At 37.0% G+C, this 144,179-nt stretch overlaps 1 protein-coding gene across 2 annotated transcripts; it reads right to left on the minus strand.

The window, feature by feature from the left end:
- Positions 1 to 1,662: 1,662 nt before the first annotated feature.
- TYR (tyrosinase) lies at positions 1,663 to 107,842 on the minus strand. 2 transcript variants are annotated; one of them, XM_058687527.1, is made up of 6 exons: positions 106,815 to 107,842; positions 96,858 to 97,074; positions 59,948 to 60,095; positions 10,858 to 11,039; positions 3,259 to 3,329; positions 2,105 to 2,302 (listed from the first exon to the last, which is right to left on the minus strand). In XM_058687527.1, exons 1-6 carry the CDS (start codon positions 107,631 to 107,633, stop codon positions 2,216 to 2,218), a joined length of 1,524 nt encoding a protein of 507 aa, XP_058543510.1. In that variant the 5' UTR covers positions 107,634 to 107,842; the 3' UTR covers positions 2,105 to 2,215. The 2 variants fall into 2 exon arrangements, with proteins under 2 accessions (XP_058543509.1, XP_058543510.1); XM_058687526.1 differs by lacking the exon at positions 3,259 to 3,329 and having other exon boundaries at positions 1,663 to 2,302; positions 106,815 to 107,831.
- Between the last annotated feature and the right edge of the window lie 36,337 nt (positions 107,843 to 144,179).

A 144,179-nucleotide genomic window follows, 5' to 3' on the forward strand; every position in this document is an offset into this window, starting at 1 on the left:
GCTGTTCCGTATCCCTTGCCTGACTTTTCTCTATGAAGCAGCTGAAATTAGACAAGCTAGTCAGCAAGTCTAAACAGTGGGAGTTAGAAGATAATATTACTCTATATAACTGAGTTTATTAACTATTAGTGATTTCTGAGAGTCAAAGACATTACCTCAGCAATAATTGTGAATTTCTATTTCTAAATGAAAATTAGTCGAGATCATTAAGTCAATGTGTATAATAGGCTGTTTTCTTTGAAATCCAAATTGGGACTAAATAAAATGTAATGATTTAAAGTTATGTGATCTTGACTTTAGGTCAGCTTTTTTCCTAGATAAAGGCATTTTTAAGAGCTCAAGGTTGTATGGAAACCAATTTGACAGTAAATTTCATATATTAAAAAATAAATAAATAAATAAATAAATAAAAACAAACAAACAAAAAAAAAAAAAGAGCTCAAGGTTTTCAGTCCACTCATTTTTAAATGCATTCATAAACAATCTGAACACTATGCTTCAGACCTTCTAGGAATTGTAGAATATTTTAGTTGAAAGGTACCATACAGGTAAGCTTGTCTCCTTTCAAATGCTCCCCCCAGACATGTACAGGTTGAGGTGTCAGGACCAGGTAGTTTTCTGGGAGCCTGAATTAGACACATCTGTCTTTAAAGCTTGGCATCCAGAGACAGTGAAAGATAGTGTTCAGAGATGAGATGGGAAATGCAAATTAAGTAGTAAAACCAAAGTCATATTGAAAATGCTGAGCAAACGTTAATTAGGCATAAGAGAAACAAAGAGATGGAGGTTATCAGTACAGTGCAAATAAGTTTGGATATCCAGTGAGAGTGGAAATTAGAATCTGGTGACATATGAAATACTGTGGTAGAATCACAGGGACTTTTTATAGAGAATGCTTGACCTTGTTTCTGAATGGGGAATTGAGAGTCCTGAGCCAATTTAAATAGGTATTACTATAAACTTAATACTTAAATTCTCTTTATAGAATTCAAGTTGCATTAGCCATCCAGCGTATATGTGAAGAACTATAGTGACAACTACTTATTACTTCCTAAGGATGTCCCTTTTGGTTGTGGAAAGCTCTGAATACTGGACAGTTTTTCCTTTTATTGAACCAAAATGGTCCCCTGTAACTTCCACCAGCTGGACCTTGTTTTTTATGCTATGTATGCATAGCTATAATAGAAATGTAGTATCAACTGTACTATTTTTAGAAATTCAGTGAGACCCAAAAATTCAAGCAGCAGGATTATCTGCATATCCTAATTTAGGGTCTTAATAGCCAAGAGAAGTCTTATTTTATTAGAACTGCAGCCAGACAATTCACATAATGGTTCTCAAACTTCAAATGTTTCCTAGCATTTTAAATATTCTCTAATAAAATTCTTCTTAGAAGATAAAAAGAAGCTTTTAATAGGGTTATCACCATGATCAGCATAGTTAATGAGTACATCTTGGGACAGGAACTTAGCCATATTTGTTGTAGGGGTGGGGCCTTTATTTTCAGTGAATCATCGAACACATATTCAGAACTATGGAAGGAAAGAGCTAAAGGTTGTTGTTTATTTGAAGTTCCTAATACATTTTGGAGCAAGAATGTAAAATATGAAGGAAACATGCTTTCTGAGAAAAACAAAAATGTACTTCCCAAGCTCAAAGGAGTCAGTTTATGTCAATTTGTTACCATTTTATTAAAATCAAAGAAAGAAAACAATAAAAAAGAAACATTTCATTAAACAATCAGGAGGAAAAATCAAAATTATTCCCACATTTTTATGAGAGCACTTTCATTCAGATACAAGTAGCAGTTACTCATTACCAAATGGCATCCTTTTGTTAGAAATATGGGTTTGAGGAAAACTGTCAAAGGGATGATCAAAAGGCAGTGAGGCAAGCACATGTGTATTCTCCCTGAATTGGAGGAGGGGTTCCTTTTGTATTAGATGGCAATTCTGGTAAGTCTTCACAAACCAATACCGGGGACTGCTCTTGGAACATCCCCTGGGGACTTGAACATCATTTGAGTTAAAGTGAGGTCAGCCTTGTTGGCCCTACTCTATTGCCTAAGCTTTTTATACATGAGTCTGATACAACAAACTGTGGTAATCCTCCTTTTCCATGAGGAGGGGCTGTCTTTCTTCACGGAGCTGCTTTCTTTTGCGACGACGACACAATAGGCTAGTGAGCCTTCCCAGCACAGCCGTGAGAACAGAGCCTACCACAGCAGCCCCAATGAGCCATGGCCAGATCCGACTTGCTTGTTCCAAGAAGGGCTTAATGTAATCTTGAAAAATGTCCCGTTCTGAAATAGAAAGATATCCCAGTGTCTTTACTGTTGTCATCATCAGCATCAGCATCATCATTAACATCATCATCATCATCATCATCATTATCATTAATTATCCTTGCAGAGTACTGTGGAGTCAGACACTTGGGTTTGAATGCCAGCTCTGCTACTTAGTGGCTATAAGAGCTCAGAAAATTCACACCTAATACTCCTAAACCTTCGTTTCTTTATCAGGAAGGCAGGAACATAATACCACCTTGCTGGAATGTTTTAAAGTTGATTGATAACAATCAATCAACTGATCTGTAATTTATGCAGTGCCTACAACCAAGTCAACTATTGTAATTTCTAGTTCTTTATTCTGATATTTGCTTCCATATTTCAAAATAATAGGTAAATATTACCATCTTTTAATTCATCAAGTTTATATCTGGAGTTCTTCATATAGAAGTAATGATTCTTGTTATCTTACAACTCCCCTTTTCTTCCCTAAGTCTTTTTGGCACAATAACATCATGATTTGGGGTGAAATCCACATCTTGGATTTTCATTAGTTTTAATTTTTTTAATGTTTATTTTTGAGACAGAGAAAGAGAGAGAGAGATAGCGCAAGTTGGGGAGGGGCAGAGAGAGAGAGAGAGGAAGACATGGAAACCCAAGCAGGCTCCAGGCTCTGAGCTGTCAGCACAGAGCCCAATATGGGGCTTAAACCCACAAGCTGTGAGATTATGACCTGAGCTGAAGTCGGATGCTTACCCGACTGAGCCACCCAGGCACCCCTTCGTTAGTTTTAGTATATAAATAATATTCACAGTGGAATGGTTACATTTCCTTATGTTATTTTTCCCTTGTAGTTAATAATTTATTGTATCCTTTTGGTTGATTTAAAAATACCTATCACTATTTATAAGAGACTCTAAGATATTCCTATTCATTTTGTATACAAAGAAGAGAGTGCATCTTGGGCTTACCTTGAAGCAAATGATGTCTATGTGACTCAAGTCTTGTGCGAAAACAATATATGTAACTTTGGGGCATTTTCCTTAAAAGGAAAAAAAATGTATCTTTTCCTTTTTCCTTTTTTCTTTTTGCTTAGTGGTAATGCAGATAGTGTGTTGATGAGCCATCATGGACCATGTGGTCCAGATTAAGCCCTAGGTCTTGTGGAAACAAGAAAGAAAAGCTCCGGACCCTGGAATTATGGAGCTGATGTTCAACAACACACCAAAAATGCTATTTGAGCAATAAATAAAGTAACTTATTTAAGCCATAGGTCTTTGAACCTGCATCTGCTCTCAATCCCTACCTTCCCACCCTCGCTGATGCAGGAGCTATTACATTCTTTGAAAACTCTTTCCTTGGTCATAGTTGATTGGTACATGGTAGACCACTGACTCAAGATGGGCCAATCAGAATCACTTCTCAGAATTTACTGTGCTGCAGTTGCCAGGTATCTTGGGAACTGATGACAGCCTGACTTCTCAACCTGTAGAAGACAGGATGAACGCACTCCAAGAAATAGAGATGAGAGAGAATGGGAGAGACAGTGAGAGGGACAAAGGGACAGAGAGACAGAGAGTCTTTAGGGCTTTTAGTTCCCTGGTTCCTGCTCTTCCTCAGTCTCAGCTGCATTTCTGCCTTTCCCAGAGTTTGAGTGTTCATCCCTCCTTGGATTTTTTTAAACCAAAAAATACCTTTATTTTTTAATCAATCTCATTCCTATGGAGTTTATGCCATTTGCATTTTTGAAAGTCCTGATTATTTAAAAAAGTTAATTATATGTCCACTACAATAAAAGATGGAGTAGAAACCTTAGGAAATTTTGGAATTGCAACTACAGTAAAACCTTCTATTATGAGTAACTTGTTCTGCTAGTGTTCTGCAAGATGAGCAAACATTTGTAATAAATTTTCACTTGATAAATGAGTGATATCTTACAATATGACTATGTGATGCTGAATGTCATATGATCACAACTGAGCCAATGGTTCTTGAAATGCACTTTGATATACAAGTGCTTTGGATGACAAGCATGTTTCCAGAATGAATTATGCTCACAAACCAAGGTTTTATGTATATGTAAACTCCATGTATAATAAAAATGAGATTCACAAACCAATGAGAAAAGGAATGTTTATTTAATAACATATCTTGGAAATCATGGGTAGCAACATGAAATAAAATTTAAAATGATTCAGAATGTTCAGAATGGTTAAAATAGGAATGTTCTTTTTTATTTAATAGGATTAAAACCCTGTCCATTTCTCCTTCTGTCCTTGACACCATCTTTTTGCCAGCTGTCACTAAGTTACCTCTAAAATTCCTAAAACTCATTAAGCCTAATTTGAACAGTGTTGCAATTTAGAGTTTCTCTTCATCAGGAAGGGACAACAACTTACAAAGGATAAACATTACCAAATACATTATATAAAATATTTAGAACTTTGACATTTAAATCTAAGCAATGAAAGCAAAAAAGCTAAAATTAAAAAGAAATATCAAAAAGTTACTGTTTTCAATATATTTAAAATTATTTTGAAAATGGGACTCCAAATGCCTGCTTATATTGCTAGTAGTCACTTCAATATATAAAGTATGTTTAAAATGTCTAGCAAAATGCAGGGTACATAGAGATTCCATAATAAATATGATTTCCTCTATTTCAGGCTCAGCTCAAGTCACAATTTTAAAGTACTATTTCTTTGTGCTGCTCTTCAGCCTCTCTTAAAATTTCTCTACTTCAGTTCACTCTAAGTGGTCTCAATTTTTACTGCTACCAATGGACTTCTTTGAAACACTCTGTATTTCTCAATGGCTTTAAACTAAAATTCAGACTTTCTTTCTCAGCTACTTTCTTTGGAACCCAAGGAGTACACCTTTAAATTATTTTTTATATCATAATTGTTCTATCTTTGGCTACCTAAATTAGCCCTTGGTAAAATGCCTAGCACATAGAAAGAAATTTATAACTGTTAATGATTGTTGTTATTCCATAATAATTTCAACAATATTTCAGTTGAACCAGCTTCTAATAAGAGCTTTCTCTCTCAAAACTGCTTTGATTACTGATTCAAGTCAGCTCTCTTTTGGATTCTCAGACTATTTCTTTCTTTGCTCACTTGTGACACTTGGCACCATTGTCTATGTGTTGTAATTATTTATATGTATTATATGTATTTTCAGGCTTAATCATAAGTTCTTGAGAGGCAAGTATTATGTCTTGTTTTATCTTTCATTCTTCTATTCATTCATTCATTCATTCATTCATACAGCAAATATTCATTGAGACACATTACATGCCAAGTGGTGGTCTTAGCACTGTAAGTTAAAAGATAAACAAGTAGAATCCCTGGCCTGAAGGAAACCAAAACTGGAAGAGGAGAGTAGCAAGTAAATAAATTATTTCAAGAGTGATGTTGTAATGATGGAAGTAACCAAAAGATACAATGGAATCATGGTGGAAAGAGCTCATATCTGTCTGGGGAGTCAAGGGTGGCCTCCCAGAAGACTATCATGCATGTGCTGCATGTGATGCAAGCCATCATGATGGCACATGATGGCAAGCCATCCCAGGAAAAAAGGAACAGTATGCACTGATGTATACACATAGGCAAGCATGGCTACTGAACACATTTGTGAGTGATAGAAGCCCCATTATCAAATCTCAGCGGCAGAATGGGACACTCTAGTTACCGTCATTGTGTCTCCTCCTCTCATTTTTAACATCAAATGTTAAGGTCTTTTGGGATATATTGGGATAAGGCAGCTCTCGATAGAGTAGTATCATACAGAAAGCAGGATCGCATTTTCCAACAGCATTAAGGACACAGCCTTTTATTGACAAAGCTTTTTGTTCTCGCCTTTTAATCAGTTATGCATGCAAACAAAATCACCTGCTGCTCAATTTTTAAAAGCATCGCTAAATTCGGTTATAAGAGAAAATGTTTGACAAATGCCAGACCTCAGCTGCCTTTTACAGAAAACACTTAAGTAATTACAAACATGAGTACTTGAATGATGAATAATAAACTTCTTGAACTAAATTACATGAAGCAGTTTTTAAAAATTTTTTTAGTAGGCCTAAAGTTTAGCAATAAATAAGAATAAATTTTAAACTTGAATGTACAACAGAAGCAATAGAATAATTCATAAACTAGAAAACAGGCAGTTGCTATTGTTGATTTTAAAGCCAAACTTTTCTAAAATTAATGGTATATATCCATAGCTGTATGAAAAGTACCCTAAACAGATACAACATCTCAAATCAACTTTATTTTTTTTTAAATATTTAAGTAGAAATAAATAATAAATAGCTAAATCCCCTAATGTGACTTTTTGAGCCCCCTCTCCCTTCTCTCCTTTGATAGATTTTGTTGGCTTTTCAGTAAAAAGTACTCATTTGGACTACAGAGAAGGAACAATGAGATGGAACATAATATACAAGACATATAGGGACTAAAGAGGACCCTGTCTAGTGTGGCATAATGAGGGAGAAAATTAGTTTGGGATTCAGTATTAGCCACTTAGTTGCTTGATGACTTAGAATTTGCCACTTTATCTTTCTGTTCTCAATTTACTTGCAAAACAAAATAAAAATCACTACTACATAAGATTGTGCAGATTAGCAGAGATAATAATTTACCTGCTGATGTCTGTAACCTATATCCTATTACTATCTCTTTTTCTTTTCTTTCTTTCTTTCTTTCTTTCTTTCTTTCCTTCTTTCTTTCTTTCTTCTTTCTTTCATTTATTCGTCTTTGAGAGACAGAGAGCATTGAGCAGGGGAGGGGAAGAGAGAGAGACACACAGAATCCAAAGCAGTCTCCGGCTGCCAGCTGCCAGCACAGAGCGCGACGCGGGGCCTGAACCCATGAACCATGAGATCATGACCTGAGTTGAAGTAGGACACTTAACCAACTGAGCCACCCAGGTGCCCCCAGAATGTCTTCTGAGTTTCAAGGCCAACCAACTGCCCCAGAGACATATTTACCCTGATGTCTCCTATCATCCCATTTCACTGTATAACAAATGCAAACATGAGATTCCCACCATGTCTGGCCTCGCTCTTACTGATACTGTCTCAGTGACAGTATTACCATGCATCATATTCACAGGCCAGAAAGCTTAAAGGCATCCCTAACATCTCCTTCTTTCTCACCTCCTATGATTCATATGAATCCATGATTATCACCTTGGAATCATTTTCCAAGTTCTGTACATTTTATAAATTCAAAATAATATCAAATTCTTTCATGTTTTCTGCCAACCTACCTACCTCTTGGACTCTTGTAATAGCATCTTCACCACCTTCCCTGAATGTGCTTTGCAACTGCTACAAAATGCCCTACATACTGCAGTAACAGTAATCTTTAAAAAACTCAAGACAATCTGTTTAAAATTTATCAATGGCTTCTGTTATTTTAGCACTATGGCCAACATCTGCAATCAAGACCCCCTCTTTTCAACTAATCACTTCTCCCTTTCATGCCGATATCCTCTGAAATATCGCTTCATTGACCCCTAGACATAGGTATATCTCCAAATAAATAAGTCATTAGGTAAGTAATTGTTTAAGGTCTTCCATTAGTATGTAGACTCCATAAAGATAGAGACTATGTTGTTTACCACTGTATCCATCGTATGTAAGAACATGCTTTGTTCAAAGTAGTTATTGAATGTATGTAGAAATAATAAATAAATCAAAAACACCACCTAGAAAATACCTAGTGTGATCAAAGGCTTGAAATATGTTAAAAATACATGTCTAAAAATGACCTGAGTATTAAGAGGGCTGACATTTTTCTAGCAAGCTTTACTTATATTGGTTAAGAGATATTATCTTTCATGACCAATATCACTTGTACTCAAATTGATTCATTGATTTCACCCCAATAACCAGATATCATTTGATATTTAAACTAGAGAAGCTTGAGAGATATCAATTCTAATCTTGTAGAGTACAAGGTCAAGGTGGAGTGGGGAAAGATTCATACATAAAAAATTATCATGTAACTCTAATAAAGGAATGATTAAACATGACTACATATATGCATAAAATGATTTAATATCTGAGAGTTTGACAAATTGATAAACAGGATCAAAATGTAGCCAGAGAGAACAGCATGTCTAAAAGCATGAGCCCATGAAAGAATATGGCATGTTTTGGAAATGGAAATCATAAAATGCTAAGTGGTGAATATTTGAAAAGCCATTACAAATACGGTTCTTTCTTTATGTATGGTGGGGTGTTTATAGATGGAAGGGAAAACATGTTACTTGAGACTGTCTTTTTTTTTTTTTTGACTTGCAGAAAGCCCTCCCCTTACCACATCTCTGCTCTTCGCAAAATTTCCCATTCTCAGTGATCTTAAGGTTTTGAAATAACTGATTTCCAAAGCCAGCCATTTTAGTATTCCTTCCATTGCCTGTGATTTTCAGATAAATCAAAACAGGTTAATCAAAGCCATATTTGTTCAACTAGTGATCCCCAAAGGGCAGGTAAATGTTGATAAAATATAGGTTCTCCTGGTATCCCTAAATTGTGGTTCTTCTATGCCACATACTAGCTAGATGGCCTTGGACAAGTTATTTATATTCTTTAGGCTTCTGTTTTCTCATCTGAATAGGAAAAAAGAAATAATAATACCTAATTCATAGGCTAATTATGAAGTTTAAATAATGCACACAGCACACCTAAAAGAGTTTCTGGCACATAAAAAATACTCAGTATGTGTTAGCTATTATTAAATGATTTCATTTCTTTCCTCAGGGTAATTTTCCATTGCCTATACTACTCAAATAGGAGAATTTAGCATTCTGTAAATAAACTGTACATTCTCCACCTCTTTTTTTCTTGTTATTATCTTCATTTATAGTATTCTCTGCCCTGTTCATCCTTCAAGGTCTTGTCTTTCTCCTTGAGTTATTCAGGGAGTTATTCAACTCAATAGCTTGAGTTATTCAGAAGTCATTGCTTTCTCCTCTGTGCTCCTCTGTTGGATTTTGTTTATGACTTTTTTGCTGCACTTAACACAGACTGATGTTTTGTGCTTTCTTGCACAATTGCCTGACTTCCACATTGAATTTAGAGCTCCTTGAAGTTTGGAACTATGTTAGTCCTTTATGTCCTTAGAATCTAGCACAAGAGGTAGGAAGTTGGTAAATGTCATTAATATGTTTAATTTACTTGTTTTTATGAATTATAATTTTTATGAATTATCAATGAATATAATGAAACATCACTGCTTATTGAATACCTCTTACTCACAAGCCATATGTTATTGTTTTTTGTTTTGTTTTGTTTTGTTTTGTTTTGTTTTTCTACTGTTTTTGGATGTTGATACTCCTGTGTTAGAGTAGAAGCATTGTGTAGTGAAATGAAGAGAGGGCCTTACAGTACTGAAATCTGCCTCCTCCACATATTGGTGTAGGTTATTGGGAAAGTCATTTAAACTCTCACAGTATCAGTGGGATCGCCTATTACTAGAGATAAATACTAACCCTAATGTATGATTGATTAGTAACACATGTGCGAGATCTGCATGTAGCGGGTTCTTGGGTGGGGGAAGACATTGTTACCTGTACCACATTTATTAGGAAGATATTGATATTTCTACTCAGGAAGATTATTTAAAGCCCAAATATAATTATCATCTTAGAGTTTTATATTATTAGCTTAATCATGGTCATAGAAATTATCATTTTAATCATTCTTCTTCTTTTTCCTCCTCCTGACTTTCCTCCTCCTCTTCTTCCTCCTCATCCTCCTTCTTCTTCTTTCTCTTATTGTTGTTCTTCTTCTTATTATTGTTATTATTAATTAGGCTTAAAATTAAAACATCCACAAGTTTTGTTGGTAATTTTTTAAATTTATTTATTTACTTATTTATTATTTTGGAAGGAGAGAAAGAGTGTGTGTGCAAGCAGGGGAAGGGCAGAGGGGCCGGGGGGCGAGAGAGAGAGAGAGGGAGAGAGAGAGCGAGAATATCCCAAGCAGGCTCCGAGCTGAGCATAGATCAGTACAGGGCTTGATGCCACGACCATGAAATCATGACCTGAGCCAAAATCAAGAGTCAGACACTGAACCAACAGAGCTGCCCATGCTTCCCTAAAACTACAAGACATTTATCTTTTGTCACACCACACTGGACTCTTTAATACATCATATTCATTTAATTAGCACAATATCTCTTTGAAGTATTCTGACCCTGATATTTCAGGTTAAAAAACTGAGATTCATAGCGTGAAGAAAAATTTCCAAGGTCACCTTACAGTCAGCTGATAGAGTCATGTCTTAAACCCTCTTTTTCCTTTCTGATTTTAATTGTAATGTTCTTTCCATGGCTGCCATATGCAAAATGCCCTATATTAAGCAGAATAGATGTGAATTTAAAGATCCTTGCAACTTAGTTCATGTAATAATAAATTAGTGATAAATTAAGGTTTGTAGTATGCTTTCCCAATTTAAAGGCTTTGGGGATAGCATTGTAAAAACAAAAGGTTATATAGTCTCTCAAAAGATATTGGTCACACAAGATTCATCATTTCATATGAAAGAAATTAAACTTTACCTGAATCTTGTAGGTTGCTATAGTCATAGCCCAGATCTCTGGATGAAATAAAGAAATCACCATTTCTGTATAGAGGTATAAAAGGAACCATGTAGGACTCCCGGTTGTGTCCAATGGGTGCATTGGCTTCTGGATAAACTTCTTGAAGGGGATGGTGCCTTCGGAGCCATTGTTCAAAAATACTGTAGAGGAAAGGATTATTCAGACTCAGAAACATATTTATAAGAGAAATATTTATAATTCTTAAAGTAAAATAACCAGGCATATCTTAAAATTCCAAGACATGGAAGGATGCCAAATATATTTTTTATGCTTTGAAAATATTTTGGAAAGCACTAGTTCATTCTGTCAGCCCCTGATGAAGCTCACTCACTTGAAAGAAATATGAGAGGGTAACTATGGAAAGGGAATTTCTTAGGTAAGTGAACTTTACATGACAAGTTTAGACCTTTCAGAATGCTGCAGAACAAGGGTAATTATTGGTTGAATGGCAACTGAATCAGAGTTGTAAATTAAATATGTTTCTTGTTTCAAAGAAAGTTAGCCTAAAGAAAGAACACATAAAACTAAGTTGGAATCAGTACTAAAATTTGTTTTTTTGTTTGTTTGTTTTTTGCTTTTTGTTTTTTGGTCATGGCAGGGGACTTTCAATTATTTCAACCATCTTGTTCTGTTTGGCGAAGTATATGCTCAATGAGACTTGGGGTGAGAAAGAGCTTACCTCCCATAATGAAGACTAAAAATACCTGGACTTGGCTTTCCATCTTCCCCTTAAGCTAGAGTATGACCATATGATTCATACTCAATCATACATTCATCCAAGACTTTGAAACAGAAGATAGTGACATACTATCTTGTCACTAGCAAGGACAATGACAAATTATTCTGGTAGTGGGAAGACAATTGTGATAACAACATCTAATTTTTAGGGATTATAAGACCAGAAGTACCAGGAAAGGAATATCCTGTGTTCTATAGCATGGTTTTAGCAGATCTCTTGGCTGCTACTCCCCTCTTCCCTTGTTCCCACTCATTTCTGAACCTGCTTCTCCATGATTTCCTGGGCTATCCAATATCTTCTTAGCAAATTCTTTTTCTGTTTAAATCAACCAGAGTTAGTCTCTTGTGTGCAATTAAAAATTATGACAGAACAAAAGATAAACAATTAAGAGATTAAAAAGATTAAGAACAAAGTAGAAACTTAACCTATGGAAGAATTTATAGTGTATCATTAAAAGTGTGACAAAGAGAATGGCTTTGTATTATCAAGCTATATAATAGAGGGAAGGACACAAGACCTAAAGTCATAGAACTCCCCTTAAGGCCTAGCTCTGTGTTTTAAAAGCTGTATATCTCTAAGCAAATCACTAAAGTTCTTGGAGATCTAGCCTCTTCGTCCTTAAATGAAAGCAGTAATATTTGCCCTATTTCCAAAGGGATTATCCAATGGGATAATATTTATGGAAGTACTAAATAACTAAGCTATTGTTACTTAGCTATAAAACTTGTGCCAGGAGATAAAAAGTTAGTGCATTGTCCTGGCGATGGTGTCTAAAAAGGAAAGCGATAATGCTTCAAACAAAAAAAAATTGAAAAAAACATGGAAATAAAGAAGAAAACAATGATGCAGAATGGCAGTTCATTTTTTCCACACTGGAAAATAGTTCTATTTGTTTAGAGTATCTGGACTTCAAATGCTAGTTGTGGTTAAAGTTGGCTTTTAATTGTGAATTAACCAAGGGATCAGCAGGTTACTGATAAATACTGAAAATCTGGTCCACAAATACCAAATGATCTCTAAATAGCTCAACTACTAAATAAGTTTTTTCAGTATTTATTATGAGTCAAAGTTTGGAGCAGCAAGAGCCTACATAAAAAACTGAGTCCCATGGGTTATGACAAGGGAAATTTGTAAAAGTTTCTTAATTTGTTTGATTTTCCTTTTCTTCATCTGTGAAATGGGAATAATATTTATGGATTAATTAGTATAACATAAGTAAGATGTACATTGAATTGCTTAACAAATGGTAAGTGGAAACCATCATCATCCTCATCCCCTTCTTCCTCTTCTCCCTCCTCCTCATTATTAACTTTATACTGGAAGAACTTTACAATTAGCGAGAGACCTGAGACATACTATAACAGAAATGCCAAAGCCATGTACATTTGAGCTGTGTCTTTTTAAGAAAGTTTATGATTCTGACCAGCAGGAATGAAAAAGGAGAAGATATGGGAAGACTGGCTTTTCTGTGTGTGCCTTCTCAACTAAAGAAATTTGGTATTGGCTTAACGAATAAGGCCCAAATTCTATTCAAGACCTAAAGTTTTATGAATCAGCTTTTTTTTTGTTTTAAATTCTGCAGTTTTTTCCTTGCATGAAAGCATTACTTATTCATTATTTACAATTCAGAAAACATAAATGGGCAAAAATGAGAGGAGAAAAAATTCATATAATTGCTTCATATTTGTTGTATCTAGTTTATAAAATGTGCATATATGTACATATATATTTTAACAAAAAAAGAGAATTGTATTATAACATTTTAAAAGGTATTTTATTTGTATTAAGCAATATTTAATGTTTAAACAATATTTAAACACGCTTACACAATGTTTACCTGCTTTTCAACTGGAAAATCTATTTTTTTTTTTAATGAGAAGGAGGCTTTTTGATCCAGTTAATCTCTCCCCCATCCCTATTAAACTTTGATTGCAAAAGAGCCCAATATCCAATGAGCTACCAGATAAGGGCTTGAGGCAAAAATTGTGCCTTTCGTTAATTGAGAAAAATTACTACTGTAGTTCAGCTTATAAATAATCTTTTTTTTTCCTGCCGAGAAATAAAAATTCTTCACTAGGTAGGACAAGGACATCAATTCTTAGCACCAAAAGATTTAATGGATAAAACCATTAATGTGCTCACCCACCTTATCAACCTTTTAAAATGAAGGTATTAATCTCGATTAGATTCTTCATCGGTGGTACTCATCTTCAGTTAATTTCATCAAACCATGTCTAAAATGACTCACATTGGAATTCTGATGCTTAGGTTAGATAATCACACTGCCATTTTCAGAAGACCTTATCTTCCTACCAAAGATTTATATCAACTATATCTAGACAGTTTTCTAGAATTAGGAAAAGGTACAGATGATCATGGATACAAACAAGAAAGGATATGTTTTATGTATAAAAGTAACATGAGATTTCTGATTTCAAGTCTGACATGTAAAAACCCTGGACACTCCCATCCTCTTGTCTAGCAAGAAAAAGCTAGACAAGTGGAAAATCCACAAATTTTCTTGGGCCATGAGAGAATGAAGTCACTGGACAAACTGTCACCCCAAAGCTCCATAGATGACTGCAGAGAAGTACCATTATGAAATAAGCCCTCAGCCTTCTCCATAACAAACCTGTTTAATTCAGAAGAAATGATGACCAAAGGCCTATCCCAGCTAGAGGAAGGGGATTCCAGCTTTTCTGTCTCATTTAAGGGGAAATAAAACATAGGCTACATTGGCCAGGGTTTCAAGGAATAAATTGGGAATGCTGTAACCAAAGAAACAGGAAACAGGGAAAGAAAAGCTATACCATTGGAGAAACACTCATGAAGGTCACAGCTCCAAGACACTGGCCAAGTAAAAGATTGATTTTAATCACAATATTTTAGAACACAACCTATGCTCCCACCTTAATACTTTACCATGAATCAACAGAGCTCCAGTATCATGACAGAGATTACAGCTTAAAGAGCTACAAGGCAGACAGTATCTGAGGAATAGTATACAGGAAAGCCCAAACTCAAGAGTGAGGACAAGAACGAAGACCTATGGAAATTTAAAGCCTCCAGCACCTACAGCTACAGTTAAACACAGCCCAACTCCTTGCCAGATTAACATAAATCCTTACATTAAAGGCCTGTCTACCTCAGTTCCTATCACTCAATAAAATATATCTGACTTTCAATAAAAAATTACAGCATGCCAAAAGGCAAGAAAATAACAACCTAAAGAGACAAAGCAATCAAAGCAAAGTAAACCCTAACTGAGATATGAGATAGGTATTGGAATTATCACATAGGGAATTTAAATAGTTATGAATAATATATTAAGGGCTGTAACAAGACAAGTAACGGACGTGCAAGAACAGATGGATGGTGAAGCAGAGAGGTGGAAAGACTCTAAGGAAGATTCACAGGAAATGCTAGAAATAAAAAAACAGTGTAACAGAAAGGAAGAATGCCTTTTAATGTGCTCATCAATGGAGTTGACATGGCTAAAGAAAGAAATCAGTGAGCTTGAAGATAGAAACTTCCCAAACTAGAATGCAAAGTGAAAAAAAAGAATGGGGAAAAATCAACAGCTGTGTGATCATTTCAAAGAGGTAACATACATGCAATTGGAATAACAGAAGGAAAATAAAAAGTGAATAGAGCAGAAGAAATATTCTTCAATAAAAGGAACCAGAGGAACCCACTGATATCACTCCCAATGGCCAAAACTGGAAAAATTTCAGCCACAAAATAAATAAAGTAGTATTAGGTTATAACCCAAGGTATAAAATAAATGTAGATGACTCTATGATGATATAAATTAATGAATACATAATTTATATCATGTATGAATACATGAATACATAATTTATATCATGGGGAAATACAGAAGTCTACCATGCAGAAAAACTTTGAATAATTAAAATAGATACACTGAATACATAATGCAGGTGGCATATAATTCCTTAAGTCAGTTTATATAATAGTCATCTAATATACCTGCAAAATATTCTTGAGATAAACATGAAATATATGTTTACAAGGCATGTAATGCAACTGAAAGTATATTTTATCTATCACTAAACCTCTAGTATACTGAACATAAAACAAAACAAAACAAAGGAAGTTTGAAAACCTGTCACAGACAAGAGGAGCCTAAGAGACATGATGATTAAATATAATGTGGTGTCCTATGTGGGATCCGGAAACAAAAAAAATATATATTAAATAACTATTAAGTTATCTTAATAAAGTATGGACTTTGGTTAATAATGGATCAATATTATTTCACTAATTGTGACAAATATTCCATACTAATGTAAGATATTAAAAATAGGGGACAATAGATGAGGAGTATAGTTGAACTTTGTTCTATCTTTGTAACATTTTTTGTAAATAGAAAACCATTTTAAAACAAGAGTTTATTTTTTAAAAATACAACTAACAAGAAAACCTTAATGTAGATGGATATTTAGGAACAGATTTAGTTTAGTACCACCACCACAGCAACAAAAAAGCAACATATACCTGTATAATAGAAGACTTTTTCATTCATTTATTCATCTATTTTAGAGAGAGATGAATATGTATATTTTGAGCATCTATAACAAACTGACTCTGTGCAGGGTATAAAATTCCCCAAATTACTTTGGGTGAAGTTCTCCATCCTTGTGGTATTTAGAGTCTGGGGGTGGAGATAGATATTAACCAGTAATTTAAAAAATAAATCTATAATTACAGACTGGAAAATAGTATGAAGCAGGCCACATGTTAACAAGATTTAATGAGGAGACCTCATTTGGTCTTTAGTCTCTGGGAAAGCCTTTGATAGTCTGTTAACCAAGAGCTGAAGAATGCATATTTAGAGAAATGGTGGACTGTTTCTGAAGACTAGAAGGGGATTTGCCAAGGACTTTTAGTGAAAAGTACATAGCAAGTCCCAGGCACTGGCTGATACGTATATGGAGAGGAGGGAGAAAATAGTTTGCGATCAGGTTAGAGAGGTAAGTGGGGAGCAAATCATGAAGAGCAGTAGAAGGCATGTGAGAAATATTTGTATTTTTTCCTATGAGTGGCAAGAAGTCACTGTTTGTATGTGTGTGGGGGCAGGGGTAGGTATAATATGAACAGATTGTCATTTAAAATTTTTTAAAAAAATTTTTATTCATTTTTGAGAGACAAGAGACAGACAGAATGTGAGTGGGGGAGGCTCAGAGAGAGAGAGGGAGGCACAGAATCTGAAGCAGGCTCCAGGCTATTAGCTATTAGCACAGAGCCTGATGCAGGGCTTGAACGCATGAACCATGAGATCATGACCTGAACCAAAGTTGGTCCCTTAACCGACTGAGCCACCCAGGCGCCCCCCGCCCTTTTTTTTTTTTTTAAAGATTGTACAGATTGCATTCTGGACAAGGAGCTAAAAGATAGTACGAATTGATGTGTGGGGAACAAGGAATGAAATCGCAGAGAAAATGATGTGTAGGCAAAAAGATGGTGTGTGACTATCCAAGTAGGTATACTGAGTGATGAGGTGTCATAGAAGACTCCAAGTTTTCTGGCTTATTCCACAGGAGAAAATGTTTTTAAAAAATTGTTTAATGTGGGGCATTGGGGTGGCTCAGTCGGTTAAGTGTCTGACTTGGGCTCAAGTCATGATCTTGCCTTTTGTGGGTTTGATCCCTGCATTGGGCTCTGTGCTGACAGCTCAGAGCCTGGAGTCTGCTTTGGATTCTGTGTCTCCTTCTCTCTGTCTCTCTGTCTCTCTCAAAAATAAATAAACATTAAAAAAAAGTAAAAAATTGTTTAATGTTTATTTATTTTTGAGAGAGAGAGAAAGAGGGAGGGGCAAAGAGACAAGGAGAGGGAGAATCCCAAGCAGTCTCCATACTGTCAGCGCAGAGCTGGATGAAGGCTTGATCTCATGAACTGTGAGATCATGACCTGAGCTGAAATCAAGAATCAGATGCTTACCTGATTGAGCCAATCAGGTACCCCAGGACAAAATATTTTTTATTCCCAAGGATGTAGTCAACTGGAGAGAAAGTGTGGCATGAGGAAGAAATATTAGTATTATGATTTTTGATGTACTGTGCTTGAAGATATTTTTGAAACGTTCTAAAGGAGATGTCAGGTGGACAGCTGGATATTTGGGTCTGGATTTCAGAGTAAGATTTACTCTGGAAATATAAATTGAGAGGCCATCAGCTTGTGTTAATAAGTGAAGTTATGGGAGTATGAGACAATGGAAAGATCAAAGAATCTGGGGTTATTTTTCTCAAGTGTCATCTTTCTGGAAGGCCAGGACAGATGCAGTGATCATCACACTGTCTGTGAGAACCATTGCTTGAGATGCCTCAAGCAAGCCAGTCAAAACTCTAGTCTGGTGGGGGGAACAAATACACCCAGTCTGTGGTACTATGTTATGGGAGCCCTGGCAAACCAATAGGTAGGTAATAGTACTCACCTAAAGCGATTCTTATAAATATTAAGTATGTTGAAATATGCAAAACAACTTCAAGTGATGTATAGAAGAAGTATTGCTGTTATTAATATTAAAACTGTAATTACTCTGTTTCTGAATTTTCCTTCCAAGGATTTCCTAAGAACTTAAGTTTCCTTAAAATTTATTGTCTACTACATCATTTGCTCCTGCAAGACTTAGGTCAAATGCTACTTCTCTTAAAACAGCAATCAGACTTAACGTTTCTCTCCTTTGATTATTACATTTATCAAGTTGTAATTATTTGATTATGTGTCACTCTCTAGCAATATAAGGAGAAACTCACTGAAAGCTATGATGTTGTCTTGTTGATCATTGTACACTAAATGTCCATCATAGTGCCTATCTAACAAGCGGGCTGGGTATGTGTAGTCCAAAAATATGTGAAATTTAGTGGGAATTGTATAGTTTTCTTGGGAGAGAATCCGATTTTTTAAAATCAAAATCTCAAAAGGAATGTGAATTAAATATGTGAAGAATCACTTATTTAGTGGTTAGAGGTTAGAGCTGAGAAAAGGAAGAATCTAAGAGATGCTAATCGTTTTGAGTTGGATGTTTCTGTAGGTGGTGCTATTCACTGATCAACATCAGTTAACACAGTATCTAGCATGTAATAACCATTGTGTTAGGTGCTGGGAATATAAAGTCAAATGGGGAGTCTCATCTTCAAAAGAGTTGCACTCTAATCAATCACTCAGCACAGTATGGTTGGAGTGACATGGGAGAAACAGGGCCATTAACGTCTTGGGAGAACAAAGAAAGAGGAGATAGCATCTGATTTGGAAGAGGATGGGGGATGTATTAGAGTTCCCCAGAAAAAGAGAACCAACAGGGTGTGTGTGTGTGTGTGTGTGTACACAGACAAACACAGAGAGAAAGAGACAGACAAAAAGAGAGACACAGAGAAAAATAGAGGCAGATACAGTAACAGAGAGAGAGAGAGAGAGAGAGAGAGAGAGAATCTCATATGATTGTAGAAACTTGGCAAATCCAAAATCTGCAGGGTAGGCAGACAGGCCAGAGACTGAGGCAAGAGACACAGTTAAAGTCCAAAGTCAGTCTGCTAGCACAATTTATTCTTGATCGAGGAGGTCACTTTTTCCCTATGAAGGCCTTCAACTGGTTTGAATGAGGCCTACCCACATTATGGAGGGTAATCTGCTTTATTCAAAGTCTACCAGGGTAAATATTAATATCATCTTTAAAAATACCTTCAAAGAAACGTCCAGAATGTTTGACCAAATGGCTGGGTACCATGGCCTAACTAAGTTGACACATAAAATTAACCATCACTCGCACCTAACTTTTGAAAATGAATAGCACAAGTTTGGGCAAAGTAATAAATGGGAAAGGGCACTTTAGGAAAGAATAAAGCACAAGCATGAAGAAATGGGGGTATGCTTTTGGGGCCCTGCAAGCAGTTGAAAAGGTCTGGAAGAAAGGATGTGTGTGGGTACATGTAGCTAAACCAAAACTACATATAGGGCCTTTCTACATATTAAGAAAGGCAGAAAGTCTGAATGAGAAGCCATTGGGGGATTTTAAGCAAGGAATTGACATAACCATGTTTAATTAATGCATAATTAAATGAATCAGTGGCTGACTTTGGGGGCCCAAAGGAAGTAACCAGGTAATAGTCACGTGACTTGCTTACACTGAGGCCCCTGTTAAAATCTTGGATCCTGTCTCTGGGTTTGAAAGAACAGTATCCCAGAGATTCTTTTCTTCATGCACCTGCCTAACAATAGAACTCATTGAAGGAGTATTTAGAAAGTTTTACTGAAAAATCACACTTTTAAAAGAAGTGGACACTTTAAGAGCATAGATTGTCAGGGATGCGTAGCTGCAAGTGAAAAGCCTGTTCCACAGCTAAGAAATTCAACTGGGGCTAACTGCAATTTTAAATACATGCCCCACAACTTCTTAGCTTAGTTGAGAAAAGGGCAGACAAATCCTTGGGGCATGTGTAAGGGAGTGAAAAACAGATTAAAATCACTTAAGCGAATGATGAAATTTGAAGGGATTTTAGTGTAAGAACCAAAATATTGGTGATAACGAACCAAAAAGAACCAAAAAGCTAGAAGTCTAAGAAAGGCTGTTTCAGAGGTTGTTTTTTTCTTTTTCCCATAAATATTTAAGGGTGTCATTAGGTGACAAGCCCCCTGCTATGATCAGTTTTGAGAGAGGATTGAAAGCAAGTTGCCATGCTCCCCGTGTGACTGTAATGTGCATCTGGGACTGAGAGCCACTGCACTAGGCAGAAGTTACACCCAGGTTGAATGAGTCAGGCTGCACTCACAGGCCATGGCTGTTCAGAGTGGTCCCTAAGAAGTATTCGGAAGGGCCAGCCCTCCCACACAATGGGGCAGGCTTTTCATTTGGCTTTCAATGGATATTACTGATTGACTTCCAGATTCTCAGTGCTCTTCCCAGGGAATTGGTGGCATTACAGCATCTCTTGCCTCTTCACTAAATTGCCTATTTATTTATTCACTAAATATTGTATTAATTATAATTATTGTATTAATGTTCATATTGTATTAATATTCATATCTTATACCCACTACTTGTCAAGCTCCAAGGATGGTCTATCAGAATGATCCCTCTCCTCGTGGATCTTACTCCGTGTTGCAATAAAGAGATATGTAAAATTTCAACAGCAATGATGCTGTTGGAGGCATGTGTATAAAACCTATAGGCTTGCAACAGGAGCAAGGAACTGTTGGGAGTCCAGGAAAGCTTCACAGCAGGGATGGTATGTAAACTGGATGAATAGATTACCCTGGAGGCTTTGCATTCAAAGCAGAGACCTACAGGGAGCCTGGGCACTGATGTAATTGAAAACTGAAAATGGCTTTTTGGTGTGTGGGAGTAGAATGTAGAGTGGTGCAGGATTAATAAGGAGTGAGACCAGAAAGGTGAGAAGGGTCAGGTTGTGAAAAGGCCTACCCAGGGCACAGGGGGAGATGGAAGTAGTTTGGATTGATCCTGAGAGTTAACTTGCTACCTAAGCACTTTAGGTAAGGAGTGACCATGATTGAATTTGAATTTCAGAAATATTATAGTGGATATGTGTATTAGTATATATTATACTAAATAACAATAAATCAACATATATGATTTCCATCTACTGGAGATCATAATGTATTGGTGGACCAACAGTGCGTAAGACAACTTCTATTTATGCAGACAGCTATGACTTTTCTTAAGAGATCTGTGTTGCCCCTGTTCCTTACAAAATCTCTCTTCATTTCACACCAACTTTTCCATTACTTCCTACTATTCTTTATTATAGTGATACTTTGGAGGCTTGTAAAATAATGGGGAAAAACCCAATCAATTCAGTAATCATTCCCATTTATTAAGTGTTAACATATCTGGCATGCTGCTGGGGATTTTAATAAACATTATATTATTTCTCCAACAATACTGCTAGAGAGGATTAGTAATAGTAACAGTCATGAGAATTAGCTTATGCAACACTTACTGTATGCCAGGTACTGCTTGAGGTACTCCTCATATAGGAACTCATCTAATTCACAAAACAATCCTATGAAGAATGTTCAGTTCCTCAATTATCCCTATTCACAGATGGGAAAACTAAAGCATAAAGAGGATAAGACTCATGCCCATGGTTACACAGCTAGTAGGTGGCAGGTGGCAGAACGAGGCTTCAAAGCCAGGCAACCTCCCTGCAGTACAGGTTCTTGGCCTTAAGAAAACGTTGCCTCACCACAGTGTTCACAAGAAAACACACAAAAACTGAGCAAACAAGCAAAAAGGAGTTTAAATAACTTCTTCAATTCATTTGGTTAATAAATGGAGCAGCAGGAATCAAACTCAGGTTTGCTCCACTTGGCATTTTCCAACATAACAAGTTCTGTCAACTGCATGTTTTGCAAACAGAGTGAACCTGCATGATTTGCCCATTTTCTAGTTTAGTCAGGAAAAGGAAAAGAATACTGGAAAAGAGCTTGTGAGTGAAAAAAACCTGTGGAATTTTGTATTAGAAATGAAAGTAGGGGGTGCCTGGGTGGCTCAGTCAGTGAAGTGTCTGATCCTTGATTTCAGCCCAGGTCATGATCTTGAGGTTCGTGAGAATGAGCCCCACATCAGGCTCTGTGCTGACGGTGCAGAGTCTGCTTGGGATTCTCTCTCTCTCTCTCTCTCTCTCTTTCTCTATGCACCTCCCTGCTCACTCTGTCTCTCTCAAAATAAAAACAAAACATTAAAAATAAATGAAAGCTTAATCTATTCACTACTAAATCCATAAAATGTAAAGTAGAGCCTGTACACAGTTGGCAAATAATAAATATTTGATAACTGTTCCAGAAGGAGTCTAGGATCTGTCCCATGGGAATGAGAATATATAATATACGTATATACTTTACAAATACATATTTAACGAATAGTTATTAAGTATCTACCCACACAGGCAAGTATAGGAAGTAACATGGTAAAGTACAAGATAAAATGTCTCAAAAGGCAGAATCCCTCCTTCCCTTAAGCAAACTTTAGGGAGGTAAGCTACTTATACCATATATATAGTATTTTTCCTTTAGCCAAGGCTCTAGGACCTTTATCTGATGTGGACAGGTGTCTTTAAGTATTATAGAATTAAAGTCATCATTAATGGCCAGAACAGTAAAACAAGTTCAAGGTAGGCAAAATGAGTATAAGTACTGTTTGACTAACCCAGCATTGCTGTCATGAGCACCAGACAATACTCTGTGGTTTCCAATCTTCTCTCTAAATTGTGTTTTTAATACCATGTCTCTAGGCCCTAGGCATCTACTTTTGATGTGTTGTTAACAGCCTCACTACTTTCCCCCAATCATGACAGATTTTACCTGCTTCTGAGGGTTACAGTGGAGAATTCACCACACATCTATTACCTGCACAGATAGAGACTCCTTTATTTGTATTGAAAGCTCTTTCCTCCAAACAAAAGGATTATTACTACCATTTTGGCATCTGGCCCTTCAGATGCACCTCTAACGCTTTCAGCCTCACAAGGAATTGGTATTGTTTGATGGAAATTCAGAGAAGTTATGGAATTATTTCTTGACCTAATAACCTACCTCACAGCCTAAAGATCCCTGCATTCTATAATTCCATTAATCAATTCTTACCACTCCTCAACTGGAATGTCTTTTATTTTCCTTGTAGGCTCTATGAGTCCTTGTTAATAAAAATCACTAAGAACCTCATTCTTCCCCTTGGATCATTAATAGGACATGAGCCAATTCTTCAATACTCATACCTGGCCTATTATCTCCTGGGTTTCTGTCTCTTTTCCAGAACAACATTTAGTGAAAAAAAAAATACATTCATTTGGTGCATATGGATTAAAAAAAAAAAGGCATAGTGAGAAGAATGGACAGACAGGAACAAAATACCAAAAATCTACGGGTATTAGCATAAGGCATTTGAATTTATTCCAGAGGCAATAAGAGTCACTGCTGCCACTTGAGAAGGTGAATGATGTGAAAAAATGGTTGTGCATAGAGAGATGTATATGGAAGTGTTGCCCAAGATGGATTTTTGTTGGAGAGATTAGGGGCAAGGGACCAACAGCACACATGGGGTAGCTAAGTAACGAGGGCCTAAACTAACAATGTAAGAGAAACTGAAGGTAATGTCTGTAAATGAAACAAGAAAACAAAGAAGGTCACAAATGTTTGAACACCAGGAATTCCATCTGGCAGAAGAAAAATTCAGTATGAGCTCAAATGCTTCTTTCCAGTGAACAGCAAATATTCCGTGTATGCCTAAGAATATTTATGATGTACAATTATAGAAACATACGGAACACAAATTCACAAATAATTTATGGAGCAATAATAGTGATATCATTGGAAATTTAGATGAGAAAAATTATAATGTGTTCAAGTCTAGCCTAATGAACAAAGAAGATAATGTAAAACATCCTTCAGAAAGCAAATTCAACCGAAGCTGAAAACCTGACATCTTAATCACGACAAATGATTCTGACTGGTAGAAGATAGGAGCTTATGAAAAGAATCAAAGACTGAAAAAAAAGAGATTATTTTCCATGTATATTTCCCCAAAGTGATAGTTATATACCCATCTAATTCCTTTTATTCTTTCTGTAGCCAAAAATCTTTATCTGCCATTATTTTCAAGTCTCTTTTCTACTCCTCTAGTTTTCTATTCAATTGGGGAAAAATGGCAAATGTATTTCTTAAAAAGATCAGTAATCTGAGTGTCACCCAATCTGGTCAAAAATATAAATTGCCACTTTAGGCAAAGGAGAAATCTGTTATTCTGTTTGTATTGGGTCTTTGTTAAGGGAGGAGAGTAAACACGAAAGGAAGAATCCCCATACTGTGCTAAGGAAAGATCTATAGAAAGGTGAGACATTAGTAAAACCCCTTCAGAAAACAATGAACAACTGAGGGTAGAAGATCAAAGGAGCAAACAGACAATCTCAGGAAGAGTGGGGGTAGAAACCAAGGAGTTTATGGCAGTAGGTACTTTGGAATCTCTCAAAATGTCCCAATTTGTTATCACTTATTACCTGTTTACCCCCAAGTGATTAGAAGTAAAACTTAAGGAATGAGAAGGATGCTGTTAGGGCACTTCAAGGGAAACAGGAGCCATGAATATCATTCCAATCCACAGCCACATGGCAGAGAGAGGGAGAAAGAGAGAGAGCAAGCGAGCGTGTGCAATTCTGAAAGAACAGACATGGCAGCCATATTTGCAAACCTTTCCATGGGCCCAGCTGACAACCCCTGTCTTCTCAAAGGCCACAGTAATGAATTTCCTGTTTGAAGGCTTTCCCTCAACTCTATATACTTCTAGACAGTGAGGATTAGTAATTCCATTTATCCCTCATGTCCCAAATTCTTGGGATTTCCTTGTTTCCTTTTGAAAGTTGAACTTGCCTGTGTCAGTGAGGTTTTATCATTTTTTCTTTGTGTCCAAAATGTTTGAGAATCTCTAGCTATTAAGAAAATATTACTGGATCTAATCACTCAACAAATACAAGAATTTCTCAGAGATTTGATTACCTCATTAATGCATTTGCACTCAAAACTGATGTAGAGATCAGTGAAGCTTGAAAAAAATATGCACTAAACACATAAATATCGTTTACTGGGGACTCATATGAGGGAGAAGGGAGGAAAAGTGTATTTGATTGTTTTTTTTTTTTTAAAGCAACAGAAAGAAAATGGCATTTCAGAAAAAGGCTCATCCTGAGAAAGGAGACGTAAGGCTTCATAGATGTAGAAATCACATACTATGCACATATTGATATGACACATATTAGGACCTGAAAGAATTCTGTCATCTAACCAGGAGTTGGTAAATGGGTAGCCTAGAGTCACAGCAGTGTTTGAGGCTTTGCCATCCAGATGGGCTCGCTCACGATTAGAGCAGTTCTACCTGTATCTGTTTTACATATAGAAGTGCCGTTGTTTAATTAAAAAAATAAAAGGATTCTGTATTTCCACTGCTTGAGGGGCAGTAGGTGAGGTTCCGTGGACCTGGTTCACGAAACAAACATAACTGGTGAAAATTATGAAAAATAATCCCAACAATTTAAAATTTCTGGAAAGTTTTAAATGAAGAAACATTTATTCAAGAAAATCTCCTGTTTTATAACTGGAAGTTTTTACCTCCTACTCCCCTTTATCTATTTAGCCCATCTCCCCAGCACCTTCTCCTCTGGCAGGCACAAGTTTTTCCTCTGTATTTAGGAGTCTGCTTCTGGTTTTTGGTTTGTTGGTTTGTTGGTTTGTTTGTTTGTTCATTTATTTTGTTTTATAGATTCCCCATATGAGTTAGATCTTATGGTATGTGTCTTTCTCTGTCTGACTTATTTCACACAGTATCATACACTCTGGCATTTAAATCATGGCCCTTTGACTTGTCATGCAACAGATTGCTTTGAATCTATTGATTTATTTGCAGACTGCTGACATGTTAACAGTAAGTCTCCCAATTCATGAACAGGGATATCTTTCTGTTTATACAGATTTTAATTAATTTCATCCAACAAAGGTTTGTAGTTTGCAGTGTACAAGTCTTGTATTATATTCTTTTTGATGGTACTACAAATGGAATTATTTTCTTAATTTCACTTTTGGATTGTTTATTGCTAGTATATAGAAATACAATATTTTTATATGTTGATTTTGTATCTTGCAACTTTACTGAACTCTTTCATTAGCTCTACCCGCACTTTTTCTTTCTTTATAGATTCTTTATGGTTTTCTATGTAAAAGATCATGCCATCTGCACATACAGGTAGTTTTACTTCCTTTCCAGTTTGGACAATTTTTATTCTTTTTCTTGCCTAATGGCCCTGGCTAAAACTGCCAGTATAATGCTAAATAGAAGTGGCAAGAGCGGGGCCTTGTGTGTCTAAGTCAGTTGAGCATCTCACTCTTGATTTCAGCTCACAGTTGGTGGGTTCAAGCCCTGTGTTGGGCTCTGTGCTGATGGCTCAGAGCCTGGAGCCTGCTTCGGATTCTTTGTCTCCCTCTCTCTCTGCCCCTCCCCTGCTCATGCTTTCTTTCTCTCTCAAAAATAAATATATGTTAAAAAAAAAAAAAAAAAAGAAGTGGCAAGAGCAAACAAACTTGTCTTGTTCCCAAACTTAGGGGAAATGATTTCAGTTTTTAACCATTAAGTGTACATTTTCATAGATATTCTTCATCAAATTGAGAAAGTTTCCTTTTATTCCTAGTTTCGTGTTTATTTTTTCATGAAAGAATGTTGGCTTTTGATGCATTTATTGAAATAATCATGTGTTTTTTCCCTTTCATTATATTAACATGTTGGACTAACCTTGCATCTCCAGAATAAATCCCACGTGGCCATGGTCTAAACCTTATAAGATAGTGTTGGACTTTTTTTCCAGGATTTTATTGAGGATTTTCATTTATATTTGTAATATAAATTCTGCAGTTTATAATTGTACAGTTTTGGGGTGCCTGGGTGGCTCGATCAGTTGAGTGTCTGACTCTTGATTTCAGTTCAGAGCATGATCCCAGGGTCATGGGATCAAACCTCGCATAATATTCTTAAGATTCTCCCTTTCTCTCTCCCTCTGCCCCTCTCCCCCAATGGCGCTCTCTCTCTAAAATAATAATGATAATAATAATAATTCTGCAGTTTTCTCTTCTGTGATTGCTTTGTCTGGTTTTGCTATCAGGGTAATACTGGCCTCACAGAATAAGTTAGGAAATGTTTCCTCATTTTTGGAAGACTTAGATTGGTTTAGTTATTCTTTAAATGCTTGGTGAATTCATGAGTTAAGCCATTTGATCCTGAAACTTTCTTTGTTGGATTTATTTTTAATTTTTTTAATGTTTACTTATTTTGAGAAAGAGAGCACATGCACCAGTGGGGGAAGGGCAAAGAGAGAAGGAGAGAGAGAATCCCAAGCAGGCTGCGCATTGTCAGCACAGAGCCAGATGCGAAGCTTGTTCCCACAAACCATGAGATCATGACCTAAGACAAAATCAAGAATTGAATGCATAACTGACTGAACAACCCAGATGCCCAGATTAAAAAAAAAAATGCTATCCCAGTATCTTTATTTGTTATAGGTCTGGTCACATTTTCTATTTCTTCTTGGGTTAGTTTTGGTAATTTATGTGTTTCTAGGAATTTGTCCATTTCTTCTAGAATGCTAATTTGTTGCTCTACAATTTGTTGTTCATAGTGTTCCCTCATAATCTATTTTTCCCTCTGCAAATTCAGTAGTAACGTCCTCTCTTTCATTCCTGATCTTATTTTTTTAAATTATATTTAAAAGTTTATTTATTTTGAGAGAGAGAGCCTGTGTGAATGGAGGAGGGGCAGAGAGAGAGAGAGAGAGAGAGAGAGAGAGAAGAAGAGAATCCCAAGCAGACTCCATGTTGTCAGTGCAGAGCCCAACCAGGATCTCAAACTCTCCAACTGTGAGATCATGATCTGAGCTGACATTAAAAATCAGATGCTTAACCAACTGAACCACCCAGATGCTCCTCTTTCATTCCTGAATTTGGTAATTGAGTCTTCTTTATTTTTTTATTGGCCAATTTAATTAAAGGTTTATCGTTTTTATTGATCTTTCCAAAGAATCAATTTTTTTTGATTTTCTCCATTGTTTTCCTATTCTCTATAGTACTAATTCCTATTCCTATTTCCAGTCTAATTTTTATTATTTCCTCCTTCTTATTTGAGTTTAGTTTGCTCTTCCTTTTCTAATTTCTAATGTTGGTGGCTGGGTTATTAATTTGTGATATTTCTTATTTTTTAATGTGTGACTTACAACTATAAAAGCACTACTTTTCCTGCATCCCATATGTTTTTGTGTGTTTTGTTTTAATATTTTTAAATATTTATTTTGAGAGAGAGAGAGAGAGAGAACAAGTAGGGGAAGGACAGAGAGAGAATTGAAGCAGACTCTGAGCTGTCAGTACAGAGCCTGATGCAGGGCTTGATCTCACAAACCGAGTTCATGACCTGAGCTGAAATCAAGAGTCCGATGCTTAACCAACTGAGCCACCCAGGTGCCTCTTTTTTGTTTTAATTTAACTTTGAGTATTTTCTAATTTCTCTTGTGATTTCTTCTTTAACCCAGTGGTTATTTAGGAGTGTGTTGCTTAATTTCTATATATTTATAACATTTCCAAATCTCTATTGTTGATTTTTTATTTCTTTTTATTGTGGTTGGAGATCATCCATTCTACCATTTTTATCTTTAAGAAGTTTTAAGACTCGTGTCTAACATGGTCTAACATGTGATTGATGCTAGAGAATATTCCATGTGCACTGGGGAAGAATGTACATTTTCTGCTATTGGGTAGAATATTCTGCTAGGTCTCAGTGGTATATAGTATATTTAAAATCTTCTATTCTTCTCTGATGTTTGGTTTAGTTATTCTATCCATTATTGAAAGTGGGGTATTAACTATCCATTAGAGTTAAACTGTGTATTTCTCCCTTCAAGTCTGTCAGTTTTTGCTTCGTGTATTTTGTTACTCTGTTCTTAGGTACATATATATTTATAATTGTCATGTCTTCTTGATTGACTGATAATTTTATTGTTATATTATGTCTTCTTTTGTATCTACTAATAATTTTTGTTTTAAAGTCTTTTTTTTTTTTTGTCTGATATTAGTAGAGCTATCCCAGGTCTCTCTTGATTATTGTTTCCATGAATTCTTTTCCTTTTATTTTCAACGTATTTGTGTCTGTGTATTTACAATGGGTTACTTTTAGACAACATATATTGAGGTCATTTTTTTTTTTTTAATCCAGTTAGCCACATTCTGCCTTTAATTAGAGAACTCATTCTATGTGCATTTAATGTAATTACTGATAAGGAAGTCCTTACTCCTGCCATTTTGCTATTTTTTTTCTATAGCTGTCTTATGTCTTTTTGTTTCTCAATTCTTTCATTGCCAACCTCTTTTATGATAAATATATTTTCTGGTTACCCTTTTAATTCCTTTGTCATTTCTTTTAGTATGCTAGCTTATGTTATTTTCTTAGTGATTGCCCTGGGGATTACTACTGACATTTACAATCTACTTCAAATTAATACCAACTTAATTTTATTTTATTTATTTTATTTTTAATTTAATTTAATTTTGTTATTTTTATTTAATTTTATTTTTATTTATTTTTTTTATTTTATTAATTTTATTTTTTATTTTAAAAAATTTTTTTAATGTTTATTTATTTTTGAGAGAGAGACAGAGTGTGAGCGGGGAGGGGCAGAGAGAGAGAGGGAGACACAGAATCTGAAGCAGGCTCCAGCCTCTGAGCTGTCAGCACATAGCCCGATGCAGGGCTCGAACTCACAGAGTGTGAGATCACTACCTGAGCTGAAGTTGGATGCTTAAGCAACTGAGCCACCTAGGTGCCCTTCCCTTTCATTTTTGAAGAATTATTTCATAGAATTCTTCATTCACAATAGTTTCTTTCAGCAGTTTGAATATGTCAATCCTCTGTTTTCTGGCTTTCATAGTTTCTGATGGGAAGTCAATCTTTAATTTTGTTGGAGATCCTTTTTATGTGATAGGTTACTTCTCTTGCTTTTTCTACATTTTCTCCTTGTCTTTGGCTTTTACTATGATGTGTCTATTGGTGGATCTTTTTGCATTTACGCTACTCTGAGTTTGTTGAAATACTTATAGATATAAATTAGTGTTTTTCACCACATTCTGGAGGTTTTGGCTATTTTTTCTCAAATACTGTTTCTGCTCCCTTCTCTCTTTCTTCTGTTTCTGAGGCTTCTATTATTCATTTGTGATATCTTTGATTGTATCCCCCAGTCTCTTAGGTTGTGTTTCTTTTTATTCTTTCTCTTTCTGTTCTTCTTTTTTAAAAGTTTATTTATTTATATTTAGAGAGGCAAGTGTGTGCAAGTGGGGGAGGGGCAGAGAGAGATTGAGAGAGAGAGAGAGATTGAGAGAGAGAGAGAGAGAGACTTAAGCAGGCTCTGCTGCATCAGCGTGGAACCTGATGTGGAGCTCAAACTCCCAAACTGAGATCCCCTGAACAGAAGTCAGGCACTTAACTGACTGAGCCACCCAGACACTCCTTTTTCTCTCTATTTTTCAAACTTATTAATCTCAATTGTATGATATTCGTTTAATGATTATTCAGCTGGCTCAAATATGCTAAGTCTTCTCATTAATATTTTATTTCAGTTCCAAATTTCAACTCCTTTCAACTCCAAATTTTCACCTCCAAATTTCTATTTGATTCTTCTTAATTTCTATTTCTTTATTCATATTCTATATTTAGTAAGATACTGTTCTCATACTTTCCTTTAGCTTTGTATGCATGTGTTTTTTGTTTGTTTGTTTGTTTTTAGCTCATTGCACATATTTAAAAAGTTGATTAAAGTATTTGTCTAGAAATAACATCTAGACTCCTTTGGGAACAGTTTCTATTGACTATTTTTCCCTCATTTTTGTATGGAATATACTTCCTTTTTTTATTTTCATTCATTACAAATTTAAGTTTAAAATACTCAACAAAATTCTACTAAACAAAATTCAGCAACATATAAAAATAATTATACACAATAAAAAAGTGAGATTTATTCCAAGAATTCAAGGTTGGTTTAACATCCAAAAAATCAATTAATATAATACACCCATGATCTCATAGCTAAAGGGTAATAGGTTTAAATGATGAGAATTGTTTTTAATAACATTAGGAGAGGTTCAGTATTACAATAGTGAAATATATTTTAAGAGGTTCCAAATGCTTCCCTTAATACTGAGGTTTGACCAGCAGACATGTTGACAGATTAATAGAATGACAGTTTAGAGACAAAGATGTAGAGGCACAGATAAGGTGAGTCTAGGAAATTGTCCTGGCCATGGGTAGGTAAAGCCCTGGACAGGGACTCCAGGGATCTAAACACAAGCATTCAAAAGGATGTAATGGACTGTGGTTTGACTTTGGCTTACTCAAATGCATAGGCCTTGAAAACTCATTCCTTGGTCCTATTTCATTTTTTTTTCAATATATGAAATTTATTGTCAAATTGGTTTCCATACAACACCCAGTGCTCATCCCAAAAGGTGCCCTCCTCAATACCCATAACCCACCCTCCCCTCCCTCCCACCCCCCATCAACTCTCAGTTCTCAGTTTTTAAGAGTCTCTTATGCTTTGGCTCTCTCCCACTCTAACCTCTTTTTTTTTTCCTTCCCCTCCGCCATGGGTTTCTGTTAAGTTTCTCAGGATCCACATAAGAGTGAAAACATATGGTATCTGTCTTTCTCTGTATGGCTTATTTCACTTAGCATCACACTCTCCAGTTCCATCCATGTTGCTACAAAGGGCCATATTTCATTCTTTCTCATTGCCACGTAGTACTCCATTGTGTATATAAACCACAATTTCTTTATCCATTCATCAGTTGATAGACATTTAGGCCCTTTCCATAATTTGGCTATTGTTGAGAGTGCTGCTATAAACATTGGGGTACAAGTGCCCCTATGCATCAGTACTCCTGTATCCCTTGGGTAAATTCCTAACAGTGCTATTGCTGGGTCATAGGGTAGGTCTATTTTTAATTTTCTGAGGAATCTCCACACTGTTTTCCAGAGCAGCTGCACCAGTTTGCATTCCCACCACCAGTGCAAGAGGGTTCCCGTTTCTCCACATCCTCTCCAGCATCTATAGTCTCCTGATTTGTTCATTTTGGCCACTCTGACTGGCATGAGGTGATATCTGAGTGTGGTTTTGATTTGTATTTCCCTGATGAGGAGTGATGTTGAGCATCTTTTCATGTGCCTGCTGGCCATCTGGATGTCTTCTTTAGAGAAGTGTGTTTGCTGCCCATTTCTTCACTGGGTTATTAGTTTTTTGGGTGTGGAGTTTGGTGAGCTCTTTATAGATTTTGGATACTAGCCCTTTGTCCGATATGTCATTTGCAAATATCTTTTCCCATTCCGTTGGTTGCCTTTTAGTTTTGTTGGTTGTTTCCTTTGCTGTGCAGAAGCTTTTTATCTTCATGAGGTCCCAGTAGTTCATTTTTTCTTTTAATTCCCTTGCCTTTGGGGATGTGTCAAGTAAGAAATTGTTACGGCTGAGGTCAGAGAGGTCTTTTACTACTTTCTCCTCCAGAGTTTTGATGGTTTCCTGTCTCACATTCAGGTTCTTTATCCATTTTCAGTTTAGTTTTGTGAATGGTGTGAGAAAGTGGTTTAGTTTCAATCTTCTGCATGTTGCTGTCCAGTTCTCCCAGCACCATTTGTTAAAGAGACTGTCTTTTTTCCATTGGATGTTCTTTCCTGCTTTGTCAAAGATTAGTTGGCCATACTTCTGTGGGTCTAATTCTGGGGTTTCTATTCTATTCCATTGGTCTATGTGTCTGTTTTTGTGCCAATACCCTGCTGTCTTGATGATTACAGCTTTGTAGTAGAGGCTAAAGTCTGGGATTGTGGTGCCTCCCGCTTTGGTCTTCTTCTTCAAAATTACTTTGGCTATTCGGGGCCTTTTGTGGTTCCATATGAATTTTAGGATTGCTTGTTCTAGTTTCGAGAAGAATGCTGGTGCAATTTTGATTGGGATTGCATTGAATGTGTAGATAGCTTTGGGTAGTATTGACATTTTGACAATATTTATTCTTCCAATCCATGAGCAGGGAATGTCTTTCCATTTCTTTATATCTTCTTCAGTTTCCTTCATAAGCTTTCTATAGTTTTCAGCATACAGATCTTTTACATCTTTGGTTAGATTTATTCCTAGGTATTTTATGCTTCTTGGTGCAATTGTGAATGGGTTCAGTTTTTTATTTGTCTTTCTGTTGCTTCATTGTTAGTGTATAAGAATGCAACTGATTTCTGTACATTGATTTTGTATCCTGCAACTTTGCGAAATTCATGTATCAGTTCTAGCAGACTTTTGGTGGAGTCTATTGGATTTTCCATGTATAATATCATGTCATCTGCAAAAAGTGAAAGCTTGACTTCATCTTTGCCAATTTTGATGGCTTTGATTTCCTTTTGTTGTCTGATTGCTGATGCTAGAACTTCCAGCACTATGTTAAACAACAGCGGTGAGAGTGGACATCCCTGTCGTGTTCCTGATCTCAGGGAAAAAGCTCTCAGTTTTTCCCCATTGAGGATGATGTTAGCTGTGGGCATTGCATAAATGGCTTTATGATCTTTAAGTATGTTCCTTCTATCCTGACTTTCTCAAGGGTTTTTATTAAGAAAGGGTGCTGAAGTTTGTCAAATGCCTTTTCTGCATTGATTGACAGGATCATATGGTTCTTATATTTTCTTTTATTAATGTGATGTATCACACTGATTGATTTGCGAATGTTGAACCAGCCCTGCAGCCCAGGAATGAATCCCACTTGATCATGGTGAATAATTCTTTTTATATGCTGTTGAATTCGATTTGCTAGTATCTTATTGAGAATTTTTGCATCCATATTCATCAGGGATATTGGCCTGTAGTTCTCTTTTTTTAATGCGTCTCTGTTTGGTTTAGGAATCAAAGTAATACTGGCTTCATAGAATGAGTCTGGGAGTTTTCCTTCCCTTTCTATTTTTTGGAATAGCTCAAGAAGGATAGGTATTACCTCTGCTTTAAACATCTGGTAGAACTCCCCTGGGAAGCCATCTGGTCCTGGACTCTTATTTGTTGGGAGATTTTTGATAACCGATTCAATTTCTTCACTGGTTATGGGTCTGTTCAAGCTTTCTATTTCCTCCTGATTGAGTTTTGGAAGAGTGTGGGTGTTTAGGAATTTGTCCATTTCTTCCAGGTTGTCCAATTTGTTGGCATATAATTTTTCATAGTATTCCCTGATAATTGTTTGTATCTCTGAGGAATTGGTTGTAATAATTCCATTTTCATTCATGATTTTATCTATTTGGGTCCTCTCCCTTTTCTTTTTGAAAAGCCTGGCTAGAGGTTTATCAATTTTGTTTATTTTTTCAAAAAACCAACTCTTGCTTTTGTTGATACAGTTTTTTAGATTCTATATTGTTTATTTCTGCTCTGATCTTTATTATTTCTCTTCTTCTGCTGGATTTAGGCTGCCTTTGCTGTTCTGCTTCTATTTCCTTTAGGTGTGCTGTCAGATTTTGTATTTGGGATTTTTCTTGTTTCTTGAGATAGGCCTGGATTGCAAAGTATTTTCCTCTCAGGACTGTCTTCGCTGCATCCCAAAGCATTTGGATTGTTGTATTTTAATTTTCGTTTGTTTCCATATATTTTTTAATTTCTTCTCTAATTGTCTGGTTGACCCACTCATTCTTTAGTAGGGTGTTCTTTAACCTCCATGCTTTTGGAGGTTTTCCAGACTTTTTCCTGTGGTTGATTTCAAGCTTCATAGCATTGTGGTCTGAAAGTATGCATGGTATGATTTCAATTCTTGTATACTTATGAAGGGCTGTTTTGTGACCCGGTATGTGATCTATCTTGGAGAATGTTCCATGTGCACTCGAGAAGAAAGTATATTCTGTTGCTTTGGGATGCAGAGTTCTAAATATATCTGTCAAGTCCATCTGATCCAATGTATCATTCAGGGCCCTTGTTTCTTTATTGACCGTGTGTCTAGATGATCTTTCCATTTCTGTAAGTGGGGTGTTAAAGTCCCCTGCAATTACTACATTCTTATCAATAAGGTTGCTTATATTTGTGAGTAATTCTTTTATATATTTGGGGGCTCTGGTATTCGGCCATAGACATTTATAATTGTTAGGTCTTCCTGATGGATAGACCCTGTGATTATTATATAATGCCCTTCTTCATCTCTTGTTACAGCCTTTAATTTAAAGTCTAGTTTGTCTGATATAAGTATGGCTACTCCAGCTTTCTTCTGACTTCCAGTGGCATGATAAATAGTTCTCCATCCCCTCACTCTCAATCTGAAGGTGTCCTCAGGTCTAAAATGAGTCTCTTGTAGACAGCAAAAGATGGGTCTTGTTTTTTATCCATTCTGATACCCTATGTCTTTTGGTTGGCGCATTTAGTCCATTTACATTCAGTGTTATTATGGAAAGATATGGGTTTAGAGTCATTGTGATGTCTGTAGGTTTCATGCTTGTAGTGATGTCTCTGGTACTTTGTCTCACAGGATCCCCCTTAGGATCTCTTGTAGGGCTGGTTTAGTGGTGATGAATTCCTTCAGTTTTTGTTTGTTTGGGAAGACCTTTATCTCTCCTTCTATTCTAAATGACAGACTGGCTGGATAAAGGATTCTCGGCTGCATAATTTTTCTATTCATCACATTGAAGAACTCCTGCCATTCCTTTCTGGCCTGCCAAGTTTCAGGAGAGAGATCAGTCACCAGTCTTATAGGTCTCCCTTTATATGTTAGAGCACGTTTATCTCTAGCTGCTTTCAGAATTTTCTCTTCATCCTTGTATTTTGCCAGTTTCACTATGATATGTCGTGCAGAAGATCGATTCAAGTTACATCTGAAGGGAGTTCTCTGTGCCTCTTGGATTTCAATGCCTTTTTCCTTCCCCAGATCAGGGAAGTTCTCAGATGTGATTTCTTCAAGTACACCTTCAGCACCTTTCCCTCTCTCTTCCTCCTCTGGAATACCAATTATGCGTAGATTATTTCTCTGTAGTGCATCACTTAGTTCTCTAATTTTCCCCTCATACTCCTGGATTTTTTTATCTCTTTTTCTCAGCTTCTTCATTTTCCATAATTTTATCTTCTAGTTCACCTATTCTCTCCTCTGCCTCTTCAATCCGAGCCGTGGTCATCTCCATTTTATTTTGCAGCTCATTAATAGCATTTTTTTAGCTCCCCCTGGCTGTTCCTTAGTATCTTGATCTCTGTAGCAAGAGATTCTCTGCTGTCCTCTATACTGTTTTCAAGCCCAGCGATTAATTTTATGACTATTATTCTAAATTCACTTTCTGTTATATTATTTAAATCCTTTTTGATCAGTTCATTAGCTGTTGTTATTTCCTGGAGATGCTTTTGAGGGGAATTCTTCCATTTGGTCGTTTTGGATAGTCCCTGGAGTGGTGGGGACCTGCAGGGCACTTCCCCTGTGCTGTGGTGTATAACTGGAGTTGGTGGGCGGGGCTGCATTCAGACCTGATGTCTGCCCCCAGCCCACTGCTGGGGCCACAGTCAGACTGGTGTGTGCCTTCTCTTCCCCGCTCCTAGAGGTGGGATTCACTGGGGTGGCGTGGCCCGTCTGGGCTACTTGCACATTGCCAGGCTTGTGGTGCTGGGGATCTGCCGTATTAACTGGGGTGGATCGGCAAAGTGTATAGGGGTGGGAGGGGTAGGCTTAGCTCGCTTTTCCTTCAGTGATCCGCTTCGGGAGGGGCCCTGTGGCACGGGTGGGAGTCAGACCTGCCACTGGAGGGATGGATCCGCAGAAGCACAGCGTTTGGTGTTTGTGTGGTGCAAGCAAGTTCCTTGGCAGGAACTGGTTCCTTTTGGGATTTTGGCTGGGGGATGGGCGAGGGAGATGGCGCTGGCAAGAGCCTTTGTTCCCCGCCAAGCTGAGCTCTGTCGTCCAGGGCTCAACAACTCTCCCTCCAATTTCTTCCAGCCCTCCTGTTCCCCGAGCAGAGCTGTTAGCTTATAACCTTCCAGATGTTAAGTCCTGCTTGCTGTCAGAACACACTCTGTCTGGCCCCTCCGCTTTTGCAAGCCAGACTCCGGGGCTCTGCTTGGCCGGCAGGCTGCCCCTCCGCCCCGGGTCCCTCCCACCAGTCCATGTAGCGTGCACCACCTCACCGCCCTTCCTACCCTCTTCCGTGGGCCTCTCATCTGCACTTTGCTCCAGAGACTCCATTCTGCTAGTCTTCTGGTGGTTTTCTGTGTTATTTAGGCAGGTGTAGGTGGAATCTAAGTGATCAGCAGGACGCTGTGAGCCCAGCGTCCTCCTACGCGGCCATCTTCCACTTAATCCCTCTTCACAGGGTATTTGGGCCCTGGTTGGCAGAATAGTATTTGCTGCTCTAAAACTGTGCAGCAGTTGTATTCCACATGTGCTAGCAACACTAAGGAGGTTCTAGCTTTAAACGATGATTCCAGACCTAAGACAGTAATGCTGGGTAGGCTCCCCTATTTCAATTGACTCTTCCAGAAAACAAAACAAAACAAAACAAAAACAAACAAAAAAACCAAGATGAGATAATGGAAAAATACTAAAAAAAGCCAAACAAGAAACAAAATACCAGACCCTTAGTCCACCACTGCAGAAAATGCAGCAACAATAAGATGCTATCAAAGTTTGTCTCCTTGGTCCTATTTCAACTCCAACTCTTCATATGAATGATTCCCCCCACCCCAAATCTAGCTACATTGCGTACTTTAGTTTAGACATATTTGGTGCTATTTATTGTTTTTACAGAAAATTGTTTTTACAGAAGAGGCTAATTTAGTGTGAACTCTATGGTTCAGGGACAAATGGGTTCTGAGTTTCAGGTAATATAGTTTTAGGTAGTCTGCTTGGCGTTTCTTTATCAGTGATAGAGGTTTAAGTAGTGTCAACCCTCTTGGGAAATGAAGCTTAGAAGAGTTAGGGAAGATACTAGTGTCCTAGGCAAGTATCCTTCATAACATGGCATAATTTAACTTTTAGTATGAAAAGAGGAGTGCTAAGCCTGAAAAAAAGAAGTCTAGCCATGTAGAGAAGGGCTTAAAAGAATGCTATAAATTGATGGATATCTGTGTTTCTAGCATTCCTTTTTATCACATCTGTGGTTATATACATGTTGCTAATTCTAGACCACTCAATGTATGAATGAACACAGTGGTTCTCAATCCATTAAAATGGTGAGTCCCAGGCCTCCATATTTATTAAGTAGGAAGTTCTGTGTCTGGGGCCTGTAACTGGGTATTTTTAAAAAGCAAACTGAGGCACCTGGGTGGCTTAGTTGGTTAAGCATCTGACTCTTGATTTCAGCTTAGGTCATGATCTCATTGTTCATGAGATCGAGTCCCCCATTGGGCTCTGTGCTGACAGTGCAGAACCTGCTTGGGATTTTCTCCCTCCTCTCTCTCTGCCCCTCCTTTCGTTGGTGCTCTCTCTCTCTCAAAATAAATAAATAAATATTAAAAAATGAATAAAAAGCATCCCATGAACTTATTCAGCAAGGATTAAGGACCACTTTCATAGTAGATTACCTATTCTGTCAATTCCAATTAAAAAAGCGAGATGGATACTGAGCAGAATGTAGTAAGTATCCCAGGCTGAGTAGGACTGCCTCATTGGTTTTTAAAAAAATAATACATTCCATGTTCCTGATAAAATTAACAATGTGCAGTTGTTTTTTGATGAAAACAGAAATCCTAAGAGATTTCTCTAATTGCTTCTACACTATTGATTTTATGTCGATTAATTCATTTTGAGGGTGTGACATGTGGCAATGAGGTTCATATTGGTTGCTATGGTGAAAGGTAAAAATTTCTTCTCAGATGGGTTCTACCCGAACATAGGTGAGAAGAGTTGTGTTTTTGTTTTTATTTATTTTGCTATTTATAACTTAAGGAATTATAACACCTGATATCTTGAAGGCACTGAAGAGAAAAAATTGTATCTTCATATTAGCTATCTGGATCAAATCAAATAAGAACAAAAAAGAAAATTGATTTCTTTGCTATAAGTCTGATGGATATAGTAAATAATTTCTAACAGAAAAATAAGGAAAATCTTCCATTTCCAAACCTATGGTCAAAGGAAAATGTGAAAAATGGAAAAGCAGTGAAATGAGTTGGGGGTGCTTCAGTGTGAAAAATGAAGCAATTTTAAAGTTAGGTATTAGATTCGAAAAAAAAAATGAGGACTTAAGTGTCACCTCTTCTGGTACCTTGGATGATGTACATCCCAGAATATATGGGAAAAAGTCCCATGAAATTATGATCCAGACAGTGAATAAACAAACAGACCAATAAACAGAAGTAAAACATAAATGGATGTATATTGGGTGGATTTAAGAGAAGCAGTGTTTTGGTTGTTAATTATAAAAAAGGTAAATAAGCACTGGCCTATTTTTTCCAGCCTCTGCAAGCCCTTTTCACCTACATTATGCTCAATTTCCACCCCCAGCTCAGGCTTGTTCTAGTGTTGAGGACTAAATGTGATCTCAGTAGGAAGGATTGATAGGCTAACATGACAATACGTAAGTCCTCATCGATCATAGACTGACCTATTCTCCATTCCAGTAACTTCTTTCTGCCATGTTTCCTTGACCTGGGGTACTATCTTATTAGCCTATTTGTGAAGACCTTCTAGAATTGAGTCCCTACATACCAAAATAAAACTTCTCTGACAGTTGGATGTCTTATCCCAAAGTAAACCTGTTTGAGTGGACAATTTTAGTTTCCAGACTATCCCTTTCAATTACAGCTAATAGTATAGTATTTGACCATCCTTGGCATGGAATAGAAGCCTTATATTTGGCACATTATTCATCACTGAAATCAAGAGTCATTGCTAATCCCCAAACTCAAAATCCCCATTCAAAATTCAGCAAATATTTCTGAGTGGCTACACTGATTCTTGCACATAAAGACCTCATAAATACTAGTCCCTGTACTTAAAAGTGCCACAGTCTGAGCATGAACATGTAATTTTAATAGACACTAGTACAGAAATAAGTAAAAGAAAGTAAAAAAGGAGGAAGTGATCACCTCTGATTGAAGGGAAGGAAAATGAGAAGTTGCAACATTTGGGGGGGAGTTTGAAAGGTTACTAGAAGCTTAGTTGGTGGATGAAGAGGGAAGGACAAGCTGATGGAGAATTTCAAAGGAAAAGACAATAGTTTTCACAAAGGCCCCTTGGAGTGGGCACATTCCCTATGATTCCACTTAGAATAATTTTGATTGTCCATAGTTAAGGAATAGGTGAATGTACTTTGCCTTCAACTCTCAGTGCCTTGAGTTAAGGTATTTTTTTATTCTCTCCTCAAAGGATGCATACTTCCTTTCTTTGTAGTTAGAGGCCTTCTTTGTAAATAGTATGCAAATAGGAAGGAGCTTCATGATTCATCATGACATACCAAAATCTTTGGGATCTGTCGATCTGAGAGGAAGTAAAATGTATTTTCAAAAATAATTTATTTGCCTTTCTCCATCAAAAGAATTCTTAAGGGAGGAGTCTTCTGAGGGAATTTATATTTGAGGGAAACTAGATGCAATCAGAATAGTAAAATTTTATATTTAGAACATGTGGTAGTTATTAAGCTACTGTCTCACAGAGCCATATGTAGATCCAAATGTTTCAAAGACCCTTCCATTATTGATAATAAGGTGGACAAGTTGATACATTCTGTTGATAACGTTCAGCAGCAGTGTTTGCTCACTAAACCCATGTGCAAAGTAGCCACAGTGACAGAGATGGAGTCTGGGCATGGATTCAAGGATACAGCTTTCCTTCTCGCAAAGGCTGACTTAGCTACTAGCACTATGGAGTGCCAGATCTGTTAACACACTCTGGTATATCAGAACCAACTATGATATTCTGACAAAACACCATGCCATTGGAGCAGCAAATAGTTCATTCACCTGGTGTATTGATTACATTGGACTTCTATCATCCTGAAACGTACAGCAATTGCTTTCGCCAAAATAGATGAATATCTGTATATTGATCTGCTTCATCTGTGGATAATGCTTCTGCCAGCATCACCACCCATGGACCCAGAGGATGTTTTTTTACTATCACTTTATTCCACTCAACGTTGCTTCTGACTACAGAACTCATTTTATATTATAAGCAATGCAATATTGTGCTATTTCCTGTGGAATTCACTAGTTTTACTATACATTCCATCACCTAAAAGCTGCTGGCTTAATAAAATAGTGGATTGGCCACTGAAGACTCAGTTGAGGTACAATTTGGGAGAAAACATCCTCAAGAACTGAGGTCCTGTCCTACAAAGGCAGTACACGTTTTGAATTACTGAGTAATGTTTCTCCCATGTGCATCCTTAAGTAAGAGAGGAAATGGGAATGGTTCCTTTCATGATTGCATTTTACAACCCACTTACAAAATTTTTTCCCCTATAACCGTAATTTTGAAACTGTCTGGTTTTCAGCTGTTATTTCCAAAGTAGAAGAACTGCTTCCACATACGTACATAGAAATATTGCATTAGATTGGAAGTTTAATTCAAGGATATTTTAGACGCTTTATCCCACTGGGCATGTGTAGAAGAAAGAGGGACACTGTACTATACTGGTTGATACAATTGATCCTGATTATCAAGGTATATTTGGATTGCTGCTACATAGTGGTGCAGGAAAGACTATGAAATTCAGGACATTCTCCAGGGAGTTTTTAGCATTTCTATGTTCAGTGGTAAAACGTAGTTGAAGTCTATAGGAACCAAAGAAAGATAAAGTTACTTAGCATTCAGATCCTCTAGGAATAAAAGTTGGGGTCATTCATTAGGTAAAGATCTTTGGCTGGCTGAGATCCTGGCTGAAAGCAAACAGAACATGTTATGGGTAGTGGAAAAAATTATAAATAACAACCAAGGCATCATAACCTGTTAGAGAAATCAGATCAGCAGTAGCTCTGTGTATTTTTCTTCCCTGTCTACTCTTGGTGTATTTTAATATACTACCTAGTTTTTGTGTCTATTTATATCCATATATTTTGATATATTAACTAACATCCTTTTTCCCATCTCTTTTCTTCTTATGTCATACAAGGGTTATCTTATGTCATACATTTAATTTTACAATATAGTTTTTAGTATACAGAATATTTAATATAGGCTGTACAGAGTTTGAGAATCATATCACATCTCCCAGAGGGGGATATGGTGACTATTATTCAGGAATGGATACAATGGCTTTTGGGATTTAGTTATTCTTTTGGGGGATAGAATAAGTGAATATTTATTTGTGAAGAAAAAAACATAAGCATGCTACAGCTTTAATATGAAATTTAACCCATGGGTAGGGAGGTGTGTCTACGTTGACTCTCAATAGCCAAGGGATGGACTCTGCTAGTTATTAGCTAGTGTTTCTCAACCCTAAAGATATCCTTCTATGTGTCACTTTGTGATAATGGGGCTGAGCCTCTGCAGGCTACTTATATCCTTTACTAGCTGGATCCTTACCAGATGTTGACATAGACTGGAAGAACAAGGGGCTTGCTCTCTCCTGAGTTTATTTCAACAATTGGTCTTGACCCTGAGGAGGCAGTAGAGTTTGGCTTCCAGCTTTTTGTAAGCACTCCCAAAATCAGCACCGTCATTCCCTTAAGAAGTTTCAACATAGGGGTGCCTGGGGGGCCCAGTCGGTTAAGAGTCTAACTCTTGATTTGGGTTCAGGTCATGATCTCAGGGGTGTGAGATTGAGCCCTGTGTTGGGCTCCACGCTAACAGTGCAGAGCCTGCTAGGGATTCTCTCTCTCCCTCTCCCTCTGCCCCTCCCCTGCTCATGCACACACAAGTGCATGCTGTATCTCTCTCTCAAAAAAAGAGAAGTTTCAACATATGTTGGGCTATATCACCCCCCTCCAAGAAGTCTTATATCATTAGTTCTGTAGAATGCAGCTAAACTCCTGAGGTTTCTGTACCACCCAACTCAAACCCCCTACTCAGAGGTATGAGTTCCTGCTTCATGAGGCCCCTCTTCTAATATCAACTGGTAGCATGAGGTACCAATACTAACTGAACAGTATCCCCTTGTCAGAAGTCTGAGGCCAGTTCCACGGAGACCTTCCCATAGCCACCACATTCTAATATGTCTAACCATTTCCTTATCTTTCCTCAGTATTAGGAGTGATACTATCTCCCCAGTACCTAACCCTGTATTCTTACAGTTTCCTTTTTAATTCACAGATCTATTTAATCTACTACTACCATTTGTATTAAGTTCTCTCTGTTAAAATAACTGGCATTGTTTGTTTTCTCTCATTGAGTGCTGACCGATACAGAACACACACATACATGCATGCGTGCACACATCCGTATCATTTTTTGATAATAAACTATAGAAAATAAAGTTTATCTTGGCTAATTGGTCAGGGGTTAAATATTTTTTTATATACAAAGTTAAGAAAAACCTAGTCAGTGACTAGAGTATTCTTTGAAGACGGAAGACATAGGAGAGTGTCAGAAATGCTTGATGTGTACTTAGATTTCACGCATTTTACAGAAGAAAACATGTATTCACATATTCAAACTGTTCCAAACATACTTTTAAGTTTTCTAACAGAAACACATATCCGTTTTTAAATCAAAATTGAGATTGCATACCTGAGTTGCACTAGCAAAATTTCCAGTGCTTGCTTGGTAGCCACATGGCAGACCTCGATTGTTAGCTTGCTTGTTCACATTGCATCCTGATGATACAATAATCTGTAGATGTAACCTTTTTCTTTTTCTTTTTCTTTTTCTTTTTCTTTTTTTTTTTTTTTTTTGAGAAAGAGAGCGAGCTAGCAGGGGAGGGGTAGAGAGTTTCTTAAGCAAGCTCCACGCCCACCGTGGAGCCCAATGTGGGGATGGATCTCACCACCATGTGATCATGACCCAAGGCAAAATCGAGAGTCAGATGTTTAACTGGGCCACTCAGGCGCCCCGATGTAATGTTTGAACCATATGTGGCAGTTGCATGGCACCAAAGATCAGAACACACATGAAATACCACTATTCAAGAGGATTTCCATTATTGTTCCGTGTTCTGCCTCTGCATATCCCCACAAGACTGACTGAGAAGGGAAGCAGACTCTTCCAAGTCAATCCCGCAGTAGGATTAGGGCAGCACAAGAGTTCTTCTGATGGAACATGGGACCCCCACAGCACTTGTGCCTTTCTTTATCTTTTCAGTTCTGAGCTCTGACACTTACTCGTGAACTTGAGTGTTAGGTTTACACCACTCCTAGTTAGCAGTTCCTCTGATATCAATTCTGTTTCAGCATCTGACCACACTTTTCTGTCTTAGATATTATTTCAGTCTCTTTCTGGACCCATTCCTCACTCCTGATGCTTTACTCTGAGGTTTTTTCATTACTTCCAATGTGACACTTAACCACTAACTCTAGCATTGCCTTCCCTTTGTGGCTGAGAAGAGAGGAAAAAATTGACTTGTCATCAATTGGCTCTGCTTTCTGCTTAAAAGGTAAAAACTTCACAAGAGAATATCAATCCCAATTTAACAATAATAGGTCATAATTTAAAAATTATATTTGTGCCTCATCAGAGAGCTAGCATCACAACAAAACCAGGCAAACTGACAGCAATGGGTGACAAGACATGCTGAGGAGAGACAGGAAATGTGAGCTGTTTCAGCTCACCACAATGTGATTGGAAGGGGTAAAAGCCATAGAGTTGGGTAAGAAGGAAACAGCTGAAATGTTAACAGATTGATGAAGCTTCATGTGAGCTATGGAACAGTTTCTAATTCCTGAGAATGCAAGACACAAGGAGAATATATGACCAGTTATGAGCCTTTCCTGGATGCCTTTGGGAGGCAGAAGAAAGGACATGTTGGACCTGCTTAGGACCCATCTGTGTTCTGGGCTACAAGAGCACAGGATGTTAACTGGCTGCTGGGGAGGGATAGGCAGAAAACTTGCTCAGGTCTCAGATCCTTCTTTGATTTGAGGAAATGACATCAGCTGCTGGGACATGGGAGAAATGGCACCTCTACCCGGGTCCCTGCCTTGTTGCCAGGAAGAGTGGCTGCCTCTGGGAGAAGAGTAAGAACTCTGCCTCCAGACTCCATGCTATGTTAACATGAGGCAAAACCCCAGAAGATGAATCTTGAAGCCTGTACGGCTGTCTTTTTTCTTGTTGAGATTAAAGGGTTTTGCTGCTTCTTTTCATGAGCGAAAAGCACTCTTCTCAAACACTTTTCTTCTTTTTTTTTTTTTTTTTAATTTTTTTTTTCAATGTTTTTTATTTATTTTTTGGGACAGAGAGAGACAGAGCATGAACGGGGGAGGGGCAGAGAGAGAGGGAGACACAGAATGGGAAACAGGCTCCAGGCTCCGAGCCATCAGCCCAGAGCCTGACGCGGGGCTCGAACTCACGGACCGCGAGATCGTGACCTGGCTGAAGTCGGACGCTTAACCGACTGCGCCACCCAGGCGCCCCACACTTTTCTTCTTTTAATAAATATACGTAACTTTCTCCTGATAGATTGCTTCGTATAAGGATCCAGCTACAGAAAACTCCTTTTATTACTGCCATTTTGACTTCTTGAATTTAGTAATATGTCTTTCCTGAGTTTCCAAGAGATTCTCATCCTCATTGTTATTTGTAGATCATTGTGACATTTTGTACTTGACAATAGTTATCTTGGGTCTTCTTGACTCCAGGCGAGAAATAACATTTATATTGTACATCCTTGGTTTTCTCTGTTCTCTGCTTTGCCAATCCTACAGGCAGAAATTTTGTTTTGATATTTCCAGAAACCCTTGTATCATCTAAAGTAACTTAATAAAACAAAGCCATATGACAAAAAGACATTTTATGAATAATTTGACAAATGAGGTTCTCAAGATAGCATTTCCTGCAAATATTTTATACATCAGTTGTCATCCTGATTAGTTTTTCCTTTGGAAAAAATATGGGATACTATCCCCTGGGGAATCATCTTTTAGGCTTGAAGCCATATATATTCTTTCATAATTTACCTTTTAAAGCATTTCAATGTGCTTCACATTTGATGTTTCCCCCCTCCCTCTGTTTCTCAGCAAATTTCTCTTAAATTATAAATTCAGTCATGGATCTCTTATTGCTTAAAAAAAAACACATTCCCAAACATTCTTTTTCTGAATTCTTCTTTTCAAACAATTTGCTGTCCTATTTTATTTATTTATTTATTTTTATTTCTTTTTTAAAAAATTTTTTTAACGTTTTATTTTTTTTGAGACGGGGAGAGACAGAGCATAAACAGGGGAGGGTCAGAGAGAGGGAGACACAGAATCTGAAACAGGCTCCAGGCTCTGAGCTGTCAGCACAGAGCCTGACGCGGGGCTTGAACTCACGGACCGCGAGATCATGACCTGAGCCGAAGTCGGCCGCTTAACTGACTGAGCCACCCAGGCACCCCTAGCTGTCCTATTTTATTTTGTCATCACATTATTAAAAGCTTGGTCTAATGTGACATTTTCAGTTTCTGTTCTGTTTCCATTCTACTACAGTTTGAGTCTCATCCTCACCAGCTGTTATGAGCTGAGTTATACAACCCCTGCTCCCCTTTGTACATCGAAGGCCTAACCCCCAGCACCTTAGGATGTGACTGTGCTTGGTGAAAGGGTCTTTAAAGAGGAAACTCAGTTAAAATGAGATCATTAGGTCCTCCAAAACGACTGGTGTCCTTTCTATAAGAAGAGGAAATTAGGACACAGACGTGGAGAGAGAAGGCTATATGAAGATGCTGGGAGAAGATAGACATGTACAGGCCAAGGAGACAGAAACTAACCTGGCCAATACCTTGATCTCAGACATCTAGCCTTCAGAATTGTGAGAAAATAAACTTCTCTTCTACTATGACACTGTGGTACTATGTCATGGCAGCCTCAGCAAACCAATACATCCCCCTTACAGGGAATGTTTCTGATGTGATTACAGTGTCCTCCTCTTTGGTATGATGGTAGAACTTAAAGATAGGGATTTTCAAGTAAGATGAACAAAATTTTTTAAATTAAAATCTTTTTTAAGTCAATTAGTAGCTCTGAAACTTCAGGTAAATATTTAGTCTTTCTGAGCCCTAGTTTCCAAACTTCTAAAAATGGGATGATAGAGGTGCCTGGGTGGCTCAGTCAGTTAAGCTTCCAACTTTGGCTCAGGTCATGATCTTGCAGTTTGTGAGTTCAAGCCCTGTGTCGGGCTCTGTGTTGACAGCTCAGAGCCTAGAGCCTGTTACATATTCTGTGTCTCCCTCTCTCTCTGCCCCTCCCCACTTGTGCTCTTTCTCTCTCTCTCTCTTGCTCTCTCTCTCTCAAAAATAAACATTAAAAAAATTTTAAGTAAAGCAATAAAAAGGGGATAATAAATATTTATTTTAAGCATTAAGAAAGATAGTATAAATGGAAATGGCTTGCAGAGTATTGAGCAGATGTTAATGAAACTTATGTTCTAGTTTTTACCCATTGTCCAACTAGCATGTTTCTTTAATTCAGCAGACTCCTACTATATTGAATGACATATGTTTAAGATAATTTATTTAATATTTTTTTGAACCTTCCACAAACTCTTCCTTTCTCACTTATCCTTCTAAGAGTCAGCCCCTACCCCATTTAGAGTTGATGACCTCCCGTCACATTTCACTGAGAAAATGGAAGTAATTGAATCAGAAGACCCTAACTTTTCCAACATCAAGTTTACAAATACACACACATCTACATTCTATTTTTTTGTGCCCATTCAGGCATAAAGGAAGACCCATCCCTACCCATTGCAGAAGACCTCAAATCTCAAGGACCTTGCTCTGGTAGATTTTCCCTTTCACTAACATGTGTCTTTCTTTGTAACTTTTCACTTCCAGTAGCATACAAAAATTCTTTAATGTCCTCTCTCTCAAAAAAAAAAGTTTCAATTTCTCCTTTGATCCCATACCCCCTTCCTGCTTTCCGCCTCTCTTCTCTCTGCTCCATTTCTTGTAAAAACCTTCAAAAGAGTTGTATAGAGCCCACTTAATCTGGCTCCTGATGTTCTCATTCTACTGAAACTGTTGTTCTCAGAGTCACAACTACCCCCATGTTTTTAGACCCAATATGTTCTTTCTCTCCCCTCTATATTAACGTCTTAAGAATACTAGATACATTTCTTTATGTCCTCATTTTTGCCTACATGGCTTTGGTGACTTATTGTCCTTGTTTCTCTCCTCCCTCATTGGCCAGTGATTCTCATCCTCCTTTGCTGACTCATCGGTATCCATTCATCCTTTCAATAGGATTGCCAGACTGCAGCTTTTCTTCTGTATTTATACTGAGAACCTGGTGTTTATACTGAGAACCCTGCACTCCCATGATGTGAAATAATGCCTATTTGCTAAAGATTACCAAATATATGTCTGCAACCCTTTTCTTTATTTTGAGTTCCATCCTCCAAGATCCAACAGACTACTTGGCAGCCTCTCTTGGATATCTCATCACCATATCCAGAAGGGACCTTAATATATCCAAAAGAGCACTCTTGACTCCATTTTCTTTACTAATTTCATTACTTGCCTCATCTTTTCTACTTCAGCAATGGTCCTGTTGTCGTCCTAATGCTCCTAATTCTAAGAGTCCTCCTTGATTCCACCTTTTTTTTTTCTTTTTAGCATTGGCTATATTTATATTGTCACCAGTCCATTGACACATCCTGTTGGTTTTGCCTCTGAAATACATGTGGACTCAGTCTTATTCCCAAAAGCTCCATCATCACCCATCTGGTTGAAATCACTATTGCCTCCCATTTGGACTAGTGCAATACAGTAATTCATGTCCCTACTAAAGTTCTGGTCCCAACAATCCATTTGTCACAGCAGCCAGGAAAACTTGTGAAAATTCCAGTCTTCTTAAAATTATTTCAGTACTCTGATGAAATCATTTAAAGTCTCCTCTAAGAAGAGAGGCCACTCTTCTTAGGCCTCTGCTGACATCTGGGGATCTCTTTACCCTCATCTTGCACCAGGTTCCCTTTGTTTACCATCTTTCCCTTTGCTGGTGTCCCTGAGAGAAGCCAAGTTCTTTTTTGCCATAGGCCCTTTGAATTTGTTCCCACTTACTAAAATATTTTCCCCAAAGAATTTTCTGGCTGATTCCTCATGAGACCAGTGTAAAGCTATAGGTAATTTCCTCAGAGAAGCCAGCCTATCTAAATTGGAAACTTTCCAAGTAATTCTTTATAAAATATATATTGTATATCACATTATAGTGCTTAATTGAATTGTGTGCTTATTTTGCTATTTCCTGGTTTACTTGTGTTTCCCCCCCACTACAATGTGAACATCTTAATGGCAAGTACCTTGTCTATCTTGTAATTTTGTGCTAGGAACTTTCATACACACTTATAAAAATATCATATTAATTATCAAAGCTATAACTTCAGATAGCTACTAATATTAGCAGAATTTTATGAGAAAAGGAGGGCTTAGGGGACAATAAGCAGCTTGCCAGGAATCATGGAGCTAGATGGAGCAGACTTGGTATTCAAAATGAGGCATATCTGATGCCAAAATCTGTGATCTTAATCTATGATTTATTGCCTCCTAGTCTCCTGATTCCTGGGATTTTGACTTTTTTTTATTGTTGTGCTCTTCCCTTGGAACTAATATTTGGTGCTGTTTTAGCCATTCTGACCTTTGGTTCTCTAAATAGTTATGGTAAGGACCTTCCTATACTCACGCTGTTTCTGCCTTCCTTGGTTAAATATCCCCCTGTCATGTTAAAAATTCCATTCTATCTCTGGGACCTCCTGCTTTGCACCACAAGATCTTGAAATACTTTTCCCCTACTTTGCAGAAAACTGTGTCCTTGAGTGGGTCACCATCTCTGGTCCCTGGTTTCCTTGTTTGTAAAGCCAGGGGTTTGGGTTGATCTGGGCATTCTGTTTCAGGTTTAAAAATTCAGCAAAAATGATGACAACTCATGTCTCTTCATCCTTTTTCATTTGGTATTTTTAAGTTATCAATACTTTAAGCAATTTAATTCCCCTAGTACTAAAACAAATTAATTCCATAAAGAGTTGGGAGATGTCCCACATTGTAGGAGGAACATTCTTTAGGTTATGATAGTACATGGCTTCTTCATCAGCTAATAGGGTGCAATTCAATTCCCTTAGATTAATATTTTACTCCACCACAAAATGTTATTAATAGCCCAGCAGATGGCTGCCTGCCTTAGAATGATCAGCTGTACAACATTTTAGTAACTATTTACTGAATATGTCCTATGTGCCAGGGTCTGTGTTAGGTGCTAGACTCTGTGCTGGAGGCTAGAGATGCTCAGTAGACAGACCCTGTCTTCAAGGAGCTCAAGATTTATTGGGAGAGATAGACAAACCTACAAATTGTCTAACCAAAGCAGACTGATATAAAAGCTCAACTGAACAACAAGAGCAGCAACAAAATCAGCTATGGGAACATGGGTGAGTGCAATTATGATGTTATAACTGCTCCTTGTTCTAGGAAATTAGTTCTCCTGCTTCAGAAAACAAACAGTGAACATTTTAAAAGCTGGTCACAATCCAGCAATATGAAAAGATACTAAGAAAAAGCCAGGTCCTCCTCTGCCATCCCATCTGATTCCCAGAGCACACTTCGAGACATTTCTCTGGCTTCTGAACTCACCTCCTTCTATAACCCTGGGATTTCTGCTTTTCTGAGCAAGCTTCTGCCTTGCAATCACCAGCAGGCAAGCAATCTGCTGTTCATTCCCAAAGCTCCAGGGACCTGCCTTCTGCCTGGACTCTTTCTAGGCTGCCAAGTTGGCAAGGCACTTGGTTTGTGGGCATGTGGATCAGGGCAGTCTTCTCAGCAGGATGGCCCAGGGGATGCTTGGGGAGCAGCGTGGAGGGGAAGCCTCAGCAGGAAATACAGCCAGCAAGTCTCTCCAAAAGATGTAATTAATCTGTGGCTGCGTTGTGAGGCAGGCTTGCCATCCCTGGAGTGTTCTGCTTCACTTTTGTATCTAGCTGGGATTCCCATGCGCTCAAGAGACAGGTGACAGGAGAACCGATAGGTGTTACCAACACAGGGGAACGCATGGATAATAGTGAGTAAATAACAAAAGCACTGTGCAAGCTTTTTAAAAAGTTCCTTATACTCTTTTTACAACAACTAGGTGTTAATATGTATAATATGTTATAGTTTTTAAAGTGTAAACTGATATTCCTATGAGGAAGGTAGTATTATTACTGCCATTTTACAAGAGGATAATGAGGCTGGGAGAGGTTGGGCAACCTTCCCAAGGTCACACAAGTATCGCAAAGCAGAGCCAGGATGTGCTCATCAGCCTCTGACTCTAGATGTCATGGTTCTTCCACTTGAGGCTTTGTTTCCATGCTTAGAATGTAGGAACTAGACCTTGAGCTCCCCGAGGGTGGGTGTCCCATCCTGCCTTCTCCATCTACACCTCACTTAGTTCCTGAGTCAGTGCCTGCCCAGTCAGGCTGATTGAGAAGAGCTCCACCCACATCAGAGGAAGGTTTAAGATTCAGTTAAAATTGGGGTGCCTGGGTGGCACAGTAGGTTTAGCTTCCAACTCTTGATCCTGGCTTGGGTCATGATCTCACCGTTCATGAGTTTGAGCTCTGCATCGGGTTCTACGAGCTTTTAGCATTCTGTCTCTCCCTCTCTCTGCCCTTCCCCCACTTGTGCTCTGTCTGTCTCTCTCAAAATAAATAAATAAACTTAAAAAAAGACAGAATTTGTTTAAAAACTGTTGGCTAACCTTCTGGGAACTCTAAATGGCAAGCCTCCCCACTCCATTTTTTTTAAGTTTATTTATTTATTTTGAGAGTGAGAGAGAGAGAGCATGAGCAGAGAGGGGCAGAGAGACAGGAAGAGAGAGAATCCCAAACAGGCTCTGCACTGTGGAGCCCGATGCAGGGCTCAAACCCACGAACCATGAGATCATGACCTGAGCCAAAATCAAGAGTCAGATGCTTAACCGACTGAGCCACCCAGGTACCCCTCCCTACTCCATTTTTGACCCTGTGTTTGTTCCCCTTCACATCCCCTACATGCTGCTGCTCCCCACCTCTCTCCAGTTTGAGCTTTAGCGTCTCTTTTTTACCAACTTGTTCTTGGAATCATCTCCTGCTACACCAGCCATGCTTCTCAACTAGTGATCAAAATAAGCACCTATTCTGGCAGCTCCTGTTCCTCTGTTGAGCGAAGAGTATATATTCTTTCTCTCTATATACATTTCTTCTGCTAACTCTCTAAATTCTTTATGAAGAAGCATATAGAACAGGTTAAGAACATTGGTTCATATCCTGACAGATTACGTCTGTGCTTCAAGTCTGTAAGGAACTAAGTGTAAGGTAAGGATGATAATGGCATTTAAATGGTAGGATTGGTCAAAGTGTTAAACAAATCAATCCATGTGATGTACTTAACATTTTGTGCACAGCAAACACACTTAGCTGTGTTTTTAGTATTTTCTGTGTTTTTTACCTATTGTTTCTTTCCTAAAGTGTTTCTTGAATCTCATGCTTCTATGTCTTTCTTGTTTTGGTCCCTATGAATTGAATGTTTTTACTACCAAAATTCCACAAGTCAAAATACTACTCATTCTTCATCAAGCCACCAAGTCAGAAGAGTATTCCAAACAAGGGAATCTAACAGGTGTTCACTGAATATCCACTCTGTGCCAGGCATGGTCCAATGGTGCCACAGACCCAGGGGCTGAAGAGGACAGCTCTTGTGGTCCTCGCATTTTGGTGCTCTTTTCTTATCTTGCACACACCCTAGCCTATGAAACTACTATTTACTAAACAGGTTTGTTTTATGTTACTTAGTTATTTGCATAACTGGACTGGGAAGCATTAGGTGGAGAGGAGTAGTTCTCAATGACTACTGCATCCTTTTGGCCTAATGTAGCACACAAAACCAAAAGGGTACTTATTTTTGAATGAACAGATGAATGAAAGCATGCACATGGAAATGTGCTTGCTTTTTTTTTTTTTTTTTTTTTTGTCTATGTGAGTCCTTCTTGAGTGAAGGAGAAGGAAATATTTCTAAAGCTCCTTTTCTATTGCACTGACATTTATCCACAGGGCACCATCCGGCACCAAAGCTCCTCTCCCTTCCCAAGGAAACTATAAGCATGAAAGCTCCTGATTCCATTGCTTAAACATCAGCTTTGCTTGATGGGTGTTGGTTTAAAGTTTCAAATCCCTCTATTTTTGGCATGCCCCTAATCTGATATCCTTAGAGAAAAAGAATATATAACACTCCAAAATATTCTTTCTTTTAGCATAATCGCTCAACTCTCTCTTCTTGCCAGAAAGATTTTGTTTTTGTTTTTGTTTTTTAAACAAACCTGAGAACAGCTAGGGTCCCTTGTCAGACCTTATTCTGAATGGCAGAGAAAAAAAATTAATTATGAATTGGACTTGTTTGTCAGTTACTTACTAATCATAACTGAAGCATGATTAAATTGTCTCTAAGAAACCCATGAAAGCTCTGTAATTGTGCTAATGCATTCTATTATTATTTCTTGAATTAAAAAAAAAGCATCTAGAGTATAGTAAAGTCCAATAATAACAACAAAAAAAAACTTCTAAAGTGAAAAGCATACTATTAAAACTTAAAAGATAATTTTAAAAAGCAGGAGATATTTGTAATGTTTATGACAAAAGGGCTAACTTTTAAAAATATTATGAAAAATCTATACAATTTACTAATAAAATGCAGAACAATCCTCTCCCAATATAAAATGGCAAAACATGTAAAGAGATTTTAGGGAAAAAATCTATAATATGTGTAGGAAATAGAGAAATTCAAATGGATACATTTCTACTCTTCAGAGTAGCAGAGGCCAAGAAGACTGATGACATCTCATGCAGGTGAGGGGGGTGGTGGAAATATTTTCATTCTCTATTTTTGGGAAATAGGAATAGATTTGCATGTACAGATGTGGAAATATATCTAAGATTATTAAGTAGGAAAAAAGTGCAGAATTATGTGCAGATACAATTCTTTGTATATCAGAATGGTGGAATGAAGCTTCTCTTAATTTGTTAATTTGTTCCTTTTTGTACTTGTCTCAATTTTCTAAATGGCAGAATAGATATAGCTAATTTCCCCTAATCTGCTCCTTATATTATCTTTTTTTTCTTCGATTTAAGAGAAAACAAAATAAAAGTAAAATATTTCAATATAGTTTTATTTATTTATTTATTTATTTATTTATTTATTTATTCATTTATTCATTTATTTATTTTAAATATATGAAATTTATTGTCAAATTGGTTTCCATACAACACCCAGTGCTCATCCCAACAGGTGCCCTCCTCCATGCCCATCACCCACCCTCCCCTCCCTCCCACCCCCATCAACCCTCAGATTGTTCTCAGTTTTTAAGAGTCTCTTATGCTTTGGCTCTCAATATAGTTTTTAAAAGAAGTCTTTCAAAGAAGCCAAGAATAGGTCAGGGCCCTCAAATCTGATGTTAATCTTGCTGCTACTTTTTGGAAACTGTTCTCCAGCCTGGCTAAATAAAGTTTCTTCAACATGATTTCCTGTATCTTATGATTTACCAATTTTGCTACCTAAGTATGACGTACATTTCCTTACCTTCCTTGTCATAGCTTTAATTTCTCCTAATCTTCAAGAATAAATCAAAGGATAGCCTTTTTGAAGAAAGCATCTACTTTTCAAGGCTCTTCCTCTGTGGAATCATGTATCTCTCAGACTTCTTTTATAGGCTCCACTACATTGCTATGATTATTAATTTTTTCCTGCCCTGTTTGAAAGACTGTAAGTACCCGGAGGTCAGGATTTTTATTCATTTCAACAAATAAAACAGGCATTATGGCTGGCATGGTATATGGAATCTAGTAAAAATTTAAAATGTTTGATGAATGAATTATCTTTGAATGATCATGATTTATCCTCAATCTAAGAGCAATCAGATGTTTCAAATATCCAAGGAATTGCCCATCATGGTGAAGAACCTGTTTCTATAGTAAGACTACATTAACTCTCAACTGTGTCCTTTACCAGCTATATAATCTGCGTTCTGTATATTAAATCCATACACACACACACACACACACATATGTGTGTGTGTGTGTGTATATGTATGTGTGTTTGTATATATATATATATATATATATATATATATATATAATCTATAAAGTAGGGACAATACTAGAACCTGTGTTACAGACTTGTTGGTGTGAACTGAATGAAATAGAACTTACAAAGAGTTTAGAGTAGTGCCTTGAATACAGTAAAAACCAAATGTATATTATCTTTTAAAACTGTAATATTAAATCCATTCTCTGATTTTTTTTAAGTGATGGAATTGGAATTACCTTAAGTCTTTATTTTTCCAACATTGGCACATTTTTTTTAAAGTTTACTTATTTATTGGGGCGCTTGGGTGGCTTAGTCTGTTGAGTGTCTGACTTTGACTCAGGTTATGATCTCATGGTTTATGAGGTCGAGCCCTGTGTGAGGCTCTGTGCTGACAGCTCAGAGCCTGGAGCCTGTTTTGGATTCCGTGTCTCCCTCTCTTTTTGCCCCTCCTCCGCTCATGCTGTGTTTCTCTGTGCCTCTCAAAAATGAATAAACATTAAAAAAATGTTTTTAAAAATAAATAAATAAAAGTTCATTTATTTATTTTGAGAGAGAGAGAGCATGAGCAGAAGAGGGGCAGAGGGAGAGGGAGAGAGAGAATACCAAGCAGTCTCTGCACTGACAGAGCAGAGACTCAAATCCACGAACCACAAGAACATGACCTGAACCTAAGTCAGGAGTTGTATGCTTAACCGACAGAGCTACCCAGGTGCCCCGACACTGGCACATTTTGATGACAGACTGCTTGGCCAGTGGAATCTCATGAGTTTCTCTTCACATGATGTTTGAGGCTTCTTTCCATGTTTTCGATGGCAAACTTACATTTTCTTCTTCCGTGTATACTTGTCATTTGTGACTGATTTCAATGAGACAGGAATTGTGCTACTGATCCTTGACTATTCATTCTTGTTGTGTGGGCTTGCCACTCTTCAGGGCTCACCTCTTCTACCATCCTTTTATGTAACTTTCTAAGAATGTCTCCCATAATTGTGCATGAATAAGGACGTACTATAGTTGTTTACTGGTTTATATTTCCCACTACACTATGCTTTTTCAGCCCAGCGATCCTGTCTCATTATTGTTTCCTCAGTGCCTAGAACCAGGTCTAATGGTCTAGAAACATGCTAAAATTTAAGACCTATTCATAGCATTAAATGATGATTACGTTTTGCTTTTTAAGGCTTGTAAAACAAATTCCTTCAGTTAAAATGGCTTCTCTGTAGTCCCTTTTGTAGCTGTGGCAAATGTGGCATGCTAAGTTTGTTCTCAATATTTTGTTCATTTGATAGAAATTAATTATATACTGGCTGGTATTATGATAGACAAAACACTCTGAAAAAAAACAAATATAATACAAGGCATGGGTCTGACTATTAACTAGTTCACAAAGCACAAATGAGTAACAACATAATCAAGAACTATATAAATGATGTGTTTAAAATAAAGGGTAAAGAGAGAACATGATGTGAGTTAATAGATGGAAGCAGTGGTGTACTGGTCATTATTTAACAACCAGCTCTCAATATAAAAGCCTCAATTTGTAGCATTTGCCAATTTCATGGTATAACTACTCCTACCATGGCTAGTTTCAGACTTAGCTTGAGGTCACTAAAGCAAAGTTGGGAAAAGATGTGCATATTAGATCTTGCTAGCCAGTGTGGGCTGGCTCCAAGACACTCTGGAGGGGAGAGATGGTTACAGACAGGAATGGTCTGGGTAGACTTTATGGAGGAGGTAAAAGTTGTAACTAGTCTTGAAGATTGTATAAAAATTAGGTAACTGAAGGAAAATATGTTCCAGGTTTGAAGAACGGTGTAGACAATGCATAGAGGCAGGAAAGAATGTGGAATATTTGGGCAAATATACTCAGCACATAGTAGGTAGCCAATAAATATATTTGTGAATAGTTGAATGGCAGTGAATCAACCATCTGATTGAGAAGAGACTTGAGAGGAAAACTCAGGTGTTACAATATTCTGTGGCAATCCACAGGTGTCTATCCTTCATGATGGTGCTTTTTCTTCTCTCTCCCTCTCCAGAATCTTCATCAGCTTAGCTCTGTGGGCTGAATGAGAAACAACTTTGCCATTTTCTTCTTCTTTTCTTCTTCTTCTTCTTCTTCTTCTTCTTCTTCTTCTTCTTCTTCTTCTTCTTGTTTTTATTATTATTATTATTATTATTATTATTATTATTATTATTAGAGAGGGGCGGGGCAGACGGAGAGAGAAAGAGAATCCACGCTGTCAGCACAGAGTCTGACACGGGGCTTGACCTCACAATCCTGGGATCATGACCTGAGCTAAAATCAAGAGTCAGACACTCAACCAACTGAGCCACTCAGGTGCCCCTATTTGCTTATTATTTTTAAGTTATTTTAATAACTATACGGATATCTAATAGCAAGGATTAGCAGAGAATTCTAAGAGGACAGAAAATTTTAAATTTTAATTTTCAGGGTGGCAAAATGGCCTAAAATCCATATATCTGCATAATGGCCTTATCTATGTTAAGCAAACATGACCTCAGACACAGAATTCAATTATAGTATTTTCTATAAATACAGATATAAGCAAGCTAGCCACAGATCAACTGTTTTTTAACTGTTTTCTCGTATATAAATGTAGAATTCTATGGTTTGTCAGGGGTCAGCAAACTTTTTCTGTAAAGGGCCAGAAACTAAATATTTTCCATTTTGTGGGTCATATGGCCACAGTCACAACTACTCAATTCTGTCCTTGTAGCATGAAAGCAGCCATAGACAATATAAATGAATGATGTGGTTGTGTTCCGGTAAATCCTTAAATACAAATAAGGCAGGAGACAGATTTGGCCTATAATCCATAGTTTGCTGATTTCTTGCCTAGTGGATCAATGTGTCTAGGAAATCTAGAATTCTTTAACTTCAATGGGCACTAAAGATCAAAAAATGCCCAAAATTCACAAGGACAATATGATATAAAATTGACTTCATAAAAAGAGTTCAATATATCTTTTCTGGTAAGATGTTTTTCTAAGTGTTCTTCTTCCTTCTTTCTATATGGGTATAGGTAGTTATGATATATTGATATCAAAATTTTGGTGCTTATGCACTTACTTAAAAACTGATTTCAAATAAAACTTGACTGGAGATATTACTTAATTCCTATAATATTAGAGTAGTCACGAAGGCAATAAAAATATGCCTACTAATCTTCCAGGCTAGTGGTCATTTTTAAAAAATGTTTTCTTTATTTTTGAGAGAGAGAGAGACAGAGTATAAGTGGAGAAGGGCAGAGAGAGAGGGAGACAGAATCCGAAGCAGGCCCCAGCCTCTGAGCTGTCAGCACAGAGCCTGATGTGGGGCTCCAACCCATGCACCATAAGATCATGACCTGAGCCTAAGTGGGAAGCTTAACTGACTGAGGTGCGCAGGCACCCATAGTGGTCACTTTTTTAACCGTTATTATGTCTATACTCCTGGGAAAATGAGTGGGTTAGAAATGGTGATAATATAGCAAACCATCTAATTTTCAGTTTCAGTTTCTTTAAGACAGGAAAAATAGAACTTGTTATATTTAACAAAGAGAAGGAAAGTATTACCTTAATGGCAGGTATAAATCTGTGCCCTTTACTCATTGGCTGTTGTGAGAAAATTACCTGAGAGGGGACCAAAAAAAAAAAAAAAGAAAAAGAAAGAAAAAAAGTGTCCTATATTCATCTGTCATGGTTCAGTGCTTTATTTCCTCCTCTCTTCTTGAAGAATTCCAGAAACAGAAAGCTGACCTTCCTCTATGTACTTTCTCTTCTGCTATCATCACCTGTGATTAAATCTAAAATCTTTATGGATAAGGTATTGCACATGTAATAGAAGAGGGTTATTAAGGGTGCAAAAGGCTCCAGGAGAATTAAATCACATTAAAGAAGATGGGTGAGCCATAGTGCATCATGTCTGGAGAATTAATCATATAATGCTCAGACCAAGGTTGAGATCAAAAACTCTATCTGTTTCTATGTGAGGGTCTGAGGTTGGAAAAGAAGAAGTAACAATAATACTGCCAGAGAGAAAATATATATATATTGAAGAGAAATGTAGCATATTTGTGTCCTGCCCAGATGGCCTTAGATCCCTTGTGCCAGCCTTGTGTGCCCACCTCTCTGCTTTTACATGCTTTCCTCCTAACCAGAGGACTGTGCAACCTTCAGAAGACTGCCCTTGGGTACTGGAGCCATATAGCCTGTCTGGAATGGACTAGTGCCTGGGACCTTTACAACTGCTACCTCAGGGAAACCTGTAACCAATGACTATTTGATATGGTAATGCAAAAACTTAGTTTTCTTGTGTTAAGGCAGGACAAGTTGGGGTGTGCTTTACACTATCAAAATCTGGCTGAGTCTGGGATTTCAACTGACATTATACTCTCATTTGGCTTTTTTCCCCTTCTTATCCTGCTTTACCCACACCCGTACTGGTTTCTCTTCAATAAAACACTTAAATGAAAACATTTGCATCCAACTCCTTACATTAGGGTCTTTTTGTGTGAGAATCCGATCTGAGACAACAAAGTACCATAATTTCTTAGCTTTTATATAATAGCTAAAGTCCTACTACATTTAATACCAATAAGCACATAATTTGTGAAAAAGTGTCAACCAACCTGTCAACAAATGCATGGTGAAGAAGAAAAATGGGATCATTGGCAGATCCCTGTACCTGAGACATCGTTCCATTCATATAGATGTGCAAGGCATTGTGCATGCTGCTTTGAGAGGCATCTGCTATCCCAGTAAGTGGACTAGCAAATCCTGTTGGTAAAAAGAAAATTGAAAAGAAAAAATCAGTTGGCCCTGGTAGTTGAAAACCTCAGTGATTATCTCATTTAGTTTACAACTACATTTGAGAGCTTAATTCAAAGTAATAAAATTCATGCTGTAGTAGGATTCTTTACATTTAATAAATCTTGGTGGAATTGAAGGGTATTAATCTGGGGACAGTGGACTGATTAACCAGATGGACTAGGTGGAGCCAGTTGTATGCCCTCCTGATGCTTCTGTTTATTATTTCTCCTCTGGATACTGAAGAGTAGTAAGAACTTTTTATAATAATCAGCATGGTCACTTTCACTTAGAGCAGGTCATTACAGCTTGTTATGTGTCTCCTTGCTTTCCAGTTCTGGAGGCTACTTTTAATTTTGGTTTCTGGTTCCAGAGGAAACATGAAATGTGTGACCTTCTGCATCACAGTATGGGGGACATCATCAGGTCATCCATGTGCTAGATTTTGCAAACTACCCATTTCAAAGTTGATCAAGACTCCATTAAATGATTCCCTTCATTGCATCAGAAATGCAACAGTGGGAATATAATAAGTGGGAATATAATAAGGATGAGAGATATTATTTTCGGAATATTAACTGTGCTAAATGCTTTTGGCAGCATATATCCGCCAACCTTTATAGCAACTCTGCCAATTACAAATTATTTTCCCCATTGGAAAGAAGAGAAAACTGAGCCTCAGTGAAGTTGAATTTTCCTAGGCTACACAGGCACTGGTAGAGTTGGGATTTTAACCTATATCAGTTAAGATATAGATCTTCTAGATCTGAGCTCTTGTTATTTTGTGTTCTCTCTCCTACAGCACCTGGGAAGAGCAAGATATTTTAGAGTCCATGCAGACAAAACATAAAACATAAATAAAACTCAGATTCAGAACCATACAAAGAAGTTAATTTATCAAAGTTAAATTGTAAAATAGCAACCTATTTGGGGCAATATGGCTAAGGGCATATTATTAAATTTCAGAATTTAGAAATATCGAACAAACAGAAACTGTCATATGATGATGATGATGGTGGTGGTGGTGGTAAAGGTAGATACACACAGTGGAGGCACTATGATTTGGGCAGGGGAGTTCTAGCTAATTTTGTGCATCTAGGTTTATTTTCTTGTCAAACTCTTCATTTTTTAAAGTTTATTTATTTTGAGGGAGGGAGGGAGGGAGAGAGAGAGAGAGAGAGAGAGAGAAAACATGAGCAGGGGAGGGACAGAAAGAGAGAGAGAATACCAAGCAGGCTCTGCACTGCCAGCTCAGAGCCCAAGGAGGGACTCAAACTCACGAACCACAAGATCATGACCTGAGTGGAAATCAAGTCAGATGCTTAACTAATGAACCACCCAGGTGCCCAAACCTCTTCATTTTTAAAGGTGCAACCCTTGACTTTCACATTCACTGCTTTTTGCTCTTCCACCACTGTGGCTCACAGTATTTCTGCCCCTCATTTTGTGACTTTTTTCTTTTCTTTTGAGCTTTTTGCACTCATTCTCAGAGACCATCCTGAGCCCTGCACTCACTGGAAGCTTAGCCTAAAAACATACACTTCCATCCCCTCTTGTCTGTGAAACTTTTATGATTATATACATTATGTGTGTGTGTGTGTGTGTATGTGTGTGTGTGTGTGTGTGTGTATCCTTTACTATATGCAGGGATTTTTCTAAGAGCTTGACATGACAAATTTCTTATACTTTTCAGAGTGATCCTACAAATTAGGTATCTTTATCATCTCCATTACATAGACTTGAAAAAAAAAAGGGGCTTAGAGAAGTAAAGTAACTTGTGTACAGTTAAAAAATAAATAAGAGAAATTAAAGTTGGGACACAAGCTTGTTTTATTCTAGAGCTTAGGCTCTTGAATGTATCTTATGCAGCAATAAATTACATATCATGGAGGACAAACTTCTGTAGATCAATAGTCTTTAAGCTATTATCCTTGAGAAGCACCAAATGAAAGTTTTAAAAATACATTTTATATATGCTCTCACATATTTTTAAGTAGATTCCAGATTATTTTAATCATAATTGTAAATACTTTCAGAGGTTATAACTTCAGAGATATTGCAAATAGCACAAATTTAAAACTAAAAAATTAGTACCACTTTTTAAAAATACATCCATCTTATTCACTATCATCCATGTCAAAAATACCTAAACAAACTCCATTATCACCTGAAAATTTATGAGGTTTTCTTTTTTGACTTCATATCATATTTTTGTTCTACTTTCCCTTAGAAACATACTAAATGTTATATAAGTTATGCTTGATTTAAAGAAAAAACTTTTTTGCAATTAAAATAGGTATACAATTAAAATTGTCTTTAAAAATTTCATGTAAGCATTAATCTAAAATGGGTTAAGTGGCGCCTGGGTGGCTCAGTCAGTTAAGCAGCTGACTTTGGCTCAGGTCATGATCTCGCGGTCTGTGAGTTCGAGCCCCGCGTCAGGCTCTGTGCTGACAGCTCAGAGCCTGGAGCCTGTTTCAGATTCTGTGTCTCCCTCTCTCTGACCCTCCCTCGTTCATGCTCTGTCTCTCTCTGTCTCAAAAATAAATAAACATTAAAAATAAATAAAAATAAATAAAATAAAATGGGTTAATTTATCATTAAACATTTTAGCCATAGCAACCTATCAAAATCACATAAATATATTAAACTGCTTTATAAAATATTAAATATAAAAAAGTAAAATTTTAGTGAAAGTTTATTTCTTAATAATATTGGTGAAAGATCATTAATTAAAAATTGATTCAGCTATCCATGGATTAATACCCCAAAGGATAAAGCTTAGCATAAATTCTATTCTAAATTTCAGAAACTAAATGTAGGTCCTGAGAAAATTTTGTTCTCAAAAATAGCTACATGGAAACAAGAGTTTTTAGAGTAATTTCACTTAATTATTTTAACTCTATTTTAGTTATATGCCAAAAATGACACACTAATCCATCATCAAATAATCTGATCCATCAACTGTAACTCAACCAAGAATTCTTTCATGAAAGCAATCTTATAAATTATGAATTTATTTACAAAACACTCAACTTGCAAGACATTTGCTACCTAGTCATTAAAGTCATGCCCTTTAGCAACACTGGCACCAATATTTTGAATTTTCTATCTGTTTGACACCCTGTAAATTTTTACCCCTTCTGATAATGTGTTCTGTTGAGTACGGATTCAGGATGTGTGAGAAAAAGGTTTTTCTTGTGACAAGTAGGAAAAAGGATTGTATATGGGTCAGAGGTAAAGGAGAACCTTCAGGAGCCTTTCCATTTAAGATTGATTTTAGAACAATGTTCTTGGGAGGAGGACCTGGAAATAAATTTGCTTAACACTCTCTGTAACATGTACCCTGTAGAAAGTCTTAGTGAACCTACAGTAGTGTGTCTATCCCGTTTGAATATACTACTATAGAGAAAAGATTGTTAGAATTATGCAAACCCAGCTTTAAATTCTATATTTCTTACCAAAAGTATGACCTTTGTCAAGTTAAATTTTTTTTGAGACTCAGTTTCTTCATTGGTAAGAGAGGGAATAATTAATGCCTATCTGGATTCTAATGAGGAATAATTCTGTAGCAGGTGTGAAGCTTCTAGTATAGAATCTGGCACAAATGAATGCTTCCTGAGTAGTACCTGTCACTTCTATCAGTTCATTGCATTTGAACAATGGGTGGTCATCATGAGAGGACTGGCCAAGAATATGGGGGTACTCCCCCTGCAGGAAAGTCTCTTTTGCCACAACTCCCCACCATCAGGACCCATCCCAGCACCCGACACCTCTCCCCTTCCTAAACTCCTTTGCTCTACAGAAACCTGACTGCTGCTTGCCTTTATCCAACATTAGAGTGATCTTAGAAAGTAGGATTGAGCCCAGCATCCCCCTACACTGCCATCTTCCTCACAATGAATGGATAAAGAAATTGTGGTTTATATACACAATAGAATACTACTTGGCAATAAGAAAGAATGAAATATAGCCTTTTGTAGCAACATGGATGGAACTGGAAAGAGTTATGCTAAGTAAATTAAGTCATACAGAGAAAGACAGATACCATATGTTTTCACTCTTACGTGGATCCTGAGAAACTTAACAGAAGACCATGGGGGAGGGGAAGGAAAAAAAAAGTTAGAGAGGGAGGGAGGCAAACCATAAGAGACTCTTAAAAACAGAATAAACTGAGGGTTGATGGGGAATGGGAGGGAGGGAAGGGTGGGTGATGGGCATTGAGGAGGGCACCTGTTGGAAGGAGCACTGGGTGTTGTATGGAAACCAATTTGACAATAAATGTCATATTAAAAAAAAAAAAAAGAAAGTAGGATTGCCATTCTAACAGTGTTCTCAGTGAGGCTTGTGTTTCTTTACTTGCTTCTTTGGCTAATTTTCCACATACTGAATCTGGGAAAGCCTCCAAAGTTATTCAGAAAGGACATCTGAATAAGAAGCATATGGAATTTGTCAGAATATTGTGATACATGCTCAGAAAGAGTTCAAAGATACAGACTGAGCAAATATCTGACCTCCTGTGACAGGTACTCGATTATTAATATAGATCATCTTACTGTATTAACTCTTAAATGAACTGTGTACATCTTGTCTCTTGAAATAGACTAGAAATGCCTTATACGTAGGAACCAAATCTTTTGCTTTGATTTTCCACAAAGACAGAGACTCTCACATCTTTGTATTTAAAAGAAAACCAGATATAAAATATGTTTTAATCCTTCACTTATACCATTTTATAGAGATTGGGAATAAGAAACATACATTTCTCTCCATCAAATCTTAAGGGACCATCAGAAAGCTCTACTCTGCTGCTTGTTAAGAGACAAAACAGAGAAAAATGTCATGGATGTGAATACTATGAAATTTTGAATAAATGATTTTCTATTTTACTTCTTCACACAATTCATTATTTTGTCAGTAAATCACCTTGGAAAAATAAGAAAGGATTATACCAATATCAATAGATTCTCTTGCTGAGATTTTAATTCTCTTTTGGAAGAGCAAGTCAAAGAGGAAATTCTAGGCACCAAACAATAACAATTTATACTTGAAGCTTTTGAAATATCTTTTACATAGGTGATCTCATTTGAACCCCAGGGTGACCTGTTATTATAAATAACATCATTGTCCCAATTTACAGATGAGAAATCAAGTTTATAGAAGTTACACGTCTATTAGTTAACACACCTACATTCAAGCTAGTAATTGAGGGAATCGAGGAATCGAATATAGCTCTTCAAACCTGTGGTTTTTTGTTTTTTTTTTTTCCTCTACACTGCGGTTGGGTTGTATCTGTGCTGACTTGATACACCTTGGAAGCCTCTTTTTACTATGGACTACAAAATGAATTTATGAGCTTGCTGTTTCCATCTACTAAGAGCAAGGTGCAGGAGGTGTCACTGTTTCACTCTTGTCCAAGGATCCCCCATGATGGGAAGTCTAATAAGTCAGCAGGGACCTTGTTAGCAGTCACAGATGCCAAAATGGCTCAAAGTTCTTTGTGAAGGGCAGTGACGGTTGCCCAAATTACTCTGTGTTAAGCCTTCAAAACTGCGTGTTGTGTTCCTACGGGAAATTAATAAACACAGTTTCTGGCTGATCATAACAGTATGAAACTTCAGCTTGTCAATCCATGATTTTTCTCTTTCGTTTCCTCCTCGAAAGTACTCTGGAGACTTTTTCTGTTTGTTTGTTTTTGACTGAAGCCTATCTCTGACCCCTGGAGATTCAGATTTAATTGGTATAGAGTGGGGGCTCAGGCACTTGGAGTTTTACAACACCCAAGTGATTCTAATGCGCAACCAGGGTTGAAATTCGCTGGTTTAGGCTAAATTGCTTTCCATCCTCTAAACTTGAGCTCACAATTTAAAAACTTTACCTGTGAATATATTATTCTCTTCACTTGAAATTTTCTCCTCCTATATCCTGACAGTCCAAAAATGCTTCTGCCTTTGAAATCCTACACCACACACTTCTGACTTAAAATATTTTCATGCTGATAAGTTCTTCAACACGTACACTTGAAAATGACGTTTAAAAAAGTCTAGCAATTACTATGTGGCAGGCACTGGATGGACGTTTTTACATGTATCTAATTTAATTCTGATGCTTCTTTCTAGGAACCTGGGTTATAGATGTTACACTTTATCATGTCTGGTAGATTTTGATATGTGAGAAAGTACGTAGTTAAATCTTCAGAACAGAGTACCTTTATTTGATTTAATTTCATTTTAAGTGCATCTCAAATCTGTTTTAATATTTCTTAGAGTTTCAGTGATATAATCAGAGAAAAGAAAGCAGAACGATAGAAAAATGTACATCAGGGCATGTGAAGATTGAAGCGACATGACTGTTATGCCCCCCTGGCTATATTCCCCCTAATTACTCTCCTAATATGCAACTTAATTCAGGAGCTATAAAGTGCATAGCCTCACGAGGTTACACACAATGATGTTAGGGGGTAGTAATTGATGGCTGAGTACTTTTAAAAGGCTTGTAATTTAAATTACTTGTAGCAGAAATATAATATTGCAGATCAAAAAAAGATCTTGGCTCTAAGCAAGTCCCTAGATACAATGGAAGCATTAACTTTCAATCCAATTTCAGGTCTCAAAGTACTAGCTCTACAGCCATAAATGTAATTAATTAGCATTTATGTTTATTAGAAAATACTTTTAATTTCTCCAACAACAGTGAATGCAGCAATGTAACATATAATTATTAGATGATAGTTAAGTTCACAAATGCTTGACAATTTCTGTGGTTCTCCAAAATACAGTCCCAGAGCCAGCAGCATCACCTATAAATTTGTCAGAATTGCAAATCCTCCAGCCATACCAGAGAACTATTGAATCAGAAAGTCAGTGGGTTTCACCATTTGTGTCAAAACAAGTCTTTCAGGTAATTCTAATGCACACCAAAGTTTGAGAACCACTGCTCTAATTATTTGCATCGTTTGCACAAAGACAATGGTGGATACTTAGTCATAGTCATCTCCATAAACTCAATAAAGGAGAGCAGGAGAATTATTTCATGTGTCATCACTTTAAATTGTTTGTTACTTTAAATATCAGACTAATTTCTCCTGTTAGGAACCTCAATGTGTGTGTGTGTGTGTGTGTGTGTGTGTGTGTGTGTGTGTGTGTGTGTTTTACGTGTACATGAACATATGTAATCATTTTCTTTACATGCATGTTACACATATGCAGCATATATATAATTCATACCATCCGTGATTTTTTTCAGCATTTCTCAGATCTTATCTCTACTTTATGAACATATCCATAGAATGATCTTACACATCAATTGTCCATTTATTCATTTAAAATTTGTCTGAAACTTATTTTAAGGTAAAATTTTACAATGGCTTTCTATATTCTAGGTCTATATCCTATATCCTGGAAAGACTCAGGAATAGTGAACCAGACAGCAGAGCCATTTAGTTCCCTGAATTATACAAACTGAAACAAAGAACTTTATAGACAAGGTGTTATTCAAGCTGTGTTCTTGTCCCTGTTCTTCACTTATGACTGAATTGGTAGTGCTTGGTGCATTTGGCGTATTTTCTTGGGTGTGCTAAAACTTTGTTAGTATATTAATGCTAATGCTAACTATTTTTGAAGCAAAGCTATGGGAACCAACCATCCCAGTCCCTGTTTGCCCCAGGTTGTTCTTGGTTTAGCACTGAAAAGCCTGTGTCATATGTAGGACCAGCTTCATAAGCATGCAGCTGAGTGTTCCCCGCCCAAAGCTGCCTGTACTTGGTTTAATGCTCTGCTGTTGCTATCTTGAAATTCTTAATATTTTTTGAACAAGGTATTCCATATTTACATTTTGCATTGGGCTTTGCAAGTTATATAGCTAATCCTTGTCCTGGATGCGACAAGGACCCCATAATCCTAGGCAAACAGAGATGGTTAGTCACCCTGCTAAAGTTCTATATAACATTCTGTCATGACAGGCTTCATTTGATAGTGCAATTCTATAAAATACAAGTCAAATGATTTAACTGTGTCCTTTATCTTATTAATGCTTTGCTTTTTAATTAGGCAAGATCATTTAATGGTATTTTCGTATGCAAGTTACTAATTCCCTATATATCTATAATTTTCTGTAATGAATATTTTAACATATTTGTGTTATATTTTATAGTTTGCAAAACACTTTCAGGCACATATTCTCATATATCATTCCCAGTAGTCTGCTAGCAAAGATTAATAGACAGATCTTGGAGGTGAAATGGGGCACGGGGGCAGAATACGCTGTTTTGTAGCATCTGTCAATTTTCATGGTGTAAATATTCCGATGGTTGTTAGTTTCAAGGTACTGACTTGATGTCTTTGAATAAGAATGGAGAAAAAAAATGCTGTCAGCTCTCATAGCTGGTAAGAGCTCCAACACGTTACTGGATGTTCCTCAAATAAGGGAGATAGAATAGGGGTCACCATACTTATAGTGCAAATGCAGAGGTTGTGGAATCTGTTCACATGTGTTTTGACTGACTAATGCCAAAACTATCTCTTTAATTTTCTCATTCCAAATCCCGTGTTCTTCCCCTTATACCATTCTGTCTTTCTTATCACTCATATCTATAAATTTGTGTATAATAATTATTGCAACGAATGCACGGGAGCATACATATGCCATGGATGAAAAAAGTTTAACATCAAAGGAAGTTAGTTTTAGGGAAGCAAAACTTAAAAAAGATTCTACTTATATTAAATTGGGGGGGGCGCCTGGGTGGCGCAGTCGGTTAAGCGTCCGACTTCAGCCAGGTCACGATCTCGCGGTCCGTGAGTTCGACCCCCGCGTCAGGCTCTGGGCCGATGGCTCGGAGCCTGGAGCCTGTTTCCGATTCTGTGTCTCCCTCTCTCTCTGCCCCTCCCCCGTTCATGCTCTGTCTCTCTCTGTCCCAAAAATAAACAAAAAACGTTGAAAAAAAAATTTAAATTAGGGGTAATTTTGAGATGCCTGGTTGGCTTAGTCAGTTAAGCATCCGACTTCGGCTCAGGTCATTATCTCATGGTTGGTGTGTTTGAGTCCTGCATCAGCCCTCTACTGTCAGCACAGAGTCTGCTTCAGATCCTCTGTCTCCCTTTCACTCTGCCCCTCCCCTGTTCGCACTCTCTCACTCTCTTTCAAAAATAAATGAAACGTTAAAAAAAATAAAACAAAACTAAGGGTATTTTTTTTTTTAATTGAAGGGTAGTTGACACAATGCTATATCAGGTTCAGGTGTTCAACATGGTGATTCCAAGCTCTACATTATGCTATTCGCACAAGTGGAACTACCATCTGTCACCATACAACACTATTACAGTATTTTTGACTATATTGTCTATGCTGTACCAAGGGTATTTTTAAGATGCCTTTGATTAAAATCATTTGAAAATGTGTTCGAGGTTTTCACGGGTTTGCATTTTCAAACTTCAATTTCAAGGAGAGGCTTGTGCTTGCATAAGATGAAATGTCATCTTCACAATTTAATTACAAATGGAAATATTTGTATATTATTTTTAAAAAAATTAATGCTTATTTTTGAGAGAGAGAGAGTGAGCATGAACAGGGGAGAGGCAGGAAGAGAGGGGGAGAGAGACAGACAGAATCTGAAGTAGGCTTCAGGCTCTGAGCTGTCAGCACAGAGCCCGACATGGGGCTTGAACTCATGAACTGCAAGATAATGACCTGAGCCAAAGTAGGACGCTCAACTGACTGAGCCACCCAGGTGCTCCTGATTCATATATTTTATTTGCCTCTGTTACTGCTTAGTTACCACTTGGCCACAAAGATTTTTACAATTACAACACTTTCAACTTCTGTGTGGTAGGCACTAGGCTAAGTGTTTCCTTATGTTCTTATGGAACTTAATCCTCTTAGTAACTCTGTAAATAGCATCATTAAGCCAACTTTCAGATGGTGAAACTAAGGCACAATAAGAATCCGTGGTTTATCCAAAATCATTCAACTGATAAGTGGCAGAGCCAGGATTTGGGCTATCTACCAGATTTCAAAGGTCTGCTCCTAATCATTTTGTTATGCGTTTTTAGTTGATATAGAGCTATCAGTTGTACTAAAATATAAAATCTCTGAGATGACCGTACATCTCTTCTAGTTCCAGCAGTACCCTTGTTTCCCTTAATTCTTTTCAATGAAAAAGCTGAGGCATCTGATTCAGCCCAGTTTTCCATAATATTCTCTTTCAGGGTAGAGAAGCTTCTATACTGGTGATTCCTACTCTCCCTCTTTTCTTGGATGAGTACCTTACAAGCTTCCTTCAAATGGTTTACAGTTAGCTGGATCAATCAAATCCCTGCCATAAAACACAGTGAAAGCTGGGATTCTGGTAGTGCCACCAATATATAAGGCCAGATGTTCACCTCCTTAAGCCCAATATTTGTTTCTGTCAAATTGAATTCTCTTAATGAATTTCAGAAGTCGGTAGAAGGGTTTAATTGCATCTCACAGGGGCACTTGTACCCCAATGTTTATAGCCGCACTTTCAACAATAGCCAAATTATGGAAAGAGCCTAAATGTCCATCAACTGATGAATGGATAAAGAAGTTGTGGTTTATATATACAATGGAATACTACGTGGCAATGAGAAAGAATGAAATACAGCCTTTTGAAGCAATATGAATGGAACCGGAGAGTGTGATGCTAAGTGAAATAAGCCATACAGAGAAAGATACCATATGTTTTCACTTTTATGTGGATCCTGAGAAATTTAACAGAAGACCATGGGGGAGGGGAAGGGGAAAAAAAGTTAGGGAGGGAGGCAAACCATAAGAGACTCTTAAAAACTGAGAATAGGGGCGCTTGGGTGGCTCAGTCGGTTAAGCGTCCGACTTCAGCTCAGGTCACGATCTCGCGGTCCGTGAGTTCGAGACCCGCGTCAGGCTCTGGGCTGATGGCTCAGAGCCTGGAGCCTGCTTCCGATTCTGTGTCTCCCTCTCTCTCTGCCCCTCCCCCGTTCATGCTCTGTCTCTCTCTGTCTCAAAAATAAATAAATGTTAAAAAAAAAACTGAGAATAAACTGAGGGTTGATGGGGGGGTGGTGGGAGGGAGAGGAAGGTGGGTGATGGGCATTGAGGAGGGCACCTGCTGGGATAAGCACTGGGTGTTGTACGGAAACCAATTTGACCATAAATTTCATATAGAAGGGTTTAATTGCATCTCAAAGGTTGATTTTTAAAAGTCATTTTAAATAGAAACTATCATCATGTTGTTACACTTTGGATGCCAACTCAGTTTAGGACTAATACTTGTCTGAAACAACTTTTGTCTACTGGAAACCTAAAATACTAGTCTACTCCATTATTTAGAATTTAGTTTGTATGTAGAGCTAGAAAATGAAACTGTGCATTAGCATGCAAGTCAGCGACTTTAGTATTTAATGAAATTTTCCCATCACAGAGACTGTTGTAAGTAATTTACAAATGTTAACTCATGTCATCCTTGTAACAACACACGAAGAAGGTGTTGTGATTATCTTCACTTTTTAAATGAGGAACGTCAAGTAAAGACATGTTAAACTTACCAAAAATCATCTGGCTATTAAGTGATAGTATCAGGGTTTTAACCCAAGTAGTCTATTAATCACTACTCTCTGCTTCCTCTAAAACTTGGTCTCTCTTTTTGAAAGACTTGGGGACATGACCTCCCCTGTTGATGATCCAATTTTGCTACCTATTATCTGTGTGACCTTGTCAAATTATTCTGAATCTCAGTTCCCTTATCTCAAAATAAATGTAATAATAAAGATGGTATAAAGCTTTTGAGAGGAGTAATTAAGATAATGGATGTGAAAAGATTTTAGGAACCGAAAGAGTAGAGCTATTGATATAAGCAGTTGTTATTAATTACAGGACTCTGTGAATTTCTAAGGTTATTATGTTAGGATATTGGAAAGAATTTGTAATTTTCCCCTTTTTATTCTTTCCACTTTATCTTACCTACCCCAACTCATCTTGAGAATATCAGATCATCAAAGTTTCTCTAAAAATAAGCACTTGGTTAGGTCCCTCTATTTAATAACACACTTCTCTCTTTTTAATCATTTACTTTCTTTGGATTATAATTACTTATTCATGGTCCAGTTCTTAGCTACACTGTAAGTGCCAAGACTGAAGGATCTGCATCATATTCACTAGTTATTGCTAGTGTATTGCGAAGTACCTGCACGTGGCAGATGCTTTATAAATACTTGTTGAATAAATAAACATAGGATATTTATTTCTCCTCTTAAAACATGCTACCCAGTTGCTATCATAATTTTAAAATAAGTTATGCTAAAAAGTAAACTCAGTTAAGTTACAAATTTTGTGAAACATGCCCATAATGTTCCTAGGCTTATTGTTGAGTGAGAGGGATCATGGCTCTGAATCTGGCTCTTATGTATTTATTGAATAGGCCATCCTCTCAGTATTCTCCCAATAGAGTAATTAATTGTAGGTAGGCCCAAGCAGCTTGTGTGAAAAATAGTTATGTTGTTGCTCCTCATTGGAGGAAATAATAGTTGTTAGGAAAGAAAAGATAGGTGATTCTTCATTCAAACCAAACATGTTAATAGAAATAATTATTGACACATAAATCATAGGAAACATTTTGGGAGATGCCATTGATAAAGAAGAATATATAATGGCTAGGGAAAACAGAATTTCATGGATTTTTCTACCTGGTACAAAATGGGATAAAGTGGGAAAATATCATAGGAAAGTGGAGTGGGAAGAAGAAAGCAATGGCAAGTGAGAAAAGGTAAATTAAGAATCGAGCCTTCAATGTGAGACATCCTAGCGCAAAACTAAAACCCTCAGCAATTAGTAAATCCTAGAGAGGAAAAAAAGGGAAAGTCTCAAACAGAAAAACCCAACATATATCTATTCAGTGTGTTCAAAAAAACCATTTATTTGAACTCCTGTATGCACAACAAACCTCATATTTAGGTGTGGCCCTGAAAATGAATTGTGGCTAATGAAATATGAGCAGAAAGTAGGTAGACCACTTTCAGGTTTGACCTATATATTTTTCCTATAGGACTCTCCAAACACCTGCTTCTCTTGTCTCCCAGGAGTATGCAGAAGAGCCATCAGAGAGTTGAGGGATAGTGGAATCACTAAAATAGCCACATAAAAGGCCACTCACCAACTATTAACATCGAAACTGGACTTGGTGTGAGCAAGTGATCAATTTTTATCAGGTTAGACAACTAACACTGGGGGCTTGTTTGTTACAGTTCTTATATCTTCATGAGTGTGGGCTACTATAACAAAGTATTATAGGCTGGGTGGCTTATAAACCAAAGAAATTTATTTCTCAGGGTTCTAGAGGTTGTAAATTTGAGATAAGGGTGCCAGTATGGTCAAATTCTGGTGAAGGCCCTCTTCCAGTTTGCAAATTACTGGCTTCTGGTTGTGTCCTCACATGGCAGAGATCAGAGAGGGGAAGTAAGCTCTGTTGTGACTCTTATAAGGACACTAATCCTATTCATGAGGGCTCCATTCTCATGACCTCATCTAATCCTCATTAAATCCCAGAGGCCCACCTTCTAATACATTGCTAAGTGGTAGGGTTTCAACACATGAATTTGGAGGGGGCACAGTCAATACATATATTCTAGCATGTTACTCTAATTTCCTAAATTATATCATAAATTCTCTAAACTTAATAACTTGAAAGGTCTGGAGTAAAAGAATATTTTGGCACTTCACTTACCACTACAGAAATACTGTTATCTTATATGAAACACAGGAGACAGAACACTGTAGGGGAAGTACAGTAAAACCTTGGATTGTGAGCAACTTGTTCTGTGAGGGTTCCACAAGACGAGAAAACATTTATAATAAATTTTAACTTGATAAACAAACAATGCCTTACATTACAAGTAGTATGTGACACTGAATGTCACATGACCACAACTGAACCATTGGTTCTCTCTCTGTCTCTTGCTGTCGGATTGTGAGTGATCGTCTCCCATGTTTGGATGTTCAGTCTCAGGCCATGGTGTTTGGCAGAAATCCATGATTTTTCAGAATGTTGGAAGGTGCCCACAACTGGCACTAGTGTATTTTTTTTTTTTTATCACTTCAAAACATCTATGGACAGTCCTTTGCTTTTCCATTCAAGAATAAGCTTAGGAATGCTTTGCTTCATTCTAGGTCAGGCTGCCTGCAGATATAGACTCATTCCTCTGCAGCCTTATTGCCAGTTACATTAAATACAGTATATGACAAGAGTTTATTAATACTGTGCTGTAGTCAACATCATGCAAGCATATAAAATGGCCCCCATGCAGAAAAAGTTTGAAAAGAAAGGCAGTAAGAAGAAGGAGATGATTACGGTGGAAGTTAAGAAGGAAATCATTGAGAAGTACAAAAGAGGTATATGAATTGCCAAAATTGCAAGGTTATATAAGAAGTCTGTCTTGACCATTTGCACAGTATTAAAGAAGAAAGAAGAAATAAGGGGCTAGATTTGTTGTGGAATGAATCATCTGAGCTTCTGTTATTTCTTATGGGGAAATCTGCTTTGATATGTAAGTACTTTTGATTAAAGCATGTTTTCGGAATGAATTATGCTCGCAAAGCAAGGTTTTACTGTACTTGATGTTAATTTTACAACAAACACCAGGAAAGTATTTCAGCAAACACTAGGGAAAGGGATTGTAACAGAAATTGCTATTTTTTTCTCCAGCACAAGGTCTCTTCTTTTTCCTAATAATAAATATCCTAAATGTAGTGGGACACATGGCCACTAGCTGGAGATTACATTTTTGAGTTACCCTTTAGAGCTAAGTGTGGCCATGTTTGTTTGACCATAGGGATAAAACAGAATGGATGAGAGACACTTCTAACTTACGCCTTTAATGGGAAATGGACAAGCACTCCCCTACCCACTTTGTGCTCTTCCTGCCAATGAAGTGAAGATATTAGAACGAAGATTTAGAGACAGATGTTGGGAGTTGAGCATGGTAGAATTGTACTACCAGTACTGGATTATCCACCTCTGTTGTTTCATGAGAACAAAATAAACATCTTTCTTTTTTAAGGCACCTTATTTGGGTTTTCTTTCTTACAATATTTTAAAGTGAGTCCTAATAAATAGAAGGAGAAATAAGCAATATCTTATAGATATTAGCAATTAGCAATATCTTATAGAACTAATGATCTGTGCAATCTTGGAAGGAGTCCTTAGAACCATAGTTACTTTTGGTGTATATATAAGTGATGCTTCTTATCCTTATTAATTCCCATATTTCAAATATCTCTGCCTATAAAATAAATCCTTTTCATCAGTATATACTCATCTACTTATTTAAGCACTGAAGTTATAATTTCAAGTGCACAAGCTTTCAAAGCTTCTATTGATAAGTCACCTACTGTGAGGTCAATGTCACATGATTCTGAATTTGCTATAGAATGAAAATGAAAAATAAGTATAGTTTGGGTTAAAATTATTGATAAAGATATAATAGAATTCTAAAACTATGCATAAATCTTAAAGAAATAAATCTTTATAAAATCTTTAAAAACATTTTCTTCATTGTAGTATAACAGAGGCTTCCCACATTTAACAAACATTATCTTATTTGACACTCATATGAACATTCACAGACAGACAGTGAGAAATATTCTATTTGATAGATGAAAAATATAGTGTGAATTTAAATGGTTTACCCAGGATCTCATGCCTTGAGTTCAAGTGATGTCTCTTCAAGGATATTAGTATAATTACCAAATTTCTAAACATTTCCCACTGAGATTATGAGCTCAGAAATCATACTGATTTTGAATTCCAGCTCTGCCATTTATGATCTATGTTGCTATAAGCAAATGACCTTTCCTTTCTGACATACTTTTTTCTCATCTATAGAATGGGGATAATAAATAAAACTTACCTCTTAGGACAAAGTTCATAAAAGGTAGAAAAATTGTTTACTAAAGTACCTAACATTTAGTAACCTCTAAATAAATGTTAACTATTAGTTTTTTCTTAATTTTAATTTTTAAGAGAGGATATATTTATAGCATAATAAAAATGTACAACCCTAGGGAGTACAATTTATATTATATTTTATAATTTTATCCTCTAGAGCACAATACAATAAAAATTGGATGGTGTCACCAGAGTTGTATGAACAGTAACCTTAATGAATTTTTTTAGACCTTGATAGTTTTTATTTCACACATACTTGGCACTGTAAACAAGCTTCTATTTCACATGTTTTTCCTTGGATCTGGCTAAAACTCTACTATAAGTTTCTACTGAAATATATAACTAAAACAATAAATAATCACTTTGGGTTTTTTTCTTTATTTTTAATTTTTTATTTAAATTCCAGTTAGTCAACATACAGTGTAATATTAGCTTCAGGTGTACAATTTAGTGATTCAACACTTCCATACAACACTAGGTGCTCATCACAACAAATGTGCTCCTTAATTCCCATCATCTGTTCTACCCATCCCCCCAACCAGCTGCCCTCATATAACTATCAGTTTGTTCTCTATATTTAAGAGTCTGTTTTCTTGGTCTGCCTCTCTCTCTCTCCATCCCCACCATGCTCACTTTTTGTTTCTTAAATTCCACATATGAGTGAGATCATATGGTATTTGTCTTTCTCTGACTGACTTACTTTGCTTAGCATAACACTCTCTAGCTCCACTCATGTCATTGCAAATGGCAAGATTTTATTCTTTTTTATGGCTGAGTAATATGTATGTATATGTAATACATGTATACATCCATTATATGTATATATGTATATGTATATATGTATATGTATATATGTATATGTATATATGTATATATATGTATGTGTAATATGTGTATATATGTATATTCCACTATATATATATAATATGTGTATATATATATATATATATATATATATATATATATTATACACACCCCATCTTTATTCATTTATTAGGTGATGGATGCTTGGGCTGTTTCCATAGTTTGGCTATTGTAGATGATGTTGCTATTGGGGTGAATGTATCCCTTTGAATTAGTATTTTTGTATTCTTTGGGTAAATACCTAATAGTGTAATTTTTGAACTGTAGGGTATTTCTATTTTTAACTTTCTGGGAAACCTCTATGCTGTTTTCTATAGTGGCTGCACAAGTTTGAATTCCCACCAACATTGCAAGATGGTTCCCCTTCCCCTCACCAACATGTTTTTTCTTGTGTTGATTTTGGCCATTCTGACAGGTGTGAGGTAATATCTTGTTGTAGTTTTCATTTGTATTTCTTTGATGATTCTTGATGTTGAGCATCTTTTTCATGTCTGTTGGTCATCTGGATGTCTTCTTTGGAAAAATGTATGTTCATGTCTTCTGCCTATTTTTAATTGGATTATTTATTTTTGGGTTTTGACTCTTATAAACTATATATTTTGGATACTAACCAATATTTTTCAGATATACCATTTGCAAATATGTTCACCCATTCCAGAGGCTGCCTTTTAGTGTTACTGATTGTTTCCTTCACTGTGCAAAAGCTTGCTATTTTAATGAAATCCAATAGTTTATTATTGCTTTTGTTTCCCTTGCCTCAGGAGACATCTAGTTAAGAGGTTGCTATGGTCAATGTCAAAGAGGTTATTGCCTGTATTCTTTTGATGGTTTTCTGTCTCACATTTAGGTCTTGCATCTATTTTGAATTTGTTTTTGTGTATGGTATGAGAGAGTGGTCCAGTTTCATTCTTTTGCATGTTGCTATACAGTTTTCCCAACACCATTTGTTGAAGAGACTGTTTTTACCATTGGATATTCTTTCCAGCTTTGTTGAAGATTACTTGACCATACAGTTGTGCATCCATTTACGGGATTTCTATTCTGTTCCAATGATCTATGTATCTATTTCTATGCCAGTACCAAAATATCTAGATTACGACAATTTTGTAAATAACTTGAAGTCTGGAATTTTGATGCCTCCAACTTTGCTTTTCTTTTTCTAGGTTGTTTTGGCTGTTCGGGATCTTTTGTGGTTTTATACAAATTTGCAATTGTTTATTGTAGTTCTGTGAAAAATGCTGCTGGTATTTTGATAAGGATTACATTAAATGTGTAGATTGCTTTGGGAAGTATAGACTTTTTTTAATGTTTTATTTATTTTTATTTTATTTATTTTTTTACTTTACATCCAAGTTAGTTAGCATTAGTGCAACAATGATTTCAGGGATAGATTCCTTAATGTCCCTTACCCATTTAGCCCATACCCCCTCCTACAACCCCCTCCCAAACCCTCTGTTTGTTCTCCATATTTTAGAGTCTCTTATGTTTCATCTCCCTCCCTGTTTTTGTATTATTTTTGCTTCCCTTCCCTAATGTTCATCTGTTTTGTATCTTACAGTCCTCGTATGAGTGAAGTCATATATTTGTCTTTCTCTGACTAATTTTGCTTAGCATAATACCCTCTAGTTCTATCCACGTAGTTGCAAATGGCAAGATTTCATTCTTTTTGATTGCCAAGTATACTCCATTGTGTGTGTGTGTGTGTATATATATATATATATATATATATATATATATATATATATATCACATCTTCTTTATCCATTCATCCATCGATGGACATTTGGGATTTGGGCTCTTTCCATACTTTGGCTATTGTTGATAATGCTGCTATAAACATGGGGGTGCATGTGTTCCTTTGAAACAGCATACCTGTACCCCTGGAATAAATACCTAGTAGTGCACTTTCTGGGTTGTAGGGTAGTTCTATTTTTAATTTTTTAAGGAACTTCCATACTGTTTTCCAGAGTGGCTGCACCAATTTGCATTCTCACCAGCAGTGCAAAAGAGGTCCTCTTTCTCCACATCCTTGCCAACATCTGTTGTTGCCTGAGTTGTTAATTTAGCCATTCTGACAGGTGTGAGGTGGTATCTCATTATGATTTTGATTTGTATTTCCTGGATGATGAGTGATGTTGAGCATTTTTTCATGGTTCGGTTGGCCATCTGGATGTCTTCTTTGGAAAAGTGTCTATTCATGCCTTTTGCCCATTTCTTCACTGGATTATTTATTTTTTGGGTGTTGAGTTTGATAAGTTCTTTATAGATTTTGGATACTAACACTTTATCTGATACATCGTTTGCAAATATCTTTTGCCATTCCATCAGTTGCCTTTTAGTTTTGCTGATTGTTTCCTTTGCTCTGCAGCAGCTTTTTATTTTGATGAGGTACCAATAGTTCATTTTTGCTTTTGTATCCCTTGCCTCCAGAGATGTGTTGAGTAAGCAGTTGCTGTAGCCAAGGTCAAAGAGGTTTTGCTTGCTTTCTCCTTGAGGATTTTGATGACTTCCTGTATTACATTTAGGTCTTTCATCCATTTTGAGTTTATTTTTGTGTATGGTGTAAGAAAGTGGTCCAGGTTCATTTTTCTGCATGTCACTGTCCAGTTTTCCCAGCACCATTTGCTGAAGAGACTGTCTTTATTCCATTGGATATTCTTTCCTGCTTTGTCAAAGATTAGTTGGCCATATGTTTGTGGGTCCATTTCTGGGTTGTCTATTCTCTTCCATTGATCTGAGTGTCTATTTTTGTGCTAGTACCATACTGTCTTGATGATTACGGCTTTGTAATACAGCTTGAAGTCTGGGGAAAGAATAGACTTTTTTTTTTTTTTTAATTTTTTTTCAACGTTTTTAATTTATTTTTGGGACAGAGAGAGACAGAGCATGAACGGGGAAGGGGCAGAGAGAGAGGGAGACACACAGAATTGGAAACAGGCTCCAGGCTCCGAGCCATCAGCCCAGAGCCTGACGCGGGGCTCGAACTCACAGACCGCGAGATCGTGACCTGGCTGAAGTCGGACGCTTAACCGACTGCGCCACCCAGGCGCCCCAAGAATAGACTTTTTAACAATATTTGTTCTTCCAACCTATGAATGTGGAATGTCTTCCCATTTCTTTGTGTTGTCCTGAAATTTCTCTCATCAGTGCTCAATAGTTTTCAGACCATAGGTCTTTTGCTTCTTTGATTAGGTTTATTCCTAGGTATCTTATGGTTTTTTGGTCCAATTGTAAATGGGATTGATTCTTTAATTTGTCTTTCTTTTGTTTTTAAGTTTATTTATTTTTTTTTTTTTAAATTTTTTTTTTTCAACATTTTTTATTTATTTTTGGGACAGAGAGAGACAGAGCATGAACGGGGGAGGGGCAGAGAGAGAGGGAGACACAGAATCGGAAACAGGCTCCAGGCTCCGAGCCATCAGCCCAGAGCCTGACGCGGGGCTCGAACTCACGGACCGCGAGATCGTGACCTGGCTGAAGTCGGACGCTTAACCGACTGCGCCACCCAGGCGCCCCTGTTTTTAAGTTTATTTTGAGAGAGAGAGAGAGAAAGAATGAGAGAGAAAGAGAATGAGTGGGGGGAAGGGCAGAGAGAGGGGGAAACAGAGGATCCAAAGAGGGCTCTGTGCTGACAGCAGAGAGCCCAATGTGGGGCTCTAGCTCAGGAGCCTTGAGATCATTACCTGAGCAGAAGTCAGAGGCTTAACCAACTGAGCCATTCGGGCACCCCTTAATTTCTCTTTCTGAAGCTTCATTATTGGTGTATAGAACTGCAACAGGGGTGCCTGGATGGATCAGTTGGTTAAGCTTCTGACTTGGACTCAGGTCATGGTCTCACAGTTTGTGAGTTTGAGCCCTGCATCGGGCTCTATGCTGACAGCTCAGAGCCTAGAGTCTGCTTGGGATCCTGTGTCTCCCTCTCTCTCTGCCCCTCCCTCACTCACAGTCTGTCTCTGTCTCTCTCAAAAATAAACAAACATTAAGAAGATTAGAAAAAAAAGAAATGCAACAGATTTCTGTATGTTGATTTTGTATCCTGTGGCTTTACTGAATTTGTGTATCAATTCTAGCAGGTTTTTGGTGGAGTCTTTAGGGTTTTATGTATAGAGTATCATGTCGTCTGCAAACGGTGAAAGTTTTACTACTTCCTTGTCGATTTGTATGCCTTTTGTGTCTTTTTGTTGTCTGATGTGTGGTTGTGACTAGGACTTTCAGTACTGTGTTGAACAGAAGTGGTGAGAGAGGATATCCCTGTCTTGTTCCCAACCATAGATGAAAAACTCTCAGTTTGTTCCCAGTGAGGATGATATTAGCTGTGGGTTTTTCATAGATGGCCTTTATTATATTGAGGTGTGTTCCCTATAAACCTATTTTGTTGAGAGTTTTTATGAATGGATGTTGTACTTTGTCACATGCTTTTTTCTGTATCTATTCAAATGGTCATATGATTCTTATTCTTTCTTTTTTTAATCTGGTGTATACGTTTGATTGATTTGTGAATATTGAATCACACTTGCATCCCCACAATTATTCCCACTTGATCGTGGTGAATGATTCTTTTAATGTCCTGTTGGATTCAGTTTGCTAGTATTTTATTGAGAATTTTTTTCATCCATGCCCATCAAGAATAGCCTGTAGTTTTCTTTCTTAGTGGATTCTTCATCTGGTTTTGATATCAGGATAATGCTGGTCTCATAGAATGAATTTTGGAAGTTTTCCCTCCTATTGTATTTTTTTGAATAGTTTGAGTATAAATAATCACTGTGATCCTCTTAAACTTAATAACAAAGAAGAAAAATATAATTATTCATAGTCTCTGGCATGAAATTGACTGGCTTGAAAAAGATAGAGACTAGAGTTAACCCTTGTTATTTGTAGATGTAACATTTTAATTTTAGATCAGGTTTTTCCAGATAAGTGTTTGAAATTTATAAACCAAAAGATTTTAAAACAGTATTTGTAGAAATAAAAGACACAAGATGATAGGAGTGAATGCATTCTATGGTCAAATATGTTGGAAATTTTTGTAGTTAAATCAAAAAAGCTTTCTATATTGTAGAATTTCTCAGATTTCTTATTCTAAGATGTGTTAAAAAGGGTATGTACCATCTATATTTCCTAAATAATTTAGTCTAATGATCAACTTTTTATTCTACTCTATACAGATTTCTTTAAAGGAAAAATTGATTGCTTATTTCATAGATTGTTTAGACTACTTACATAAAATTCCCAAAACTTATGACATGTAACAATTTACATTTTTCTTCAGACCAGGAATTTGACAAATGGAAGATTTAAAAATAGGAGCAAGACTCTTTCTTAACCAGTGACCTAGGGTAGTCATTTACTTGGTCGTTGCCTCATAAAATATTTCTGTTCTTACTTTACTAAAACATAAACAGTAGCTAATATGAATTTATATGAAAATTCATTCCTTCATAAAATATGATTATAAAATAAAAAGCAAATGTTAACGATGTTTGTATAAATGAAAACAAGGCAAGGATTTCTAATAAGGGTGGTTCTTAAGATTAATAAAGATGTTTTAGAGATGCAATAGTTCTTGGCCTACTAAAACTATGATGTATATTTAAGGAAATTTCTGTGAACAATCCATAGGTTCAGGTGAATTGTATACTAGTTATTGGGTAATTACTTTATTCTCTTGGGCAATAATTCTATTTATCTCAAGCTGGCAGGAAAGAAATGATAATAGCTATTTGCTGAATGCAACATTTAGAATAAAATTTATATTATGCTTGCCCTAAGGCTGTTTCCCATGTATTAATAACTATAATATTATCTTGGATGGTGCTACAAATTTTGGTTCTTGATTTATGAATAAAGCCAATGTGCAAAAGTATTGTCAAATGCTTGACCAAACAAAGGCCGTTAATAGTAGGGTCTTTTACCTCACCCATCTACTTAAAAGTAAACATTTTTGTTTGTATCTTGGTTTTGTTTGTTTAAAAATTAAAGTTATAATTATTTTTTTATTTTTTTAAGTTCTAATTTTGAGATAGCTGTAGATTCACATAAAAATGTTAAAAAATAATGAGAAATTTCATGTGCCCTTTATTCAATTTCCCCCAATGGTATCACCTTGAAAACCTATAACATAATATTATAGCCAAGATATTGTCCTTGTAAAAGTCCAGATATAAGACACTTACATATTAAACTAGCCTCACATGAGGGATGTTGGGCTGTTGTTTTCTTTCTTTCCCTTTTTTTTAAATGATATTTTCCTGTCAGCTTTATGTTATTGATTGATTTCTAGTTTGATTCTATTTTCATAAAAGAACATAATCTGTATGATTTCAATTCTTTTAAATCTATCAAGGTCTGTTTTATGGTCTAGGATGTGGTTCATCTTAGTATATATTTTCTGGGCACTCAAAAAGAATGTTTATTCTTTTGTTGTTGTGTGAAGTGTTCTATAAATGTCAATTGGATTTTTTTGGTTAATGATGATGTGAGATCTTCTATATCCTTGTAGGTATTCTGTCAAGCCTTATCAATTTTTACGAAAGGGGTATTAAATTCTCCAACTATATAATTGTGGATTTGTATGTTTTTCCTTTCAGTTTTATCAACTTTTGCTTCATATATTTTGAAGCTCCGTTGTTCGGTGCATACATATTTAGGATTGCTGTGTCTTCTTGGTAGAATGACTCATTTATCATTATATGATGTTCCTCTCTGTCATCTCAGTGTTAACTATCTACTAATGGTCTTTTCTCATTCAAGCATGAAAGTTTCTTGGTGTGATGAGTGATTTGTGTTTGAAACCTAAACATTTTGGGTATTATGTTTTGAGACTCTTATGTTATTAAATCTTCTGTTTTAACTGGCTTTCTTTGCTTCAACTCCAACAAGGGAAAGGGAAACAAATATTGCCTCGTAACTGCTAGGTGGGGATAGAAGTCCAGGTTATCCATTTGACCTGCTTTCCATGAAGCCTCTATACTTTCTGGCTTTGAAAAGTAGGAATGCCTCATTACTGCTCCCCACCTGGCCTCCACTCATAACACAGATTAAATGCCCTCAATGTCACTGGGTAGTAGTGGAGGCCCTGCCTCACCATAGGTCTCTTTTGACACCAGTCCAACAGAGAAGGAGAGTCGCCTTTTTACTGCCAGGTGGGTATGGAAGTGCAGGTTCTCTGCATCACCTTCACGTAAGATAGGGGGAGTGGTTCCTCACTTCGTGGTTGGGATGGAAATCTCTCTCTTTTTTTTTTTAATTTAAATTCAAGTTAGTTAACATGCAGTGTAGTCTTGGCTTTAGGAGTAGAACCCAGTGATTCATCTCTTACATATGACACCCAGTACTCCTCCCAACAAGTTACCTGTTTAATGCCCATCACCCATTTAGTCCATCCCCCCACCCACCTCCCATCCAGCAACCCTCAGTTTGTTCTCTGTATTTAACAGTCTCTTATGGTTTGCTACCCTCTCTGTTTTTAACTTATTTTTCCTTCCCTTCCCCTATTATCATCTGTTAAGTTTCTCAAATTCCACATATGAATGAAATCATATGATATCTGTCTTTCTCCAACTGACTTATCTCACTTAGCATAATACACTCTATTACATCCACATTGTTGCAAATGGCGAGATTTCTTTTTCATCACTGAGTAGTATTCCATTATATATATATTATGTATATATATATATACATGTATACGTGTATATGTATATATATATACACATATGTATATATGTATATGTGTATATGTATACATGTATATATATATGTATATATATGCATATATATACATACACACACACACACACACAGCACATCTTCTTTATCCATTAATCAGTCAATGGACATTTGGGTTCTTTCCATACTTTGGCTATTGATAGTGCTGCTATAAACATTGGGGCGCATGTACCCCTTCAAATTAGCATTTTTGTATCCTCTGGATAAATTTCTAGTAGTGCAATGCTGGGTCATAGGGTAGTTCTATTTTTAATTTTTGAGGAACCTCCATAATGTTTTTCCAGAGCGGTTGCATCAGTTTGCATTCCCACCAACACCACAGAAATACAAACAATTATAAGAATATACTATGAAAAATTATATGCCAACAAACCGGACAATCTGGAGGAAATGGACAAATTCCTAGACACCCACACACTACCAAAACTCAAATAGGAAGAAATAGAAAATTTGAACAGGCCCACAACCAACAAAGACATTGAATCTGTTATTAAAAATCTCCTAACAGATAAGAGTTCTGGGCCAGATGGCTTCCCAGGGAAATTCTACCAGACTTCTAAGAAAGAGTTAATACTCATTCTCCTCAAACTTTTCCAAAAAAATAGAAATGGTAGGAAAGCTTTCAAACCCATTCTATGAATCCAGCATTACCTTGATTCCAAAGCCAAAGACCCCACTAAAAACAAGAATTACAGGTCAATATCCCTGATGAAACTGAATGAAAAAATTCTCAACAAGATACTAAAAAATCAAATTCAACAGTACATTGAAAGAATATACTAACAAATCAAATTCAGCAGTACATTAAAATAATTTTTCACCATTATCAAGTGGGATTTATTCTTCTTACTCAGACTTCTCTGACACCATGCAGCCAGGAGATTGGGACACAGTACTAATTTGATAATGATGGAGGTCTAGTCGCCCCAACCAGCCTTTCTTTCTTCTCTCACTCTCTCTCTCTCTCTCTCTCTTCCTCTCTCTCCCTCTCCCTCTCTCTCTTTCTGTTTCATTTTGTTAAATTTTCTTTCTTGCTGTTTAAATGGAGTATACTGATTATTGCCTAAAAGTTTTCTGCCCTATTCCTTGACTTTTGGCTACAAAGAGCAAGTTTTTGTTGCTTTTTAGTTTGTTTTTGTCTTTGTCTAAACCTCTTGCTATTTTCAGGCTTCTTCAGCAATAGATCTTGGATATATGAGGTGAAAAGAAAGCACAAGGGACTCAGTAACATGGTCAAGAGGTCCCAGGGTCTCTAGCTAGTCTGCCTTATCTTCACCATTCATATTATTCTGTTTTATATACATATACAGAGATTTAAGTTGTACTTAGAGAGAGAAATAGAGAAATGTATATCTACTCCACTTTCCCATAAGTGGAAGTCTATGTACTTTTTTTTGTTTATTGACTGTCATTCTTCTGTATTTTTGGCCATCTAAAAAATCCATTGTTTTTGCGCAAAGATTTCTTCTAACATACCCACTCAGAGTGGAGTGACTAGTGTTGGACCAGATAACAGAAGCAGGATTGGGAGTGTACCTCCCAATCAGTGACCAAAGTTCTGCTATGTCTTTGGTAAACTAGAGAAGCCAGAATGGGACATACATATGTCATACTTCTGCTACAGTCTGAAGTATGATAATTATCTAAGAGGAGAAGCACTTGTGCCATTGTTTGTGTTGAGAACTGAAATAACCATGCTTTTTAGGGAATCCATTTCTACTGGAATGTACAATTGTGAAACAAACTATGGTTATTCAGACTTAAGCATTTGGCAGACATTTTCTTGATATTGAACTAAATAAGTATGTCACTTAAAAGAAAACGACTTCTGATATTTTTTGCCAATGATACAATTTGAGCTTTCAAGCAAAAATAGAATTTTGAAAATTTTGATTCCATCACTATAAGCTCAAGAGCTTCTGAATACTTTAAGACATTTCTGATAAGATTATTGGTGGTACTAATGAATGTGATTTTTTTGATATTATGTAATGAGATACTTGAAAATTTGACAGATCTACAGGTCTCAGCGAACCAATATTTTGAAAATGACCTATGATTGATATTACAAAATAAATAGGGTGAAAAATCCACTCACGATGTAAGAGAGATTTGAGTAGAATGTAACGTAACAAGTACAAAAACTTCATTTATATGGTTTCCGATTTGACAGCACAACTCAGCTTTTAAGAAATTACCACTTGTTGAGTTTTAGTATACAAAAATAGATCTGCAATTATCAGAAAATGTTTTTAAAAATACTTCTCCTTATTCTAATTTTATATCTGTGTGAGGCTGAGTTTTCTTCATTTTACAACTAAACTCCATGTGATACTACTGTTGAGTATAGAAATAGACATATAATCCAGATGTCTTTTTTTCACAAAAATATAAAGCAATGCCATGTTACTTTCTATTTTTATAAAATATATTTAATTATGTTACTTATATGAATGTAATGAGTAAAAAATTTTGTTATTTTAATGAATAAATAAATGTTTTCAAATTTTTCTTAGTCTTAGTTTTAAAAATGGTAAGTAGAAATAAATATAACCCACATTAACAAAATCTTATTGGAATTCTCCATATTTTGTATGAGTTGTAAATAGATACTGCAGCCAAAATATTTTAGATAGCAAAGCAGTCCTACGTGAGACATAGTTACTTTGTCTTTGGTATGTTGAAGTCTCTCAACTCATATTTGTTAGATAAATAAAGGTATAAAAATAGAATACACCTAGAACAGGTGAATTATTATTTTGCTCCTTAAATATCTTCTGGGACCTTAAATGGAAAATAAGATTATCCTTTAGCAAACAGCCATTTTCTCCAGCAGTGAATCCAAATGATGAAAAAATAAATAAAATCTCTCTATTATGAATAAATACATTTAATGAAGACTAATAACCTTGCTAAATTATAAGGGAAGTTGGGATAACTATTTAAGATTACAAATATGGGAGTAGGGAAAAGGAAACATTTCCTGTGTATATAGTAGAAGCTAGATGTGTGTACATTCTCACAGTAGCCTAAATAGGTAATTATTAAATACACTTTTAAAACAAGGAAGAAGATGCTAGTAATGTTAAAACTGATACTAAAACGTATTGCCATATTCTTTCAAAATCAGTGTCTCAATCTACTTTATAGGGCCCTGCCCCAATCTGGGAAATTCTTCTCTCTCTTTCTCCACTGTAGCTTTCCAATGGCGTTTGCCAGTACATAATACCAGCACCTCTTAATTCATACCAAAGATGACACATGCCTTAAATAAATTACTTTACTTTCTCAATATTCACATTGACAAGGACAATTTGCATTCCAGTACAACTAGTTGGAGGGAGTAGAAACAGAAGAATCATTCAAAACTATATAAATATATAGGGGCCAAAATGCTAATTTTTTCTTTTCGTTTCTTTTCTTTTTTTTTTTTTTTTTTACAGAGAGATCTCTGAGATTATCACAGTTGTTGCTAAAAGTTTACTGAGCATCAAGCAATAATATCCCCAAACTCTAAATTATTCTGTTTTTAAGGTTTTGTTTCCTGAAAAAAATAAAATAAAATAAAACTGTGAGTTTCTACTACCCAAATGTCTGAACAATGTCATTAAGCCTAAAGAAATCTATGTCCACAAAATTTAAAATGCCCCCTAATATTCAAAAAGTCAGTTTCTAATAAGTGATCACTGCATCCTGGTTAGAGAGTTTCTAATGGCCAGATAAAATGCTTTGGAAAACAAGGCACTGATAAAGAATTTAACAGGCATTTCATATATAGGGATTATGCTTGACTTGTTTTTTGTGAACCTAGTACACAAGTATTAACTCTTCCCTGAGCATGACTTCTGCCTTGGCTCTCTTAAAACGTATGTATATAGCAGTCCCTTATTTTATTTCAGGCTTTTTAAAAGGTAATGTTATATCCTGGTTAAAGAAGCACATTCAAAGCAAACCCACTTGGAAAGTTATACACAGGATACTTGTCTGAATTTCCTACATTTATTAGAACGGTCCTATTTTCCTTGCAAACTTGAGGTGAGGAGAAAAGAGGCTATCCTTTGAGCCAAATGAGTTGAATCAGTTCATTCACCTGGAAGGAGACACATTGATTCCTAAACTCACTGGAATAACTACTTAAAATAATGCTTTAATCAGTGAATAATAAACATCAGAGGGCTGTTGTGAGGATTAAATCATCTAACATGTGAGAAATGAGATTGTCTGGCACACAGAGATTTTTTAATGGTATTATTATGATCAGGAATATTGCCTAATCAGAATACCAACAAGGTTGCCAAGGTGGTAATTCTGGGGAATTAAATAATCCAGGCTTGGAAAAGTTTTCTTGGTCTGAGTTCCTTAAAACCTTTCACCTCTGTTCGAAGTCAGTGAACACCAATCTATACCAAGCTCTTCAGCTTTCTGATCCCCCAGAATGGGTAAAGATGTGCCCGAGAGGCCTGGAGCCTTCCTATCACTAGAATGTCCCACTCCACTGAAATGATCTCTTTGGCATTAAGATTTACACAGTTAGTCTCAATGGAATTTAGTTGTTGAGTCTGTGTAATCATTTCCGGATGTCCTAATAAAGTCCATTTCTCAAGCAGAGACTGAAAACTAGGTCATTCTCTGAGACTTCAGTGTGACTGGCTGCTGGTCTTTCTCTTCAAATATGCAGTTATAAAACATCATTCAAAATTTCAAAACTTCCATTTTCTTTTATTAAAGCCCAGAGCTTATTTTTTACTTTCTTGAACTGCTGAAGTCCCAGCAAATGAAGAGGTGATATACTTCCCAGGGATGTGTCTGGCAGTCACAAAAAAATAGAAAGGGTTGAAAGGCTGCTGGAAAGGAAAGTTCTGGATAATCACAATAGCATTTATTTTAGAAGAGCCATCATAAGAAGATAAACTATATTTTTTAATGGTGTATAGATTGAGAAGCCAAAACAAGGACTAATTATGAAAAATCAGTGGGAGATGTTTTAGAACCATCCTCAATATGCTGTGCACCTGTCTGTCTCACATATGGTTACCAAGAGCTCCTGATAGTCTATACTCTAGAGTATAAAAAAGTTGCTCTACTCTAACCAACTCATCTCCATCTCAGTCTCTATACCTGAAAACAAGCCATCACCATCCATCATCCCCCTAACAGCATTCTGCTAAGGCTGCTGGCTTCATACCTTGCTGACATATAGAGAAGATCATGTTAACTTCCTGCTGGCCTCTCCTGACCACATTGTCTATAGCAATGTTTCACAAAACAAGGTATGTAGATGTATTCTTTTTTTTTAATTTTTTTTAACATTTATTTATTTTTGAGACAGAGAGAGACAGAGCATGAACGGGGAGGGGCAGAGAGAGAGGGAGACACAGAATCCGAAGCAGGCTCCAGGCTCTGAGCCATCAGCCCAGAGCCCGACGCGGGGCTCGAACTCACAGACCATGAGATCGTGACCTGAGCTGAAGTCGGATGCTTAACCGACTGAGCCACCCAGGCGCCCCGATGTATTCTTAAAGATAGGAACATTATATCATGAGTTTTAAACTTTGGGTTTTCAAATATATCTCTTTTACAGGGAAGCTATAAGAGACATTTACTTGGAACAAACTTTAGTTTCTTAATTTCCCTACGAATCTGTGGGCATATTTTTAGAGGTGTATAAATTTTTTTCCTCCAGAGAAGATTGAGAAACAAAGGTATACATGATGTATTCTAAACCCTTTATACTTCTTATTTCCCATTTCAAAGTTAATATTTTAGCCATATACAACTTGTTATTTTTTTTGGTAACTAATTTCACACTTTCACACCTCTGTTCCACTGCACATGTTGTTCCCTCTGCTGGAAATCCCTTTTCTCTTCTCTTCTTGGTGAATAATTATTGATATTTCAAGATCTAGGGGTTTTTTTCTTTGTCTTCTAAGGAAATATTTCTGGTTTATCTTTGGTTCCTACCTCACTGCATACTATCATATTGTGTTTTCCCCATGTATTCATATGGCATTTCCTCATTAGATAGTAAGCTCCTTGAGGTCAGCAACTATGTAATTGTCATCTTTGCATGTCTTTGTATGTCCATAATTTACTATAGTACCAGGATCATAGAGGGCTCTTTAAATGGAATAAAACTAGGTTTTTTCCATCAACCTGGAACTTTTTTTCTCCCACATGTGGTAGGTTAGTCCCTGTCTTTGAATAGCCACATAAGGATATTGTCATAGTGGCATCTCAGCACAGTATGGGATGTTGGAGTGAATACGCAGAGAGTTGTCTTTCATCTGTACATTTTTATGATCCTAAGTTGTGCTTAGGGTTGTGAACACAACTTTAAGTTAGAATTGTTTCTTGTTCTTGTGCCTTCCTCTCTTTTGGGTAACAGGAGCTGTCCTTTCCCTTGTCCCCTTGTTTTTGGGAATCCCCTGAAAAGGTATTTATCTCAAGAAATGCTATCTCTGGGTCTATATCAACAATATTTTCCCACCTTTCTCCCTCTTTATTTTTCTACTACATCTAGCCCATCATGACCTATTTTCTCAGGAGTCAGTCTATACTTAGTTTCTAAGCTGATTGTCAGAAAAACTAATCAGTGATAACTGAGTTGTCAACAACTAATCCAAGTTTAACATAATTAATTATCGCTGCTGTTTTTTGAAGAAATATCATAAGTTCCTTACATGTATTTTATCATTATCCTTACACAAACCCCATACATTATTATTCATAGCTACATTTTAAAGATGATGAAACTAAAGCCCAGAAGTAAAATAACTTATTCAAAATAGTATGTCTAGGAAGTGGTGGGGTTTGGATCAAATTCCAGTCAGTTTGATTGCTTTTAACCACTTTGCTAAACTGTTGGTTCTCCTTTAGCCCCCAACACACATACCACTGCCAGTTTTGCATTAGCACTATTATGAACCTTGAAGTACAAGACACGATGGGCAGATATTTGGACATGAGAAGATCCTTCTTTGAATCTAATAGTCCATATAGCATGGGGATGAACTTTTTAGCCAAATCTGAAGACTGCCTTTTATAATGCAGACTTATTTGTCTTTGCGTTTTCTAGGAACATGAATCTCTTTTACACAATTCACAAGTGGTACATTTTCAATATTTTTTTTAGCACTTATATCTAGGAAGAAAGCTGAGGTAACATAAACTACTTCAGTAGTTGAAAACACAACAGTTCCTCCATCCCAGGACTGGCTGCAAGAATTTGTTCAATGGGATGGAAATTACACACATCTCAAAAAGCTAATAATAATCAAAGGGCAGCAATAACCATGGGGTTCAATAAAAACCAACAATTCCATTCCACCTGTGTTTACTGACAGAGCAGAATGCAGTAGTTGTCTTTGCTCCTGCTTCTCCAGTCCTGTTCTCCTCACAGCCATACTCACTTGAGCTCCAGTCCTGCTCTCCTCACAGCTATACTCACTTGAGCACTCCTTGCAAGCCCAGACATCCCACATCCTTCCCTATCCTGGTTTCAAAATGTGTCCAGTGAGCAAAACTTACTCCCAGATCTTTGTTTCTTATATCCTTGCCCACTGAAAGTAACCATTGTTTCTAAAGAAATATGACTGATTCTAAGCCTGAGGGAGTATGGTACAAGATGATTCTAGAATACATTTCTATACCAGAAAGAAAGAAAATGCCAAAAACAATAGTGGGGATGTGAAACAGAGGCATAAGAGCCAGCTTAAGGCGTGCCCATGGGTGAAATCTGGGACCATTTGAGCATAGAGATAATTATGCACCTTGATTAATTATATATTATTGAAAACAAATTGAAAGCCTTTACTTCATACCATAGATATATTGATATCAGTATACAGTTGATAGATAGGAAGGAAAAGGAAGGGGGAAGGAGGAAGGAAAGAAGGAAGGGAAGAAGGGAGGAAAAAAGGGTGGCTCTTGCTAACAGTAGAATCCTAAGTGCTGACTAATAAATGTAAAGGGAGTGCTGAAGATGGAAAGTCATCATTTTGTAACCATCAATGGAGGGTAACTTCAGGAGAAAGCAGAATATTTGCATTATATTAAAAATGTCCCCATGTAGTCAATTTATTATATTGAAAGAGAAAAATTAGTAATTATAGAGTGGAGAAATTGGACCACACCTGGAGCAGATGATCAAATTAATATCACCATTGTGAGACAGATGGTTGCCCTGTGCCTCCAGATGTGACACCCTCTTAGAAAGATGCAAAGTCACCTTTGTAGAATTCTGGATAATAATGTATTTCCTGGATCCAATCATGAGGAAATATAAGACAAACTCAAAACAAGGAAATTTTATTTAAAAATGGAGGAAGGGACTGCATTCCCCCCAAATGTCAGTCTTATTTAAGAAATCTGTAGAAAATATTTCAAAGTGAAGGCTAAGGAGACATGACAACCTAAATGTTAACTGCCCCTACACGGATCTTGTTACAGAGAAAAAAATTTTCTGTAAAGGATATTATTAGGCCTATTGGAAAAAAATTGGTAACATTAGATTAGAATAAAGCATTATATAAATATAGAATTTACTAAAGTTAATAACTGGTCTGTGGCTATGTAAGAGAATATTCCTACTCTATGGAAAAATACACCGACAAATCCAGGGGTAAAGTGTTCTTATTTATACAACTCACCTTCAAGTGGTTGAGATTGGGAGAGAGAGAAAGAAAACAAGATATAATGTAAACAGTAAGTGCATATAAGTATATGTGTGTCTTTTGTACTGTTTTATTGCTGTAATTTTTCTGTAGGCTTAAAATTATTTCTGAATAAAAGTTTAAAGAAAAGAGTAAAAAAAATGTGCCGTTGATCAGGGAACATCTTTGCTGATAGCTCAGATCAACATTTTCTAAGATTTCCCCACTGGTATGTTGGCAACATACAATGTGGATAAATAACTAAGTGGTAGGTTATGCAATTTGAAGTGCCTTAGGTTTTATTTTTGTACTCAGTTATCAACTTATCAAACACCTATTATGTGCCAGATAACGTGCTGTGATATGCTTTTTTTTCTCCTCCTCAAGAAAGCATACTAGACTAGATGTGAAAGAGAATAAAATACTGCAAAAAATAAAATAATTCACAACCATAATTTATTAATAGCAGTAAATTCTTTGTGTAAACCTGATGTTCTGCACTTACCTCTGTGCATTAGAAACTCATTTAGAAGCCACTATCTGAGTTGACACAGCTCAAGCCACTTTATTTTTCAGACTTGAGACCCAGAAAAGTTTCACTCCCCTACCTTATTTCTGGGACCAGCCCATGTTCCTTACTGACAAAGTTCCATGCTTTCTCACTGCTAGGAAATCTGCCTGAAAAATGTATAAAGTACCTCTGTTCCGTTAAGGATGCAGCCTGACTATGCAGTGTCATTAAGACAGAATTTGTAGTTTTGATTTGTATTTCCCTGATGATGAGCGATGTTGAGCATTTTTTCATGGGTTGGTTGGCCATCTGGATGTCTTCTTTGGAGAAGTGTCTATTCATGTCTTTTTCCCATTTCTTCAGTAGATTATTTGTTTTTTGGGTGTTGAGTTTGATAAATTCTTTATAAATTTTGGATACTAACCCTTTATCTGATATGTCATTTGCAAATATCTTCTCCCATTCCATCAGTTGCCTTTCATCATCAGGGAAATACAAATCAAAACCACAATGAGATACCACCTCACACCTGTCAGAATGACTAACATTAACAACTCCGGTAACAACAGATGTTGTCAAGGATGCGGAGAAAGAGGATCTCTTTTGCACTGCTTGATGGGAATGGAAACTGGTTCAGCCACTCTGGAAAACAGTAGGGAGGTTCCTCAAAAAATTAAAAATAGAACTACTCTGCGATCCAGCAGTTGCACTACTAAGTATTTATCCAAGGGATACAGGTTGCTGTTTCGAAGGGGCACAAGCACCCCAGTGTTTATAGCAACACTATCAACAATAGCCAAAGTATGGAAAGAGTCCAAATGTCCATCGATGAATGAATGGTTAAAGAAGATGTGGTAATATATATACAATGGAGTATAACTCAGCAATCAAAAAGAATGAAATCTTGCCATTTACAACAATGTGGATGGAATTAGAGGGTATTATGCTAAGCAAAATCAGTCAGTCAGAGAAAGACAAATAGATGACTTCACTCATATGAGGACTGTAAGATACAGAACAGATGAATATAAGGGAAGGGAAGCAAAAATAATATAAAAGCAGGGAGGGAGATGAAACATAAGAGACTCTTCAATACGGAAAATAAACAGAGGGTTACTGGAAGGGTTGTGGGGGGACGGGCTAAGTGGGTAAGGGGCATTAAGGAATCTATGCCTGAAATTATTGTTGCACTATATGCTAACTAACTTGGATGTAAATTTAAAAAAGAAAAAAGAAAAAAAAATTGTAGTCCTGTTGTTAACCTCTGGCAAAGTCCAATGGGACACCCAATCCTCCCAAATGGTGACTGCCAACTTGTGTGTGAACCTTTGTCCCTTGTGTGTACCCCTTTGTCCCAGCATATAGTCTCTTAGACACCTTGAAACCATGCACTGCCTTCTTATATTATTGAAGGTACAGCTTGATATGTTTATGGCTCACCCTCAAGAAACTCTCAATCCACTCTGGGTCATCAGAATACAATGGAAAGGACTCTGAGATCTTGGCACTTGACAATTTTCAGAACAGGTTTAGCTCTGTCACTTAATGAATGAGTGGTTATAGCCAAGTCATATAAAATCTCTAGTCCCGTTTCCTCTCTTTAAACTAGAAATAATGGTGCTATCTTCCTCAGAGGATGGTTGTAAGAAGTGAGATAGTGCTATACAAAATGTTTGACATGGTGCCTTGCAAATAGTGATTAGAAGGAAAATGTTAATCATTAATATTACTTTCGGAAGATAAACATAATTTTTATTTTAATGGCTAGAAGGAGAATTCCTCTTTAGGGTGATATACTTCTTGTTTAAATTGCTTCTTGGGGAGAGCAAGGCCCTGAGGTTGTGGATTAGAAGGAAACAGGGATATGAAAGACACAGTAAAATTATTCTGTATAGTTAAGCAACAGAAGTTGGATAAAACAACAATTACAATGACAAGAAAATAAGACAAAAAGGTTAAGACAAGGGACGCCTGGGTGGATTAGTAGGTTAAGCACCCGACTCTTGATTTCAGCTCAGTTCATGATCTCAGGATTGTGAGATCGAACCCTATGTTGGGCTTTACACTGAGTATGGTGCCTGCTTAAGATTCTCCCTCTCCATCTTTCTCTCTGTGCCTCTCCCCCACTTATTCTCCTTCTCTCTCTCTCTCTCTCTTCAAAAAAATAACTTAAAAAAAGTTAAAAGTAAAGAAAGGAGAGGAAGATTTATTTACATGGTAGTGTGCCAAAGAGTTTTTTAAGAGGTGGACTGTTTAATGTTGAGTTGTCAACATTGCTACAAGTTGGCCACCTGTCTTCCCAAAACTCCTATTAAATCTATGACTTAAGTGAATGTTCCTGGCTGGTTAGTTGGTTTTTGTTTGTTTTTTATAGTTTGTTTCCATAATGCATATTGAAGTGAAAAAAGTGGGTTTCATGACTGGGACAGCATTGAGCAGAGAGGAATGAAAAAGTGCTGAAGGAAAGAACAAGCAAGACTGAGAACTTTGTAGGAAAAGGACCTAGAAGAGCCTCTGAGAAGGAATCTCTGACAAAGTACAAAAATTTTAAGGGGTAGTGGGATGGCGACTTAACCTGACATATACGTTTTATGCTTATTAGAGGTAAGAGAATGGACTTGCCTCAACGAGCCTCATTCCCAAAGTATTTTAAAGTAGATAAAATACTAAGACTTGCAAAATATGATAGATCCACAGTCTTTTATCTATAATTCCAAAATACAAAATGGTCTGACAATGTTTCGTTTAGCACCAATACTCTGTTAGTGAAGAAACTTGACCTTAGTCACCCTGAGGCTGCCAACCATCTTTCTTTATTGCCATGGTGGGTATATTCTTACATCTCGCTGAAGAGTTATATGTGTTGGATTATGGTGTGCTGCTCAGACTCTGTGAGGATTATTGGCCACATAGGCAATATGCCAATTTCCTTATTCAGAAAATTCTGCCTTCTTAAACATATCTGGGACCAGGGTTTTGGATAAGAGATTCTAAACATGATTCAGAAAAACAGAAGAAATTTTAAATGAGTGATAAAAGGGAGTTACCTTCCAGTGTATTCCTAAAGCTGAAATTGGCAGCTTTATCCATGGAATCCGATTCGTATTGTGTCAGACTTAGGCAAAATTCCACATCAGCAGAAGAGGGGAGCCTCGGGGTCCTGGCTTTATCGTGGTTTCCGGGATTGCGCAGTAATGGTCCCTCTGGAGTTCCATCACATAAAGCTTGATGGCTATTGTACTCCTCCAATCGGGTACAGATGATCTACACAAAAACCTTTATGTTAAAGGAGTTGTGGCTAGAGATTATCATCAAGAGGTTCATATTTTTAAGTAAACTGTTGACAGGCATCTGGGTGGCTCAGTCAGTTAAGCGTCTGACTTCAGCTCAGGTCATGATCTCGCAGTTTTTGGCTTCGAGCTCCTCATAGGGCTCTGTGCTGACATCTCAGAGTCTGGACCCTGCTTTAGATTCTGTGTCTCCCTCTCTCTCTGCCCCTCCACTGCCCACACTGTGTGTGTGTCTCTCTCTCAAAAATAAATAAACATTAAAAAAATTAAACTGTTGAAGGAAGCAGCCCATCTGAGGGTTGCAGGGCAGCGTAAGCAGTAAAAGTTAAAATCTAGAACAGACTTCTAGTCTTGCATCTAATTAAGAAAATGAGTCAAATTTCCTATGTCTCATCTATAAAATGGGGATACTAATAACTACTGCATATAATTTTGTCCAATATTTATTTGATGAGAAAATTATTTTGACAAACATCTGTTAACATCCATTGTGTGACTTTGCCAGTTGTGTGCCCATGAAGCTAGCCCTGGTACTGAGTCACATCTGTGCCATCACTTGTTTTCTCTGTTTATATGTCTTCTCTTTTGGCTCTAACAAGTTTCATGGCTTACATGGCAAATACATGATAAGAACTCCCTACTTCTTATCTCTGCTTCAAAACCACTACTCTGAACTCTGAACTTTGTTTATCCATCTTGGACTTTTTATTTCAGTGTTATCTCACACGTATCTCAAATGGAACATTTAAAATCCAAAAATTTGTTCCTCTCTCTACGTTTCTTATCACACCAACCATCCTGCTGCTCAAACCAGAAGCCCATGAAACATAATTTTTAACCTGGAGAGTAACTGGTGAGTTTTCATTTTATTCTCTTATGTCTTTCACATTGAGATCATTAACCAATTGTTTCAATTCTACCTCTAGAATATAGCTTGAATATGGGAATTGCTCTTCAATTTGCTTACAAATTGTGTGATCTGACTGCCAAAGTCAGATTGGCTACCCTTCTCTGGGCATTACTTGGGCTTCTCCATGCAGTGACTTTGTTCATGCCTAAGCACACTCACTCCTTGCCATGGGTCTGGTGTCTGACCTCATCCTCAAGGCTGAGGCAATATTACAGAAAAAACAGACATGAGGCACCTGGGTGGCTCAGTCAGTTAAGCGTCCAATTCCTGATTTTGGCTCAGGTCATCATCTCATGGTTAGTGAGTTTGAGCCCCACATAGGGCTCTGCATTGACAGTGCGGAGCTTGCTTGGGATTCTCTCTCTTTCTCTCTCTCTTTCTCTCCCTCTTTCTGTCCCTCCCCTGCTCATGCTTTCTCTCTCTCTCTCTCAACATAAATAAAACTTCAAAAAGAAAAAAGAAAAAAGACACTGTCAACCCTGACTTCAAAAGAATTCAAAAGAATCTGACTCTTGGGGCTCCTGGGTGGCTCAGTTGGTTAAGTGTCTGACTTCGGCTCAGGTCATGATCTCATGGTTTGTGATTGTGAGTTTGAGCCCCACGTCAGGCTTTGTGCTGACAGCTCAGAGCCTGGAGCCTGCTTCTAATTCTGTGTCTCCCTCTCTCTCTGCCCCTCCCCCGCTTGTGCTCTGTCTCTATAAAAAATAAATAAATGTAAAAAAATAAAATAAAAGAATCTGACTCTAAATATGAAGAATTTTTATGAATCCTTCATTGAATTATTTTGTGTATAGTTTCATTTATATCTAGGCAGAAAAATAAGCTATGATAAAAAATAATTCACTAAATAAGTTAAAAGGTGCTCTTTCAGTATAAATGTAAAATAAAAATTCTAAATGATTAAAAATATCACATCATAATTTAATAGGCATTTTTTTTGTCTCAATACTATATAAATTATTCATCTTAAAATCATTGATGCCTTAGATTTGGTGAGAGCATGAACTAAATAGCAAGATATCAATCCTAATTCAAAACAAACATGAAGGAGAAACCACCCTGCCATCACTGATGGTTCATAACAAGCACATCCTTCCACAGGATGCCTGTGCCCACTGAGTAGGTAAGATTATTTGCCAAATTGAGACTCCATTTGCTTTACACTCCCTTAATAAACAATATCATCTCCTTTAGAAAATGTGATCTCCACGAGGACAACTTTATTATTGTTGTCGTTATCATTATGAATCACACAACCTAGAACAGAGGCTCAATAAATTTGATGGATGAATAAACAAATCAATGGATGAACCAATGAATCTTCAACTATACACGTTAAACACCCTTTTACCCTCGTTTTGTTGATACCGACTTCTGCCCTAGAAGATATTTTTTTAAATATATCATTTTTATTAAGTGTGTATTTGGCCCTATTATGTTCCACACCATGAGGAAGGCATCTCTGTGTACATTTTTAAAACTTCACACAACTACTTCATAGATTTATATGATTTTACCCCTACTTTAATGATGAGGAAGCTGAGTCTAAGTGTGGGAGAGTACAAAAGTATCATCTAAAATCCTGTCTTATGGGGCTCCTGGGTGGCTCAGACAGCTGGGTGACCAACTCTCAATTTTGGCTTAGGGCCTGTAGTCTCTTGGTTTGTGAGACTGAGCCCTGCGAAGCCTGATGCAGGCAATATTTTATTTTATTTTTTTTAATTTTTTTTTCAACGTTTTTTATTTATTTTTGGGACAGAGAGAGACAGAGCATGAACGGGGGAGGGGCACAGAATCGGAAACAGGCTCCAAGCCATCAGCCCAGAGCCTGACGCGGGGCTCGAACTCACGGACCGCGAGATCGTGACCTGGCTGAAGTCGGACGCTTAACCGACTGCGCCACCCAGGCGCCCCTGATGCAGGCAATATTTTAGAAGTGAAGAGCCTTCCTGGTCACTTGTTTGCACCACAGTTAAAAATAATCAAGACAGTCAGTCTCCTGCTCCAGTGAGCTTGCAATCTATAGAAACGTAAAGGCAGATTAAACTACCATGAGCTAGAACTGAAGGAGCCATGCCTCCTAGGAATGGCTGCTACTGTGTTAAATAGAGACACTTCGAAAAGCTTTTAATTTTTGGTTACTAAGACATCACTTATGAATTGAAGCGTTATATGTTGGAAAATAATTGGACTCCAAAGTTAGGTAGGTAGGGGCTTCAGTTCTGGCTCTGCTGCTTACTAGCAATGTGTCAATGAGCATGTTATTTAGACTTGCTAATTTTCTCAACTGTAACATGAAATCATACTAAATGTAACAGGAAATAAAAATATATAACATATTAACGTATAATTCATATATATTATATTAATAATGGAATAAAATAATAATAGGAAGCAGCAGTTTTTTTTACCCAGAAAATGTCAGCTTCTGGTTTTCCTCACACTTTACAACATTCCTCAATCCTTTTATCCACGCATAATTGAGAAATAGATCTGTTGGGTAACTTGTCTAAGGTCTTATGATATTTAAAGCCAGAGCTAGAACATTAATCCACAGTCCTGATTCCAAATTTATATATCCACTACATTTATTACTGCCTGTAAGTGGCTTAGGAGTGGTTGACTAAAGCTAACTTAACTTTTGCATTGATTATAATATATTGCATTCCTTTATAATGTTGATTAGACATCACGGCAGGTACATAAACAAAATCATATACATCCATGTTTGAATAATAAACCATCTCAAGATATTTTCAAAAGATCCTACTGCCTCAAAGACTCCTACAGCTGACTCGTTTAAATTAGAGAGGTTTGAATGGAACTATTTTTGCTGAAATGCCAACTGTCAAGTGACTAAGTGCTCAGATGACTGGATGTATTAGTAACGAGGAGGAAATCTACCCTGGTTCCAGAAATAATTTGAAAAACTTAATCCCAAATTATCATCTTTATATTTGATACAGGAGGAGAGGCAGGGAGGAGAAACTGTTAGCACAATGGTTAGGATCATGGAGATTATAGTCAGACATGCTTTCCAATATTGACTATTATTAGCTACATGACCTTGTGCAAATTACTTAAGCTCTCTGAGTATTACGGTTTTTCATATGCACATGGGGATTATTACAACTTTTTAGGAAGGATCAAATAATTTAACATATGCAAAGCACTAAGTATACAGTTTCAGGTATAGAGTGTTTAATGACAGCTCTTATATTATTATTGAATACAAGACCGTTGGGTAGGCCCCAAATTGTTTTTAATTGTGGTTCTATAACACTTACTGAATATTCATTGTTGTCATAACTAACATGGATATATCATATAAATATATAATAATAATTACCACACGTGGAACTCAAAGAATATGTCAGATACTAAACCAGTCATTTTACATGAACAGATTCCACTGAATCTCTCTACAATAATGCTTTATGATATATTATTCTTTTTTTTTTTTTTTTGAGAGAGAGAGGTCATAAGTGACCAAAGGGAAGAGAGAGAGAGAGAGAGAGAGAGAGAGAGAGAGAGGGAGACAGAGAATCCCACAAGGGGCAGAGAAAGAGAAGCGGGGCTCACCCGAAGCAGGGCTTGAGCTCATGAACTGTGAGATCATGACCTGAGTCGAAGTCCGATGCTTAACTGACTGAGCCACCCAGTCGCCCCAAGATATATTATTCTAATTTTAAAGAAAAAAGGGTCCTAGAATAATTAAGTAACTTGTCCATGATCTTGTAGCTGAGATACAAAAGTAACAAAACGCTATTTCGCTTTCTGTTGAGAAAAGCCAATGGTCAAAGACTCTAAATAACTTGCGCAACATCATCTAGTAAGTGGCAGAGGCAGAGTCTGATAAGTGGCAGAGATCCTCTGATGAGGAACTTGTTCTTTTTCTATTTCAACACAGGTGATTGGTAGCATATGATGGGGGAAAAAATCAAGTGTCCCAAGTCAAATGAAAAAAGAGAGACAGAAAGAACAAACAGAACAAACAGATTAATGGAGGTGAATCTAGATAGTGTTCTCTTAAACTTAAATAAATAGCAATAAACTATCAGTTATTAAAAGCTTTCAGGAGCAAAGATTCTATTAGGGCATTAGAAGTTTATGGGGGTGGGGGGGTGGGAAGAAAGTAAACCATATGACATTCCACAGAATCTTTTCCATAAAGAAAAAAGAGAAGCTGTTATTTCACTGAGCTGTTGCCATGGTTACCTAAAACCCATGACTCTCTGCTGAAATGTGACTTATTTTTTTTTTTCTTCCCACTGTTTCCTTCCATGTGATGTGCTTTTCACCTGATGAGTGAATTCCCTGGCCACATTTCACTCGCATTTATCGTCTAGGAAATATTTGGTTTTTCTCTGTATTTTGATACATCATGACAGTTATTCCTGATCTACCTTTTGTTTTTTATGGCTGGTCTATCTGCTGCTTGCCTAACATTGGATCTAATTGTGTTGAGCACAGGTATTTATACTTTAATGTTATTAAGGAACCCCCCCCATCTCCAAATATATTGGACTGTTTTAGCTGATGACAAACATGCTTCTACATTAAAAGCTCTTGTCATTAAAGAAATAAATGAAAAAAATACATATACACAAAAGACATAAATTCTGAATATAAGAAAAATACTTTTCTAAAAATACTAACAATAATTAATATATTATTTTATGTAATGGGAAACTCAATCTCACTTAAATAATACTCTGTAACTTGCTTGATCTCCTCTATTGTATGCTCTTTCTTCTTCTTTTTTTTTTTTTTTTTGCATGAATGCATATAAACATACATACAGAAGCCCAGAAAGAACTACATAAAATGTTTTATTCTACACTTTGAGTGAATCACTGCTTATTTTGCATTGTTGTGTCCTTGACCTTGATGATCCAGTGCTATAAAGAAGTATGGTCTAAGGTTCTAGAAATCCAGGCATGCAGAGATTAATTTTTAATCCATGTTATTTTTAGAGCTAACATTTCTATGACTTTTAATTTTGTTCAACATACATTTTTAAAGTCCATTTTATGTATATATCATGGTTCTGCGCTCTGTGGATACAAAAGTAAATTAGAAATGGTCTCTACCTTTGGAGCCGCAGACAGTATGGTAGACAAAGACAGGTTTGAAAACCATTCCATGTACTGTAGAGTTATAGATACTATAATAGAAATCTGTACCAAGTGTAATGTAGCACAAAGGAGTGAGGGTAAATTCTACCTGAGTAAGGGATGTGGATCAGTAAAAATGTAATGGAATATTTCTATCATAACATAAATGAAAAGGACTACAGAATAGCTGCCCCATTTGTCTGTGCAACTCAATTTTAAGGAAGAACAAGTAACTACAAGTCAGATTTTATATCCATAAATTATTGGTTTAATTGATTTCTTCTAGCCTAAATGGCTCCTTATTAACAGGAGAAATAGCATTGGAGTCAGAGTCACCAGGTTTCAATCCTCACCTGTGTGACCTTGTATAAATCATACCTTTTGGGCATCTCTCTGTCCTCCTTTATAAAGTAAGGACACTATGGTACACACCACTGAGTGTCTCTTAGCTCACAGTTAATAAATGCTATGAATTTCTAAAGCCTCTATTTTTATATTGTAAAATATATCTGAAATTGAGGGAAAATGGAGGCTTTGCATGAAAGGGGCCATCAGTCTACCTAATTTTGAAGGTCTCCGTGAATTCACTGAATCTGGAAGCTATTTGATTCTCCAAAGTAGTACTTCTTGATTTGAGTGTACAATTCCAGCAAAAACATTTAAACTAGTGATGTGTTTATTACAAAACCTGTTTGTAAAGTGAAATAGATACCAAAACAATTTCAAGATTAATTAAGTCAGTGATTCTCAATGATTGTTGCATATTAGAATCATAAGAGATGGTTTTAGGGGCAGCAGGTGGCTCAGTTGCTTGAGTCTAACTCTTGATTTTGGCTCACATCATGATCTGAGAATCGTGAGATCAAGCCCCCTATTGGGCTCCACACTGGGCGTGGAGTACACTTAAGATTCTCTCTCTCTCTCTCTCTCTCTCTCTCTCTCTCTCTCTCTCTCTCTCCCTCTGCCCCTCTTCCCATATCTCTCTTTCTAAAATTAAAAATAAGGGCTGCCTGAGTGGCTCAGTCAGTTGAGTGTCCGACTTCAGCTCAGGTCATTATCGCACGGTTCTTGGATTACAGCCCTGCATTGGGCTCTGTGCTGACATCTCGGAGCCTGGAGCCTGCTTCATATTCCAAGCCTCCCTCTCTCTCTGCCCCTTCCCTGCTCATGCTCTGTGTCTGTCTTTCAAAAACTAAAATAAAGTGTTAAATAAAATTAATAATAATAATAATAATAATAATAAAATAAATACATAAAAAACAAATGAGAGAAGGTTTTAAAAATACAGATGCTTCAACTTCACAGTAGACTACTTGAAGAGGATTTTCCAGCAGAAATTAGGTGGGTGGATCCATGAAATTTATTTAAGCTCCCTAAGTGATTTAGATACTGAGAACTGCATTAAATTGATATAAATAACTGATCTTCATTTTTAAAGGATGGTAACCAGAGAGACTATGAGAAAAAATGGAAATGGTGACTGTCACCTCACACAGTGACACTACTCAACAGTAGGCAGATACAAATGTTCTTGCATTTCCTTTTTTTTTCTAGAAACAAACACATTCTTTTTTTTTAATGTTTATTTTGAGAGGAAGGGAGCACGAGTTGGGGAGGGGCAGAGTAAGAAGGGGAGAGAGACAGAATCCCAAGCAGGCTCCACACTGTCAGTACAGAGCCTGGTGTGGGACTCCATCTCATGAACCATGAGATCATGACCAGAGATGAAATCAAGAGTCAGACTCTTAATTTTTAATTTAGACCCTTCCTTTTTAATTTAAACTATTATTTGATTGTTTTTCTTCAATGGTCTTTGTTCACTCTATTTCCAAATTTTGTTTTTAACACCAACTACTACACAGCAGTTTAACTATAGAATAATATTGAACCTAATGTAATAATTTCAGTCCAGTGTTTACCCACTAGACCCAAAAAGTTTTATTTAGAAATAAAATTGGCCACACTTATAAAGAAAAAAGGGGAGGGTAAGGACTTTCCACTCAATAATAAATGATTAGGAAAAAAAAGCAAACATATTGCTAGTAATACCAAGTAGCATATATCTCCTATAATAAAATATGAATTAGTATCTATCTATTAAGCTTCGGTGTGGATGTTGTCACATTTTTGGTAATTTAGATAAGACACCAGCCTTTCTGGGTCAAGTGAAACTGTACAGGTAAGGAAAGCATTATAAATGACTGAAAATCCCTATCCTAACTTAGTAGTATTTTAAGCAGTAACAGGATGAGAGTGTTAGATGAGAGTTTTGCATTTTATAGATTAAGGTAGGAGATCCAAAGGCTTATTGAAATAGGTTTTTTTCAGGCTCATCTTTTTCCATCCTTTTCTGCAAAAAACACTCATTACTCTTGGTAAATACTTGGCATTAGTCATACCAGATATTACACCATGACCAATTTTCAATGAGCTTCAATAGACTACATTTGGAAGGTGTGTGAAGTTAGTGGGAAGGGGAGGAAGCCATTCATATATCAAGTCTGTAGAGTGCAAGATGTGGATGCCAGATTCTTCCCATCTCATTGAAACATTGGGCTTAATTCCATAAAGCACTGCTAGTCAAAATTCTATATTAGAAATGTTTGGAATAAAGACAGAAAAGCATTCCTTTCACCTTATGGTTTTAAATTATTAAAAGCATATTTTTTGGGTCACATTTTGCCCCTAATCCAGAGTGAAAATTTTAGAACGGGAGAAATAGAAATTAAATTTCAAAATTTTAATTCCATACCTTGTACCTCTAAAGTTTGAATATATTTAGGAAAAAAAGCAAATTTCTTCTGCAGCCTAACGAAAAAAAAAATGAAATGAGGTGGAATAAGCCAGATCCTTCAGTTAAAGACATCATAGCAGTCATGTCCTTGGGAATACTATAGGTAATCAGGCAGCCCAGCCTGACCTATCTCTGCTATTTCTTGGCTCTGCAATCTTGTACAAGTTACCTTTATACCTCAGTGTTTCAATCCTTAGACTGGGGAAAGGTTAGTAAAAGTATTAACTGAGTTACTACACAAAAAGTCTTGCAACGGGGCTTCACACATGCTAAATGAAAATGAACATTTTCATTACGTACCTATTCGGGCCCCAGGGTCTTCATATACTTTTTTAAAAGATTTAATCTAAATAATATTCACCCAGTCTTCCTGATGATAATAATCACCATATACATTTAGTCAATGATGCCTTCCCAAGAACCGTCTCCTGAAGATTCTGATCAATGGGTCTAAGGGTAAGACCAGGGATTTGTAATTTATACACTGTATGAATTTTATTGTGAAGAAAATTTCAGAAACATTGACCTAGATCATTAACCTGCCTAATCATCTGAACATTCATCCATTCATTCAACAGATAATGAGCCCTTTCCACTTGTGAGGCACCAACCTAGGTACTGAGAGATACAGTGATGAGCCAAATACTATGTATTTATTAGAGCTTAGGAACCTGGTGGAGGATATTAGACAAATAACCACACAAATATCTGTGTAATTACAATCGTGAAGTGTGCTGTAAAGGAAAAATACAAGGTATACTGAGAACTTTTAATAGAGGACCTTTTCTACTCTTGGCAGGAGAGATGCAGAGGAGGGTATATGAAGGCCTGCCTGCAGAAGCAATAGCTGAGGTTTTTTTATGCTCTGATATTGTATGTCCAGGATGCCTTACCTGCCAAGAGGAGAAGAAGGATGCTGGGCTGAGTAAGTTCGGGTTTGCTGGGTTGCGCCCTCCCATGTACTCATCTGTGCAAATGTCACAGCTTTTAGCATCTCGCCAATCCCAATATGGAATAGTGAAGTTCTCATCCCCGGTCAGCTTCTGGATTTCTTGTTCCCACAGCAACAAGAAGAGTCTGTGCCAAGGCAGGAAACCTGGGGCTTCATGAGCAAAATCAATGTCTTTCCAGATTTCAGACCCTCCAAGCAGTGTGTCCCTTGACACATAGTAATGCATCCAGACGAAGAGGTCATAAACATTGATGTCATTAAACATGGGTGTGGATCCATTATTCATTTGGCCATAGGTGCCTATGGGGATGACATAGTCTGGGCTGGTAGTATGCTTCGCTAAAGTGAGGTAGGCAAGAAATTTGTTCTTCTCTGGGACGCTCAAATCAAAGATGTTTCTTCTCACCAAAAGTCGCTTCTCTGTGCAGTTTGGTCCCCAAAAACCAAACTTGCAGTTTCCACAGTTGAATCCCATGAAGTTGCCAAAGCACTGGCAGGTCCGATTATAAAAGACGGAGGGCCAGGCCTCCCGGTCATCCATCCCCGTGAAGGGGTATTGAGGCCCGAGTGGAGCTTTGGACAGCGTGATGTCCTGACAGGCACCCCTGCCTGAGAGCTGGCCGCAGGGACTGCTGTCACCCATCCACGCTGGACAGCATTCCTTCTCCATCAGGCTCTTGGAGGAGGCACAGGCTCGAGGGAAATGGCCAGCGGAGGTCCGGAAACTCCACAGCAGGCAGCACAGAGCAGCCAGAAGCATGCTTACCCTCGTCCTCACGGATCTGTTTGAGCTGGTTAATTGAGCCACACACTTCTCTTTCCAGCTACCCCTACAGTGACTATCACATGTTTCGGCTAAGACCTATATAACACCAGTCCCACCTCCAGCATCAAACACTCTCCGTCTTTATCTTAAGCTTTCATCTTCTGAAAACCACATGACTAACTTTTCCCTGGAGTTGGCACGTATCCCACCAGTGGGACAGGCGTATGTTAAAGGGAGAAACACTTTTCACCATTAATAGTTTAACTCATATGGTTATAATAATAGAATAATAATCATGCCTGATCTAAGTAAACCCAGTTGGTTGACTGAAATTAGTGATGATTTGAATTTGAACATGAGAGGTGGTATCAGGAATAGAGCTTCTCTCATTAAGAAAGTTCAGGAAAGGTTAGAGATTATGGGGGCCAAGGTAGTTTCTCAGGGACCATAAATAGGCCACAACATTTGCAGAACTCAGCTCTGCAGAAAGAGATTCTTTTCAGAGCCTAGAGATTTTATTTCATCTCCAGTTATATTGCAGCTTATTTATTTTATACAAAGTATCTGAAGAAAAAAAATCTTTCTGATTCACCTTCCTTATTATCTGATACAGTTGACTACTTTCTAGTGATCTAGGCATTCATTTCCTAACCATTCCTAAGGATAGGATAGGTGGGTGATCTGCTTTATTGTGGAGACTTCTACTAGCTAATATTCCAAAGGAAACTCTTTTTTTTTTTTTTTAATGCTGTAGCCATGTTGTTTCACCCATAAGTTCTAGAAATCAGAAATTGTTTTGATATTTAGTCTGCAATATGGTCTTATAAAAGAATTCTCAAGTTAGGGTGTGAATGAATAGGATTAATATATTTAGTCAATAAATATTTACTGGTCCTATAAATTCTTTTTCTGTGTATAGTCAGATAGATAAACTGAAACACATGGATAAAAATATAATTCTACCACTTATGCCTGTTTTCAAATGAGCAATATAGATAATATGTACATCAGACTTCTAATGGAGGAGACATCTTTGTGAGCCGAGGATACTGAAACAGATTGCATAGTTTTGGATAATAGTATTCCACTTTTACTAAAAGAATGCCCCTTGAATAAAAGCTTAAAGGGTAGGCGTAAGTTGGAAAGACAAATAGAATGGAGATACTACTTCAGGCAGGGGGAGACTCCAGAGGCAGGAGCTGTGTTTCACTGGCCGAGCTGGAGAACTGGACTCAGGAAGGCTCCCCACACTAAAGGAAGTTAAACTTGGGACCAGTCCATCAAGGGGCCTAAAAACTAAGTGGTTTAAACTAAGGTGAGCTGAGGAATTATAGGATGAGAGTAGGCAAACCAAAGTTGTTCCTGGATTTCCTTCCTTATCCTGTTCCATACTTGAAGCTGGGTGGTCCCCTTAAACCTACAGAACAACTGAGAACAAGTTAAAGCTCTGAGTAAGGCAGCGGTGTCTGGTCTCAGAGCTATGGGGTTCCAGGGAAGACTATCTATCGCTTTCCTCGTGATGTTATAGGCAGCCTCTGCTTTCTCCCCTTTCTTCTGGTGTTAGTCTCATTTTTTAGAAAAACATCAAGGTGACTCCGTACCACTCTCTTGGGACTCAAAGCAGCTTTTTTAGGTGGAAGGAGCAGTGTGTGGGTGAAGAAGAAGAGAAGATAAGTTTCCATGGAAATGTTGCCTCTGGCTGGGATCAGGAAGTCATCACATGATCTCCACAAGGAGGCTTAATCTTTTTTCTTCCTCCTTTCAGACCCACCAAGGGATTAACACAGGGCTTCTTGTCCCTGGGGAGTCTTGGTTCTGTGTTACTTATAACCACATGTGGCCTTTTGTAATTCTGTTCCATCTACTTGCAGACAGAATTCACTTCTAATGTTCAATTTAATTAAGAATTTTGCTTTACACTTGCCCCCCTATCAGGCTTCCCAGTGAATAACTTATAAAGTCTTCATCACACTGCTGGATTCCTGTGTCTATTTTCCCAGGTCTGTTTTTTATAGCCTTCCAAGCATGCTTAGATGAATGGCAAAAATGTACTTTGTCCTCTTAACTTCTCTTCCGAAAAGTGGTCACTTTAACTTGACAGACCTCTTTATTACTCTCAAATATAGAACACTATCTTCTCCCATCCATATGTTTAACAGTCTTATTGTCAATACAAAATTCTTCCATATCAAACCCCATTTAAACTTGTTCTTCCCTGAATGACAGAATTTGAGAGTAATCTCCTATTCTAGGAGATTATTGTATGAGTTAACACCTGAGCTAATGCAATACTCTATTAACCAGAATTAGAGCTCAGTAAATACCCTGCAAGTATTTATTATCAATTATCAGGCATATGTTGAGAGATGGGGATGCTGTGGTAAACAAAACAGAGAGGTTTCTATCCTCATGAAGCATGTAGTCTATTAAAATAATATTTTAATTTTAATAATTTTAAATAACATTTATAACTATGTGTATTTTAATTTTTTTTTTCCTGGTCAAATGACTTTTTAAGCTGCTGTAAAAAAAAAAAAAAGAGCTTCTAGGGAAGATGGCAGGGAGACCTATCTAGTTTCATGAGGCATAGTTAAGGAAGGTATTCTGGAAGAAGTTACATTTCAAGTGACATATGAAGATTAGAAGAAGTCTGGTGAAAAGGACAAGAGTGGATGTGAGTGCATTTCAGGCAGAGGGAATATCATGTGCAAAGGCTCCAAAGTGGAAGGAGCATAGCATGTTCAAGGATCCTAAAGACGGTTAAAGTGGCTACAACCCCAGAGACTGGAGATGTGATAGAAGTATGGTGGTATACATATGAATGAGATCTTAGTCCTTGACAGGTTTGAAGGAGAGTTGTGATGTAATCCTATGTGAATTGAAAACATTTCACTCAAGCTGATGAGAGGACAACAGACATGGGGATGGGAACAAGAGTTAATCTAGAAATAACTGCTAGAGATCCTTAGTAGAGAATAACTCGGGCAAGAAATTATGAGGCTTGGACCAGAGTGATGATCCCTGAGATGGACAGAAGTGAATGGATTTGAGAGATATACAGGTGATGAATTCAAGAGGAGTGAGGCGTCAAGAGTAAAGAGATTTGGAGTTGACTTCTAGGTTTCTAGCTTGTGTCATTAACTAAAATGAAGAAAGACTGAGGATAAAATGTTTATGGAAATTGAATGTGGGTTCAGTTCTAGACATGCTGAATTTGAGAGTTTATGGTAGAGTCTAGCCACAAATAATTCTTCTCTGGTCTCTGGTGTTTACGTTGATCATTCAGCCACTCATTGGTTTTGACCAGTCATGGTATTGACCTTGATCTTTTCCCTCACTCTGATGGTTTGTCTTTGCTCATTCAGTTGATGATAGTTTGAACTTTCTTCTCCAGCTTCATTTTTTAGCCCTCCTTCTCTCAATTTTAATAGTAGCTACCATTTATTGATTCCAATTTGAATACCTACCATTTAGAAATAAATTCTACTCTGTAAATAGTTAAATATACTCAAACTAGAAACAAATAATATAATTGATTAGCATGTACTCATCATCACACTTCAACCACCACCATCATATTTCTGTAGGCATTATTTCTTCTGTCTCACGAACATAAAAAGAAAAAAAAAATCTTTAGTATTTTAAAAACAAGTCTCCAATAGCATGTCTTCTCTGTAATGTCTCAGTATACATTGTTAACAATTAAGGACCTAAATATATAACTACAATATCAGTCTAACATCTCAGACAAAAAGAGAGAACAATAGTTGCTTAACATCCTCTGATTTCAAGTCTATGCTCAATTTATTTTAATTATCTTAAACATATTTTTTTTGAAGATCCAAACAAGGTCTATAAATTGCTTTTGGTTAACATATTTCTTGTTGTTAAAAATCTATTTTTCTCATCTTTTAAAAAAATGCAATGTATTTATAGAAGAAACTGGATTTTGTTCACTAGTATTTTCCGCTTTTAAGGGATGACCAATTTTTCCTCTCAGTATCATCTAATATGTTTCTTTATTCTGTGTTTTCTATCACCTCATGTATTTTCAATAATAATCCCTTGCATTTTCTATAAGTAGGGAATTAGATTTAGAGATTTGATTAGATTCAGGATCAATTTTGTATTGTTTTTGTTAAGAATTTCTTCATGCATGTTGTCATGCACTACTTTTTCAAAGACATCAGAGGAACACATCTGCTCTTTGCACTATTAGTTTTTTACATTGAACAATGGTTAGAGGAAAGGTCAGACTGTCATGTCTGTCATATAGTTCTCTGACAAACTTTTACCTCACAGATATATCATTCATTCATAATAATTTCCTATATCCATTATTTTATTGAAGATTACAAGAATAGTGAATTTTGTAATTCTTTTTTTTAAAAATTTATTTATTTTTGAGAGAGAGATGAGAGAATGAGAGAGAGGCAGAGAGAAAGGGAGACAGAAAATCTTCAGTGGGCTCTGCATTGGCAGCAGAGAGCCTGATGCAAGGCTATAATCTATGAACATGAGATCATGACCTGAGCTGTTGAATGGTTAACTGACTGAACTATCCAGGCACCTCATGAATTTTGTAATTCTATTTGCATTTCAAATATTTTTGTAAAAAAATAACTTTTCATCATCAATTATTTGGTTACTCTGAATTATATTCTATATAAGAAAGGTGGGGTAAATACTCGATTCTTGTGCTTTATCAATTTCACAATTATGATTTGGTACTCTAACAATTTCCAAAAACAACCTACATATTTGTCATAACTATTATGAAGATTTCTAGAATTTTATGTATTCAGTTCCTTATTGGTTTATGTATCTGTGTTTCTTTTGGAGGTAAAAGTGGTAAAAACAGGTGCGTCTTTTCAACTATACTTCAGTAAAAAAGTTGAAGCATCTCTACCCCAATATTCAGCTAATTAGTAGACATCAGCCACCTTACATGATGGCACGTTGTGTAATGATTATGATCATTGTGTTTATGTGGATGCATGTATAGAGTTGAAGGGAAAAATATGAAGCCATCAACTCTCTACAGTGTAAGTTTAGACTAACTCATTAATCAGTAAGTATTCAGTGTCTACCATGTCCAAGAACCTATACTAGATACTTGGGAGATGCAAAGTTGTATAAGTCACAGGCCTCCACTGTGATTTAATGCTCTGGAGTCACTCAATTTTTATTCAAGTTCTGCCAGTTTTTAGTCTTAGACCCATGGAAAGAAAAAAGGGGGGAAATAGGCATCTACTTACAATTTGTTCCATAATTTCACTTACTGTGGCCTCAGTGGACTCAGCCCTATCACATAGATCTTTTTTGAGTTTTAAATGAAATGATACATGTTAAGCACTTAATACAAGTTCTGACATATATTAACTCCTCAATAAATGTTAAATATTACTGTTAAAAACCACAAACTGGGTGCTTATGGTGTTCATCACTACAGCGTTCTTCTAGGACTTTTCAGTGTTAAGAGCTAGGAAATCACTATTTTATTAGATATAATTAGGTACCATTATTATAGATTTGCCCCTTCTTCTCTAAGCAGCATCCTCATTTGCTCTTTTCCTCTAATTAAAACCTCTAAGATACTGAACTTCTGTCATTACACCAAGATATCTTGCTTCCTTAGAATTCTGAGTTTAGTACATGCCCTTTCCCCTACTAAGAATGCTTCTCTCCTCTATTCACTTGCATAATGGAGTCACACTGTAAAGAATCAGCTCAGATGTTATAGCTTCAAGAAAGCCTTTTCTTTCTACAGGACCCCTCAGAGGATGGGTGGGGGGGGCGGGGATTTCTTCTCATCTCTCATCATACCCTAAGTTCACCTTTGGTATCAGAATACCTTGTAATGATCTATCATTTTGTCTCATGTTTCCTTCAGACCATTAACCCATTGAGGGCAAAAATGTAACTTCATGCCAAGTACCTCATACAGTGCCTGGCACATTACATATATCTTTATTAGATGGAGAGTGGAAGCACTGATGGATGGGTAGATCTATTTCTTCTTCTTTTATTGTCCTTATTCTGTGACATGTGTTTTAAAGTTCTAAAATATTTCAAACATACAGAAAAAGATAATAAAAGATAATAATAAAGAATAATAAAAGATAATAATAAAAAAGATAATAAAACTGGCATTGAGTTAATAAATCATAACAGTTTAGGCTAATGGGTGAACTTTTAAGATCACGTCATACTACCTTGGACACAGGAAAAGCAGAGTTAGAGGAGGATGGGAAGAAATATGAATGAGACTAGCCATCATTTTGAATGTAGTGTCAAACATTAAGCCAGAGGGCAAAACCCAGCAATAAACTCATTGACTGGGGAAATTGAGAAGGCCCACCGTGAAGGAAGACTAACCAGGAGAGTTAATGACATATTTACCAGCATCCTGATAGAGGTCTGGCTAGGAGACAAGAAGGGACTAGCATTTATTTACCTAGGACTTGCTCAACAGTCATTTTCATGCAACATTATTTACTGAAAGTCTGCTTTGGGGGAGGCTTTTTACACATAATTAAAAAAAAAATTGAATCCTCATGTTTCGTGAAGATGGCACGAAAAGTGAAGAAGGAAGCCCCTGCCCCTCCCAGAGTTAACCCCAAAGCCAAAGCAAGAAGATGGTACCGAAACGTGTCCAGAACCACAAAAAAATAAAAATAAAATAAAATAAAATAAGAAGACGTGCATTTCACCTCCCTTCTCATGGCCCGACACTATGTCTCCAAAGGCTGCCCAGATATCCTTAAAAGAGCACCCAGAAGAGAAATAAGCGCGACCACTATGCCATCATCAAGTTCCCCCTGATTGCAAAATCAGCCATGAAGAAAATAGAAGACAACAAACACTTGTGTTCATTGTGTATGTCAAGGCCAACAGGCACGCACCAGATTAAACAGGCTGTGAAGAAGCTCTATGACACTGACATAGAGCCTGAGCAGCTCTGATCAGCCCTGAAGGAAAGAAGAGGCATATGTTCCACTTACTTCTGACTATGCTGCTTTGGATGCTGCCAACAAATTTGGGATCATCTAAACTGAGTCCAGCTGGCTAAATTAAATATAAGTTTTTTCACTCCTTCCCCTCTCAAATTTAATCCTTATAACAAGCCTGTAAGGTACATATTATAGCCCTCTATACTTAAGAAAACTAAGGTTAGTGCTTAAGGTCAAACTAACAGTGAATCTCAGAGGCCATATCTTTTTTAAACTTCTTTTTTGTTTGTTTATTAGGCTTTATTTATCTATTTTGAGAGAGAGAGAGAGAGAGAGAGAACGAGCAAGGGAGGGACAGGGAGAGAGGGGGAGAGAGAGAATCCCAAGCAGGCTCTGCACTGTCAACACAGAGCTGGATGCAGGGCTTGAACTCACAAACTGTGAGACCGTGACCTGAGCTGAAACCGAGTTGGATGCATAACCTACTGAGCTACCCAGGCACCACTCAGAGGCCATATCTATCTGTATATTCCAAATTTCATAGATATTCTATGTTATTGTGTGATCTTCTATGCCAATAAAGCTTTACTTGTTGTTTACACTTTATTGTACTAATCCTGCTTTGGTTCTAATCTTAACTTCATATTTTGCTTGTGTCATATTGCCATACTATTGTGAAGGTCAGCTTTAGGTACTTGATCATAACCTTGATAAGCTTCTAGAGCTGAGATGAGTCCTCTCTGCCCTAGTTTGAATGTGGTCTTTTGTGATAGATTACCTCAGTCATACACTAAATCTCTCTTCCAAACTGGTTCTCATAAAACTGTTGGGTGTTAGGTAAATCACAGTCACCACAATACCAAATGACTCCTATTTTCTTTGCTTTACTTAAACTGTCTATAGATTATCCTTACGACAGGTTTTAATCTTTGTATGTCCATTGCTTGATCGTGCACAATTCTAGATGTAAAGCTACTTCAGTGATTGTTTAATGCATACCCCACTTTTCATTAAATCTTCATTAGAAATGATCTAAAAAGTATTAACAAAGAGAAAAATCTGCATTTTAAGAACAAAGGGTATAATTTAAGACACATTATAAAGAAAATGGGTTAGTAAAAAGACACAATTGCAGGGTGACTGCTGAAAGACAGCAAAGCCTCTGATGACATTAAAGCAGATCTAGCTAATGAACCAAAATGTAGAACTAAAATGCAAAGTGTTTTTGAAAGTAAAAAGAAACTTGTTTCAAAGTCAGTAGACAGTGCAGATCCTCTGGGAGAAAGTGCACTGTCTTTCACTATTTACTGAACACAAATAACGACACAAACCTATTGGTTTCATAATTCTGTCACATAAATTCATATTTTCTTTTCTTTAAATTTTTTTTAATACTTGTTTATTTTGGGGAGACAGAGAAACAGAGTAGGGAAGGGGCAGAGAGAGAGGGAGATACAGAATCTGAAGCAGTGGCCAGGCTTTGAGCTGTCAGCACAGAGCCCGATGTGGGGCTCAAACCCATGAAGCGTGGGATCATGACCTGGGCTGAAGTCGGATGCTCAACCAACTGAGCCACCCAGGCGCCCCTCATATTTTCTTTTTATAGCAGTAGGTATGTGCATTTGTAAAACATTAGGTATATATGTTTATGTCACAGAAATTAGTCAGCCTACACATAATACAGGTTGTTTTGGAATATCTAGGGCCCCATAGGTTAGCTGGATCCCTAAAGAGCTCTGCAGCTAATGGGTTGGGAATCACCATAAAGGCAATGTCATCCAACAGTTTGGGTAAGACCAAGGATGGCTCTAGGAAGACACTGAAACTTAAACCAAAATGAGGGCAACCCCTACGTATTCTATCAGCAAAGATAATCTCTAATTATCAAAAAGTATCTCATGAAAGTGCCAAAACCAACATAAATATATTAAATTCATTATAATAAAATAAACACATATAACTCTTAGAAGAAGAGCTTTGGGAAAAAAAGCCTATAATAAATGTGCCTCCAATAAAGTCAGATGAACAACTGGGCGACTCTGGGTGGGAAGAGTCATCCTGGTAAGGTGGAAAGACTAGTACCACCATAGGTTAGTTCGTAGTAGTTCTGGTACTGCCCTGTTCTGTGTGACTTTGGGCAAAGCACCTAATCTCTCTGGTTTTAACCTCCCACAATTATAAAATCAAAGTGATAATGCCTGCATGGTCTATTTCCAAAGGTTGTTAAAATGATGCCATTTTTTCATAGCTTTAGATGACAAAATACATCTACAAACTCAATTTCCTTGTCTTTTAAAATTTGAATTATTTAATCCTGAATCTGAGCCCCTGTCACAACCCAGAATTTCTAATTGGCCATTTGAAACCAATTGCCTTTTCCTGAGCTGTTCCTGTTGTTCCTGGGTACCCAATGATGCCTGTGATGAACAAAGTTAAAAGTGTAATTCTCATCATTATTCCTACCACTACTAAATTAACATAATTAGCATATCTCTTATGGTGAAGAGAAAAAAATTAACCTAGTGATTATGCTTCAAGTGATGTCTTCCAAAATGGGTGCACTACCATAATGTTCTATGCAAGATAATGGTTAAAAAAAATGTTTACCTAAATAATCTATAGCATGTTTCCCTTCTCAACTCACTTTTATCCAAATAGTTACATAGATTAGTAAACTAAGTATGGGTTTATGAAAAGACTCAGCCAAACTCAACTTTCTGCCCTCTCCAGAGTTCAGTTCTTCTTATCCTTTTAAGCTAATTTCATATGGCACTTAACCTGATGGCCAGTTGACCGTTCCCAAGAATAATTTGCCTTGAAACATTCCTTTTAATCATCTTAAACCATTTTTTTTTCTGGACAAATTCACATTCATAATAGCAAACATTTCCTGATATCACCCATTGTGAGGTACTCAGAAGAATAAAGGGCAGTGTCTACTTTTAAGGAGTCAGAAAATATGCATCCCTTCCCTCATCTAATTTATCAACAAACATTTATTGAGTGATTATATTTTGCCAAACATTGTATGTGACAGCAGATAATAACAGTGACAAATAAACCATGGTCCCTGCTCTGAAGTAGTTCATGGTCTGACAGGGGATTCAGAGAAATCAAGAGACAATTACAGTACAGTTTGTTAAGTGCACATTGTTAATAATATTGAATGTGATATTAGTCAGGCCCCTGGCAGGAAGCAGCTGACAGACGCAAGCTGGCTTTTTGAGGGGGGTTTAATAAAGGAACAATTTACAATTTTGGGAGAAGAGTTAAAGGAAATGAACAAGGGATAATGCAGAATCCTGGGCATGAAGGGCAAGGGGAGGGAACAATTGCTGGAATACAGAGAAGGTTACTGCACTGACTGAGCCAGCTGGCGGGAGCTGTGGCCTTGGAGAAAAATGCAGGCAACCTCTGGCTACCAAAAAAAAAAAAAAAAAAAAGGATTGGGGACTAAATACCTTGACCCTTGACTTCACTTTTCTTCTGCCATCTAATCTTAATGTCTGTGCACCTCTCCGAGTGAAGTCAAACTCAAGCCAGAGGAGCAAGGAGCCCATTAATGCAATTCTCGCTTTCAGCCTCATGTGTCCCAGAATGAGGTAGAGAAGGCAAAGGATGAACCTGGGAGGCCAAAGGAACGATATCCAGCATAAATGCCTATGCTGTGCCTTTTACATGTTGTTTTTCTATGCAACCAACCTCAATGAAATGGTTATTCTAATCTTGCCAATAAAGAAAATGAGGTTCAGAAAGTTTGAATGACTTACCCACGGCATGCAACTAAAACCTGTTGGATCCAGGGTTTGAACACACCAGTGTAGTTACAATACCTCTGTTCTTCTCACCAGATCTCTGTGTTGGGATTTATGTTCAGGGAATTATGGGAACACAGTGGAGACAATGTTCCATCTCATATCCCACCATCTCATCTGTGAAGCAGCCTGGGGAGACAAGATTGTCAGGAACAACTTCTTGGGGAGAGATGAGGCCTGAATCAAGCTTTGAAGGAAGAATGGTATAAGTAAACAGATGAAGGGGAAGAGAGTATAGTCCGGCTAAAGGGAGCAGAAAAATACAGAGATGACAAGATGCATTTAGGACCTTCAGTAATTGATTATGGTTGGAAAGTAGAGTTAATGAGAAAATATGACTTCTGTGCCAGCAGTGTGAAAAATTGACATGATTTAGGGATGAGTTAAAGATTGCATGCTATCCACTTCATGGCGTATAGATACTATGGCTCATGTGGATAAAAGGACAGGATTATTTTAGGTGAATCTAAGAGAAAAGGAGATATAGAAAGGTCATAACAAGCAAAGAAAATGTGCTTCCTCATTACTGAAATCCACCTCTTTACCACTGGCCCTCAATTCATCACCATTGAGGGCTAGACCAACATTCGTAGAAGTTTTGTCATTATAAAATATATAATCCTTATTATGGACACAGTGTAATGATTTTGTGCTATTCAAGTGTCTGTCAGCCTAAACCAATGACAAATACTGCATGTGTAAAAAAAATTCAATCAAGAATGCCAAATCTATAAGGGAATTAGCAGGACTTCTGGACTGGAAGTTCTGTAATGGCCTATTTGCTACATACAGTTTTGTCCCCATACCATTTAGATGTAATCTCTAGTATTTTTGTCAAACATCTTACTTTTATCCAGTGGCCAATAATATAGCTTTTTATCTAAAGTCAATCATGATACATAGCAAAATCAAACAAACCAATAAAAGCAGGCTTTAAAAGAAGGGAGTCCATCATTTAAGACCAGTTTTGTTTTATACCAGCCATTAACCTCATTTTAAGCCTCAGTTTATTTTGTTTTATTTTTATTTATTTACTTATGTAAAATAGGGATAATAAAATTAGATAACAGGATTATTATGACAATTAGATATGTTTTGGGGCGCCTGGGTGGCTCAGTCGGTTAAGCGTCCGACTTCAGCTCAGGTCATGATCTCACAGTCTGAGTTTGAGCCCCGTGTCAGGCTCTGTGCTGACAGCTCAGAGCCTGGAGTCTGCTTTGGATTCTGTGTCTCCCTCTCTCTCTCCTACCTTCCCCCATTCATGGTCTGTCTCTCTCTGTCAAAAATAAATAAACGTTAAAAAAAATAAAAATAAATAACTGAGGTATGTTTAAAACAGGAGGTTTCAGCCTCTCAAAAATTCCACGCCCTTCTCCCTTTGTGTTTTATATATCTCTTCTCTGGAGGACATGTCATCACTTGAAAGGTAAAATTTAAAAAGTGGAATCTGTATATGTTAAATTTGTTTCTTGTATTCAGCAGTTCCAAAAAAAAGTTAGACAATGAATATGAAAGAATTCTATAAAATTTTAGATTATCAATTTCTCTTTCATCCCAAATTATCTCAATTTATTAATAATCAAGCCTAGTAACAAATGTATCTTTGTGCTACTAAGATTCTATATCCTAATATTTCTATTTTATATGTTAGAGGATCAGACAGTCTAAGGGATTAAGAAATTTTTTCTCCTGATCCTCTGAGTATTTCATAGTGGTAACTAAATTCTGAGGCATAGAATGCCCCATTCTTTCTGATCACTTACTCCTCAAAGATCTGATACTTATAAAGCCCTTTGAAATTTGCTGCCTTACACAAAGGCATATTTATATCATATGATCAGAGGCGCTGAAACAAAGAGAAAACATACGCTTTATGCCATAGACAACTCTGATGCAGCCCAGACTTATTCGCCTTATGTTGCCACGAAAGAGGCTGGACATGAGGCAAATGCCCCACATCCAATTTATTTTGCAAAGTAGTTCTGGGAAAAGAAAAACTCTGGAAAAATCTGCTAGTTTTCCCCAGAAACAGGAACCTCCACCTACGTCACGTTATACACAACTTCAATTCAATTGTGTCTTCCCAATAGCCTGACCACAAAACTAGCCTGCTTCCCTTGTTTCCCCCTGTCAAGAGATGATAGTATTTAGTTATCTATTTATTTTTTTTAAGCTAGGAATATCCAGAGAACTGACCGCTTTCAGGTGGACTTTTCATGACAGCTGTATGACTCAGTTCACTTCACTGGGGTATGATGATTAAATGTAAAGTCCAAAGAAGGCCATACTCTACAAAGGGTTAGCTAAGGACGTCAGGGTTGTGTCAGAAAGACAGAAGAAAAGGAAGATTTTCTTTGATCTGACAGCCTAGACTCTACCTCAGTCAGGCTATCTGTCTATATCGCTAGTTGGTGATTTAGAATCTTTTTAGCTAAGAGTTGGGTTAGCAGACTTATTTTCTAAATGAAAGTCACATTTTTCCTTTTAGTATCTAAATTAAGAAAAAATAACAGAATATGTAATAGATAAGCTTTATGTTATTAGATTCTTAGGGATATGTGTGATTATTTCCCTTTTTCTTTTCAGATTACAAATGATATTTCTTTTAAATTTTTTTTTCAACGTTTTCTATTTATTTTTGGGACAGAGAGAGACAGAGCATGAACGGGGGAGGGGCAGAGAGAGAGGGAGACACAGAATCGGAAACAGGCTCCAGGCTCCGAGCCATCAGCCCAGAGCCTGACGCGGGGCTCGAACTCACGGACCGCGAGATCGTGACCTGGCTGAAGTCGGACGCTTAACCGACTGCGCCACCCAGGCGCCCCAACAAATGATATTTCTTTATAAAAATGTGAAGTAAAAACCTGCAGAGTCTCAGCATGCATTAAAATAAATTTAAATTCTGAAAAATATTTTTAAAATAGTGGGTAGAAGTCCAAAAGAAAGAAAGAAATGGTAGAAGGACGGGAGAGAGGAAGAAAAGAAGTAAAAGAGGAAGAAAGGGAAATCCTGAGTTCCAGCGTGGAGAGAGAATGAAAGGCTGTTGTGATCGATTATCAGTATGGTGCACTTAGTGTCCATGAAGATAATAATCCAGATATGGACCCAATACTTAGAAATGAGGTTTTAACACCTACGTAGGACAGGAGATTTGGCCTTAGGCCTGTAAAAGAAGGAGAGATGAAACCTTGAACAAAGTTGGCAGTGTGAAAGGTTGCCCCTCAGACAGCTTAAATGGGCCATCACATCCTTTTGCTCAGGGAAATTGCAAAGATGATTAACAATTATAAATGAGAACTTTTGCAGAATTAAAGAACAACATTAGTCCTCAATTTAAGAAGCACAGTGAGCTATAAGCAGAGCAAATAAAATAGACTTCCAAAAATATTAGAGTAAAACAAAAGAAAACCAAAGCAAAAGAGAAATCTTGAAAAAGAACCTGGTAGGAAAAGATAGATTAATTTTTTAAAAAGTTAGACAATTATAAGGTTACAGAAGACAATCCAAAGACATATGCAAAATACTAAAAGAGTCGCATAACCTGCAATTTCATAGTTTAATGTATTATGATCTAAGAATGAAATTAAAAGCAGACACTTGGAAGGAAAGGCTAAGAGTATTTACCATTCACAGCTTCTCAGTGAAAGAATGTCTCACTGTATATCATTGTGGAGGACAAAAAAAATCCAGAAAGATTTAATGGTGACAAATACAACTGGGTAAAAGATGTGGGAAATTATAAATACACTGACCATAATATCAGTAATAGTACCAAGTCAATTGAGTGGCTTAAAAATGAGGCAGAACTATAGTATTAAATAACAAACAATATGGACTTTAAAGCTTTATTAAGGATAAAGAGCCATCACTTAACAATTGGAAGACCAATTCATTTACTAAAAAGCTAATTTTTTTCTGAATTTGTATACACCTGTTGATTGTCCCACACAAGATCCCAGATGTAGAAGTACCAAAAGGTTAAAATAAAGAGACAGAAGAAAAGAAACAGGAAATTATTAACCAAAATAAATCTGCTGTAGCTTCATTATTAGCACATAAAATAGACTTCAAGCTTCAAAAGATTTATTAAGGATAAAGAAAGCTATTGTAAATAATAAAAGGAACAATTCCTTGCCATATAAATTCAAGGCTATTCATTTCCATTTAGAACCATCTTGTTGGAATAATATACATTTTAACTGTAGCATTTGTGTTGCTTAATTCTGAATCTTTATAGTTTTATATCAGCAACATACAAATTCTCTGTACTCTTATACTCCCCCCAAATTTATGGAGTGAGCACTGACAAAATTGAACATTGATGCTGAAATGTCCAAAATCATCACAGAGATCTCTGAGAAACCATTACAACAAAATTCATCATTTTAATGAAATATGAAACATTTTAGTAGACTATCAACCAGGCCAAAAATTAAATCTCAATAATTACTAAGTGATGAAAATTATACACATGTCTCTTCTGACTATATTGCAATGAAAGTAGTAATTAGTTACAAAAAGCCAAAATCACACACCATTTATTAATAAATATTTAAATTACAGAAGAAATCAAAATAGACATTACAATGTATTTAGAATTAAATACACGAGCTGTATGTAACAAAACCTGGAAGATGCAGGAATAAAATGGTTTTTAGAAGGAAATTTGTGTTTGAACATGCTTATTTTACAGTAGAGATATTACTAAAAATTAGGATTTAAGTGTTCAGTTCAAGAAGTTAGGGAAAAAGAAGAAGCCAAAGGCAGTAGAATAAAAAAATATCATAAAATTAGTTATTTTTAGGACCATGAAACAATAAAAAGGATATTTTTTGAGAACTAATAAAATCGTTAAATTTCTGAGGAGATTGATAAGAAACTCAAGAGAAAGCACAAATTAACTCTATTAAATTATAAAGGTAGCATAACTATAGTTGCAGAGGGCATTAAACATAAGAAGAATTCTACAAAAAATATGCTTAAAAATTTTAAATCTTAAATGAAATGTATGCACTTAGGGGAAAATAAAATGAACAAAATTTATACTATTAACAATAAATAGAAAATCTAAATAAACCCTAAAACTATTAAATAAACTTGATCAGTAATAAAAAAGCAACATTCCCAGGTGTTTTTACAGTTCTGTTTTGTCAAAACATCTGAATGTGTCAAAACACATTCCCATACTAATCCCTTACAGGTAATAAAAATGGGACACAGTACTATATTCAATGAGTCCAGTTCACCTTATTTCAAAATCAAACCAAGACAACATAAGAAAGAAAAACAATAGAAGAGTATCACTTGTGAACATAATGCAAAAATCTCAATAAAATTTTAGCAAACAACATTAGCAAAGTGATTAAAGAATAACACATTATGACCAACTAGGATTCATCTTGGAAATAAGATAATTTAAAATTATAAATTTATTAATAGACTTGGTAAGAGCAAACTTAATTTCACTTCCTGCTAAAATTAAACAAACAATTGGTAAAGGGGAATCTAAAATGAATAAATTCACAAGGACATGACTGATAGAAGAGACAGAAACAGGGCTGGGAAGATGCGATGTGAAGGATGGATGGCAAAGGAGGCAGCCTGACCAAGTCAGACCAAGCTGAATCCTAAACCGGAAGAGAGGAAATCAATCGAACTAGTCAGTGTGTACTGTAGAAATTCTACAAGTCTCTGTAACTGACAACACAATCTATCTCTGGAAGTTCATGGGGAGGGTAAACTGCAAACAGTATGACTATTCCAAAGTCTTTTGAAGAAGTAGTTTAATTCCAAGATCTCCATCCCAGTTCTGAGGGAAAGTCTGCCCTGCCCACAGAAGCGGGGACCACTCTCTGAGAAGGGCCCCTGGGCTTCTGCAGGAAGGGATGAGTGTGCAATAATGAAGGTAGGAGCACTGTATTGAAAATGGAGGGACCAGAAAAGGTCCATCTGCATACCAAAAGATGAGCCCACAAATATCCACTGCCATCCCCGACTTGGTTCCTAGATTTCTAGCAACGGTTTTTGTTGTTTTCTTTTTGGAAGGGGATTGGAAGTTTCTTTAAGAAATCTGACCAGTCCTAGAAAACAATCTAGTGTTTCCAAATGAAACAGCTTCTTCACACTTCCCTATATTTAAGTCTACAGTCTACAAGCCCCTCCCAGGTATTTATGTTTTCCAGTAAGCTTTTTAACAATTCAAGTTGAAGTGTGTGCCAAGATCACACAGTATCTGAAGAAATGTCTAATATGAAACACATAAAAGCAAAGAGGGAACAGTAACTGTGACCCTAACAATATTTTGTTTTCCAGAAACTCTTAATGTCTGATGCTTTCTCCATCAAAATATAATGATAGGTATCCATTAAACTTCAGACATTTGGCTTTACAGAGAAAAGTGAGGCCAACCTCATTTTTGTTCTTTTACAGTTTTATTATCTGTTAAAATTCATTCAAGATTCTTTTGGTTTTTATAGGAAGGGTCAGAATTTTATAGAGTTTGTAGGAGACAGAAAATAAGAAACATCATTGAGCATTTGCTCGAAGGTGTCTGGAGAGATTTTTGGCAAAAAAGATGATTATGAAGTCTTTCTATATAATTCTCTTTTGCTTCCTCTTTAAAATACTTAAAGATATATAATGTTTTCTGAAATTAGAACATCAATCTTTAGTTTGCTTGATGGAATACCACGTATCTAAAACTGTCCACAAAGTGACCTAGTTATATTTGGGTCACAGGTGCAAGTAAGTACCAACAGTCCCTTAATGTGTCCTTGGAATGGCTACATCTTTATGGATATCTTCATATTTGGAGGTGTGGGGCATGGAATAGTAATCTTGCACATTAAACATGGCCTCCCTGAAAAGATGGCTGCTTGTGGAGAGTTGGCTACCCATTTTCCCATTGACAAAAATCTGAATCTCTCAGAAGAATTCTAAGTCAATAGGAAAGATAAATTACTTCCCTAACTTCTTTAAATTGGATTAGAACAGGACACTTACTGTGTTACTTTGTGTATTGGTTTATTTTAACCTCTCTTTCTGTCATAATTAGTAGAAATTCTTAGCTCTTAAACTGTCAGTGTCCATTTTTTTAGCTTATTTTTAATTTTTTAAATGTGTATTTATTTTTGAGAGAGAGAGAGAGAGTGTGAGCAGGGGAGGGGCAGAGAGAGAGGGAGACACAGCAGGCTCCAGGCTCTGAGCTGTCAGAACAGAGCCGAATGTGGGGCTCAAACCCATGAACCGTGAGATCATGACCTGAGCCGAAGTCAGGCGCTTAACCAACTGAGCCACCCAGGCACCCTGCATCAGTGTCCATTTAAATGATGGTGTGAATTTTTGTCTTTATCCGTGTCCTTACAAGTAGTTGGTGGTAAGTTTAAGAGTCCGTGTCTGAAGCTTGCTAGGCGAGTACCACTTTACATGAGAAGTCTGGGTTGCCACTTGAGAGAATTGGCAGCTCCAAATTAAACCCTCTTGTCTGCTTCCTTATGAAAACTCTGCACCTCTCCAGTGGGGAAAAATGATTTGGAGTATTCATCCACATGACATATTTATTTTTTACCCATTATGTTCCAGGCTTTGTTTGGGGGCCCTAGGGTCATAATTATTAGTATGATATTACTTCACCTCCCAGAGGAATAGCAATCTAATGAGAAGATGGCCACAAAACAGATACATCTAGTGCAAGTGGAAGGAGCTGTAATAGTGGCAAGCACAGAGTAGCCTCACTTACACCAAACGAGGATTTCTTAGAAGGGATAACCAAGGTCAAGCATGGATAGATTGTTCTGGGTAGGAAAAAAGGCTCCCACATACATTTTTTTTTTTTTTTAGTTTGATATGAATGTGTTTTCCCATTCATCTCTAATAGCTTTTTTGAGATATAATTCATGCAACGTTCAATTCACCTAAAGTGTACTTTATTGGTTTCTAATACGTCCATAATTATGTACAGTCACTATCACAGCCAATTTTAGAACATTTTTGTCACATCAAAAAGAAACCCCATACCCTTTAGCTATTATTCTTCTATACTCTCCCCTCTGCTCTCAGCCTTGCACAACCATTAAGATACATTGTCTCTGTAGACTTTCCTATTTTGTACTTTCAAATAAGTGGAATTATATAGCATGTGCTCTTTTGTGACTGGCTTTTTTCACTTAGCCTAATGTTTTCATTAAACACAGAGTTATCATATGACCCAGCAATGCTACTTCTAGGTATATGGAAAGAGCAATAAAAACATCATGCAACATCATGTATGTGAACATTTATAGGAGCATTATTCATAATAGCCAAAAAGTGGAAAAAACCTAAATGTCTATCAACGAATGCATAAATAAAATGTGTTATATCCCTACATTGCAATATTATTCAGCCATAAGAAGGAATGATGTACCAGTACATGCGTACATGTCGCAAGGTGCTTTACCTATGATCTGAGACAGTGAGGATGAGAGACGTAAAACAGTTTAGGATTACAATCATCATCAACTCCTATTAATCTGAATTACACTGTCAACAGGACACACTAAATTGAGTTCATGGACCCAATTCCTATGTGCGTATTGTAGAGAGGTTTCCCACACAACACCAAGCAATTCTGTCTAGACACCTTACTGGTGTCCCGGCATTTAACTCAGTTCTGACACTATCTACCTGGAATAGCATCAGATTCTACAGGTTGACTGCAAGACTGCCACTGTGTCCCAACCCCCCACCCCCACCCCCCATGCCACTTCAGAGGTCAGTAGTAAGCCCAAACTGTTACCTGGCTTCTGACTGGTTAGAAATTAAAGGTTTCAACGATCTCTTCCGGCTCTGGATGCCAATAGAAAGTCCAGGTTGTTACCTGTACTTTTGACCAAACTGGCTATAAATCAGAGGTTCCCCCAACCTTCTCCTCCAGTTAATTTTCTAGAGCCATTCCCAGAACTCAGAGAAACATTATAGTTACTAGATCATCAATTTATTATAAAAGGATAGAACTCAGGGGCAGCCAGATGGAAGAGATGCACAGGGCAAGGTATGGGGAAAGGGCACAGAGTTTCCATGGCCTCTCCAGGCATGCTACTCCATGTGTTCACCAATCCATGAAACCTCTGAACATCTCTGAAACCTATGCTTTTGGGTTTTTACGGAGGCTTCATTACATAGGCATAATTGGCTAAATCATTGAGGAAAGATTCAGCCTTCAGCCTCTCTCGCTCTCCTTGGTTGTCAGGGGATGAGACTGAAATTTCTAACCCCCTAGGAGTGCCTGGGTGGCTCAGTAGGTTAAGTGTCTGACTCTTGACTTCAGCTCACCTCATGATCTCACAGCTTCGTGGTTCTTGTCCCACATTGGGCTCCGTGCTGAGAGTGTGGATCATGCTTGGGATTCTCCCTCTCTCTCTGCCCACCCCCCCCCCCCTCCAGCCCCTGCCCAATGTCACTATCTTTGTCCCTCTCAAAATAAATAAATGAACTTAAAATTTTTTTTCTAACTCTCTAATCATGTAGTTGGTTCCTCTGGTGACCATCTCCCATCTTGAGCTCCATAAGTCACCTCATTAACATAATGTAAAGGACATCCTTAAACTATTATGACTAAGGAAATTCCAGGGAGGTTAAGAGCTGTGAGCCAGGAACCATAGAAGAAGACCAAATCTATATTTCTTATAAATCACAATATCACAATCTCCCTCATTCTCCTTATAAACTCTTCCCCTAAGTCTCTTAGATCAGAGGCCTGTATGAAAAAATATAAGGCTATGGAACTGGCTTTGATTCAGATGATTTTACCATTCAGAAATTTACTAGGTTGAAGAGAAATAAAAAGAGAAAGAAAGAAAAGAAAAAAGAAAAATAAACAACTCCAGAGTATAGCAACTTTCATTCAAAAAAGGAAACAAAGTCTCTTCATTTAAACTTGCTGAGCAGCAATCCTTCCCACCCCCACACCATGAGAGGTACTATGGGGATTTTTCAGTGAGGTCATTGAGACAACATGCCTGCTGGTTGACTTGCCAGCAGGGCCTGGACAATGGGAGGCTCGTCACCCGCTCCCCTGCCCTTGGAATATATATTCTGCTCACCATACTCACAGCCAGAGCCATTTGAGGTATACAGCCTTGAGATGGTAATGTGTTGTTGAGACCATCTGGACAGTCCACATGACTCACCCTCGTACAAGGCCTCTGGCACTCAAGTGCAGTGATCCACTCTTCTTGTGACCGCCCTAAAGATGCCTCATAAATTTCCTTGCTTATTACACATGCTGCCTACTAATCTGGAGTGGTCTGCCTCTTTATTGTGTCTCCTCTTGCTCTCTGTGTACAGGTCCAGCTCTGAATGAACAGGGATATAGTAAAGAGACTGAAAACAGCAGTCAGTGTGCAGTGTGGACAACAAGTCCCTCCTCCTTGTTCAGTTGTCTGTTACCAGTGTTTTAAGCTTTTCAAGCTTTAGATTACACTGTGTATTTCACTGTGCACGGTACAGATTGTCACTACTGAGACTCTGTGTCTACATCTAATCTTTGTCTCTCTCTCTGTCTGTCTCTTCTTTTGTCTCTCTTGGAAAACTGTTTATGCCTATTCAGGTGAAAAGAATTTCTTAAGACTTTGATGTCCATTTTCAAGAGCTGAGCAACACATTTCTTATTCACCCAAATCTCAGTTTTCAGTACCTTTCATTCGTATAAACACCCCAAATTTTTGAGGTACAGATTTTCTATTGGAACTGTACAGGAACCCTAAGATAAGTTCCACTCATTCTATCCACTAATTTTATAGAGCAGGAAAGAAAGGACGAAAGAGGTGTAATAAAGTAGCAAAGATTACAGTTACATGGAAGCAGAACGAGCATCAGAACCCAGTCTTCTTGACCCTTATTTAATGCTCTTTATTTTTTAATTTTTTATTTAAATTCCAGTTAGTTAACACACAATGTAATATTAACTTCAAGTGTACAATTTAATGGTCTTTAAACTCTTCATTCTCCATCTATTGTGAGAAACCTAAAAGATTTCAAGATATGAAACCTTTGAAAGTTGCCTGTCTCTCTTGTCTGTGAAGCCAAGAGCAACTTCACGAATGTTTTATGAAACACCCCAGAGCCCATGCCATTGTGAGATTTTCATCCCACCCCCATTTATTTCTCCCTCAAACCCATTAGTGATAATTAACTTAGTACAAGGCTATCCATGCAGGCTTTTTACCTCTTCCCAGAGATCTCTCTGTTCACCATCAGATGTTGGTCTGGCAACAATTTGATTCCATGTGTAATGGCTATTGCGTTGCCCCTCTCAACAAGTTGGTGGGACTCTGGATTGCAAATCAGAGTATAACTTCAGAGTGATAAAAAAAATAGAGCATCACTGAATCCCAGGAGCCTCTACCCTTTTCTTAGTTCTGGCTCTCTCACTGGCACTTACTATGAAGACACTGTCTTCAAGTCAGCATTTATTTATTGAATACGGGCATCTGGTAAAAGCTTGGGGGAATAAGAAACATACTGAAGAGGTACCTGATGGGAAGAGAGAGGGAATAAAAGCCTCTTTTCAAACTAATACAAAAAAAATAACCTTACTTTGGTTCAGTGACATAATAATACTTACATCTGAATACAGACTGGTCTGCGGGAGAACTAGCTGCAGATACAGATTTTCAGGCTCCATTTTCAAAATTTCTAATTCAGGAAACCTTATTTTTGAAATTTCCCCATATAATGCTGACATGAAACCAGATTTGATTTCTCTCATCAATATTTTATAGTTTGGGTCATACAAGTTTTCCATATTTCTTGCATATATTCTTAGATTTATCCATAAAAATTTTATGCATTTTGATAAATTATAAATGGTACCATTTATAATTATATTATATATAATAATATATATTATATATTTTAATTATATATATTTACTATTATATATAACATATAAATATATATTTCTTATATACATAATTTATATTTAAATATTCTATATTTAATTATATAATCCAAATAATAATTGTACTTTTCAAATTATGTAAATATTCAATTAATATTTTTGTGCATATTTGGGATATTCTATATCTTCAATAATATCTTTTGTGGGGGGAAAAATAGTTTTATTCCTTCCTTTCCAATCTATGTTTTTATCTCTTTAACCTGTTTTACTGAACTGGCTAGGATATGCAGTACTATCTTGAATATGAGTGGTGAGACTAGATGTAATTACCCTGTTCCTGATCTTAGGGGAAAATAAACTATGATTTTAGCTGTAGGGTTTTTGTAGATAAGCTTTATTAGTTTGTGGAAGTTTTCTTCTGTCCCTAGGTATTGGAAAGGTTTTTTTTTTTTTTTTTTTTTTTGGCGGGGGGCAGTCATGAATAGATGTTGAATTTCATCAAATATTTATTCTTGCAACTATTGAGATGGTCATATAATAGTCTCTTTTTAAATCAGTATGAATGGCTTTTTAAAATTTGATTAAACCTTATATTCCTGGGATAAATTTCTACTTAATCATGGCATATTTTACTTTTTATAAGTTACTATATTTGATATGCTTATATTTTGCTAGGAATTTTTGCATCCCTGCAATCTGAGTATGATAGTAGAGTTCACAGATTAAACGTTTTAGAATAAGGAGAAGATGGAGTTCTGGACTAAATTCTGCCCTGAATATGGGTTATGATTCACTCTAGGCCAGTACTGTTCACTTTAATAGTATTAATAAAAATCCCTTGCAATTATTAGCAATTTACACTTTGAAATCCTTCATAAGCATTGTTTCATAAGATAACTTCATGGCAGAATATTTCCTTCTCATTTTTCAGACACAGCAACTGAAATTTGAGAAGGCGAAGTGACTTGCTCAAGTTCTCACAGTTTACGATATTTCGTTAGTAACTGGGGGACAACACTGTAATATAGCAATTATTTTGAAATATAACATTTCTAACTTCAAATCAGTGTTCTTAACATTTAACCATCTTACAAACATTTTGGCTAATATGTTTAGCCAGATATTTTGGTATAGGGGATTCATTTTATTTATTTACTTACTTATTTATTTAATTATTTGATTATTTATTTTATTTATTTTAAATTTAAATCCAAGTTAGTTAACATGTTGTGTAATAATGATTTCAGGAATAGAATCTAGTGATTCATCACTTACATGTAACACCCAGTGTTGATCCAAACAAGTGCCCTCCTTAATGCCCATCACCCATTTAGCCCATCCCCCCCCGCCCCACCCAACACCCTGCCAGCACCCCTAAGTTTGTTGTCTATATTTAAGAGTTTCTTATGGTTTGTCTCCCAGATAATTTATTTTTATGATCCTGGATGCCCTACTCTGTACTCCTCTCTTTTTTCCCTGCCCATGTTCAGTCCTGAAACCCTAGATATTTAGGGTCTACATGATCTATTTACTAAATCCTCCTCACACATACCCACATACCTCAACCATCACAACTGCTTGAACTTTCATTCATGGCATCTTAAAGAACTATATTTCCTTGAATCTAACACACTACTGATTATCAGATGCATTATCAGTAGCACCATTAGTTTATGTACTACCCAGAGAGAAATTTATTATTGCAAATTATGTAATGATACCTTCTATTATCACATTCATTATAATCCTAATAGTAGACATGTTAAAATGTGAAAAGGCTGCTTCGATTATCTGTGGCTGTGTAATAATCCACTCCAAAATGTAGTGACTTAATATAAAACTTCACTGGTAGTTTTTGTGGTTCTGTGGATTTGGTAGGCTCAACTGAGCCATCCTCTCTTGGGTTTTCTCAAATAACTACATTTAAATGAGAGTGTTGACTACAGCAATCTAAGACATCACTGGGATGGATGTCCCAAATGGTTCATTCACATGGATTGCCATTGATGTTGACTGTTGGATGAAAGCTTAGCCAGACCTGTTGAATAGACTGCCCGCACATAACCTCTCCACATGGAATGTGCTTCTCACGACACAGAAACTTGGTTCAAAGAACGAGTATTCCGGGGCGCCTGGGTGGCGCAGTCGGTTAAGCGGCCGACTTCAGCCAGGTCACGATCTCGCGTCTGTGAGTTCGAGCCCCGCGTCAGGCTCTGGGGTGATGGCTCGGAGCCTGGAGCCTGTTTCCGATTCTGTGTCTCCCTCTCTCTCTGCCCCTCCCCCGTTCATGCTCTGTCTCTCTCTGTCCCAAAAATAAATAAAAAAAAAAACGTTGAAAAAAAAAAATTAAAAAAAAAAAAAAAAAAAGAACGAGTATTCCAAAATGTGTCCCAGTGAAACAAAGTGGGTGCTTCCAATCTAATTAAGGGCCAGGCTTATAACTGGAATACCACTATTTCACTTAAAATCTATCAGAAAAAAGTCACAAGGCCTCCTGATTCAAGTGAATAGAGAAGTAGCCTCTCTATCTTGTTGGAGGATTGGCAGATGCAAATACATTACAAATATAAGTATCCTTCTGTGAGTTCAAGAAAAATCTGACAATACGCATCCAGCTTGTTAATTGTATTTGTTGCTGGATATGGAAGATTGGAAGGGGTGCCTTTTAACTTCTTTGTGGAACTAAAATTTAAATGTTGGAAGTGTAACATCACTTTTTAACATGTTTTCCAAATACATTTAAAGAGTATTAAAGAAATATGTTCTGAATTAATGTTGGCTAGCTGCCTTCCCCCAAGTTTTTCAGAGCTCCTCAAGAGACAGAAGTGATGACTACTATTGAAACTATAGTTTATCTGAATATTCCACAATTCTGTGTTTCTAAAAAATTGCTTTAGAAAATCTTTGTTATATTTTTAGCCCTCACCCTTCCACAAGAATAAAGCCCTCAAAGAAGTAAAATCTAGTAACATTATTCTTCAAAGCAGGTGCCCACATTTTTGGTAAAGGAGTAAATCTTGGAAAGGTAAGAAAAGACGGTAATGGAAAGTTAGGACTAGAAAACTGTGCTCTTCATCCTTTGTATTATATAAATAGCCATAATGATGGAAAGGTGAAGGAATAGAGGGGATTCTGATGGTATTATTTAGCTATTTCAACATATCAAGTCTTCACAATATCTTCTCTTTCTCAGTTAGGCTCTGTGTAGGCAAGGCCATGTATCAAGAAAAGGTCCTAAAGGCCAATGGCTTAGAAGAAATAGTGATTATTTCTGTAATCACTATAGGGACACTATAGCATCAATAACTACTATTAAATTCAACTTTAATTCTTCCTCTCATTTTTAGCAAAATATCATCAGGTGAAAGAATTGCAAATTGGGATGGAGGCCTTTGAAGACTTCAAAATGAAGTCTGAGGGTTTAAAGACTGATATATCCCAAATATATCATAGAGGACTTTACAATTAACCTGTGCATATTGTTTTCTTTATTTACTATAAAGCTTTCTCCTTGGGCTACCCTATTTTCTGAACTTCTTCTATTCAAGCATGCAATTAGTGTAGACACTGGAGCAATGAGAACTCAAATTTGCCATATTTATAGTTAATTTTTCCTTTCCTGATTTTCTCCCTCCCTGTCCATGAAACTTCTTTTACTGATTAGATTGACACTGACTAAGGTGTATCCAGAGTTTGAACCTGAATCTGTTATGACAGGTAATAAATCACCTGAAAATTCTTTTTGAAGTATTTGAGGAGGTGTCAAAATCACTCTTCTAGCAAGTTGATGACAGGGATTATTTTTCCCCTCAGATGACAAGAGCTTTCACACTCACGCCAATTGTAGAGTGGTTATTGAACTAATGACCCAATTCCAATCAAATGCTTATATTTCTTGTCATCTGTTCTGTGGTCATGAAGAGGATGGGAAGCTGAAGGTGTTGATTTGGGACTTTTAAAAAATATCTTTTAATACACAGTCAGAGAAACACATTTTTATTAATGTCATAATAAGTATTTCCTCCCTATCCTTTCCTATTCCAAATAAGCAGGAAATCCAATTAGATTAATCAGTAATATTTCTCTCCTAGATTCCCAGGGTGACATCATTAGGGAAAAAAAAAATCAGAGGCTTGTCACCCTCTGGTCCAATGCAAGTTAAATTTGTTAAACTTTAGCTGGACCTTCAGTATTCCTATTCATCCTTCCTACAAAAGATAATCCAATCCCCATCCCACCCACACACACCCCCCCCTTTTTTTTTTACATACTTACTTCTTCTTAGCAGATGACCTGGTCTTTAGCTAGAAAATCCCTCCTTTTTCAGAGGAATGGGTCATTCTACCTTTCCTCCTATTGATTTCTCTTGCAATTTGCTCTCTTGTATCTCCTCCCAAGCCCTGTTCCAATTGCCGTATCACACCCTACAACCACTCTTTGCATTCTGCCCTGGATCTTATCAAGTATTTTGTCCATGGAAAAACCTTCTCATGGCTCTTTTCCTTGTCTTCACTTTACAGCCTGATTCCCACTTTCTTTCACCATTTTATCTGACTTTAGTTTCCTTCATGATAGGAAATACATCTCTCACAGTTTAAGGAGTAGATTCCTAGGAGCTACAGCATGAGTTTTATTGTCTTTGACCTCTCTCTGCACACTGATTCTGTTGTCTTCCTCCTCCATACTAAAAATCTCTCCTTTTGCTTTTTTATGGTTTCCTCCTCCTCTGATTATTTTACACACATTCCTTTACTTCCTTTTCTTTCTCCTATCATCACTTACGTGGAGGTTTCTCACAGTTCTCTTGCCCAGTGTGCAGTAAGCCAAACACTGACACCAGTTTTTTCAGTAGAGAAAAAGGAGTTTATTGCAAGCAAGGGTTTTATTGCTTGCAAGCAAGCAGAGGGAAGATTTCTTGAACCTACCTCCTCAAATGCTGAGTGTATTTAAGGGCAAAGGGTCAGGATATGGAATGTGCTGATTGGCTATAGTGACAGAGAGGTGATCCCCTTTCTGGGCATGCACATTCAGAAATCATGCCTCTTCTTGGGACAGATGTTCAAAGAATGGTGAGGTTAATATGACCGATGGGGGGGAGATCTCAGAGTTTGTCACCATAGTGGTTACTTTCATTCACTCTTGGTCCCTTTTGCACAACTGCAAGACTTCTTCCCAATTTCTGTCTTAGATGGTCTCATTGATGTTCAGTCAAATTTCTGGAAGACAGACTCATGAATCAGGCTAAGAGTTTCTTAGAGTAGAACTGTCAAGCATTTGTTAACCTGTTGGTTTCATTCTTGTCTCTTCCTTTAATCTATCTATTTTCTCTTCCTGGGAAGATATCTAAACTTATAGTTTTAATTACTTTTTTTTAATGACAACAACAACTGGAATTTCTAGGTGGTTTCCTATCCAAGTACTAAGCTGTACCCTGCTTAGCTTCTGAGATCAGATGAAATTGGGCATGTTCAGGGTGGTATGACCATAGACGTAAGTACCTAAGAAAAGTTATCCAGGAACTATTTATAAAATTGTCTACTATTTCAGTCTCTCCATTTAGACCAATAAACTTTGGAAGAGGAGCAGAACTGCCACCCTAAAATATGACCCTTGCCCTTGATAAGGGAGTGTGGGGCAAGCTGAGGGCAAAGTACAGGCTAACAGCACCTCCCCCCGTGCCCCCCCCCCCCGCCCCACTCCTCATCAGGTGGTTTAAGTGTGATATTTCTCAGACACTCCTGGCTTCCCAAGAACAAGAGACAGGAAAGAAAGCAAGTGGTTGACTGATAGAGATCATAGTCATACAGGATAGGAGTCTCCTTCAGTTTACAGATAACTTAGTAAACTGCAAGAAAAAGGCAATCTTATCCATAGCCTAATCTCTAGAAACCTATAGACTCCATTTCTTACAGCCCTAATATCACCCTCATCAAGATGTAAGGGGGTTTAAGTGCTTGCCATGGTGATGTGGGAAGCAAAGGCAAATGAAAAATTAAATTCTCTTACTGCCTACAGCCCATTGACAAGTCCTTGAAAGAGGCAGAGTGACCTCCCTGTAGTTCAGCTGCCTTGATGCTGACACTTTGCTAGGGGCAAAAGGGAATCTTGGCTTAACATTATCCCAACCTTCAGGATCCTGTAAGTCTACTTTAACATATAAAAATTCCTTTGGGGACTTCTTTTATCTCAACTCCCCCAAGGTACATGCTGGCAATCATACTCCAAACTTATGGCCCCCTGATATAAATCTGAAATGTCTCATGATGGAAGTTTTACTAAATGGTAATAAATGACATTTTCTTAACAGCTAACCCCTCAAGGTCCTGGAAACCTTGCTTCCAAAGCTCCTTAGAGACACTTCCTCCCACCCTGCGTGTATATAATCAGTTACCCGTCACAACCCCAGTGCAGCTCTTCCTGCCAATGGGTCCCGTCCCCATGCCTTAGTAAAATCACCTTTTTGCACCAAAGATGTCTTCAAGAATTCTTTCTTGGCTGTCAGCTCTGAAGCCCCCACCATCACCCCCAAAACCCCATCAAGCTGATTACCTTTGAGAAACAAGAAACTCTGAAAACCAAGTAGAAGCCACTCTTTTGCAAAGAACATTTACATTTACAAGGCAAATCTCCATTTGTAAGGGTTTCCTTCCCTTGTAGTGGGAAAAGATGAATGACTAAATCTCTAGAAATTCTTATCAATGAAGAAGGACTAAAAACTACAAAATAATCATACCCTTGTTTTGTTTTTGAAATCCAATCTTCTTGTTTGGGAGTCAAAATATAATGTAAAGACAGAGTTGAGATAAAGAGGAACTATAGCTTACTGCTTTGCTGGGCCAAGGAGGCTGCAGCAGGCTGTGGCCTTCAAAAACTTTAAGCCCACCCAGAGGAAGGGACTGGAGGGTTTTATAGGGAAATACAGGATCTAGCTGGTTTCTTTTTTTTTTTTTTTTAAGCAAATAATATTTTTATTTATTTTTTTTAATTTTTATTTTTTCAATATATGAAGTTTATTGTCAAATTGGTTTCCATACAACACCCAGTGCTCATCCCAAAAGGTGCCCTCCTCAATACCCATCACCCACCCTCCCCTCCCTCCCACCCCCCATCAACCTTCAGTTTGTTCTCAGTTTTTAACAGTCTCTTATGCTTTGGCTCTCTCCCACTCTAACCTCTTTTTTTTTTTTTTCCTTCCCCTCCCCCATGGGTTTCTGTTACGTTTCTCAGGATCCACATAAGAGTGAAACCATATGGTATCTGTCTTTCTCTGTATGGCTTATTTCACTTAGCATCACACTCTCCAGTTCCATCCACGTTGCTACAAAAGACCATATTTCATTCTTTCTCATTGCCACATAGTATCCCATTGTGTATATAAACCACAATTTCTTTATCCATTCATCAGTTGATGGACATTTAGGCCCTTTCCATAATTTGGCTATTGTTGAGAGTGCTGCTATAAACATTGGGGTACAAGTGCCCCTATGCATCAGTACTCCTGTATCCCTTGGGTAAATTCCTAGCAGTGCTATTGCTAGGTCATAGGGTAGATCTATTTTTAATTTTCTGAGGAACCTCCACACTGCTTTCCAGAGCGGCTGCACCAATTTGCCAAACAAAAGGCTAAGAATGGAGGAGAGAAGATTTGCAGAAGAGAGGAAAAGGGTTACTTAGTTTAAAATCAAGCTTTTCTGAAGCATTAGTGCAGCCATTTTGATTTTTGTTCAACTTGATGCTTTTAAGGGGTTTCAGTTTGTTGAGATTTTCCTGATAGCCTTTCATAACTGGTTCCTCCACCCATCAACAGCATTTTTAGTCTTTATCTGGAGATGGTATTTAAGGTGGTAGCTTGGTACATTTCAGAAAGTCACTGAATTTTCCTATGTCTCTCCCATGTATACAGGAGGTGTACACATTGTTAAACTTCCATTTTTTTTCTCCTATTAATCTGTCTTTGTATTACAAGGTAGTTCTCAGCCAAGAATCTAGAAGGGTAAAGGGAAAATTGTTTCCTCTCCTATAACATCTAAGCAAGACTAATCCCCAAATATTTCTATTTGATTCATTTCCTTCCACCTGCATATACTGCTTCATTTCTCTTTAGAGCTTCCTATTTTCTTGTCCAGACACCTGAAACACTTTCCTAACTGTTCTCCACACCTTCGCTTTCTCTTTGCTGCATTCGATTCTCTAGAGGTGCTTTGCTAGAGTCCTCTTTCCAAACACGTGCCTAAACACGTCATTCTTTTGCCCATGGACTTTTGCAATAACTAGTCAAAGTGTGCTTCACTAAACATAAGACCTATTTCTCTTTCAAGTCTTTATTATCACGTGATAAATCGATGCCTGTTTATTTTGTCATTTCTCAAATGAGAAAAATGAAACTTGAGAGACAAAAGCCTGAGGTTGCTCTGAGGACTGAAAATAGATATGAAAATATGATTATAATACAGATTTCAATTTTTTTGGCTTATCATGCTGACTATATTTATCCAAACTCAGACCTTTTCTAAATAAGTAAATTAACAAAAAATAAAAGCCACTGTATCTGTCATGATAAATGGGTACCCATTAAATGAAAAGCAGTAACAATTCAAAGCAATTCAAATGTCCTCCGGGATGGATATGAAAATCACGTAGGGAGTTTTTGGGGGCTTTTAAAAAATGTTGATGCATAAACTTCACCAGAATATCTCGCAGTGGGGCTTTGACACCAATATATGTATATTTTAAGATACCTGGTGATTCTTATCACACAAAGTGCTGAGAACCAAAAGATTCCCTTGCTACTCAAAGTGTGATCCTCTCACCAGTAGTAAGACTGTTACTCAGAGCTAGCTAGAAATGCAAAATCTGGGATGTGGCCTGGGATTCTGTATTTCTAAAGCAATTTCTGAAAGTGGTCCATGGGATGTTACAGAGAAATATATTTCACAAACAATGGATTACATAAAGTTAAACAGAAATGTTAATGTATGAAATGCTTCTCTAAGAAGAGATATGATCTTCAGAATTGACCAAACTCACTTATCACAGTGCACTGTTACTTGGTTTTTTGAGTTGTTGATTTGTTTTCCATAGAATTTCTGCAGACTAGAATATTCCATAAGACACATTTGAATAAATATTGATTTAACATTGTTTCTCACAGGAGAACCATTGGCATTTTGGGTGGTGTAGTGCTAATGATAGCTATTATTAAGAGACTGTCTTACACATTTTGGGAAGTTTTGCAACCTGGAGCCCTGTTCACTAAAAACAGTGCCTCCTAGTGATTTTTGTAAGTGAAAACACCCCTATAAATTACCAAAGACTGTCAGGGGGGTAGTACTACTTCAGGTTATGAGTTACCTGGGTATCAGGCACAAAGATTAAGGGAGATTCAGTCAGGTTTTCACTACAGATCTCTGAGCCTTGCTAACATTGGTCTAGATCTTTCTTGTCTTTGGCCCGTTATGTAAAAATATTGATACCACCCAATGCCATGTTTTTGATTTGTCAAACCCTCATTTAGAGCATTTCCAAGAACTATAGAGGCCCAAAGTTGTCAGAGGGGTCCTGTTCTGTGTGAAGATCACAAAACTTTGTGCCCAATAGGGAGCATTGCAATGCTGTGGATAGATTGCTTGGGCCAGAAAGACCTTGAGATCACATCAAGTTTACCCTTCTAGTCTCACATTCCACATGTCCATCAGAGATATTTTTTCCTAAATCACAGATCAGATTATGTCTTTCTTCTACTGAAAAGTCCTTTGTTGATTTCCCATTGCTAAAGATGAAAATCTAGATCTTTAGTGTGACATTTAAAAAGAAGCATAATATGTGAACAAATTGCCTTTTTCACACATACCTTCACACTCACATACACACACTATTTCTTCATTTCTCTCTCTGTCAATTCCACTATCCTGAGCCTTTTCTGACTGAATTCACTTTGTTTGCCAAATGAGCTATATACTTTATATCTCTAAGTTTTTGCTCTTATTACTTGGAATGCCCTTTTCAACTTGACTGCCTGATAAAAATTCCTACTTAACTTTCAAATCATCTTACAAATGTCACCTCCTCTGCAAAAACTTCTCCACATTTCTACCTACCAGTCAGTCCTTTCTGTTTATGCCTTCAGACTCACACCATCCATGACAGCAATCTACCTGGAATTATAATGAGCTGTAGGTATGGTGGGAGGGATATTTTTACCTTCCCCAAGTCCTCATTCGGGCTCTTGAGGACAGCACTTGTGCAGGCTTTGTTTCCTCCAGCATCGTGCTGAGAAGGCAGCTTCCATTTTCTATCAATGGCTTTACTTGTTACAGCTCACAGGAAAAAAAAAAAAGATAGTTAATCTAATTTGTGAGACTGGCATGTAATGAGCAACATTGTTCTACTAGCTGTTGGGTTACTTTGTCTAAATACTGGGAAATACACTCTACTCTTTTCCTTCTATTTCCTGTTTCATAGATGAGTAAGAAGATCAATGGAAAGACTATATTCTGTTTCCTCCTTCCATGTGGTGATAATCTTTGAGTCAGGGTCCTAAAACTGCCTTCTAAAGACAGTAACCTCGATCTCTCTCTGTCTCTGTCTCTTCCTCTCTCTGTCTGCTCCCCCTCCACCACCCCCTTGAGAATGCTTGTGTGTGTGTGTGTGTGTGTGTGTGTGTGTGTGTGTGTGTGTTTCTCTCTCTTTTCTCTTTCTCCTTTCCCATCCGTATTTGTTCTCTGTTGCTCTCTGTCTCTGTCTTCCTCCCTTCCTTCCTTGTGAGTAACAGGTAAGTGTGGAAGTCCTAAATTATTTCAGCTAGTAAAGTCAACTCCTCCCAGAGGTGGGTGTTCCAGGCTGTATATACAGGTGGCTTGTAAAAGGTCTCTATCAGACTTATACTTAAGCCACATACTTTAATCTACTTTTACCTTGAGAGACTCATACTTTGGAGTTATTGGGCATTTGCTCATCTGATTAAAAGTTTTTAACTTTCTTTTTATTATCTTCATTCTCGTCTTTCCATTAGATAGAAACTGTAGACAACATTCCCGCTTGATCTCTAGCACGTTGGTATATTGGAGGGTGATGGTCACACGGAGGGCTGGGAAAGAGGATGCCAGTACCTGTATTGTGGTTGTATTGATTCTGATTCTTTGGAAATATAGAGTAAATAAGAAAGCTTGGGTTTTCAGAAGGAAACTATTATGAAGGAAAGCAGGTTCCATTTAAGTAAGACCCTTGTAGGATGAGACCAAGAAAACTAAGATATTGGTGTTGGAAGACATCTGGGCTTGATGTAGGAAGACAGTGGAGAAGAAGGCAGCTTCAGTAAGACCTGGTGTCTTGATGTGACATCTAGGTTTTGAAAGAATACAAGAGCATTTGAGATTCTTCACATGCTCTTCCTCTCTAATTCCCATCTCCCCAAATACCATTTGAATGTCTTTGCTCTGTTCCTTGTCATGACAATCAGAACTATACTAAGTCCTAATTGTTAGAAAGAAAATTTTGGTTGGCATGATTTATGAAAGTATTATATTGTTTTTGCATTTTTATAGAGAAAAAGCATGTGCAGTTGTAAAGTGGATTATGTGATATTCTTCTGAGACTTACTGAATTTTGGACTCTATAAAAGTGGAGCTTTTGAGAGTCTTAGAATTGGATTAATATAACTCTGGAGATGCTTGGATTAATATAACTCTGGAGATGCTGAAGGAGCCACAGCTATGCAGAGGAATCCAGATATTATCTGAGAGAAAATAAATTCTTTGAGTTGAAACTGAGCATGTTAAGATATTGAGTCATTGAGAATTTTTGTTTGGAATTTCTATAAACTATAAAGAATGACTTCATTTTTTTGCACCTAAGTTTTCTTACAGAGACAGAAGTAATGTTATTTAAACATGGACTTTTATATTTGAAAAACTGTATTGTTTTGAATAATCACATGCTGCCCCAGAGCGCTTACTGTCCTCCACACCTGGTGAGACACACTGGACTACATGACAAGGAAAATTGAAGATAGGAAATTAAATTGGAATAAAATATAATTACTATCCTTTCTTTACTCATTTTAGATTCATCTGAACATAAACACTGAACTACCTACGTGTTGTCCTAGGAGACTAGAAAGGATCAGTGGTAATAGAGATTGGGAAGCAGCATGATGAAGCTAAGTGTAGACCAAGCATGATTTGTTTGCTAGTCTTTTTCCTTGATGGGAGTATAGATATGCCTGGTTGACCATAGGTATTGCTGTTGCCTTTGGGATGAAAAAACAAAACCTGAGAAGCATCAAAAGAAATCTTTTTCTGATATTCTCACTTTAGCTCCTTTGGAATTTCTATGAAGGAATTTCTGTCTTACTACCCCTTCTTTTGCCCTTACTCACTCTTTCCTGTGGCAACAAGAAAAAAATAGCTGGACTGGTTAGAATTTGTCAATCAATAGGCCACATTTCCTCTAAAGTTAGTTTTCTTTATTCAAACTCACTGCTCATGTAATACATGGTCTCTTACTTGAACTATATTTGCTCTTAGGCACAGTGGGTGCTCATGTTCTTGTCTTTTTAAATATGCATTGCTTTCATGCAATAAACATATCATCAGACAAGGATAGATCCATCTCTTGACTACATTACCTTCTCCTTAATAGTTGACCTGCCATTCTTGAACTTTCCATTTTGCAGACCATTTAGTGCATGGGCAGTCACCAAGCAAAGCTTACGCTACAGATCTCTGGTCCCCATCAGTATGCCCCAAGATTTATAGATTTAAGAAGGGAGTGGGATTGCCCACTATATACCAGTTTAAATCCATACCCTCTAACCAGTATTATAGAAATCCTAACTTTTGGGATGATTGAGAATTAACTTGTCTATCAATAAATTTATTCTTTGATCTCTATTTAGACTGCTTTTGTGTTTATCTGGCTCTGACTTTTTCTTTGATGTCTTATTTAGATTCCCCTCTCTGCTTAGTAATCATACCTGAGCCATCACCCAACTGACTTTCATTTCTGTTTACTCCCTTGATTTTGAAATCATCTGATACTGGGGCGCCTGGGTGGCGCAGTCGGTTAAGCGTCCGACTTCAGCCAGGTCACGATCTCACGGCCTGTGAGTTCGAGCCCCGCGTCAGGCTCTGTGCTAACAGCTCAGAGCCTGGAGCCTGTTTCCGATTCCGTGTCTCCCTCTCTCTCTGCCCCTCCCCTGTTCATGCTCTGTCTCTCTCTGTCCCAAAGATAAATAAAAAGCGTTGGAAAAAAAAAATTTAAAAAAAAAAAAAAAAAAAAAAAAGAAATCATCTGATATTACAGACAACCAAACTCATTTCATCTTTTGATTCATCCTTTTCTCATTCCTTCTCCTGGACTGCTTTCCCAAGGAGGGGATTAGGCACACATTTTCACATAATAGTTACTCTATAAAAGTGTTAAATTTGAAATCCTGTCTCCCCAGTACTGTTTCAAGGGGAGTCATGATTAACAACTTAACAACTTCTTCAACCTCCCTGAAATTAATCCTGAGGAAATAAACATGGGCCTTTTTGGGGGAACTAGAAACAAACAAGCTGGGAGAGCAGATTGAATTTCACATTGCTTACTCTTGGAAAATTTAGGGTAATTAACCTTTCTGGACAGTCAGTATAGCTAGCCCACTGGGGATCCATTGAGGAACCTTATGGAAAAGAACTTACTCCCCAAAAACAGAGATGAAATTTGACAAGCTAAGTCCATGGACAGTAAGGAGGATAACTATGAGTATGAGAATGTAGGCTGCTCAGATCTCTCTAAGACAACACAAATAACTTAAAATCATTTATGGATAGACCAAATAAAACATTAAATATTCCTGTTTTCAAAAGTCACTGGCTATTGTAATGTGGTCCTTGGCTTTTCCGCTGCT

The sequence above is a fragment of the Neofelis nebulosa genome, chromosome 10 (genome assembly GCF_028018385.1).
Source record: "Neofelis nebulosa isolate mNeoNeb1 chromosome 10, mNeoNeb1.pri, whole genome shotgun sequence".
NCBI classification, from domain to species: domain Eukaryota; kingdom Metazoa; phylum Chordata; class Mammalia; order Carnivora; family Felidae; genus Neofelis; species Neofelis nebulosa.

Excerpts from the sequence above, each read along its gene's own strand:
- TYR (XM_058687526.1), bottom strand. The coding sequence starts at position 107,633 with ATGCTTCTGGCTGCTCTGTGCTGCCTGCTGTGGAGTTTCCGGACCTCC. Across the intron at positions 11,040-59,947 it reads CACCATGCATTTGTTGACAG|TATTTTTGAACAATGGCTCC; the intron begins GTTGGTTGACAC and ends TTTCCTCTACAG. Across the intron at positions 2,303-10,857 it reads TAGCAACCTACAAGATTCAG|AACGGGACATTTTTCAAGAT; the intron begins GTAAAGTTTAAT and ends TTTCTATTTCAG.